Source organism: Hyaena hyaena, unplaced genomic scaffold, assembly GCF_003009895.1.
Source record: "Hyaena hyaena isolate Hyena2069 unplaced genomic scaffold, ASM300989v1 scaffold_202, whole genome shotgun sequence".
Lineage (NCBI taxonomy): Eukaryota > Metazoa > Chordata > Mammalia > Carnivora > Hyaenidae > Hyaena > Hyaena hyaena.
In genome coordinates, this window is record NW_024080832.1 from 1,041,844 (window position 1) to 1,181,388 (window position 139,545).

Here is a 139,545-nt window from a genome sequence, read left to right on the forward strand (position 1 = left end):
CGTCTTCCTCGCTCCCCCTGTCTCTCGCTCGCTCTCCAGCACGCTCTCTCGCTCGCTCTCATTTTTTCCTGCTGCTGCTGCTGCTGCTGCCGCCGCTGCCGCGGCGCCGCCGGGCGTCCGCATCTCGGCTGGCTGCGCTCATCAGTCGGCTCCCGCTCCGCTCCTCTCCCCTCCCGGAGCCCCCGGCTGGACCCGGCTCCCCGGAGCCGCCTCGCCCGCTCCCCTCGGCTCGGACGCCGGGCTCCGCGGAGCCGGCGCAGGGCTGGCCGCCGCTCCCTAGCTCGCTCGCTCGCTCGCTCTCGCCGGAGCAGCAGCAGAAGAACGCCGCGCGCTTGGAGGCGGCTCCGGCCGGGCAGCCGCCAGCTCATCCCCGCTGCGTCCGGGACTCCGGGAGCCTCCGCGCCCGGCTCGGTCCGCAGCGTCAGCGCCGTCCGCCGCGGCCCGGGCTCCGGGCAGCGCGAGCAGCAAGCCGCCGCCGCCGTCGCCTCTCTGCGCCCCCGGGGCAGGCGGGAGCGCAACCGACCCCTCACCGCGGAACAGACCTCGCCGGCGCGCGGTGAGTTGTGGCCCGCGGGAAACCGGCGGAGGGGACGTGACCTCCGGCCTCTGGGGCGCGGGCTGCGGCGAGGACATCGGGGCTCGGGGAGGTGGCCTCTGACGAGCTCCCGCGCTCAGGGCTGCCCGGAGGAGGGCCGGCAGACCCGAGCCCTCGGGGCTGGAAGGCGCGGGACCGGGGCTGGAGGGTCTCCCTTCGGGGCTGGGGCTGGTTCTCCGAGGGCCCCCGAGGGAGGGAATGGGGCAGCGGCTTTTTTTTTTTTTCTTGCGGGCCTGGGGGAAAGTGTTTCCGTGTAGGGGTGTTATGTCAGGTTATGCCGGATGGGGGGTCGTGCCAGCTCTCAGGTGGGGGCGGCGGCATTAGCGCGCCCCCTCTGCGGAGGGGCAGGGCAGGCGGTGGCGCGGGGCGTTATTTGCACCCTTTCCCCGCCGCCTCCCGGTGGGAGGGCAGCGCCAGCCTCGCGCGCCTCGGCTCCTTTCCTGTGCACCGCGTCCCGCTCCCCTGGCCGCCCCGGAGCCACCTTCGCCACCGGCCGAGCCCGACACGCGCTTGCTCGCGGCCGCGGCGGGTTGGGACGGCGCTTCAGGGTCTGGGGTCTCCCCGCGGCCCCGGGACCTCAGGGTCAGGTGCTCCTCGGGTACTCGGCACCGACCCTCTCCGAGACCCGGGTGAAACCGTGGCTCTACGGGGTCGCCGGGCGGGTGGCCAGGCCGTGTGTGTGCGTGCGTGTGTGTGTGTGTGTGTGTGTGTGTGGTGGTCCCCTCCCAGGTCGGGCTTCCCTGGCGCCCAGGAACGAGAAGCGCCCCCTCCCCGCGCGGGCGGGGGCGGGGCTGGGAGGTGGAGGCCAGGACTGAGAGTGGCGCCCCCGCACAGGGGCGGTCTGAGGCTGTTTGTGCTGAAATGGGGCGGCGGTAGCAGCGGCAGGGAGTCCTGAGGCCGGAACGTACGAGCGCCCCCTGCCCCCAGGCCACGAGTGACACCCCCGCCTTCAGACTTAAGGTCCCTTCTAGAGGAGGCTCCTTGCCTCCTTACCCCCTCTCATCACCATCCCTGCCCCAAGGTGCGGGAAAAGCTGCTTTGCGGGGCCGGGCCGGGCCGGGCTTGCCTAGAGGGGTGTCCGAATCCACGTGTCTGTTAGAACAGAGGTTAGTCTTCTGACCCTCTGTCATCTGTCAGAAAGCTCTCGGTGTTGGGGGGGGGGGTACTGTGTATGTGTATGTGTGTTCCCATCATAGTCCCCTATTCTGGGGTGATGGTGGGGGCTCAGGGCAGGCAGGGCGGCCAGTGCTCTAAGTCTCCATTCTGGACATCCCCTTTCCACGGCCTGCTACTCAGCCTCACGACGGAGGGGCCAGCTCATGGTGGAAGTGAAGGATCTTCTAATTCCCATCTCTGCACTCCCCCAGGGTGTGTACTGGGTCGGCCCCACTTCCTCCTCTGAGATCCACATGGAAATCAGGGCCTGGGTGAGAGAACTTCAACTAGGAGGTAGAGGTGAGGACGAGGAGGCAGAGGTGAGGACTGGTGGGAAGTCTTTCCTGGTGACCTTTCCTGAGGTAGCAGAGAGAATTCGCAGAGAAGTCTGGAGGCTCCTGGGTGTGGTCACCTCTCCTGGGCAGGCTCTGGGGGCCAGTGGTGAGGGACCCTGAAGAGGGCCTGTTTGCAGTGGAGAGTGGGGGTCAGAGTCCTGGTCTCCCTCCCTGCCCCCCACCCCCAGAGGCCCTTCTTGGAGGGTCTCTCTAGCCTTGAGTCAGAGTCCTGTCTTTGGCATGGGGGGGGGCTCTATGGGTTGGTGCCCCTGGGCCTTGACCTAGCCTTGGATGGGCATGCCTGCCCCCTGATGAATTAAGTGACCACTGTCTTCACCTTCCTCCAACTTTTTGTCTTTTAGCCATAAACTTTCCCTCACCTGTCAACACCTTCCACCTCTCAGAGCCAAAAATATCAGAAAGTTATGAGATCGCAGTCACTGCCAAGGGCTACCCCTCCCTGAGACCCCTCCCTGAGGCGGTTAAGAGAGGCCCAGAGAGGGAGGCTTATGCCTAACCTCAAAGAATGCTCTACTGGTGGTGAATCTTGGGAGAGAGATGTATGGGTTGGTGGGGGGTGGGGCATACAGCCTGGCCCTGAGAACAGGTCCTGAGCTCCTGAGCGGGCTGAGGGGGAGGAGGGGAGGCGGGAGCACGTCAGGAGTTGAGCTGCTTTCTCGGCCTCAGTGGCCTAGCGTAGGCCGCTCCTGTCTTCCTCCCTCCTCCCTCCTCCCCCACCCTGCGTCTGGGCTTCGTTCTGTTGGAGGCTCTGTTGGAGGCGTGACGTCCCCAGGAGGAGCGCCTCACACAGCGGCAGGCAGCCGAGGTAGGTGAGAGCACGGAGAGCGAGCGAGCAAGCAGTGTGCTGGCGGGCAGGGCTGGGGACGGGCCTAGGCCAGAAGAGCTCTGAGGGGTCCCCAGCCCAGCTTCCAGGACGCTTGGCCACCCCCCAACCCACCGTGTTGTATGGCGACAGCTGGCAGGAAAGGACGGGACCAGGACCCACGGGCCTCTGAGCTTTATAATTACAGCCCATAGATGCCTCCTCTCCCCTAGACAAGTGTGGCGCCGGCAGCCCCTAATTACCACCCACCCCAAGACATCTGGCCACCCCGCTGTCCTCCCCTGCGTGGCCGAGAACCTAACTTTGCGGCGGGCGGGCCCCCCTGGCAGCCTGGGCAGCTGGGCCCGCTGGCTGCCGGCTGGAAGGTTATCTCACTTCTGCAGAGTGGAAGCTGCCTTTGCTGCCCGGGGAGGGCGTGGGGGGAGCTGGCGTCAGGGCCCTGGCGCCGCTCGCAGGGGCTGGCAGAAGAGCTGCTGGCTGTCCAGGCCGTCCCGAGGGAGGAGGAAGCCGAGGGGCTTCCCTCGGGGACAAGGACACCAGCCTTCTCTTGCTCCCACCCAGCCCGGTGCCGGCTCCTGGAAAGAGCAAGGAGGGCTTGTTTTCACGTCAACTCTGCCCTAGTTAGCAGGGGACTATCAAAAATTAATTTAGAGATTTCATTGCCTTTGGCCCTTGCAGAGTACGGGCTGCTTTTCCCCGGGGCTCCTGGGAACTCAGTTTTGTTCTTGGCTGTGTACCTTCTCTGGCCTCCCTCTATCCCCTTGCCCTGCCTCTCTCCCACCGTCCCCCCTGCTGCCTCGCCGCCCAACCCTAGGCTCGTAACTCTGCATCCTAGACAAGCTTCCTTCCTTCTCCCCTCCAGTCCTGGAGTCAAGCTTGGGGACTTCTGCCTTGCCCCCCCCCCCCCCCCCCCCCCCCCCCCCCCCCCCCCCCCCGCACTCCCTGCTGCTCCTGCCTGAGCCTGTTTCCTAGAGGGAGGGGTAGGAGCTGAATTTGCCTGGAAAAAGACCCGCCTGCCCCACAGCCCTGCCCACCCCCCTCCTAGCCTGCAACGCTGAGAGCCCCTTGCATCCTGTGCATGTTTCTCTTGGCTCCTTGGAAAAACGAGCACCACAAGGATAGTAACAATCACCCCCCTAAATTAAAGCTGATGATTCCCGTCGAAATGTTTTATTATTAACCTCACCGTTTAGCAATCTCGGGGCAGCAGTGAGGCATAAATATATGTGTACACACGTATATTAAATAAATTGGGGAATGCAGCACATAATGACATTATCTGGACCCCATTCAATTAAGGTAGATATTATCTGCGGTAATTGGGAAATGCCAGCCCATAATGCCAGCCCATGACATTCTGGGCTGAGCCACGCTGACAAGCTGGCTGTGGTGTCTAGTTAAGCCTCCATGTTCTGGAGAAAGCACTGGCCACCCGTTGGCTGGGCTGCTGGGCGTCCCAGGAGACCTCAGGCACCTGCTGGTCCCAGGCTGGGCCACCCGAATGGGAGCCAGGAGGTTGAGTCCTGCGCCATTCCCTACACTTAGCTCTCCAGCCCCTCTGCTCCTCGGGTGACAGAAACTAGCCCCTGGACCTGTTTTCTGGTTGGGTCTGTGACTTTGAGTAAAAACACCGTCATTGTTACAGGGTGAGTTTTAGATTTGAATATAGGAATAAAGACTGGAAACTTGGTTTCTTGTTTCCAGTGAGGGATCACTTCACAGGTGTCACTGTCCCTTCTCTGTGCCCAGCCTCAGTGTGGCCCAGGGATGGAAGGCTCACCTACAGCCGTGGTTCCGTTCATGGCTGTGCGAGACAGTAGAGTTTGGGCCTTGACTTGCTAAGCCAGTGGGACCCAGCCTTCCAGGGCAGCGCTGGAGGTGGAAGGAGGGGCGGGGGGTGGGGAGGGCTCTGATTTAAGGAGGGGGGACAGGAAGAAGGAGGAGAGAGGAAGAAACCGCATTAGCTGGGAAGCCCACAATAGCAACAGCTGCAAACAAAGGCACTTGCCCACTTGGATTGTGCCAGAAGCCTGCCGGGGGTGGAGGGTGGCGGTAGGTGGGGGAGGGGCAAGTTGGGGCAGGAAGGAGAGGCCTGGGGGGGCTGCACGGAAGTGGGAGCTGGTAGGTGGAGGAGATTTGGGCTCTGGCTCTGGGAGAGGCGGGAGGTCAGGGTTGGGCATTGACGGGGCCGAACTGGTGAGACCAAGGGCTGATGGGATATACTGGCTCTGCCCTCCAACTGATGTGAGCTGCTGAGGCCTTAGCAGGCGGCTGCCTTTGAGCTCATGTTTCTCTTGTCACGAATCCTTGCCTATCACTGGGCTCAAAGCCCGTCAGGGGGCCCCCATTTCTCTATCCCCGTAGGTTTTGCTTGATCCTGTACTCAGTGCCCTCTCTGACCTCCTCTCCTACCTCTGCCCCTTCACACCGCCCTCCAGGTATGCCAGCTTCCTTGCTGTTCTTTGAACAACGAAGGCTAAGCACAGGCTCAGGACCTTCGCACTTGCTTCTCTCTGCCTGGGACAGCTTTCTCCCGGAAACGGCTGACGCCTTTACTGTGTTTAGTTTCTGCTCACACGCCACCTCCTCAGAGAAGCCTTCCCTGACTATCTTTTTTGAGAAAGCCCCTGGGTCTTAACCTCTCTCCTTACCTGCCTTAGTTTTCTTCATAACCCCTTGATTTCCTGAAGAGCCACACATCTTTGTGTAGTGCACATATCTCTCCTGCGCCAATCCCCCCCCCCCCCCCCCCCCCCCCCCGACTGGGGGAGTTGTTGGCTCCCCAGGGCAGGTGCTGGTGTCTGTCACTCCCAGCAGTTTCCCCAGTGCCCAGAGCAGAGCCTGCACATAGTAGGTGCTTAGCATATATTTGAATGTCACGTTGAATAGCTGAGTGATCACGACACAAGGGATTGTATTCTATGCCTGAGCACACAAGGGGGTTGTAAGATATTCAGTGCAAGGTCTGAGTCCTACTCTGTGGGGAGATCTGATGCAGATCCTCTGCCCCTGGGCTGCCTGCTGGCTCTAGGCAGGGACCCAGCTGTGTCTTGTTTATTGAGAATTTCCTGTGTTCTGAGCCTTGGGCTAGACACTGGGAATACAGAGATGAGGGTGTTCCACCCAGGCCCTTAATATCTTCCAGGCTCATCATTGCCAAATAACAGCAGAGAGAAAGAGAGGTGTTAACATGGAAGAAGGAGGAAACAGGAACTTGGATAATCAGGGCAGGCTTCCTGGAGGAGGAAGGGTCTCCATTGATACCTGAAGGGTGGGAGTCACAGGGAGGAGGCTGGGAATCAGAGTGAGGGAAGCACGGGCAATGGATTTGAAGTTTTCTCCTCCTCAGTTTCTCTCGGCATTCAGCTAAGGAATTGCTTCCTCATCCCTCCTGTCTTCCTTCCTTTTCTTCTTTCCTTCCACGTATATTTCTCTAGTGTCCAGCACAGAACCAGTCACTTCTGAATCTGGTCCTTGCTGTTTCAGTGGAACAGGGAAGGGATGGTTTGTGGTGTGAGATCTGGGGTTTCTGCCCTTGGGAGGGCTCCTGATGCAGGCTGGTGAGCTGGAGCTGCTGGGGGACATGGAAGGAAGGGGACAGGGGGCCCAGACCGCCCGCTGTGCCCTCTTCCTCGCTCTTAGACCGAGGCCTGGCTCCAGGAGTATCTGGGAGAAGGGCTGCTCTTTCTATTAATGTTGAACTTGATGACCTGGGAGAGGGGGTGGCAACAGCCCAGAACCATTCACTCACATCACATCATTCATTCACTTTCACCAACTTCCACTGTGCCAGGCTGGGGTACAGAGATGCCAAGATGGGTTCAACGCGATCCCCTCAAGTTGTGGCCCCTGCGGGGAGACGGTTGGGCTGCTGGGGTTTGAGGGCGCTAGCTGGCCATCACCTTTCCCCACAGGCTGGTTGTCACAGGGGTGTTGCTGGTGCAGCGGGGAGGGGGTGCGGCTTCCTGTCATCTGCTCCCTGGGTCTGAGCCTTGTCCATTTGCTTGTCCGGCAAAGCACACCTCTCCCTGGCTGGTGCAGAGTCCCAAGGGGGGATAGGAGAGAGGTGGCCACAGAGGTGGCCTGCCGTCCAGCGTCTCGGGTCCTCATGGGCTCCTGTGGGCCTGGGGCGGGAGGAAGGAGCGGGGAGGCCTCCAGTTCCCCCTCACCTCTTCCCCTGGGAGCAGAGCTGCCAGGCCCCTCCCGTGGAAATATGAGATGTGGGCGGTGAGGCATCTAAACAGCTCTGGGGATTCAAAACCGACTCTACTCATCCATTCACAGAGCCCCAGCTTTTCTGAGCACCTGGGCTGGGCTGGGCCCCGCTCAGGCAAAGGTGAATAGAGACGAAAAGAGTGGAGGGACTGTGGAAAGGCTGAGGGGAAGGGGCCGCCAGCGGCTCTGGAAACAAGGCTCAAAGGAAGGCAGAGGACAGGGGGCCTGGGTCTCCTGGCTGAGCCTGGAGGGGTGGAAGAGCCAGAGCTTGAGGGTCCCCTCAAGGGTTGGAAGCAGAGTGAACTGCTCTAGGTGTGCCCCCCCTCCACACCCCCCACCCCAGCAAAGCGCAGGGTGGTCCCTCCAACTCTGCCCTTTACTTTGGTGTTTGGGAGAATTCTATTTCCTTAGTTTGGGGAGAATAAAAAGCAGCTCAGTGAGAAGCACCTCAGAGTAAATCACGGTCCGTCTCTTTGGATCTGGTTGTTGTTCGGTGGTTTGTGGTTCTTCCTGGCTCAGGCCCTGGTTGTGGGAGGAAGGATTTAGGGTAGCCGCGGGGAAGCATGGGGTCCTGCTTGTTAGGACTTGGGAGGGGTCCCCGAGGCAGGTTGACAGAGTTTCTTCTTCCTGCAGGGCCCGGGTAGCAGAGAGGCCCTCAGATGGTGGGCTGGCTGCGCTGGGGGAGGGGAGGGGCCCACTGCTGTCCTCACCTCCCCTCTCACTGAAGAGACTGCTCTGAAAAATGCGGTTGGCCAGTGATCTGTTGTGTGTGGAGATGACTGCGTGTTCTTGCCTCTGCTCCTCCTCACTCCCTGCCTGCCCGGAGCCAGAGATCTGGCAGGGGGCAGAGGGGAAGGGAATACAGGGGTTGGAGGAGAGAGGCGGGGAAGGAGAGGGGAGGATAGAATAAGAGGCCCCGCTGGGAACGGGTGCACATGCTGGCGTAGACCTGCCGCCTTCCTGATGACTTCATCTGGGCCGTGATATATCCCCTCCCCCCAGAGGGTCCGAGGTATGATCTTCCCTGGCTATTTTAGAATTAGGGGGGTGGTCTGAGGACTCCAAGCTCCCCTCCCCTAAAACGGAGCCGCCCTGTGGGGCATGGAAGGACCCCTCGCTACCCTCCTGCCCTGCCCCCAGCCTCCGCTCTCAGTGGCCCCTTTCACTCTCAGTATTTTTACTTTTCCCTTGTTCCTGTTACAGGATCAAAGGAAGGAGGGGAGGCTAAAAGAGGCGGTGGTTTGCCCAGCTCTTTGGAGGTGTTCAGAAAAGGCAGACCCGGCAGCACTGAGGGATGGAGGGGGGCCCGCTGGGCGGGGGCTGGGCCCAGTCCTGCTGGACGGAAGCCTGTGGGCAGTCTGGCCCCTGCAAGTATTTGCTTTTCTCCTTGCCGAGGCCTCCTTCCTCCATGCAGCCTTTGCCCTTCCCCGTTGTGTGTGTGTGTGTGGGGTACGTGGTATGTTTGTGTCTGTGTGGCATATGTAGGTGGGGGGTGTGTTTCTGTATGATGTGTTGTGTGTATGTGGTGTGTGATGTGTTCGTGTGTGACACCTGCCCATGTGTGCACATCACTCAGTCTAGAGGTGCTGAGGCTTCAAGGAGAAGCCGGTGTTGAGCCCTCACGAAGAATCGGAAGCCTGAGCAGAGCCTGACTGTCAGAAGCTGCCGTTCATCAGTTCTCCAGCCTGAAGCTGCCCTGCTGGGGCCTCGGCGCGCAGCCTGTCCTGGCGCCACAAGTCCTTCCGCTTTTAACTCAGGCAAACCAGGCCTGAACGTGCAGGGCGTGAGACCGGGCAGGGCCCGAGAGACCCTGGGGCTGGCGCGGTGGGGTGTCGGGTCATGGGCCTGCACGCCGCCCTGGGCCTGGGCCGTAGGTCACAGCCTGGGGCTCGGAGCCTTGGCTACCTGGTCTGTGTGGTGGGGATTGGAAGACCACCCAGCTAAGCGTCAGCAAAGCCCTTAGTATAGTGCCTGGCACTTGGCAGTGTGTTGTCATTGGTAGTCATTTCTCCGTGGGCATTACAGCACGTGGATGCGACAGCAGGCTGTCCCGCGCGCGGGGTGCAGGCCCGGAGAGGACTCCTTCCCATCACTGGCACGGCTGAAGACGGCCTGCAGGGGCAGCATGGCCACCAGACTGCATCCTGCTCCACCCCTTCCATTTTAGAGGTTTTGACATTGAGAACTTTCCAGGGGATGGCAGGGCCGTGGGAGCTGTTGAAGGGTTCTCCAGTTTCTCTTTTCTGAATTGCCTCGTCCTGGTGTCCGCAGCTAGTACCCCACAGCCCCTCGTGCCACATAGCCATCCAGGAAGGAGAGCTGATAAACCTACTCCCGTGAAGGGGTAGGTGAGGGTGACAGTTCCATACAGGTGTAGCCCCCTTCAACAGCTTTTAGTCTTAAGCCTTCCTCCAAAGCATGGACCCCCAGAGCTCGGTCACTGGATCCTAGCTTCATGGGTGAGGGTGGTTGTTAGGAAGATTTCTTTCAGGCTTCCCCAGGTCTCTCAGTATGACTGGTGCTGACTTTGAGTCCTGACCCGTCTTGCTGTGTGACTGGGACAGTTATGTGATGCCTCTGGACTATCAGTTCACCTGCAGAATGAGAATTAATAGTTGTATTCTTGGCCTCGGAGGAGCTAATGGGTGAGGGAGCATTTTGATGAGGGGTCAGATGTGAGGTGAGGATCCAGAGGGCACTTTCCAGAGAAGCCCAGGGGTTGAGGCTGGACTCTTAGGTGCTGTACCCTCCTCTCCCCTCTCCTTTCCCCAGAACTGGAGCAGTCGGTCATTTCCCTGTGGAGGGCATTACAAGCAGGGACAGGTGGCTCTGAGACCCCTCTTGGCCTTGATGCAGGGACCACATCTCTAGGAAAACCTCCTGATTCAAACACAAGCCCTTCTTTCAACTGGCTGGGGAAACTGAGGCATAGACGTGGCTTGCTGGTCTTCATTTGACAAACCCATTGGGACGGGGGCCTTGGAGTCAGCCCCCCAGCCAACCCCTGAGTCAGCTTCCAGCTCTTCTCCATGTGGCCTTCTAAGTTGAGGGGAGGGAGGCTTTGAGCGGGAGGCTGGGGCCAAGGAAGGAACCCCAGGGGAAATTAGCCCAAATTAGCAGTGAGAATGAGGAAGAGCTGGTGTTCTCTCTTCTACCCTTGCAGATAAATATTTAATCACAACAACAATAATAATGACAATGATCATAATAATGTGCTGTAGCTCAGGCTGTAACCTGAGCCCCACTCTCAGAGGGAGGAAGTGGGGGAGAGAGAAGGAGCAGCAGAGAAATGAGAGAGATAAAGACCATCAGAAAGAGGGTGTGTGGGGGGGAGGCCAAGCACATGAAAAAGAGGCTTGTATCTTGAGGTCTGGAGCCCCTGGAGTTGCCCTCTGCCTGGGGTGGCAATGTGAAATTTGCATTGCCTGAATCAGGAGGAGAATCCAGAACCAAAGCTAGAACCGGAACCTGCTTTCTGGGTCGCTGAGTCCCCCAAGGAGCCTGAGTGTCTCTGGTTCTGGAGCCGGCAGCTGGGAAGCTGGGCTTCTGCCCTGCGTTTTGCTTCTCACTACCTGTGTGACTTGGGCAAAATGCATGCTCTCTTGCTCTGGGCCTCAATTTCCTCATCTCTAAAGTGGGGTTGGGCCCTGTGGAACTGATTTCTTGCTACTCCTTCATGTGGGTGAATGTTGAGCAAGACCTTTCTTCCTCCCAAGCCAGTTCCAGGCTGTTCCTGGGGAGCGCGCTCTCTGATGCCTGGGTTTCTGATGGCAGTGGGTACAGGCCTTAAGAAATCTTCAAACGTGACTTAATTTCTGCCCCAGGCTCTCCCACTTGAATCAAAGTTGAGCAGCAGCTCCAAGAAAACCAAGTTCAGATTTGTAGAGCCTGTGCTGATAACCTCCAGCATCTCCTTCTCTCAAGCTCCTGATGAGCGATCAGAATAGCTAATGTCTTCATTGGGCTTCTGTTTGATTCTCTCTCTCTCTCTTTCTCTCTCCCTTCTAAGGTTGGTAGGAGGAGAGCATTGGAGCTGCTTTCTCCTTGATGCCAAGATACGTCAAGCTAGGAGCACTCTCCTCTTTTCACATTCATCCGTCAAGAACAGGCCTGCAGGACGTGGGGACCAAGACTAGAGCTCTGCTGCTCCCCGGCCACTCCCTGCCACCCGTGGGCATGGCCTGTGTCGGCAACTGAGCACCGCCTGAGTGGCGAGGAGCACCAGCATGGGTTACCCTGTTGGCCGCCCTTGGCCACCCTGCTGCTGAAGCTGCCCCAGAGAGACTTGTGGGGGCTGCCTTGCCCATGCTCACCCAGGCTGTGGGGCCAGGGGCCTGCCAAGGCTAGGAGTGGGGCCCGCCATTCATGGGTCTCTAGGGATTTCTGAGATGCCTGGGAAGACAGGCTGGGGCTGGTGGTGGGCCCGGCTGCCTCTTTGCCTGCTCCTTAGCCTTTATGGCCCCTGGGTGCCTTCCTCCCTGGGGAAGCCCAAGAGCCACCCCCACATGAATTCCATCCGCATAGATGGGGACATCACACTGGGAGGCCTGTTCCCCGTGCACGGCCGGGGCGCAGAGGGCAAGGCCTGTGGAGAACTTAAGAAGGAAAAGGGCATCCACCGGCTGGAGGCCATGCTTTTTGCCCTGGACCGCATCAACAATGACCCGGACTTGCTGCCCAACGTCACGCTGGGCGCCCGCATTCTGGACACCTGCTCGAGGGACACCCATGCCCTCGAGCAGTCGCTGACCTTTGTGCAGGCGCTCATCGAGAAGGATGGCACGGAGGTCCGCTGTGGCAGTGGCGGCCCACCCATCATCACCAAACCTGAACGTGTGGTGGGTGTCATCGGTGCTTCAGGGAGCTCGGTCTCCATCATGGTGGCCAACATCCTCCGCCTCTTCAAGGTTAGTGCCCGGCTGATTGGCCCCGGAAGTGTACTTCCACCAACAGCCCCAACCCTCCACACCCAGGGTGCCAGGCCTGGCCAGCTTCTGTCTTCTGTTCCCTTCTAGACTCTGGGGAAGAGAGTATGTTTCCCTGGGAGCAGTATATGAGAATCTGGGGGCAGTCCTATGGTCAGAGCGGAGGTGTCAGGGAGGGACCCAGCGCCGTGGTGCTGACCATGGTGCTGAAACAGCACCCGCCGCCTTGATCAACTGCCCCCCTCCGTGGGGAATGCTGAAGCAAGAGGAGAAAAGGAAGTGCCAGAGAACAACAGAAAGGAGGAGGAGCTAGGTGGACAGATATATACAAAGACAAGACAGATGGACACATAGAAACATAGGTCGATAGAAAGGTAAATAGAGTAAAAAAAAAAGATAGATAGAATGGAAATACGAATGTTGGAGATTGCCAGGGAGAAAAAGCAAGACTTTTGTTTTGACATTGTTTTCAAATAATTGCAATTCCCAAGAAAGATACGTTTTTCTTTTGGTAGCTGAGGAAGCCCTGTGTGGCCCTCCCACTCCACCCCAAGATTATGGTTAGAAAATGTGTCTTGATGTTTTGGATGGGGCACTGGGCTATGGAACCCACAGAGAAGGGATGGGGATGGAGAGAGGGCCTGGAAGGAGCCGGCGGTCTCTCTTTCTGTTGCTCTTGGCCCCGAACTAGGCTTCCCTTGCTGGTTTCCTTCCTTCTGCCCTTCTTCCTTGCACACCTTTCTCCCTTTCCTTCTGGAATCTTTCCCTGCCCCCTCCTTGCTACCTCCCTTCCTCTCTTCCTGGGGCAAGAGCTGCTGATTTGCAATTCAATTGGAGCCAAGTGCTTCGCTAAGCTGCTAAAACAACTGAAAGCTACCGGGTAGAGAGAAAAACATTACAAGCATTTTACCAATAATTATGAGCCGCTCTGCTCTCGGAGCCTGCCTTGTTTGCTCTGTGTGTATGTGTAAGGGGTGGGGGGGGGGGAGAGGGAGACAGAGAGAGAGAGAAAGAGAAAGAAAATGTGAGGAAGGAGGAGGAAGGAAAGCCCAGAGGAAGCTGCCGGGTCCCTCCTTTTCCCTGGCGTTAGGCTCTCAGCCTCTGGAGATGGCCCTTCCCTCCTCAGAGTTGGGCACAGTGGGCTGAGAGGCTGTCTGAGCCCATGCAGAGTGGGAAATCTGAGGCTGGAGCTCTCTCACCCAGACCCTTTTCTGGTGCTCATTTGCCCAGTCCCATGATGCACCAGTACTTGGGGGCATTTCTGGGAGTGTGGGTAGAAGTGGGGGTGAATGGTGTGCAAGGCCACCATGTTGGGAATGGGGGTGGGGTGGGTGGTAAAGAAAGGAAGCTGGAGCTGTCCCGCCACGGTGTGGAGTGGGGGTTGGAACTTTGCCGGGCCATGTGCTATGCTGTCCTCACCTGTGGGCCTTCTTCCTGGAGTGTTGGTTTTACCTGATGGTTTTCCTTATTGGTTTTTATGAAAGTGTCTCTGGATGGAAACACATCCGGAAACACTATATTAATTTTCTTTTCTTTTTTTTTTTAATTTTTAAAAAATGTTGTATTTATTTCTGAGAGACAGAGAGAGAGAGAGAGAGAGCAAGAGAGAGCATGAGCAGAGGAGGGTCAGAGAGAGAGGGAGACATAGAATCTGAAACAGGCTCCAGGCTCTGAGCTAACTGTCAGCACAGAGCCCGATGTGGGGCTCGAACCCATGAACTGGGAGATCATGACCTGAGCCGAAGTCGGATGCTTAACCGACTGAGCCACCCACGCGCGCCTTAATTTTCAAACATATGGATGCAACATGAAGAATGCAAAATTAAGATGAAGGAAAGTTTGCAGTAGACAATCAGAACAACCCCTGGGGGCTGTGCTGCCAGAGGTCATTCCTGGTAGATGATGTGGGGATGGGGAGCCTGGTCCAGTCCTTCCACCTGCCCTGTTTTGCATTGAGGAGTGGAGACCCAGAGGGGAGAAGGAAGCAGGGCTCAGCTGCTCAGGCCAGGGCCTGACGATGGATGGTGATGGCTCGGGCTAGCTGAGTCATCACTTCAGCCTGCCTGCCCCAGGCCTGAGAGGTGAGGCTACTTTGGCCATCAGCAGAGGGGACGGACGCACGTTGTCAGTCTGTCTGGGTGGGGTCTAGACTCCCAGCCTTGGGGAAGCCCAGACCACAGATGGGGCTGCTGCAGTTTCCTGATTGGAGCTCTTTATTAAACACTTCTGGTGACCCTGGATGTTTTAATCTTTTTAAAATGTTTATTTACTTTTGAGAGACAGGGAGACAGAGCATGAGCAGGGGAGGGGCAGAGAGAGAGGGAGACACAGAATCCGAAGCAGGCTCCAGGCTCTGAGCTGTCAGCACAGACCCTGACTGGGGGGTTTGAACCCGCGGACCACGAGATCATGACCTGAACTGAAGTCAGATGCTCAACCGACTGAGCCATCCAGCCACCCCTACTCTGGATGTTTTAGAAAACAGCCTGATGGGGCGGGCCCTGGGGGCTATGCCCTCAGTGAATGCCTCCCTGCCATCTCCCAGGGTGAGCCAGTGCCCACTTTATTGGGAAGTAGAGAGGAGCCAAGGAGCGGAGAGGTGTCACGTGGTACGGGGTAAGAGGCTCCAAGAACGGTAAACATGTTCTTGGAAACATGGATATTTGGGGTCCCGTTACCCCACACGGGAGTGTGCTGTGATCTCTGTGCTAACCCCTCTCTGTCTGGTTGGGGAGGTTGGGGAAAGGTCTCTCGTGGGGTGAGGGTGGATCGCCAGCCAGGGGCTCACAAATGTTCCCTGGTGTCTGCCCATCTGGTCACCTGTGGACATGGCCGAGGCCTCAGTTTTATCTGTGCCTCCTCAGATTACAGAGAGATGAGTGGGTTGGGGCAGGGGCTCAGGAGTCTCCCTGGCTGCTCAGAAAGAGATAGGACTGGGGGTGGGTAGAGACCTGGGAGGAGAGAAGGAATGGGGGACAGAGGGGGCATGTTGGGAAAGGGAAGGGAGGGGCAGGGCAGGGAGATGGGGACTGAGCCAGGAGAAGTCGGTCATCTGTGGTCTGCGTTCCCTGGGTTCCTTTTAACGGCGTTAATGTTCCAGGCCGGCGACAAGAGGGCTCCTCAATAATTAAACTGATAGAAACGAGAGGCTGGGTGAGAAACTTAAAAACCATTTACAGAGGCAAAAATGTTGAACTTTGGTGGGAGGAGGTCGGGAGCAGAGGCCCCAGGCTGGCGAGCACGAGGGAGGGGCACCCAGGCGGGGAGAGCTGCTGTGTCAGGTGTCTATTTCAAAGGGCACCACTGCACCCCCGTCTGCCAAGGCCAGTAAGTGGGGCCTGCTGGGAGCTTCCACCAAAGTGTGTGATTATAACTCCCCTTCCTTTAAGAGGTGAATTTCCTGTGCACGGTTCAGAGCTCTGGGCTTGGGGACACTAGAGATGATTTGCTGCCTGGTGAAAGCTAATGGGGTGCAGTCAGGGCCAGGGTGTGAGCAAAACAAGCTACTGGAGCTAGAAGGGCCAAGTCCCCTTCGTCTAGATGTGGAATCTGAGCCCTGTTAAGTGACAGGGCAGAGCCAGAAGGCAGGTCCCCAGCTCCCAGGCCTGACTCCTTCCAGACCGCCTGTCTGAGTAAACTGGGTTGGAGGTGGGACCCAGGCCTTCATTGGGGACCAGAAGTCCTGACTCTGAAAAATCTTGTATCTGACTTGACAACTTATATCCCTTACTTCCTGTTCCCACCCCCTTCCTTTATCCTCATTTTGGCTCTTTTCCTGGGACAGGGAATATTGATAGGTGTAAAGAATACCTTTTGGAAGACATCCTAAAGCCTGAGATGTGGCTTGTGTAGTGCTATGTTGGGGCAGCCCAGGTTCGGGAGACAGTCAGGCCTCGGTTTGAAACTTCATTCCACCAGAGTTAGCTCACCATATAGGCCATTTACACCATAGCGTGAATAAGCCAATAAGATATTTTCTTGAGAGCAGCCATTGTTGAGGGGAGAAGGAACATATTAAGTGCCCTTGGAAGAAAGCAGTTTTCACATCCCAGGCTCATAAGAGCTAGAAGGATCTAGAAATCATTGCCTTGAGTCCCTCATCATTTAAAGCAGGCAAAAAGGCTGAGGCTTGAAGAAGGGGAGGCTCTCCAGCATGGTGACTGAGAACTTGGATGCTGGGCCAGTCCTTGCCATCTTGGGGGATTGTTTAGCTTGTTTGTGCCTCTGTGTTTCCTCATTTGTCAAATGGGGATGATAACGGTCTCATAGGCCAGGTGAGAGAATTAAGAGTTAATGTCCAGAGAAGGCCTAGCACGGTGCCTGGCACACAGTCAGCCCACAGGAAATGTCACTGCACAGCTTGTGGCTGGACCTGAAAGCAGCAGGAGAGACTCCATTGGTGTGGAAGAGGCTGGAGCGGGTGGGCAGCGACAGACGGTGACCTTTGAGGCCGATCCTGGAGGGGCCCCACCATCTGCTGGGCCTCGTGTGCCTTCCTGCACACTGAGCAGCCAGCTTAACTTCCCGATAACGAGCTGCGTTTCACTGTCACAACTGTGGCCCACGGGAGGAAGGCGCTGGGTGGAGCGGAGGGAGGGCAGAAGGGGGAGGGCAGGAAGGGGGGCGGAGGGGACACTGGCCAGCAGGGGAGAGGGTGGAGGTGGGCAGGTGCCCCAGGTTCCTAAGAGAGGCTGGGCCAGAGCCATATTAGCCCTTCTGGGCACCACCCCCAGGCTGGCTGTGTGATGCTCTTGACCCACGTGGGGCCGTAAGTGCTGTACACGTTTGTGGCTTGTTTCTGGAGAAGGCTGCCTGCCTGGTGCTTGGCTGGTCCGCGTCTTAGCGCCTGGCCCAGGACCTCTGGGGAGACTTTGTGGCTTAGATAACACAAGATGTTCTGTTGAGGATGTGGCTTTGTGTCTTCAAAGCGCTTTCACTGCACAACCAGGAGGAGCTTTCAAGTGAGTCCATCCCCCCTCCCACCCCCCACAGCTTGCCCATCTCCCTTGAAGACCGCTCCATCCTTCCAGCACCCAGGCCAAAACCCTGGCAGCAGTCTTGACCACCCATTTTCTGCTGTCAGCAAACCCTACGGGCTTTCCTTTCAGAATGTGCCCTCTGGGGCCTCTCACCCAGACCATTGCAGAAAACTTCCCTTCTTCGCTCTGCTTCTAAATGGACCTACCGCAGCCAGACTTTTGCTCAGTGGCCAGAGCTATCTTTCTAAAAGCCAAATTGAATCCACTCACCTTTGTTAAACCTTTTATTGCTTTTAGATTAAAATGCAAACTTCCAGACCCTTGTCTGTCTGAGAAGCTCTGTGCTACTTGGCATCCCACCACATTTGTTGTCTCTCCTGGGTGCATTCCACACAGTCATTCTGTTTTCCTTATGGTCCTTCATGACACTGTGCTATTTTCCCCACCACAGGGCCTTTGCACCTGCTGTCCGAGCTATATGGAATGCTCTCTCCTGACTCTGTGAGGCTAGATCCTTCTCATTCAACCTTAAGCTTAAAGGGACTCCCTTCAGAGAAGTGCTCTCGCCTCCCCCCCGCCCCCCGCAGTTATTCTGCCTTGTTCCCTCATTGTTTCCTCATCTTTCCCTTTATGGCACTCATCACAGTTTGTACTTATGCCAATATTTGCTTGTTTTCCTGTTTGCCGTTGGCTTCCCCCTCTAGACCAGAAGATAGCAAGCTACAGTCCGTGAGCCAAATCTGGCCCACCACCTGCTTTTGTATGACCCATGAGCTAAGAATGGTCTTGATATTTTAAGTGGTTGAAGAAAAACAAGTCAAAAGAGTAATATATCACAACACAGGAAACTCGTATGAAATTCAAATTTCAGTGCCCGTAAATGAAGTTTTGTGGGTATACACAAGGCCCACATTTGTGTATTGTCTAGGGTTATTTTTAAAATTTTTATTACTTTATTTTTTGATAGAGAGAGGGTACAAGTGAGCAAGGGGCAGAGAGAGAGACAGAGAGAGAGAGGGAGAGGGAGAGAGAAACAGGATTCATCTGACGCGGGGCTTGAACTCATGAACTGTGAGATCATGATCTGAGCCAAAGTCAGATGCTTAACCGACTGAGCCATCCAGGTGCCCCATAGGACTACTTTTTTTTAAAAGAAAGACTTTATATATAGACTTTATATATTTTTTAATGTTTTGTTTATTTTTGAGAGAGAGATAGAGACAGCATGAGCAGGGGAGGGTCAGAGAGAGGGAGACATAGACTCCAAAGACAGTCTCCAGGCTCTGAGCTAGCTGTCAGCACAGAGCCCAACGTGGGGCTCAAACCCACAAACTGTGAGATCATGACCCGAGCCTAAGTCGGACGCTTAACCAACTGAGCCACCCAGGCGCCCCAGAAAGACTTTATTTTTTAAGCAATCTCTATGCCCAACATGGAGCTCGAACTCACAGCCCTGAGATCGAGTTGCACACTCTACTGAGCGAGCCAGCCAGGTGCAGGGCTACACTTGAGCTACAGCCTGGGGACTGAGCAGATGAGACAGGATCCCAGCTGATTGCTAGCCGCACCTGTAGGACCCCCAGCCAGGCCCACAGTAGGCTCTCAGGAATCTTGGCCAAATGGGCTCATGGAGAGTGAAGTATGCTGTCCCCATGTCCCCAAACCCAATGATACCAGCAGGGTTACCATCGTCTGCAGAGCTCCGCAGAAGCCTGTGGCTGTGGGGTCGAGTGTCACTGGGCCCATCTAACCATTGGGTCAAACCAGTGCCCACCAGTGTCCCCCACTTTGGTGACTCCAGGACCACCTGGCTGTGTTTCCACCCCCCCCACACACCCCCAGCTCTTCTCTGACTTATGGAATTCCCTTCACCTAAACCTTTTTCCCTGTTAGAGGGTATCCCCATGCACCATTTTAGGCTATTACTAGAGATTTGTCCCAACAGAGCTTCCTCAACAAATATTTGGAGGTGAATGAGGGACCCTCCCAAAGAGGCATACAATTTTTATCCGCCTTGTACAAGTGGAGAGCTGAGGTCCCGAGAAGCCAAGCATTTGCTCAAGGTCTCAGCTAGTGTGGTGGGGCCAGCAGACAAACTCTGTGGCCCTGCCCGTTTTACCACGCTGCTCTCCTAGCTCTTGGCCATCACATAGACTTGGTTTGAGATCTGGCCTAATGCTCACTGTGCAGCTTTTCTGAGACTCAGTTTACTTATCTGCAACATGGGGACAATGGTACTCCCCTGGCGGAGGTGAGGATGTGCACAAAACACTTCGTAGGTGCTTTGGGGACATGGGTGTTACCAGAACAGTTTTGATTTTGGTAGAATAGTTTTGATAGTGTTTGTGAGGCGCTGGGCTGCCTAAGGGGTGGGGAAGGAGGGGAAGAGGTGTGGGAAGTAGGTCTTGCTGAGGGTGACTCTCAGGGGCTGTTCTCAGGGGAGGAGAACACAGCCCTTGCTTTTACAGCGTCCCTCTTTCCCCCAAGCACAGGGGTCCCTCTGTGGTGAGAGTCTGGGAAGGGGGACCTCAAGACAGAAGGGTCAGGCCGCAGCCTGCCGAGAGAGGGGAGGGAGATGGGGGGGATATGGCACTGGGAGGCAGCAGCAGCCCCAAGGAGGGGCTCAGAGCCCCCCTTCCCAACCACTCTGCCTGCTTCCTCTGTGCTCTCTGTGCTTTGTCCCAACCTCCTGGTTACTGGCCGCGGTGGAGGGGTGCCCCCAACGATACACATACTGGGGATGCAAAGGCGGTGTGGGCAGGGCTGCTGGGGGAGAGGTCACGTTGCTCCAGTGGTTCTCAGGCCTGGCAGCTCATCGCAGTCACCCAGGGAGTTTTCTAGAGCCTCGGATTCCTTGAGCTCCAGCCGGCCGATGAGGCTCAGGACACCTGCCGGGAGGCTTGGGTGGCCCCCAGACCGCGTGGTCTGCATCGGCCTGGTATTCCCATCCCACGTGGCTCTCCAGGGAGCCCCCTGCTCACTGTGCAGCCCTCTCAAGCCAGCTGCCGCCCCAGTGCACCCTGGGGTTGCACACCTGTTTCTGAATAGGGGAGGTTTGGGGGTGGAAGCCCGGGTTCGGCTCTGGTGACTGGGATTGGCGAACGGGCTCATGATTGTGTTTTATTTTTTATTTTTTTAAATATTTATTTATTTTTGAGAGACAGAGAGAGACAGAGCAGGAGCAGGGGAGGGGCAGAGAGAGAGAGGGAGACACAGGATCCGAAGCAGGCTCCAGGCTCTGAGCTGTCAGCACAGAGCCCGACGCGGGGCTCGAACCCACGAACCGTGATCATGACCTGAGCCAAAGTTGGCCGCTTAACCGACTGAGCCACCCAGGCACCCCTCATTATTGTTCAATTAAAAGGAGGCAGTGGGGCCTCTGGGGCCGCTTCCCAGAATGCCCTGGAGGGAGGCCTGGTGGCTCCTGGAGCCCAGGTAGGAGCGGACAGGGCCCCTGGGCAAGGTGTGTAACTTTGCTGAGGGGCTAAGGTGGGGCTGAGCCTGGGGAGTCTCAAGTTCACGACTGCTGACATCTGACTCTCCTGTCTGGACCTCAGCTCATCCATCTGTAGAAAGTAATTCACTCATCACTCACGGACTCCCCATCGAACATCTCGGTGCCCAGCACCTAGGGAGTTTTAAAGACTCCTAGTACCTGAGCCCCACCCCAGGAATTCAGATTAATTGGTCTGAGATGGGGCTTGGGTTCCCCAGGTGATGCCTATGTGCAGCCCAGGTGGAGAACGACCGCTCTGAGCAACTTTCTAAAGCAGGAAACAAAAGGGAGTAAGGCCTTGCCCTGGTGGGCTTCCCCGTTACAGCAGGAAAGCAGTCAGTGAACAGGTAAAGTGTATACTCTCCAGTGGGGGTAGGGGGGCCGCTTTAGACAGGGTGGTTGGGGGTGGCTCTACTGAAGAGGGGATATTTGTGCATAAGCTCACATAGAGCAAAGGGAGTTGCCCAATGAATAGCTGGAGAAAGAGTGTTCTAGGTAGAGAGAACAGCAAGTACAAAGGCCCTGGGGCAGGACTTTGCTCTTTATTGACCTAGGAACTCAAGGGGGAGGACCAAGACAGCTCTGGGGATGGGAGAGGGGGACGAAGGGGGTTCCAAACCCTGTATCCTGACCCTTATTGCTGCAAAGAGTGTTGTGTGTGCGGCTGGTCAGCAGGAGTCTGGTGACCTTGGGCAATTACCGGGCCTCTCAGGACCTCAGTTTCCTCACTTGTTAAATATGCAAACGGTCCCTGAGCAGTCCTTGTGAAACCATAGAAGTGATGGGTGGGTGGGGGCGGAGTGTAATGGTGAAGGCTGTGGGAGAGGCTCACTCTTGCCCTCGGCTTTCCCCCTGCTGGCCTTCCACCCAGGGCCCCTGTGCCTCTTCCACCCAGCGCCCCCCGGCCTGGGGAAGGAGAGCTGGAGACAGGAGCGAGGCAGGGCCAGCCAGATGGGGAACCCCAAGAGGCAGTAGCATGCGATGGTTAAGGCAGGGGCTCCGGGGCCAGATGGCCTGTCCTCAAACCCCTGCTCTGCCATTTATTAGGTGGGGGCACCTCTCTGTGCCTCAGTTTCCTTGTCTGTAAAGTGCTGGACACTCACCTCATAGGGCACAGTAGAGAAGAAATGAATCATGGAAAGTGCTCAGGGCAGCACCTAGGATGCAGTGCCTGGTTGTGGCGGGCCGCCCAGAGCACTCACTGGATTTGGAGGCAGCCACGTGGTAGGTGGCTCAGATCTTGGCCCCAGATCACTCACCCTGGCTGGACCTTGCTCATCTCATCTGTGAAATGGGCAGAATCATGTGTACGCTCAGGGTGAGGATGTAGTGAGGAGCTGGGGTGTGTGCGCACAGTAGGGCTCAGAAACCGTAGTTCTCATTGCTGGGGGCAGAGCATTCACGGTGGGGGGGGGACTCCAGGGGGAGGCGGAGTGGTCTGAGCCCTGCAGCTGGGCCACGTGCAGGGCCAGATCACTGCCTCCTGGCAGAGGGACCATTGGTGAGTGTAGCTGAGTTCCCCCGGGTGTGAGGGTCCTGGGGCTCTCCAGACGCTCATGGTGAGGTGTGGGTGGCGCTGCGTGATCCCTGGCTCTCCACTCAGGGGAGGGCTGCGGGTCCCTGACCCTCGAAGGTTTGGCTCTGCTGGCAGCTCACTGTGACCTTGGGTGAGATGAGGGCATAGGATCAGGTGGGCCAGCCTCACTCCTCTACCCGATGGCCTCTCCCGCAGAAGGAGCACTGAGCCTACTCCCCGTGGTCAGGTCATCGCGGTACTTCCGTGGCCCCAGTGGCCTTTCTGGTGGTGTCTCTGGTGTAGTGCCGTCTGCCTCCACCCTGCATATTCTCGGAGTCTGTGCTGTGCTGCCTCGGGGGGATTTTCCTGGCCGTGGGCTCCTCCTGGAATGCCCCCTCTTGATGCCAGACGGGCAGAGTCAGACTTCCTTCAAACTCTGACTCAAAATCCAAGACTTTCCTGACCTGTCAGGGGCTGAGGTGATCCTGGGGCACGTGGGGTCCTTTGTGTGACTCTTGTGGGTCTCCCTGAAGTTCACAGGCTTGTTGAAGGCAGAACTGGGCTGGGCCCCTGGGTCTTGCCCCCCCCCCCCCCCCCCCCTTGTGCCCCCTGCCCTGTCTGTCAGCATCAGGGAGCCTGTCAGCCATGGGAAAACTGCTGAACCCTTAGGGAGCTGTGCCTGGGGCAGGGGTGTGGCCTAGGCCTCCGCCTGCCTGTCTCTGTCCCTGTCTCTGTGGAGGGTTAAGCTCATGGTCCCTCCCCCTGCCTAGTCCTAAATGAGCTGTGTGCTTTTCCATTTCCTCCCAGTTTATTAAGCTCACATTTTTATGACCCAGACATGTTGGAAATGAAAAGGCGGCAAATTCTGCTTTATATTCCAATTGACCTTTACGCTTGCCACTTACTTGGGGGCCTGGGCTGGGGTGAGGCGATGAGCTGCAGGTCCACCTCCAGGCTCCTGGGCTGCCATGGAGAGTGGTCCCCTGGAGCCGTGTTTTGGGGGCAGGGAAGCAGCGAATCAGGGCCACCCTTAGACCCCAACCCCTGCCTTGTTCTGTGGGACTCTGTGGCTTTCTCTGCCTCCTTCTGTTCTCTCCTCCATCTCTCTCCTTGCTGCTCCCTTTTACACCCTCTCTGGCTATGCCTGGCCTCTCTCTGGGTAATGTGGGGTGGCCTCATCCATGGTCAAGGCCAAGAGGTAGGAATGGCCCACAAGCTCACGTGTTTCTGGACAGGTGTGCCCCCCACCCCTCATGGCCACTCTGGCCACCTGCTTGCCTCCCACCTTTATTAGGGCCATTGGTGTCTCAGTGCTGAGCACTCTGTGGTGGGCACCCAACCACTCCAGGTCCCCTTTCCGTTCTCAGATTGCCCTCCCCACCCCAACAGAACTTCAGAAATTTCCCCTTGATTGAAAGAGTGGCCTGGCTGTGGGCAGGTGCTGCTTGCGGCTGTTTTCCTGGCCTGTGGGATGACTGTGGGCCGGCTCTGCATGCGTCCCCAGGAGGTGGGGAGGCCAGGTCAGTCTCAGTGGTGTGAAGCTGCTTCAGAAGGGGCCAGTCCTGGCTCTGCCACTCTTGCCTGTGTGACCTTGGGCAGTTCCTGTAACCTCTTTGAGCCCAGTTTCCAGATCTGTAAGATGGGTAGGGGCGTTGTATTAAATGGGACAATGAAAAGTGACTGGCCCGTGGCCCAGTTCAAGGAACAGTAGCTGTTGTAAATTGTGCTCGTGGGAAGGGGAGGCTGGATTCTTCTCATGTCTCTTTCTTTCCTTCCTTCATTCCTGGACCTGAGCCCTCCCCAGGCTTCCGTTTTTCCTGGGGCCACTCTGAAGCGCCCTGGGAGGACCCAGGAGGCATGAGGCACACTCTCCAGCCATCTGGGGGGCCCAGGGGGAATTTAAAACTCATTATGGCTGAAATATGCTGGAGGGAGAGAGCCTCTGAGCACCACCTGCATGCTGGGCAGGAGCCTAGAGGGGCCCTGAGGGCCCTTGGGTGTCTGGGCATCTCTGGCCAGGGCTGAGGAGCAGAGAGGCAACACTCAGCTCATTATCCATCCCCCGGGGCTGTGGTTTGGGCGGGGAGAGGCTGCAGCACTAACCTCCTTCAGGGCCGTGGGCAGGGGTGTGTGTGTTCAGGGCCGGCTGCCTCCCTGCCTGCCTCCAAGTTCAGGCTCTGAGAGCTGCGCCAGAGCAGCAGGAAGAGGGTGAAGTTGGACCCTTAGGAATGAATTTGGGTGGAGACCCCCCACCCCCATCAGGGGGGACATTGAGGCTTAGGATTGGGGGGGCCAGGTGTGTGAGGGGCGTGGCTTCCAGGATCAGGTCTGTTCTGAGGGGAGATGGGGGGTATGAGGTGCTTTCACAAAGAAGCCTTTTATCAAAGATGAGTGGCATCTTCTAGGTGGGGTTGATGGAAAGGGTCTCTCTCTCTCATTCTCTCTCTCTCACAAGGCATCATGTACTTTATTACCCTCCAAACTTCAAGCACCCAGAGGATTATAGAGACTAATAAACTGTCTTGGACTCCATCACCTGGCTTGGTCAAATATTGATATTTTTGCCCTAATAGTATCAACATTTGTTTTCATGCTAAGGAAGAAAACATTGCAAATGCAATCAGAGGCCCCGTGTGAGCCTCCTTGCGTCCCTCCCCTTCCTCCTCAGAGCCCGCCCTGACCCTGTCCTGTGTGGATTGTTTTTAGTTCTTTTCATTACCGTGCACTTAAAAACAGTTCTGTGTGCAACTGTGTGCTTTAAGCCTGCTACAAATTGGATGGTATCGTGTGTCCTGCGGCTGGCTGTGTTTGCTCAGCTTGTCCCGTTCCTTCTCTTGGCCGCGTCGCTCCCCACTGGAACGGCACCCTGTGCATCGACTCGTTCATTTGTTGGGGTCACAGAGGCAGGTTCCCTGAAGGTCTTCCTGGTTCAGCCCAGGTGCTGCCCAACCATCCTTGCCAGTGTCTCCTTGTGTTCTTGGGGGAGTTTTCTTGTGGGTCACACTCAGGAGCGGAATTGCAGACTCGCGGGGAACACGCCCCCTGAACTTTCCCAGAGGCTACCATGTTGCTCTCCACATGTTATGCAGGGCACTGCTTTCCAAACCCGCCTCCCCATTGGAGCCCCCTGAGGCTTGTCAAAACACAAGTGTTCCCCAGCTGCCCTGCGAAGGGGACTCTACGCGTGCAAAGTCTTGTTTCATCGAGCTCCTGGGGGCTTCATGGACCGGCATTTGGAGGCGCCTTGCCAGGATCTGCCACTCACTTGCTGTGCAACTTTGAGTGAGCTGCTGGATCTCTCTGAGCCTGGGTGTCCTCCTCGGTAAAATGGGGATGATGGTAATGGTGAGGACTCGGTCAGGGTTGGCTCGGTGCTTTAGACGCCTGTGATTGCGCAGGGTTGCACTTACTGGGCCCTTGTGTCCTCCAGAGGAGTGATGAGCCTCCTCGACTCTGTCTATGATGTCAGTTTTGGATTCGCCGTGCTGCTCAACAAATAGGACAGACCTCTGCTCCGTGCAGACCGTGCCATGCTTTAGCTCTCCGGTGTATGGGCCAAGGGTGCTGCTGTCGGAAGTCAAGCGGTCAGTAAATCCATGACAGTGAGACGAGACCCAGATTGGGGGAGAGTGTCAGGGAAGGCTTCCTGTAGGAGGACAACTAGCTGAGACTCAACAGCCAGGATACAGTTTGGTGGAGGGCTGTGCTGGCCAGTGGGGGAGGGTATTCCGGGGGGGGGACTCAGGAGGCCAAAGGCATGGTGTTGAGAGAGAGAGAGAGAGAGAGCAAGCGAGCCTGGTGCTCATGTGGGGTGGCTGTCTGGCTTCAGGACTGCTGAGGCCTGGGGTGACACAGGAGTCTACCTCCTGGCGGCTGCTCCTGACTGAGGCCTCAGGTTGCAGCTGGAAGGGGGTTTATGGGAAGCCTGAAGTGTGAGGAAATGTTAAGTGCCTTATAAGTACTTTGATTATTTTAAATTGCTTAAGTGGTTTCTAAGATGGTCCTAAGTATCACGGGGACACAGACACAAAATCAATCAGGAAAGTACAACAAACCTAATGAGGGGAGAGTAGCCCCCTCCCCCATGGCCACCTAGGCCTGGCCTTGGCCAGTCACCAGGACCCCTTCTCTCTCCTCCAGCATCAGGCCTCGGAGCCCCCAGCCTCTGCGCTGAGCCCTCCTGGCCTTGAGTCCCGCCTTCACACTCAAGTGTTTTGGGGGGTGGAGCGGGAGGGGAAGGGGTTGTGTGTGGAAGTGCCTGAGAGGGTCTTCTTTAAAGATGCTTCTCTCGGGGCGCCTGGGTGGCTTAGTCGGTTAAGCATCGACTTTCGTTTAGGTCATGATCTCACAGTTCGTGGGTTCGAGCCCCACGTCGGGCTCTGTGCTGACTGCCAGCTCAGAGCCTGGAGCCTGTTTCAGAGTCTGTGACTCCCTCTCTCTCTGACCCTCCCCTGCTTACACTGTCTCTCTCTCTCTCTCCTAGAAATTAAAAAAAAAACAAACATTAAAAAAAAAATAAAGATGCTTCTCTCTTCTGAATGTGCCTTTTATCCAGGGGACCTGGAGCCCCTAGGCCTACAGTGTTAGTAGTATTATCACGATTATTTCTATTTACAGCATTATTTTTTAAGTGCATAGTACATTCCTGTGGGCCTTCAAACACACTAAAGGACACACCCCAGCCCTACCGTGGAGGCAGCCACTGTGCCCCGTGTGACCTTCCAAAGAGGGCTCTGGCCTGGACTCGGGGCTGTCGAGGTACAAACCCCAGGGGCACCATTCACCATCACTGTATCTGGGGGGCGGGGGGAGGGGGTACGTACACACACACATTCTCCATGGTTTTCACATGCCTGCTTGGTGACCTTGGGGATTGTCCGTCAGCCAGTAAGGGCCTTGTCTTTAGTTTTTTGTTTTTTTAAAATGTTTATTTTTTTAGAGAGACAGAGAGATAGTGAGCAGGGGAGGGGCAGAGAGAGAGGGAGACACAGAATCCGAAGCAGGTTCCAGGTTCTGAGCTGTCAGCACAGAGCCTGGTGCCGGGCTCAAATTCATAAACTGCGAGACGGTGACCTGAGCCGAAGTCAGACGCTTAACTGACTGAGCCACCCAGGCGCCCTGGGGGCTCATCCTTTGTATGGCTCACAGTGCTCCCTGCTTGGAGCCTCCTTGTGACAGTCACTAGGTGGTACCCAGCCTTGTGTCTTTGAGAGCACAGCTGCAGTGGCCCACTCCGTGCACTGACCACCTTGCGTGTCTCTGGCGATTCCCACAGAGTGCCGGGTCTAAGGACCCGTGTGTTTGTAATCCCTTGCCCTCCCGCCAGCCGGGGGAGGGGGGTTGGCTGTCTTAGGCCCCATACTGCCTTGTGGGTCCATTTAACAGATGCAGCCCTGAGGGGTGGTGACTCCGAGGGTCCTATGGTGGCTCAGGGTTGGAATTTGGCTGGTCCTTTGCCCTCCTGACTCCTCAACGAGTTCTTCTGTCCCATGTCCACAGGTAATGCTCATCTGTCCGTCCGCATCTTGGTTTAAACACTTCTCACTGCCCACTGCCAGGAGGGCCCCCCTTCTGTTCTAACCAGCCTAAGGCCCTTGGCAAAATCACTTAGACTGTCTGCCTCCCCATTTTTCCCGTCTGCACAAGGCATCCAGATCCAGTTTTGCTGAATACTTTCTGAGGGCAGTGAGGCAGGAGATTCCCCACTTCTCCCCTGAGGCCTCAAAACTCTTCTTTGGTTGGGGGGGCGGGGAGACTTGAAACTGTTCTTGTTTTCCATGTAAATTTTCCATGTAATACTTCCTCTGAAGTATCACGGAATCTGCTGCCTCCTTTCTCCTACCCCAAGGTACGCACTGAGATGAGAGAAAAGCCTTGTCACCCGGAGCGCGTTGTACATATTTATTATATTAATTTTGCATAATTCACCAAACCCTCTTTGAAAGAGATATGGCTTCCCTTATTGAAAACTCTCTTCTTTCCCGTTCTTCATGTCCAGCTTCAAATGTCCTCCTGCCCTGAGATCCTTCCCGCCCAAACCAGTCCCGCCTGGACCAACTCCCCTCAGTCAGTGCTGGCCCTTGAGCTTTCATTCCCTCTGGTCTCCCCACCAGGAGACCCTCAGGTTAGGGACTATGTCACCTATTTCTTTTGTGGGTCCCCACAGGATCTGGAGGGATGAATCAAACAGTATTTTTAACAGAGAGATGTCAATGTGAAAACAAAAATTTCTGTCCCTAAAAGAAATCCGGCACAGAGCCTCCTGGAAATTCAGCAGCAGGTACTTGATTTGACAATGAACTTTCCCCTATTTCGTGAGAGATCCAATAAGTGGGTTTTACTCCAATTTGCACAGTGGTCCTTGGTAACATTGAAGGAGGAAGTGGCTTTTTCCTTAGCTTTTGTTTGGTTTTCCAGTTTAATTAGAAATACGTGTGTTTTACATACAGCTTAAGAGTCAGTGTAGAAGTATGGCCCGTAATTTTGGGGACTGCAGGCACTTGCTTAGGCAGCTTCTGAGCATTTCTTGGAAACCACGGTACGGCCTTAGGGCCCAGAGAAAAATGGGAATGGGGAGGCAGGGGTCACTCACAACCATCGACAGTGTACAAGCTTTCGTGGTTATTCTTGGTCATTCCACACGACAGTCCTACAGAGTGGTCAGGACAGATGCCCTGACTTTACATGAGGAAACTGAGGCCCAGAGAAGTGAATGTGTGGGCGGCCACCTAACTGGTCAGAATCAGAGCTGGGCTTAGAACAAGGGGTCCCAGACTTCCAGCCCAGTGCTCGTCCCCTACACACACCTGGATGTCACGGGCAGGGCCTTTGAGACCACCAGCTCTTAGTACGAGTCCATGGATGGTGGTGAAGGCGGTTTGCAGGCTGGAAGCTTGTCAGTCTTCCCTCTTCCCCCGCCCCCCCCGCCCCTGGAGCGCAGGAGCGTCAGCCCTGGGCCCCTGTGTGTGAGCGCGGCTTATGGGCCCACACTCCTTCCTGTTGGTGTTGTTATAAAAGCCAACGTGTTCATTGCAGATCTGGAGGAAAACAGAAGAGCATAAAGAAGCAAATGAAAATTGCCCACTCATCCCACCATCCAGAGTGACAAACTTGAAACGTCTGTGTATTTCCTTCTAGCCTTTCTTGTGTATAATTTATGAAGTTGCGACCATAACATCTATGTGGTTCCGTAGCCAGCTTTTGCCCACCAGGCTGCGGTTGGGAGCATTTTCCACTATCCTTAAATAGTCTCTGACGCGTGGTGTGTACTGGCTACGCAACCCCCCATCTTTTACATGTCACGTCCCTCTGGTGGCTGGTGGGGTGTGAGGTTTCTGGGCTGCTTCCTCGCCGTGTCTGTGCGTTTCCGGCGGACTCTCTCGGTGGGGAGATGTGACAGTGAAGGCTTGGGTGCTGGGTGGTGGGAAGCGGGAGGTGGGAGGGTCCTGCCTAATTGGACTAGGTTATCTTGGGAGAGACAGGTGCTCAGGTGAGCTCCCCGAGAGGGCGGACGGGAAGGTGGACATAACAGGTGGGGCGTGGGAGGCAGAGCCAGGTGTCCTCAGTGCTGCCGTGGGCGTGGGACCCGAGGCCCTGGAGAGCCACGCTCAGCTGAACTATAGGCGTGGGGCTGAGAGACCGTGGCTTCACTTTATTCTTGCCCTGGGTGAAAGCCCCCCAGTGCTCCCGAAATTAAACTCAGGGATTGCAATCCAGGGTGGTGGCTGAGCAGGGGGCCGGGCTTGGCAGGGAGGGGAAATGACCTCACCTATTCCATTTGCTGTGGACAGGTGGGATGCATGGCGGGGGTGCCTGGAGAATGAGGTGGAAGCCCCTGACTCCCCAAGGCTGCCTGCACCCCAGTCCTTCCTCTGGCTGCTGCCACGTCTGCTCCAGTTCCCCTCCTTCAGCCTGCCAAGGTCCAGTCTTCTGGTTTCTGTTTCTGGTCTTCCTTCGTCCACCTTTCTTTCCTCTACATTAAAAAAAAAAATGAAAGTATAACACATATATAGTACAGTGCACAGACTTCAGGTGTACTACTTGACGAGCATTTATAAGTGCGTGTGTATGTATGAACATTGAGACAGAGAACATTTACAGCACCTTACAGCGTTCCCTCGAGCCTCCCTTAGTCAATATCCTTGCTTCCCCAACGCTAATCACTAGCCCAGCTTCCAACAGCATAGATTATTTGCATCTGGCTTTGAGCTTTGTATAAACAGAAGCATACAGTAAGTCTTTCGTGTCTGGCATCTTTCACGTTATCTGTGAGATTCATCCATGTGGTTGAGTATATCGCTCTTGCCCTTTTCCATTGCTCTGTACTACTCCATTGTGTGATTGTGCGCTTAGTGCCTAATTGATGTATCCATTCCACTTCTGTTGGACGTCTGGGCCGAGGCTGGTGATTGGCTATTATGAATAAAACTACTCTGGATATTTGTATACATGTCTTTTAGTGGACACAAACACTCATTTTGTGTATATGTGAACACGCGCGCACACACACACACACACACACACACACACACACAAATTGCTGGCTTGTCAGCTACATGAATGATTAGCTTAAGGAGGCACTTGAGCCTAGGTGATTCAGTCGTTAAGCGTCTGACTTCAGCTTAGGTTATGATCTCGCAGTCTGTGAGTTCAAGCCCCGCATCGGGCTCTGTGCCGACAACTTAGAGCTTGGAGCCTGTTTCGGATTCTGTGTTTCCTTCTCTCTCTGCCCCTGCCCTGCTAACACTCTGTCTCCCTCCCTCTCGCTCTCTCGCTCTCAAAAATAAATAAACATTAAAAAAAAAAGGAGGCACCTGCCAAACATTTTCCCAAAAGGAGTATACCTTCTCACCATGTTTTTTTGCTTTGGAAACTCCACCTGGGCTTCTGGGCCCATCTCAAATGCTACCTCGCCCACCATCTCGATGGGTAACAAGGCTGGTCATTCAGGTGTCAGCTCTTCAAGGCAGGGTTGTGTCTCACTTCTTCTCTGCTCTGCCTCCTGGCCAGGAGCATAGTAGATGCTTAATGACACCCGTGGTTGAATTTAGGTGCCTGGCATTGTCAGAGCCTCACCTAGATTAGCTAAGGTAAGTGACCAGCTGGGAAATTCTACAGGTGAGGACACAGGCTTGTCTGCGAGGCAGCACTGCCTTTCCCCGAAGCCTGCGCTGGCTCCATAGTTCTTGGCGGCATGTGTTTGCAATTTCTTGCTCTTTTTCAGCTCGCCCACTTTGATTTCACTCGGCCTCATATTCTAGTCCGGGGGTTGTTGAAGTAAATCTCGTGGGTGACCTAGTTAGCTTGTGACCCAGCCAGTTCTCGGAAGATCCGTCAGCTCTTTCTTTCTTCATTCCAAGTCTGTGCCCCAGAATCAGGGATTTTCAGGTTGGGGTATGGGTGGCTCGGCTGCAGAAACCCACTCAAATGAAATTAAAGCCCTCTCCTAGTAGGGCCAGTGTTCGAATCTTATTTTTACCTTTTCAAAGCCCCTCTCCGTGGATTGTGACACTCCCTGGAGATCGCAACATGGGCATTGTTGTTTGCATTTTTTTAAAAAAATGTTTTACTTATTTCTGAGAAAGAATGAGAGAGACAGCATGAGCAGGGGAGGGTCAGAGAGAGAGGGAGATACAGAATCTGAAACAGGCTCCAGGCTCTGAGCTAGCTGTCAGCACAGAGCCTGATACAGGGTTCGAACCCATGAACCGTGAGATCATGACCTGAGCCAAAGTCGGACGCTTAACCGTCTGAGCCACCCAGGCGCCCCTGTCGTTTGCATTTTCTGCCTGAGAAGCACAGAGCCCAGGGAGGTGGTGTGAGGTGCCCAGGGTTCATCGTGTTGCTTGGAGAAGAGCCGGGGGGAGCCTTGAGCTCCCGGCCATGTGCTGTAAAGTGTAGCAGAGTGTGCTGGGAGCTGATAGAGAATGGGAGTTCGCCTCAAAACCCTGCCAGGCTTATTCCAGGGCTGCTTTGGGAAGCTAGAAAGGCTCTTTTAGGTCATCGATTTACTAAATGGTATTTTAGAGCCCTGGAAGCTTTGCCAAGTGTCTCAGGGCAGCCTCAGGTTAAAGGTCACAGCTGAGCCCTAGAGGAGGGGGCACTGTCCGTGGTCCTGAAACAGGACTGGTGGGGAGGCGACGGAGGGCAGCAGTGTTGGCCTTAGGGGCGCTTATGGCTTCCCAGGAGGTGCTATCCTGCCAGTTTTGGTGGGAGCTGGGCATGTGGCTGGGCAGACGGTGCGGGTGCCTTGATATTTTAATTGAAGCCTGGAGACACGGTTGCTCTCTCTACTGCGCTAACAATGTACGGAATAAATAATTCAGCAGTGGTTGTGTTGTGCCTGCTGTCCTCACCCATGGGGGTGGCCACACTCATGCTTATACATGCAGGCTGCCGGGCTGGGCCAGGAGCTGCTATTATGGGCTGGACCGGAGGCAGGGCATTGCCATTTTAACAGGGCCCTGGCCACCTCTCAACCCTGGTGAATTGGTTTCCTCCCAGGCACCCCCAAGGAGAGGTTAGTGGAATGTGGGGCCAACTTCTCCTGTGTGCTACGATTAAGTGGCACTTAAAGGTCCGTTTGTCCTCAGACTGGCCTGAAATGCCAGCAAACTGGAGGAAAGGCCACTCTTAATGGGCACTCTCCCTGGGCTGTGTCTGAACTGGTTCCATTTGATTCAGCAAATATTTATGGAGCTCCAAGTTTGTGCAAGATACTGGAGCAGGTGGTAGGGATGGGAGAGATTGCCAGAGTGAATTAATCTGGGTCCTTCCTGGATGGGGAGGTGTAACATACATGTGATTTGTTACAGCTCAAGTTGGGGTGTAGGAGGGCTATGGTGGGGGTGCAGGTGAGGGTCTGTGGGGCCTCAGAGAAGGGAGAACTCGCTTCTCACAGGGCATGCATGGGATGGCTGCCTGGAGGAGGTGGTCAGTGTCCTGCAGGCAGAAAAGGAGCCATGATAATGCTCTAAGTGGAAAGGGCAGGCATAGCTGGAGCATCAGGTATGTCTGGTATGGAAGCAGTAGGCCTTGTGGCATGGGTTGGGGGGAAGGTTGGGTGGTGGATAAGTGGAGAGGGGGCTGGGATGAACTTGGGGCTTAGGCCAAGTGTACGGACTTGATCCTGTAGAAGAGTGCCCTGGCTGGTTTTGGGGATTAGAAATATTCCTTTGGGTGTGGAGTAGAGGGTTGGTTGTAGGCTGAGGACTTAGTCTGACAGAGTGACTGGGAGACCAATGGAACAGTTGAGATTAGAGGGGATGGTGGCTCGAATGATGGCCTTGGGGATAGTGTCATTCATTCACTCATTCATTCATTCATTCACCAATCAAAGAGCGAGTCAGATGTTGGGCTAGGTTGGAATACAGCAGTGCAGGAAAACGCATACAGTCCTTGCCCACATGGGGCTGACTTACTATGGGGGGAGAAAGATAATAAACAAGAAAAGCAATAATTCAAGTGGAAGAAAATTGCATAGGGTCGGGGTTTTGAGAGTGATGGAAGGGAGGAAGGGCTTTCTCTCTCTCTTTTTTAAAGTTTATTTATTTTGAGAGAGAGAGCACAAGGAGTGGAGTGGCAGCGAGAGTGAGACACAGAATCCCAAGCAGGCTCCGCGCTGCCAGTGTGGAAGTCCGATGCAGGGCTTGATCCCATGAACTATGAGATCACGACCTGAGCCAAAATCAAGAGTCAGATGCTTAACCTGCTGAGCCACTCAGACCCCCCAAGAAGGGCTTTTTTAAACAGGTGGTCAGGGAGAGCGTGTTTGGATACAGAGCCAGGAACGTGAGGAAGGGAGCCAGGTGGCTAAATGGTGTTTGGGTGGAGGGTACAACCAGTGCAAAGCCTGAAGCGGGAGCACTCTCGGCTCCTCCAAGGAGCAACAAGCAGGTTTAAAAGGTGCTCCCTGGCTGCCCTGTGTAGACTGGATTTGCAGCATTGTCAGTGGCAGGCAGGCATGGAGGAGTTTGTTTGTAAGAACCCTCCTTCCTCTTCCGTCCCTCTCTCCTCCATCATTCTCCCCCCTCTTCCCTCTCTTCCCTCCTCCCAGGGAGACAACCCCCAGTGCTCCTCCACAGAAAGCCCTGAGGAGGCTTCTCAGGACCTGGCAGTTCCCAAGAGCCCTGCCCTGCACCCTGCTCTGCACCCCTAGGCCCCAAACCCCGACCCACAGGGGCTGGGACCCTCAGTCACAGCTAGACACACCTTGCCCAGGGTCCTCTCTGAGCCTCTGCTTGTGTCCCCTGTAAAGTGAGCATCAGTGACAAATACCTCCCTCACCCGGTTGGTGCGAGGTTTAAATGGGAGAAAGTATGTGGAAGCTGTAAAGGGAAGGCAATTATTCTTACGATTTTAAAAGCCAAGGGGAAAGGCCAAAGAGAGTGGACAAGAGGGCTCCCCCAGAGTAGTTCTTTAAAGGTGGCCTGGCACAAGCAAACATAGATTAAAAAGCTGCAAGGAAGAAAAATTGGGGGAGGCAGCTGCCGAACAAACTGCCAGAGGAAGTCCAGGGTGTGTGTGGGGGTTCTTGGCCCGAGCGCAGTGCAGTTACCTGTGGTGCTCCCGCCTTGAGCTGGGAAGACTGAGCTCTGTCCTGTGCGTGTGGCCCGCCTCGCCCCAGCTCCTTCCTTCCAAGGCGTTGCGGCCAGGATGGTGTTTCCAGCTGGAAATCTGGGTATCAAGGTATCCCCACTTGGGTGCGGGGATGCTCACGCTCCCCACCTTCCACACCAGGCCCTTCTCCCCCTCTCAGGCGAACTGGTGAGTCCCTCGCCCAACCACAGGAACCTCCCTCCATCCCGTCCCTGGAGGGTGGTTGAGTGAACTGCCGTTCACATTTTTGGCGGAGGGCTGGCAGTGAGACCCAAACTGGGAGTGCGCTAATTGAGGGGCTCCTCCTGGGGAAACCCCTGTGATTGGCATCCGGGAATCATGGATCTGCCGCGATCCTCTCCCCGGTCCTCCCAGCGGCATGGCTTATAGAGCTGTAAGAAGGAGACACCGCCTCCCTGGGGAGGGGGAGAGGACGAAAGAAAAGGCCTGTTTAATTTAATTCCGTGTTTTATTGCTCGTTGGATAAATAACCTTCATTAAGATGGAGGGTGGGGGGATGGACGGAGAAGTTTGATTAATTTCGAGCTGGTTTCTCGTTTGTTAATTTTCTCCTAGTTCAGCAGGATTATTAAAACAAATTACAGACACTGCTCTCTCCTCCCTAGGCTGGGGTGGGGCTTGGCTTGCAGGCAGTGATCCTGCCCCCCTATCCCCCACTTTCCACTACAGTTATACAGGTGCAACTTGGGGTGAGGGAGGAGGCCTCCCCACTGCAGGGTCTCTGGGTAAGGCCCCCCTATTTCTTTTGGGGGTTTTCACATCCCCACAGCCTCATGGAAGATGTGGACAACGAGGAAAAGCGGCATGGGAGTGCTGGCCAGGACACCCTCCCTGCAGCAGAGCCAATGACCGGGGCAGGGCGGTGCCTGGGGCAGGGGACGGGCCTGACAGCCCCAGTTCCCACCCCTCGTATCCAAGGGAGCAGGCCCAGCGTGCAAGTGTAGTAGGCGGGCACACAGCTTCGGGGCTGCCCCAAGCTGGTGCCCAGTCTCTCCGTCCTGCTCCACGCCCACGGCCCCCCGGCCACTGCCTGTTCACACCCTTTCCAGGCCCATCAGCTCTTGCCCACCTTGAGCTCTGCCCCTGCCAGGCCGAATCTCCCGCTGGCTGCATCCAGCCCTGCAGAAAAACTGCCAGCCGCTACGTGTTAATGGGGGAGAGCGGGTCCGCACTTTTCCTACTCACTCGTGGGCAGTTAAGAGTTCCAGCTGCTTGGTGGGCACCTGGGCAGGGCAGTGATGGTGGGGGGGGGGGGCTTATGAACACTCTTTTGTGTTTCCTCAAATGTACGGTGAATGCTGACTCTGCCAGTTTTGACTGTATCTGTGTGTGTGTGTGTGTGTGTGTGTGCCTGGGTGTACGTGGAGGAGGTGTGGGTGAGCACCTGGGTGTGCATGCACGTGAGTGAGTGAGCCTTTCTGGGATATCCCTATAGCACACACGTGTGCGCAGGTCCTTCAATTTGGGTGGGCTGACTCTGAGCCCGCTGGGCCCTGTCAGGGCCGAGTTCTTGTGTGTCTGTCCGTCTGTATGTGTGTTTCCCCCTTCCTGGCCCCTGCCACCGCCAGCTGATACTCTGGAGCATGAGACTGGACTGTCCGGAGCTGTCCACCTGGCCGTGGCAGCCCCAAGGGTGACCGAGGAGACACCTGTCTCTGGCTCCTTGCAGCTTGTGGGGCACAGGGCTCCCCTGGAGAGGGGCCATTTCCCGTGGGCTCCCGACTCCCCACACCCCCAGCCCACCCTGGCAGGCCGCCCTGCTCTCTCTCCCATCTCCAGGGGGGAGCTGGGGGAACGGGCCAGGGGAGGGGCACCACCACTGTCTCCAGCCCTGGGGGCCGTGGCCTCTGGCTCACAGGCTGTCGGGGCTGCCAACCCTGTGAACGCTGCCAAAAGACTGAGTCACAGAGAGACACATTATATAGAGTTGGGGTGATAGGGGCCATGGGTGAGGGGACAGGGCCTGGGGTGGGGCTGCTTTAGGCGAGCTGTTCATGATAGTGTCAGAGACGTGGATGGAGTGAGAGTATGCTCCGTGGCTCTGTGGGCTGAAGCCAGCGGGGCAGTGTCACTGCAGGTACAGTGGCTGAGAGGCTGGGCTGTGCTTGGACGCTCCCGGACTGTTTGAGGAGGGCACTGGGAGGGGGGTGGGGGGGCAGAGCAGAGGTTAGCGGGGCAGCAGGGCCCACACAGGGCTTGGGCTTTCCTCCCAAGTGGGAGGCAGGGGGCTGGGGAAGGGTGTTGGGACAGAGAGTGGTGTGGCCTGACTCCCGTTTTAAGTGGCGGTCCTGCCTGGGTGTGCCCCACTGCGCCCCCTGTGTGTCCGTGTGTGCCAGCGTGTGCACCAGACCACCAAATGAAGGAGACCAGGCCAGATGGCCAAGCAGGGCTGAGGGTAGTGGTGCAAATGTAATACAGTCAAGGAGCCCTGGGGGCCATCCATCTGGGGCCACAGGCCGGGTCTCTGTGGTCCCCGGAACCACACAGAAGAACAGGGAGAAAGGACAGAGAGGCGGGTTTCAATTCAGAGTCTCCAGAAGCCTGGCAGATACTGGAGCTGGGACGGGCTGCCTTGTGAAGTGGTGAGCTGTCTGTCCTAGGGGACTCTGGTCCCTGTAGCAGGGGTTGAGAGATGCTTGGGGCACTTGGGCTGAGCTTTACCCTGTGGATGCCCACTGTCTGCTGGCACTGAGGGGGGACCCGGTGTTCCCCGCCGTGCTGGTGGCAGGAGCCTCCTCCAGGCTCTGCTACCCGAGGCTCACCCAGTGGGACCCACTGAAGCCTGGGTTCATGGCCAGAGCTTTGTCAAGCCTGGGCATTCCGGGGCAGGGGCCTGAGTGGGTGAGACAGGGTGGAAGGGGCCAAGATCCACACAGGGCTTCCCTTCCAGAGAGCGGTGTCAGCTCAGATTAGCAGCTGCTGGAGACTGGACGCATCGGGCTGGGACAGGGAGGGCCTGTGGGCATCTTCTGCCTGTCCCCTCATTGTCTGGACAGGACCCAGACGTGCCGCTGGTTCCTGCCGTCGGCTCTGTCTCTAGCATTGGGGGGCCTGGGTTTCAATCAGTAAGCAGAGCGATTGAGGGAGGATGACTTCTCTCCTGGTCTCTGAGTTTTGCCTACAAAATTCAGATAGTAATGTCTCCTTGGAGGGGTTTTGTTGGGGTAAATTGGGGGAGGTAATGGTAGAGAGCACTGCCTGCGGTCGGTTTCCTGGAAGTGACCTCAGGACACACCATTGCTGGAGGAGGAATGAAAAGGGAAGGAGCCAGTACGGGTATCTTAAGGAGCAGGTTTAAGTGGGTGGCCAGGGCCCATGCCACTGGGGACTGCTGGGACACAGCCTGGAGCAGGCCCTCGGTACCAGCAGGGACTGTGCTGTCCCCACCGCGTCCTAATATCTGGCACGTTGTGGGCAGGAGGAATGTGGTCGCGGGACTGAACGGAACATCTGGAGAGAAATAGAAGGGTCTGGGGGGAGACCCAGCCCGAGTCATACCCACCATCTTCCTGGAGACACTGGGGCTTCCAGGCTGGAGGCTGATTCTCCGGGCTGAGAACGGCAGGAGGAAGCCCCAGCAGCACTTGGAGTGTCTCTGAGGCAATTCGGTCCAGTCCTTATTTCTGGGGGGGGAGGGGGGGGAGGGCGCGGGGGGGCGAGGGCAGGGAGTACAGTCCAGCTGTAAGAGCTCAAATCCCTGCTTGGCCACCTCCCAGATGCCTATCTTTGGGCAAGTAATTTTACTTCCCTGGGCCTCAGTTCCCTCATCTGTAAAATGGGCGAAACGCTGGTATCTCTATGACCGGATTCTGGTGAGGACTGAATAAATTAATGCTAAGAACAGAGGCTGGCACGTAGTAAGGGCTCAAGAGATATGAACTATTACCGCAGTCAGGAGCGCAGGATGGAAGAGCGTCTAGTTTGAGGCCGCCTGGTGAGTTGGTGACAGAGCAGAATTCAGGTTTTTTCCACTGTGGCAAGCTCACAGAGCTGCAGAGGGTGACGGCAATGGAGGGGAGACGCAGTGGTGGCCCTCTCCTGCTCTGGGCCTAGTCCCTGCCACCCCTCCCCCTGCCTGTGTCACTGGGACAGCTGGAGAACCCCCTGGGAGCCTGCTTATCTTGAAGGGATGGGCTGGGGTGGCAGGGGAAGCAGGCACCTGGAGACCTTGTTTGCCTGTCTTCTGGCTCCTTTGGTTTTTGGAGAGCGTGGAGTTCAGTGAAGGGCTCACTAGCTTCACAAGGAAGGAGATACTTGGGAGCAGGAGGCCTTGTGGGGAGGTCATACTTCCCCAGGAAGCCCCTGGCCCAGCCGCCCTCACCTCTCACCTGGACGAGTGGAATGGCCTTCTCCCTGCTCTCCTGGGGCCTCATCGTGCCCTCAGGTCTGTTTTCTGTACCGGTGCGTCTTATGTTCTATTCTCCCATCTTTTTTGTGATTTTCACCTTTCCTTGAAACTGCTGTGGGCTGTTGGCCACAGGGCCTTTGCACTTGCTGCTCCCTTCTGTCCAGGATGCTCTTGCCTTTTCCCTCTTCACCTGGGTATTGCCCATCCACCCTTCAGGTGTCAGTTTACTGCCTCTCCAGGAAGCCTCCTCGGGTGCCCTGACCAGATCCAGGCCCCTATTCCAGGCTGTCACGGGCCCCTTGCCTCTTCTTTCCAACACTTCCTGATGTTGTGGTTAGACACCATTTCTCCTGTTGGACTCCGCTCCAGAGGACAGATATTTGTCTGCTTTTGCCCACTGTGGCATCTCTGGTGTTTGTCATGGTGCTGGACACATCGTGAGTGCTCAGTAAACATATTTTGAATGAATGCATGATGGGGTGGGAGGCTCCTATCAGATACTCCGCTTTTGCCAGGGGCCAGAAGCCTTCATTGTGCAGACTGATTTGGGGCTTCCACAACACACATCGCCCAGGAGGGCCCCCTGGGGTGGAACACCCAGGGTATACCCGCCTGTGAGCCCCTTCCTGAAGGTGCTGACAGAAGGTGATGGTTCAGAGTGAGGGGCTGCTGGTGCCTGAGGGTGGCAGTGGGGGCACCCAGGGATCGGAGAAGCTGTGTGAGGGTGATGACACCCTCCCCAGGTGGGGTGCTCAGTAGCCTGCCCACCCCAGGGCCCCCTGGAGGCAGTGCCGGGTCAGTGGGGTGGGCAGGGGAGGGATGACCCCTGTCAGCGGCCAGCCACCGGCAAATCATTGCCGCTTGGCCTATCTATTCCTCGGTTTCCGCACCTGGACCAACCAGGCCAGTGTTTTTCAAACTCTTTAGAAACGATACATTTCACCAACAGAATCCTGTAGAGAAACTCATTTGTGAGACTGAAGTAGAAGCACACTGCTGCTTTAGCTCATCTGTTCGTTCGTGGATCATTCATATTTATCTGCAGAGCCTGGAAAATAAGAGCTTTGGTGCCAGGCCCGGTCCTATGTCCTGGGGCTCTCAGTGAGCAAGGCAGACAAGGACCCCTGTCGCTGGGGGGCTGACACCCCAGTGGGGAGGCAGATGATCAGGAGGACACATGGATGAAATGTATAGTATCACAGGCAGTGATGAGTAGACAGCCAGTGCAAAGGTCCTGAGGCGGGCTCCTGCCTGGTGAGTGGGCAAGAAGAGCATGAGGCCAGGGGCGCCTGGGTGGCTTAGTCGGTTAAGCGTCTGACTTTCACTTAGGTCATGATCTCGCGGTTCGTGGGTTCGAGCCCCGCGTCGGGCTCTGTGCTGACTGCCAGCTCAGAGCCTGGAGCCTGTTTCAGTCTGTGACTCCCTCTCTCTCTGACCCACCCCTGCTCATGCTGTCTCTCTCTCTCTCCCAGAAATAAATAAAAAAACATTAAAAAAAAATTTAAAGAAGAGCATGAGGCCCAAGCGGCTGGAGCAGAGCAAGGGAGGGGGAGGGTAGTGGGCGGTGAGGTCAGGACGCTAAGGGGACCGATTGTGTAGGGCCTAGTGAGCCACTGAGAGATGTTGGCTTCATCTGGCTGAGATGGGGGCCTCCTGAAGAGAGGAGGGATGTGATCTAACTTGGGTTTTAAAGGAGTCCCTTGGGCTTCCGGGTAGAGAATGGACTCTGTGATGTGATGCGGGGGTGTGGGAGGTGGGGGACCGGCGAGGAGGCTGCTGGGATAGTCCCGGCCAGCGATGCCTGAGCCGACACACCCGGGGTGGTAGTGGCAACGGAGTTGAGCCGTGGTTGGATTCTGGATTTATTTTCAAGGTAGAGCCAGCAGCAAAAATGCTGATAAATCAGGTTTAGGGTGTGAGAGAAAGAGGAATCAAGGACGTATCTGATACTGTGGACTGAGCAGTAATTACCTGGCTAGGAACGACTTTTAGGAGCATCTGCGGGTCCCAGTAGATGGCCACGGAGGGCAGGTAGCAGGTGGAAGCCTGGAGTTTGGGGGTGTGTCATTAGGCTGTCGGTGGCTGGGAGTGAGTAGAGAGAGAGGGATAGGGGACCGAGTCCAGGGTTGCCAGTGTTCAGGGCCAGGCAAGGAGGCTGAAGAGGTGCCGTCTTGGACGGAGGAGGGCACCTGGGGCAGGGGGCAAGGAGTCTGGCAGCCAAGTGGGGGCACTGCATAGTCAGATGTCACTGTGGCCTCAGGTGCCATGAGAACTGACTGGAGGGCTTGGGCTGAGAGTCCCCAAACCACAGCTTGGCACCCTGGCTCAAGGATCACCTGGCTTTGCTGACTTGGTGGCTGGTGGGACATTCCTTTTGCTCTGGTCTGGGCCCCCCTCCCTCCACGCCCCCCCACCCCCTTCAGGGCTCAGGCTCCCTTTCCCCAGCGGGAGCCCCGGAGCCCCAGTGGGGCCTCCCCCGCCAGCCTGGCTGTGGCCCAGGTGGTGATATAAATTACATGGAGTGATGGTGATGTGACTTTTATTGGCCTATGTGTTCAATAATGTTAATACATCCCATTATATCATATTATAGTAATACAGAGCCGTATATTACACATGGCGCAGCGTGTTAACTTGGGAGAACACTTGGGCAGCTGCTGTGGTTAATTTTCCCTCTGCGCTCAGTGTGCACGAGCAGGTCAGCAGGTGTGGTTCCCGGCCCCTGGGGGGCGCCCCACTCACTGAGGTTTCCCAGCCTTGCCTCCACTTCTGGCAGCTTGGAGGCTGATGTCACTCCTGTGCTGCAAAGGCCTCTCCCTCTGTCCTTACCTTGTGAGTCCAGTAGGCAGGGGTCATGAACCCCCCTTGAACAGATGTGGAAACTGAGGCTCACAGGATGTGGAGGGGAGAGACCTGGAGCAGGGGCTCTTGACTCCCCATCCTGGCTGCTTCCGGGTGGGGGGATGGTGTGGACAAAGGGCAGGAGCCAGGAGTGAATGTGAAGTGTGTGCCAGGGGCGGCATCAGGGAGCCGGTGCTCAGGTGCTGGAGCCAGACAGACCTGGGTTCAAGTCCCACTTTGCCACTTTCTGTGATTTTATTTCCGTATGTTCTTGGGCCTCTGTTTACTCTTCTGAGAAACGGAGGTACTAAAGAGCATTCACTTCGTGGGGTTACTGTGTGGGGATTAAATGAGATAATCCACCCATCATGGGCTAGGTGCTCATTAAGTCACAACTGCCACGCCTGTTATGAGGACCGCTAATGCCCAAGCAGCCTCTTGCCTGCACCCCCTGCCCCCCGGCATGCCTAGCCCCCGCCAAGCCCATTAGACCTGCCCAACCCTCACCCCCTGTAGGTTGGCTTTCCAGGCGGGTCCAGAGCCCTCCCACCTCCTTGGACACTTGGGTGCGGCCTAGTGCCCAGTGCTGCCGGGTCCCTGGTTCACGGGCAACACTGTGGCCCCGAGAAAGCCCAGCTTTGCCATCAGATGGGCCTGGATGACCCCGGGCTCCTCAGCCCCCTGAGCCACAGCTCGTTAAAATAGGGCTGCGGTTTCCGGTCTTGGGCTGTGGAGAGAATTAAAGGGAGAGCCCGGGTCAGCTAACTGCCGCGCCTGGGGTGTGTGCCAGAGGTATCGTCCTGACTCCTAGCGTCTTGGATGTCTGCTGCTCTCTTCCTAAGGTTTAACATCCATCCTCCCATAGGAGCCTCAAAGTAAGGTTTACACCGTGCCCATTTTACAGATGAGGAGATGGAGGCTTACTGGGGCGATGACTTGCCCACGCACACATGGCGAGACGGGGGGCCGAGGGTGTGTGTGCTTCTCACCTCCTGGAACTTGTGCTTTGGGCCCCTCTTGGGAAAAGGGGTGCAGGCCTTGTGGCTGCAGGGCCCCCACCAGGTCTCCGGCCCTTCCTCTCTAGGCCCCTGGGCGCCTCCGTCCCCTAATCACCCCCCATATGTATCACTCTTGACAAGGTTACGGAGTCAGCATGTAAAACCTGCAAAAGTGAGTGTAATTGATTGATCTACATTTTGCTTATGAAATAGGACAAGTGCTGATTGAGGATCTTGTTTGCTTTCGCCCTTGCACCGCGCTCCCCCGCCTGTGCTCTTATCTGCGGTAATCCCTCGCAGTCTACATCCCCAGGGCTCCTTTGTCAGCCTGCCGAGGGCCTCCACTCTGCGCGCTCTGTTCTTCTCCAGCCTTCGTGCCTTATCGGGCCCCATTTTTTTCCTGGGCTCCTAAGAAAACATCTAATGTTTAAAAGAGTGAGACAAGGGACTGAAGAAAACACTTTCTGGGGAAATATTTGTTCAAAGGCCTGTTGCCTGCATCTGTCTGGTTCTCTCCTGGAAGACATAATTTGGAACAGTCCTGGAAATTAATCCAAGTGTCCGCTTGCTCTCCTGATAAGAGGCCGGGTGGGCCCCGAGGAAGGGGAGACCGAGGTGGGTGTGGGACAGCCCCACAGTGATTGCCTTCTAGGGTGTTGCTGTGCAATCGGGGTGGGAGTGGGGTGGGCAGGCACAGCAGGCCCCAGGAGGTGAGGGACAGCCCGCTGAGCCCTGGGGACGAGGGAGGAGACCTCAGAGCTGCCGCCAAGTGGCCAGCTTCCCCAGGCAAAGCGTCGGGCCACACGAGAAGGGGAACTCGGCCACTGACCAGCTCTGTGACCTTGGTGAAGCCCCAGGGCTCTGAGCTTTGGTCTCCTCGCCCTGTCTAAGGTGCTTACTACCCCGTGGAGTGTGTCCTCAGGCTGCCTGTGTGGCGGGAACAAAGTGGCCCCTTTGCTTATCGAGCACATGCCCTGTGCCAGGTGCTGGGCCAGGCGTCCTGTGGGGAATGAAGGAAGGTCCCTGGATTTGTGGAGCTGACGTTTTAGGAGGAAGGAGGTGGATATGAAGTGGAAAAGTAAGAAAGTGTTGAGCGCGTGAGAAAGCGATCATTGTTCTGGGCAAAAATTAAAGCAAGGAAAGTGGAGATGGGGTGCAGGGTAGGGAAGCAGGATGGGGAAGGCCTTTCTGGGCAGTCTGTCTGTGAGGGAGTGGACCACGTACAGATCTGGGGGGAAGAGCATTCAGGCAGGGGAACAGCTAGTGCGGGGCCCCTGAGGCAGAGAGCCTAGAAGGTTTAGGGTTCAGCAAGGAGATTGGCGTGACTGGAGACGTGAACTCAGTCAACTGGAGACGTGAACTCGGGGTGACCGTGGGCAAAGCCAAGCTGGGAGGGGCTGGGGATGAGGTCAGAGGTAATGTGTACGAGATGCTCTGTTAAAATGGCAGCGCTGTTGGTAATTTTGACAGACTGCCCTGAGCCGAGCTGTAAAAGGCATTTTATTAGCACCTGGCAGGGGGCTCCCAGAGGGAGGCTGGTGTGTGAATTTTGCATGAAGAGGGGAGGTCTGTTACTCAGGCTCCTGCCCACCTTAAACACACTGGTCCTTCCTGCTGTGAGAGGGTGTGAGTTGTCGCCAAGCTCTCTCCCTATTATGGTGCCTGGAGAAGGAGGCCACTTGTGGCTGTGGGGCCGCGTCCCATGTGTGGGGTGGGACATGAGTAGTGGTCACAGCAAGGGGCCCTGGCCTGGCCAGTGGGTACTGGTGACAGTGGCAGGTGCCCACACATCCTGGCTCAGGCTGGGGCCTTGGGAAGAGAAGCAGGGGCCAGGAGCCCACTTTCTGGCAGCCTTGGGTGGGGTTGGTGATCCTAATTAAAAGCTTGGATCCAAAAGGCTTGATGATGGAATTTCTAATTAAATCAATTTCATCTCGTCGGGGAGATAGAGGTTTGCATATGATAAGCATGAAATTAATAATTATGTTTAGAAATTAGCTGTTGCTCAAAGCAGAGCCATTTACACAACCCTCTGGGGCCTCTGGCCCCCACCCCTGCCTGATCCTTTGTGTTGGAGACAGATGGGCCACTTTACCCCAGAGCGTGACAGCCAGGAGTGGAGTGGGGGAATGAGCTCTCGGGGGTGGGGTGGGGGGGTGGAGTAAGGCTGACTTCCTCTGCTGCTGCCCAGAGAATGCTGCCCCAAGGGAGACTGTGTGTGTAGGCATGTGCGCCCGCACGCATATGTGTAGCCCTCTTGTGTAAGGGGGAGGCTGGGGTTTTATGGGACAGTCAGTAGCATGGGCTCTGGAGCCTGTCCCCATGGGTTCAAATCCTACCTCGGCCACTGACTTAGCTGTGTGACCTTGGACAAGTTTCTTAACTTCTCAGTTTCCTGACTTACCTCCGTTTTGGGAAAAGTGGGAAGAATAAGAGGGTCTGCTTCCTATGGTTATCATAAGATCGAAGGCGTAAGGCATTTGTAACCATGTAGGGCTGTTCTCGGTACGTAGTAAGCACTCAGTAAATGCTAGTTGTCATCATGATGATGATGATGAGTGTGTGTGTGTGTGTGTGTGTGTGTGTACGCGCGCGCACGAGATTCAGCTCAGCCCAAAGCAGCCTGTGCTGAATGTGAACCCGACACCTCCAGGCTCGCGAGGTGGAGATAAAGGAGGCTCGATCCTGGCCGTCCTGGGGCTGGAGCACAATGCTCACGCGTCCTGCACTCAGCGCTGGCGGGGTTGTGTTGTAAGAAGAAACCGACCTCCGTGGTCTAAAGTACATAAACTAAACACTCACTACCTCGCATGTCTGCGTGGGTGGGCTGAGTGCCCTGTCTCCTCTCAGACACCCAGGTTGGCCTGGGACGTCGCTGGCCACAGTGGCAGAGGGAACACGTGTCCTGTAGGGCCTCACAATTGTGATGAATTGCTCTGGCCCCGAAGGAATGGCATTTTCTGCTCCCGCCTCCTTGGCCCAAATGCGAATGTGTCAGGAGGCCCCAGCCAACCACAGGGGCAGGGGGTTGAATTTTACCACGTGCTGGGAAGGCAGGGAGCTGGGAGTGTCCCCAGGGACTCTAAGGACAGCATCCACTGTGTGTGCCTTCCTTTGTTATTATCTGTCTCACTAGACTGTCTGTTCCATGAAGACAGAGATTTGTCTGTGTGTTCACCCCAGTGCCGAAGAGTGTGCACGGCACATAGGAAGCAAGCACTCTGTGACCCGTAATCCAGTGGGAGAATGAACAAGTGAATCATCAGTCTCTGCGGCGTGGGGACCGGGGCGGGGGGGGGGGCGGGAGAATGTGGGAGGGGAGGGCTGGTGGCCTTGGGAGGGGCCAAGGCAAAGGGAGCATGGGGGCCTCGTGGGCAAATTTTGCTGTCTCTTAAGATAGCATTTGCCTCCTGGGAGAGTCTGATGTCCCTTCTCGGTCCCCGTGATCAGACGCGGTGGGCCATGGTATGGGAAGAGGAGGGGCCTGTGTGAAGGCAGAGGAGGGCCAGGGCCACCCAGTCTCCAGGCTGGGGCGGGGGGTGGGGGGCAGGCAGAGAGGCTGAGTGCTCTGGACACCGAGACGGAGCTAGGAGACTGCGGATCTGTAGGGCAGTGGCCAGCGGCCCCCAAATGACCTACGGAGTGTGGGGGGAGGCCCCCAGCTTGTGGGGGCCGAGAGGAGGCCCTGGGGCGGGCGGCAGACAGTCTTCCTACCCGGGGTCTACCCTGGTCTTTCCAAAGACCACCGGATGCCAGGTCGGCCCCTTGCCCAGAAGTGTCTGCCCTCCCCCGACTTCCCAGGCCTCGGAAGTCTGCTTCTCTGCTTCTTGGTGATTGGGGGGGGTGGGGGGGGCATCTCCATGGGGAATGGGTGTGGCCTCCTTGCAGCTGTCCTAAGCTGTAGGGTCACTCTTGTCTTCCGCTGTGAAACCCCAAGGTCCTTGTCCCAGGTGGGCCTGGTCAGGGGCCCTCGTGCCCCCTCCATGTGCTGGGTCCCCCTACTGCCCCCTCATGTGTCCCTGCACCTCTCTGCCGCACCCCTGCTCTCTCGCTGAGATGGCTCTGCCCAGCGGCTTTGACCGCCCCTTTACCCTGTATCCATCTCTTTGTACATCTTCCATCTGTCCAAGCCCACGCCCCACACTGCCAGCCTTTGCTCTCCCCGCAGCCCCCCTGCGAGACCCCCCGTGAACCTCTTGTCGCCCCAAGCCTGGCACAGCAGCCTGGGGGCATGTCACCCTGCGGACCGCCTTTTCCAGCCCCCACCAGGCTCTGTCTGGGAAGGTGGGTTATTTAAATGTGCCCTCAGCACCTGGCTGAGAGGAGGTGCTTGGCGCCCCACGAGAGTGTGAAATGCCTACTGTGTGCCCAGCTCTGAGTGAGACATGCCCTTCCCCCCTCTTGAGGCCCCGTCGAGGGAGGCAGGGGTGGCCAGCAGTGTCTCCTGCTCCTCTGGGCCCTGTGTCTGCAGCAGGAACCCCCTGGGGACCGTGCAGGGCTCAGGTGGCTGAGAGGGGTCAGGAGGGGGGTGGACAGGGTCCCACAGCCCTGACCATGCAGGCCAGGCCTTTGGAAGCTGGCATTCTCTCCTCTCACGGGCTCTCTGAACTACACATTCCTGTCCATGCAGCTTTCATGTCTCTAAAAGCCTAGCTGCCTTTCATCTGTTAAGAAAATAGCTGATGCTGAGAGCCGGGCTGTCGAGGCCTCAAGCAGCCAGGATCAGAAGGGCAGGGGCCAGGCCGCCGATCTGGGGTCTGCCTGGCCCAGTGCAGGGTCTCCCTGCTTCCCTGTTGAGGGGCTGCAGCCAGCCAGGTGGGGGTCCTGAGGTCTGCCTGGGCCCTGGCCTGGGCTGGCGGCCAGTGGTGGCCCTAGGGTCCCAGCTTCAATCTGTGGCTGCCTGGCCTGGCTTGTGGGTGGAGCAGAAAGAGCAGAGTCAGCTGGGAGGGTGCATGGGGCCTGAGGCCAGGACTCGAGGAGAGGGGACGGGAGGCAGAACAGCTGTCTGTGCCTGGTTTCTGATCTCTCCTGGCTGTGCTATTCAGAGGGTGCTTGCATCTCCCTGAGTCTCAGTTTTCTCATCTGCAAAATGGGCACAGTGGGTCCTAGCCTGGTCTCCTTCTCCAAGGCTAATGGGCATCATTTGCCGAGGGCCCACGTGTTGGAAGCCCTTTGCCTGCACTCGCTCTTGCAGTCCTTTCTGTTGTTATTGTGACTTCATTATAGGGGAGGGAACTGAGGCCCAGAGAGGCTGTTCGCTTGCCTAAGGTCTCAAAGCTGGATGACAAGGCTGGGTCATAGCACAGCCCAGAGCAGGCTGGTGCCAGAATGTGCTGGAAGCTTCTGTGCAGTGCAAAGCATTAGGGAGGAGGCTGGAAGGGGAGGTGCTTTTAAACACTAGCGATCACAGGAAGGGGGTTGGGGTTATTGTGGGGTGGCCCTGGGGTATCCATGGCGATGGCCATGGGCACCCAGCTATGTGGCTACCTCAGGGTGCTGCAGGCCTTGCAGAGGTCAAGGTGGAGGCTTCATCCCTGACTGTTTTAAACAGCCTTGAATGAAGTATCGGCTTTCGGGGGACTGTGCTGTGGTTGGCCGTCACATGCTGGGGGTGTCCCACCTCCCAGCCCCCTTCTCCTCCTCTGGATGGTGTGGGACGGGGACTAGCTGCTCTAGGAGAGTCCCTAGATTCTGCTAGTCCGGGAGCCAGTGAACCAGAGACTGCGCTGTGGGCGCCCTGGGGCACTGCCTGTGTGTCTGCTGGTTTTGCCACATGTAGGTAGGTATGTGGCACTGCTGACGGGCCTGGGGCAGCCTGAGAACAGATTCAGGCTCTCCATACATGTGTGTGTGCCTGGACACACATGCGTGTGCACACACACGCACACATATGCGCCTGGGCCTTCGCATTGGCTCTTTCCTCTGCCTGAAATGCCCTCCCTCAAATACCCGCATGGCTCCTTCCTTCTCCTCCTTGAGGTCTTGACTCAGACGTCACTTCATTAGAGAGACTTCCTCTGGCCCCTCTAACGGTCCCCTGCCCTGTTCTTTCTCATGGACTCTTAATCCCATCTAACAGCGTGGTATCACCTTTTCCTTGCCTGCCTGTGTTTCGATTGGGAGCCCCATGGGGACGGTGTCCCCCCTGTCTATCGCCAGCACTGAGAACTATGCCTAGCGGGCTGGCGGTGCTTAGTGATGATTGCGAGGAGGAATGAATGGAGGTACAGTACGCTCCTGTGCTCGGGGCACATGCCGGAGCACGTGCATGCACACGTGGGCGCACATGCGCGCGCGCACACACACACACAGACAGATGCACTTGGCATTCATCTTCATTGTTGCTCACACCCGGAAGCAGCTTTTGTCTTTCCCCACGTGGCACGGACCTCCTTGTCACTCCAGAAGCCTGAGAGAGAGAGAGAGAGGGAGGGAGGGAGGGAGGGAGGGATTTTTTCATTACCTCCCTCCCTCCCTCCCCTCAGTCACTCATCCCTTCTGGAAGCGGAGGTTCTGCGGGGTGCCAACTCCAGTACCACACTGTGTGTCACTCTGGGGTGCCCCCACCTGCCCCTTTCAGGTGAGGCTGTCCACTTTCCTCTGTGTTTCCACGAGTACCCTTGCCCAGCACGATGGGGGTGCCTTAAAATGCCTGCTGAGTTGATACACAGACTAGGCATTCTCATACCAGGAGGGCGTGCCTGGTGCCCCTGGAGCAGCCCTACTGGGTGCTGTGGGAGTAGGCTCTCTGGAGCGCAGGGAGGGCTGCCTGGAGGCAGCGACAGGGGCCCTGTGTGCGAGGAAGCCAGGCAGACGGATTGAGAGTAGGCCAGCTGTGGTGGGTCGGGTGCTCCTGGAATCCAGGTTGTGGCTGACACTTGTGCTGGCCTTGGCGGGGGTGTGGCTGCCCCCACCCTGGTCATGCCGCTGTTGTGAGAGGAGGGGACTTCTCTGAGGAGGATGTTAAACCCCTCGTCTCGGGCTCCAGTTGTGCTGCTGAGACAGCGCTGAGGAGACATCAGTCAGAGCCCCATTGGGCCAGGTTGTCCCAGTCACCCCCTCCAGGGGGTCCCTGCAGCTGCCCATGCACTGCTGGCCTGGGTGGGGACAGAGGGGCGGAGGGCCTTGGAGGGTCAGCATTCCAGGAGGGGGCGCCCCACGCCAGGAGCACAGCAGTCACTGCCTTGGGAGAGCCCTGGGGGCGGGACCTGGAGGGGGGCGGGGGTGGGGTGGGGATAGAGGGCTAAGGGCAGTATAGCAGGAGGGGTAATAGCCTACTTAAGAGCTAACCTTCTAAGTGCTTACTGCCTGCCAGCAGTCCACGAAAATGTGACCCTCACGCCCTTATGAGACAGGGTATTATAATTATTCCCATTTTGCAGCTGAGAAAACTGAGGCCTGAGAGGTGAAGTAACTTGCTGGGTGGCTGAGCTGGGATTTGAACCTGAGCACTGTAGCTTCCAAATCTCTGCTGAAACCACCCCACTCAGAAACTCAGAGGGCCTGGAGTCAGAAACTCAGAGGGCCTGGAGCTGAGGAGCCTTTGGACGGGGAGGAGGAGCTGGCCAGGGATTATCATCCCCTGACCCTACTCAGGAAGCTGTCCCCTCCCTCCCAACCATCTCAGGGCTGGATCCTCGTTCCACGGTGTCAGGAATGGTTGGGGGGGCAGATCAGGGCCCCCTCCTGGGCTCCTGAAATCTGAGACCAGGGCACCCCTGCAGGCTAAGCGTGCCCAACCCCATGCTTGGCCCTCCCACCCTTTGCCATGGGCCTGGGGGCCTGGGTCCTGATCCCCGGACATCCGTCTGTCCGTCTGCTGTCCCTGCCCATGCTGAATGCCTGAACCGGAGAGGAGGCAGGAGGCATGAGGGATGAGTGAGAAGTTGCCCGTGTGAGGGGCCCTGGGACCCCCCTGGGCTTCCTCTGCTGTGCGCAGTCCCTTTTGACTCGAGCACTTTGTTGGGAGGAAACATCAGAAGGAGGAGACAGGGGTCTTCTAATGAGGAAGAAAGTGGGTTCCTGGGTGTGTGGTCCTCACTCCTTGCTGAGGACCAGGCACAGAGGGAAGCTGACAAGCAACCCGTCTTCTCTGGAGGGCCTGCTGGGACGGCAGGCGGGTGGGGCAGGCCCCGGCCCCCCGTTCCCCCCCACCTGCTCCGGCTCCGGCTCCACATTCAGGGCACTTCTGTTCAGGCAGATGACCCAGGGGTGCTGCCTATTTTGTTTTGTTGCATTGTTAAAAATGTGTTAAATACGGACATTTCGGACGCAGATGAAACAAATAGGGCTGTGAGCCCCTCTGTACACGTGGCTCAGAGGTGCCCGTGCTCGGCCGCTGTCCTTTCTTCCTGCATGTGCTCCCGCGGTAGTTCTTTTGAAGCAAACGCCGGACCTCCTCCCGCTGCACCCCTCAGTATTTCAGGACGCTTCTCCAAAACCGCAGGTCTCAACTGGGGACACTTGTGCCCCCCGGAGGCATTTAGCTGCATCTAGAGACATTTTTGGTTGTTACAACTGGGGAAGGGGTGTTCCTGGGATCTCGTGGGTAGGGGTGGGGGTTGTTGCTAAATATCCTTCAGTGCACAGAACAGCCCCCCAACAAAGGCTTATACCCCCAAAGCACTGGGGAGACTGCTCTGAATGACAGACTCTTAAACACCAGCCCACCCCTGCGACCGTAATACCCTTAGCGGGCCTTAAAAAAATAACAGACGTTTGAAATTAACCATCCACACTCTTGGGGGTGTTGTTTTCATGCTCTGTGCGCTCCAAGGCAAGGAGAACTTGGGTTAGTTTTCAGGGGCTGTTGACACAGTAGGAAAGGGGGCGGATGCTTGGACTCGGGAAGATTCTAAGCGGGTGGTACGTTTGCATGATTCTACATGCAACACACACACGGGGTCTAAGGGGAAGGTGTCCTCCCAGTCCTGTCCCCTGGCCACCTGGTTCTGTCTCCGGAGGCAACTTGGCTGTTCCGTTTCAGGGCGGTGGGAGTCTGCCCTGCCCCCCCACGTGACAATTGGGGTGCTGCTCTCCCACGCGGAGTTGTGCCTCCCTTCTTTGCTGCTGCTGTTTCGGGTCATGGAGAGCTGTCTGGAGCAGTGCATGGAAAGCTGCCTGGTTCTTTTTCATGACCAAATAGTATTCCTTGTGCTCCTCCAGTGATTTGCTATTACAAACAGTGCCACAGGGGTCAACGTACCATCTTACGAAGATCGTAAGAACTACAACGAGAGGGTTGGGGGCTAAGTTGCTCAGCAAGTCCAGAAAACCAAACATCTGTTTTCCCCACCCCGTCCTTACCTTTCTCATGAGTGAGTTGAGTGAGCAGGGCAATGAGGGGACTGCGGAGGCCCGTCTGTGGGGGGTGGAGGGGCATCACGGGGGCTGGGCTGGGCCATGTCCTTTTCCTAATGGGCATCCTCAGTGGAAGGCAGACCTCCACTGTCCCTGGGCATGGGGAACCCAAGGCATAGTCTGGGTGGGCAGCCTCTAGTCCAGGGTGTACCCCGAGTCCTGTTGCCCCCAGAACATTTCCCTCTCTCAGTTGCCACAGACTGGCCGTGAGGTTTTTGTGCTTTGGGGATGGTTGGATGTCACCTACAGGAAGAAGGACAGCTTAAAGGGCTCTGCATCTCGCTTCTGCCTGGGGAGGGCCCCGGGTGGGGTCTGTGGGTGTGGGAAGGTGCTCTGTGGAGAACTGGGGCAGGAGTCTGCTGTTGATGCCTGTCTGGTGCTCTGTGTCCCGGGCTGTGGAGAGAGGGACTTCCTGGGGTGTGGGGGCGTCCCCGTCCACTCTGTCCTCCTGCAATTCCATCTGTGGGGTGAGTGGGAGCTGGGACCCGGGCTCTGTGTCCTCTGAGCTGGGTAGGACAAAGGAGCTGTGGGGACGGGGTCTGCTGGGTGGTGACATGAGCGGCTGCCAAGGGGGAGATGATGGGCCAAATGACTCTCAGCTCTTTATGTAAATGGAGGCACGCAGAGGCTCTGCTGTGTGTTTATGTATGTAATCCTGTATGACTTCATGGTGTGTGGCAGCGGGTGGGGGGTGGGGGGCTACCAGCCACAGGACCCAGGGGAGGCCGGTTGGGACACTTCTCTAGAAGAGGAGGGCTGGAGGCTGACGTGCCAGTCACTTCTCACCCTGATGCCAGCTTCACTCCTGCTGGGAATGGAGAGGACATGGGGAGGCACTGGGACTCCGGGCTGGAGCCAGAGGAGAGCCGACCACCTAGTTGCTCGCCGCCTCTGGGCCTCAGTTTCCTCCTTTGTCAAGTGGGCTAGAACCCATCCAGCCTATATCATAGGGTCTCCCCCAGGACACGAGGAGCCAGTGCCCTGGCCCTTCCCAAGGCGGTGGGGACGGGAAGGAGGTTGGCATGTAGTGGTGTGGTGCTGGCTGGGTGTGGTGGGGGTGCCAGCAGCCCCCCATCAGCGGCCCCTCTCGCCCCCAGATCCCCCAGATCAGCTACGCCTCCACAGCCCCCGACCTGAGTGACAACAGCCGCTACGACTTCTTCTCCCGAGTGGTGCCCTCGGACACGTACCAGGCCCAGGCCATGGTGGACATCGTCCGCGCCCTCAAGTGGAACTACGTGTCCACGCTGGCCTCGGAGGGCAGCTACGGCGAGAGCGGCGTAGAGGCCTTCATCCAGAAGTCCCGGGAGGACGGTGAGTCATGCTCGGGGGCAGGGGGATGTCAGGGCACAACGGTCCTGCCCCAGGCCATTCCCCTCATGAGCCTCAGTCTCTCCCCTGAGCACTGGGGAGCAGCCTGTGGCCTCGCCGGACCAGCTGGGTAACTCCCAGGGGCAGGGGGTGGCTGGAATAACTTTGGCAGACGTGGCCAGGCAGACAGAGGGACCGCCAGTATTCAGGTGTGGGATCCAGTGGGACCGCTGCTGTTCTCAGGTGGGGAGAGAAGGGGAAGGGGGTGGGGATGGAGGTGGTCTTGTTTAGGGGCGGGTCTCAGGGACCCAGGGGCTGGGAGATCAGCCAGGATCTTGGAGCCAGGCTTGTTTGAGGAATTGAGCTGTGTGTGGAGGGGGGTGGGGTGGGGTGAGAGAAGGGGCCATGTCTTACATGGAGTTGGCGATGCTGTGCTGGCTGCTTGTGGCTTCAGGGAAGGAGGTGCCCCTGGGTGGGATGTGGGGACCTGGGGAGGTGATGTGCTGTCCTGGAGGTCTCCCCCACTCACTGTCGGGCACCCCTCCCCCCATTAAGCTTGCTGCATTCCCTTAATTGTCCTCAGGAGCTCCAGGGATAAAGCTTTTAGGTATCAGCAAGCAGTACGAGGCAGGCACAGCAAGGGTTAACACTCTGGCAAGTTGGAAGCCTGAGCCACTTAGTTCCAATGGCGATGGGTGGCCCGGCTGAGGGGGGCGCACAGCTGCATGGGGCTGTGGTGGGAGGGGTCCGGGTCAGCGGTCAGGCCCCTGGGCTGAGGGCTCCGCCTGGATTGGGTGAGCCTTGATAGGAGGGACAGTTCAGAGAGGATGGGGTGTGGGGGAAGCAGAGAGGCTCTTCCCCCTCCTGACAGACCCAGCTCCCGGCAGAGGGGCCCATGGCCTCTCCCAAGGCTCTTTCTCAAAATAGCTCACTGTGGCGCCCTCGACCTTGGAGGATGGCATCTGTATATTTATACCCGTATAACCCCGGGACTCTAATTGCTTTTCCTAAGGACCACAGAGTATCCAGAGGCTGGCGTTGGTAACACCCTGCAGGCATAATCCTGCTATAAATCTCAGATAAGCCCCTTTAATTGTACAGCCAGAGCAGCTCGGTGCCTGTAACCTGGTGGAGAGGACGGAAATTGGGTGGCAGTGACCGATGGCTGCGGCTCCAGGCCACTCCCCACCCCGGCTGCTGGCCAGGCAGAGGGGAGGAGCATGAGGTAGATGAGCCCCGCTCTCACCTCCAGGCAGGTAGGCAGCAGCTCCCTGGGGTCCCCCTGGTAGCCTCAGGCCCTGGTGCCACAGCCCCCTCTCTCCGGCTGCCCACGTGTCCTCCCCTGCTTTGCTCAGACACCGGTGCCTGTCTCCGGGCTGGCCCCACCCACCCTGCCCTGGCGGTGCCCGTCCTCAGTGGCTTGAATCTGTTCCCACACAAGCCCACTGCCTTTCTCTTTAAGGTGCAACTTCTCCAGGATTTGGGGACAGAAGTGCTAGGTGCGGGCAGGGACGGAAGGTCTAGAATTTTCGTGTTCAGTCACGTTCAGTCCCTGCCGTAAGGTATTAGAAGCCAGTCCTGGTACTCCCAAAGTTCTCCCTATGTGCCTGGCACACTGAGCACCTGTTTTACACCTGTTGTTCTGGGTAATCCTCCCTACCCCATGAGGTAGGCACCCCCATTTTACTGGGGAGGAAGCTGAGGCATGGAGAGGCTCCGTGCTAGTTGGCACCAGGCCATACAAGTGAGAGGTGGACAAGGGATCTGAGCCCAGGCTGTCTGGCTCCAGGACTAGATGGCGTAACTGTGTTTGTATTCATCACTCCATCTTCTGCCCGCTCGGATGGGGCATGACAGTCACACATGGGTGCGCGCGTGTGCGCACACACACAGCCTGGGTGGGGGGGGGGACACGTGCTGACGTGTTGAGATGTTAAGCGCGGGAGATCCCATTGGGGTGAAGTCTAGGTATTGCGTTCTGGCTGAAACTCAGACTAGCGTTTGAATTTTCCACAAGCATTGAATCAGTACGAAGCCTGCTCAAGATTTTCAAAAAGGAATTCTAGAAAAGTAAGAGAATGAGCTGTTTTGCTACGGCCTGCAGCTCGGGGCCCCCCCACCCCCCGGCATAGATGCCCCTCCCAGCGCCCTGTGCGGTCGCCGAGGGCCCGGCCTCCTGCCTGGCCCGACCTCCCATGTCCTCAGTCCTTCCTGCTGTCTCCCCTTGCGGCCCCAGGGCCCCGGCTGAGCCTGCCCTCGTGTTCGGGCGGCTCGGTCTCCCCACCCCACCTGCTAAATGAAATTTGATTTGGAGGAACGTCTTTAGGCGGGGGGAAAAGAAAAGGAGAAAGCCGTGCTCCAGCTGGCCAAATTGAAATCAGAATTGAGCGGCCTGTAGAAAGAGACTGCTGTACCTTGTAGCCTAATCCCTGTGAAAGATTAAAGATGTCTTTGGCCGTATATTGTATTGATTCATCCTCTGAAGTATAAATCATCTGTGAGTTGCTCAGAGGAGTGTCAGAGAGCGGTGGGGGGGCGGCGTGCTTGCCAGGCTGAGGATGCCCATCAGAGCCGAGGGGAGAGCTTGGCTAGCAGGTCCTGGGTGCCTGCTGTACGGGCTTGGGGTCCTGTAGGGGAGCCTAACTGGGTGCAATTTATAGATGAAGAAACTGAGGCCAGAGAGAGGAGGTCATTTTCCCCAGGCCGTATAACCAGGATGTGGAGGACCAGGGACTGAAGCCCAGCTCTGTCCTCTGCGTGGGAACCTCTTGGGTAGCACCCAAGAGCCCTCACTGGGCAATAAAGGAAGCCCTGGACCTGAATTTTGCAGCCCCATTAACACCGTGCTCTCCATCGTGCACTGGGCCATCCTGAGACCCTTGACGGAGCGCTGCCCTATGCCAGGCACCCTCCTTCCACAATCATGAATCCTGGTGATGGCCCTGTGGGCCTGGTGTTTTTATTCCCATTTTTCAGATGGGGGAACTGAGGCCCAAAGGAGTGAGGTGGCTTGCCCGGGCTCACACAGTGAGGTGTTGGAGCAGCACTTGGGGCCAGGTGGTCAGACCCAGGCCCTTCAACCCCATGCTGTCCATCTGGCTCTCCCAGCCTGGATCACAGAGGTGTGGTTAACGGGCCAGCTCTGGGCAACGGACCCAGGCTCTGGCTTGGCCACTTATTGGCCCTGAGAGCCCTGGAAAGTCACTCAGCTGCTCAGTGTTGGTTTTCTCATCTGTGAAATGGGAGGTAAACCTGGTTGTTACCAGCACGGGAGGGGCTTCTGGCCCGCTGATGAGGGAGCTCAGGAACACACAGCAGAGGGTTATTACCAGGGACCCGGCTGCCTGGGCCACCCCCTCCCTGCTCCCTGACCGTTCCTAGGGGGGGCCTGGGGAGAGCTGGAAGGTCTGAGGGGCCCCTGACTGCAGCCACCCACCATGTTCCGGGACAGGGCTAGTGACGAAGCCAGATTAGCCCAGGCCAGCCCGGTTCTTACAGGACAGCGGGCTCGTGGTGACAGAACAGTGAGGTGAGTGAGCTCCAAAGGCAGCTAGGAGAGGGCACATGTGGGAGCGAGGGGCGCGCGTGTGTGATTTTCCGGGCACGTGACCGGCTGGCCTGCCTCCCTAGGGGTGTCCGTGGACAGGCTGGCATGTGTGTGCACGCTCGTGTGAGGCATCTGGTGCACTTCCCCCTCGTGAATGCCTGGACTCCCTCCTCCTTGCCAGGCTGCGGCGCTGGCAACCACAGTTCCTGGCATTAGGCATGCAAAGCAGGCCCCACCTGAGCTCCGGAGATGATGCGAGTGAGTCACCTGGGGAGGGAGAGACAGGCCTGAGGGGGCGGTACAGACATGGCCCTGCCCCTCACTGCCTCCCACCACCGTCCCCGGCCCTCTCAGGGTGGGGGTCTGGGGCATAAGCTTTTATACCCTCACAGCTTTTCTCTGCCCCTGAGGCCCCACGTCGGCCTCCATTTACTTGTAGGCGTGCTCCATTTCATGGATGGGGAAAAGGAAGGCTCAGGGGAGTTAAGGGACCCACTTAAGGTCAAATGGATGCATCAAGTAGCATCCCGGCTTCCTGTGTGGGCGACAGGAGAATGAATATTAGTAGGTAGTATTTATGGAGTCCTCCTGTGGGCCAGATCTTGTTTTATATACTTGATTCATGTGAACTCATTGAGCCCTCAAGACAGCTCCATTATATGGATGGCAAAACGGAGGCTCAGAGAGGTTAAGTGACTCCCCTGAGGCCACACAGCTGGAACATAGCAGGAGTGGAATTGGAATGCAGCAGAAGGTCCCCCCACTTCCGGTGAATGTGGCAGGAAGGACACAGGTCGGCTCCTGGATGGGTCCTCTCCATGGGGTCACCTGGGGAATTCGGTTCTGGTCTCCTCTGGTGGGTGCTTCCGGCATCCTGGGCACATCCAGGCCTGTGCCTGCAGGGTGGGAATACCAGGGCCTCTCTGGTTGTGACAAGAAGGGGTGGGGGCGGTGGGTGAGGCCTGCTCCTTGAAGGATGTCCTGTCCCTCGCACAGCGAGAAGTTCCAAAGCCTCATCTCCCCGCTGTGTCCCCGTGTCCCCTATTGATATTCCGGAGACACCAGTGAGTCAAGCTGTTGCTGGTCTGACCTCTAGCTCCAGCTCCCTGGGCTGAGCGTCAGACTTGCATTTCGATGGCCTCTGTTGGCGCAGCAGCACGGGTGGTGACCGGAGGCCGGGGCTCAAGGCGGGGGCGCCTCCTCGTCCCACAGCTTCTGTGACATCTTTGGACTCAGCTGCTTTTGCTGTGAAGGGAACACTTGCTCTGGAGGCTCCGAGGGGATTGGGGAGGGGGCAGAGCTTGTCCACCGGGAAGATTTGTGCCATTAGGGTGGGGGTGGGGGTGCTGGCGCTCCTCATACATCTGGGAAACCAGAGAGGTTTGCCCCAGGGCACCCCTGGGATCCAGAGACCCCCCCTAAGAGAGTGCCCGCTTCCCTTCCTGCTGCCCCCCGGGCCTTTTCTCCTTCCAGTCTCCTCTCCATTTCTCTGCGGCAGCCACACCAGCCTCCTCACTGTTGCTCTAACACTCCAGGCATGAGCCCACCCCAGGGCCTTTGCACTGGTGGGTCCCTCGGCCTGGAGCTGTCTTTTTCTGACCATCCATGTGGTCCACATCCTCAGCTCATTTGGGTGACTTCCCAGCTGCCCCCTCTTCAGAGTGGCCTTTCTGACTATGGTATCTAAAATAGACCCTCCCCTGGGCCATCATTCTCCGTTCCCTGTTCCCGGCTCTGTTTTTCTTACAGCCCTTGACAAGTAAATGTATATTTGTTTGTGGTCCACGAGGACAGAGGATTTTTTTTTTTTTTTTGCCCATTTTGTTCTCAGCTATATCCCTGGCACATAGTATCTGCTCAGTAAATGTTTGTGGAATGGGTAACCGATCACAAAATCCAACCCCCAGAGACTCAGTTCTTTAGCCTTTCTCCCACCCAGGGGCCTGAGGCTGCTCTCCTGGCCTGCAGAAGGGCAGACTGAGGCACCAGGGGCTAGGTTGGGCTGCCCCGGGACCCCAGCTTCCTCCCCGTACTGAGCTCGTGGGTTGGCCCTGAACCTCTCGTGACTCGCTGAGGACAGCGTCCTTTCCCGGAGGCAGAGGCTGGGATATGAGGACTCAGGGCTGCTCTCGGCTGCTCTAGGCTGAGATGTGGGGCTCAGCCTTCTCTCGTTCTTTGCTCTAGTGCCTGTCTCAGGATACTTCTTCCTGAGGAGAGGAAGGAGCAGCGGGCCCTGCCGGCTCTTGGCGCTCGCCACCAGACCCGGCACCCTGCCCTGCGTGCTGTAGGTGCTTAGTCTGAATGCAAGTTTGCCTGAATGCAAGAAACAAGGGCTGGAGTGATGCATCTGTTAAGGAGATAGCCTGCAGGGGACTCGGCCCAGCCAGACGGGCTCAGACACGTGAAGAGGAAGGGAAGGGCAAGCCAGGTGGGGGAACAGCATGAACGGGAGGCTGGAGGTAGGAGTGAGTCAGGCAGAGGGCACCCCGCCGAGGGGCTTGGCCGTGGGATGCGGACCGATGCAAGATGGAGCTGAGCAGAGTGTTTTAGAGCCAATCCTGTGTTTTGAAATTTTCTGGCAGTTGGAGTCATGTCTGCTTACCCAAGGGGGTGCATTAGCACACACCAGCTCCACTTGCTGTGTCCCTGCTTGCTCAGAGCCCTGGGTGGGTGGTGGGGGTTTCTTTCTGCCTTTCTGGGCTTTCCTTCCTCAACTGCTCTCCTTTCAGGTGGAGATGCTCACTTGGAGGGAGGGAGGAAGATCTTCCCCAGGGCTCCCCACCTGGGAAGCCTCAAGCACACCTGCCCCAGTGCCTATTGAACTTTCCCTGGGCCTCTGCCATCTGACTCTGGGCTCCTTGGGGCTGAGGAGGGACAGGGCTCCCTTGGCTCTGTGCTCTTCACCCTCCCTCGCACACAGCAGGACCTCAGTGGATGTTTATAGAATGAACACGTGAGCAAACAGATGACCAGCCCTGTGTCCTTGGGTCCGTCACTGCCCTTCCGGGGCCTCTTTCTTTCTCATCCGTAAAAGGTGCAGGAGCATCAGCTCATCTCCCGTGTCTAGCTCCGCCCCCTACAGGCTGTGTCCTCATAGTCCATGGCCCCTGGCTCCACACATTTTTCTGCAGAAGCAAAGGCTTTAGGAGGAGTGCTGGCAGAGGAGGCACCCCTCAAGACCCAAAGGCGTGGATGTCAAATGGTGACACTTCAGAGTTTGGTGTTTCGGTTCAGGGATGATTGGGACCAATTGCACGGGGACAGAGCCTGGAGCATGCAAATCTTCTCACCCCTGATCAGATGAACTGTGGCTGAAATTAGCCAAGGAGCTGGGGAACTGGAAGCAGGAAGGGGTCCTGTTGCTGGATTTAGCTTGGTGTTTGTGAGAGTGAGGCAGTTTGTAGCCTCTTCTTCGAGGGAGACCTCTGGACTCCCCTCCCCCCACCGCTGCTTCCTGGAGTCACACACAGGCCTAGTATGCCCCGCCCGCTGGCCACACCTTCTCCAAGGACGCAGAGGGGGAAGTGGGCCCCACCTCGAGGCTGGTCCCTACCATTCTAGCTTCAAAGCCAGGCCGCCGTGAACTTGAGACCCATCACGTCTTCTGCTCCTTTGGTCTGCTGCCCATCATTCCACCGAAGGTGGAGATTAAGTGGACCTGGCATGGGCACCCCTGTGCGGAGCCACGAGGCCTACCACGCGCCAGCTGGGTCTCCTGGATGGCGCCTGGAGATTGGCAAGGTGTTGGCATCAATGTGACTGCTTGGTGATTGCCAGGTCAATCTTCGTACAGCTGTGAAGATGAACCCCGAGCTTGCCCGGTCCGCCTTGGGGACTTCGCCTGTCCACTCTGATTTCTCTGCCACTCTGGCCTTTGGCAGGGCGCTGACACCTCTTGATTTTGTGAGTCCCCTGGGCTGGGTGTCATCAGGTCACTTTTCCTACTCTCTCCAATCCGTCTCTGATGTGCTTCCCCTGACCTATCACAGCAGGGACGTGCTCCATTCTGGGTTTGCCTCTAAGCTTGATGGGAATGACAGGAGGAAGAAGATATTAGACACCAAGCCCTTCTTGCTCTGAATTTGCATCCCTTGCCTCTTGGACAGGAAGCAGCATTTTCTTTCACTGGTCTCCTTTGTGGAACATGTTTGAAGATTTCTTTGGGGTTTAAAAAAACTTCCCTTTGTTGGCTGCAGCCCCTTTGTGGCTTTGACCTTCTGAACCCTGTCTTCTGGATGCCGCGGTAGAGTGGAGTGGTTAAGAATCCAGAGGCTGGCTCTGTCACCATGAGGCACACCATGTTGAGCAGTCCCTTATGGTCTCTGGGCCTCAGTTTCCACCTTGTGAAAGGAGGATATTAATAGTAGCCTCCCCCTCACCACTCCCTTTTAGGTTGCTGTGAACAATAAGTGAGTTAATATGTATAAAGCACTCGGCACAGCCTGGGCCCTGCACTAAACAACAGGCTGTCAATGGGGTCCGTCGTCACCATTACTAATTAGAGTGGGGGAGTTGGGGCCCAGTTCTAGTTCTGCTTCAGCCTCTGGGTGACTGTGTAATGCTGGGCTGGTCACTTTCCCTCTCTGAGTGTCAGCTTGATGACCAATATGAACGTGATAGATTAGGGGACCTCTGAGGCCCCCCCAATGTGCATCTTTGCATGCCTCACCCACCTCTCTTGGTTTTTCTATCTGTCCTCACCGCATGGAAGTCCAGGTACCATAGGTTTGGCTCCAGCTTCTGGTGTGTCTGTCATCCTCGGACCCAGATCTAAGCCCACAGAGTAGCCATGCACACAGCAACCTGTGGTTTCTGATTTCTTCCCCTTTGTTAAAGAGCAAGTGGTGAAGGCCAGTGGCCTTCCCCTGCTCAGATTTGGGACTTGATCTCCAGGAACCCTCTATACCTGTTTGCTGACTATTGGACTTCAGCCTGTTTTCCTATCGGAGGTAGGGTCCCCAGTACCCCCACTCTGAGGCCCTTGGAGATGTAGCTAGCTAAAGCAAGCCCTATACTGCCTTTTCTCTGAAGCTCTGGAAAGATCCTGTGAGCTCACCATTTTCTTTCCTTTCTACCCTGAGCTTCCTGCTTCAGGCCTGTATGGGGCTGCTGAGTGTCCTGGGTGGGGTCTCAGCCTCATCCTGTACTCCTGTGTGACCTTAGGCAAGTCACTTTTCCTCCCTGAGCCTCCAGTTCTTCATTGGTAAGACCAGCAAGGGGCTGGGTACCTTCTTTGATGGGCTCGTGCATGTGGACACAGCTGAGGGATGCTCGGAGCCATTTTTGCCTTGTTATTCTGTGTCCACCAGCCCTCTGCCCAGGGTCTGTGAGCCCCAGCAGGCTCTGCATCCTGCACTGGTCCCTCAGCTGGCCTGGCCTGGCCTGTGGAAAGACCCCTGTGTCTCCTTTTGGTTTAATACATATATTTTTTGGGAACATCTCATTAAAAGATGCTTGTCAGTGGCAGAGTTGGGGTTGGCACTTAGTTCTGTGGGACTCTGGAGCTCGAGGGAAGGAAGGTGGAGCCTTCTTTCCACGAAGTGTTTGTTTTCTTCCACCTGGGCTTCTCCAGGGAAACACTGGTGGGTCATTCGGATGGAGGGGCCTGGGAGGACTGCCCCCAACAAAGGCCAGAGGTTCTGTTCAGGGCCAGGGGAGGAGGTGGAGGGGTGTTCTGATGAGGAGTGTGTGTGCATGTGAGGGGGATGGGGTGGAGTGCTGGTCAGGAGTCAGCAAGTCACGGTGGCTGTGTATTAAGCCTGTGACAGGCCCTGTCCCAGAGGTAGGGAGGGTCATATTCCTTGGTGGTCACTTCTTCATTGCTGGCTCCCCTCGTGCTCCTGGGGTTTTCAGGGACTCAGAAAGATGGAGTCCAGGCCTCTAAATCACACAGAGCCTGCTCCATGGAATGCAGCTGGTGAGGAGAGTGGGGCATTTCTTTTCCTCTTTAGCCCCTTTATCCATCGCCTCTGCATGGTAAGTCATTCATTTGCTGAATATTTATTGAGCACCTACTGTGTGCCAGGTATTGAGCCAGGACACTGGGGATAATGCAGTGGACCAAACAGGTGAAGATCTTTGGCCCTGTGAGCTCATGTTTGGGGAGAAGGCCAGAAGCAGCTTACAGTAAACAAGTAAATGCATCACAATATAATACAATTCCAGGTAGCTCCCTCCTACAATTTCAGGTAGGAGCTGATGTCATGCTATGGAGAAGAATAAAGCAGCTTAAGCGGGCAGAGAGGGCCAGGTAGGGGAGATTAGCTCATATAAGGTGGTCAGGGAAGGCCGTTCTGCAGAGGTGGCATTCGGGGAGGGCCCTGAATGCAGTAAGGGAGTGAGGTTTGTGATCTCTGGGAGGGGTGCCCCGGGCAGAGGAACCAGCAAGTGCAAAGGCCCTGAGGTGGGAGCCTGCCTGATGTTTCTTGGAGAATAGCCAAGAGGCAGGAGCAGGATGAATCAGGTGGAGGGACGCAGAAGAGGACGGGCTGCCATGTGGGGGCTTTGTTGGCCACTAGGAGGACTTTAGCTTTTGTTCTAAATGAGATGGGAATTATTGGAGGGTTTGAGCAGAGAAGGGACGTTAACAGACTTGGGTTTAATAGGATCTTTCTGGCTGTTGTGTAGGGAACAGACTGCAAGGGCTGAGGTGACTGAGGAAGGAACACCACTGAGGAGGCCACTGCCATCACCCAGGTGAAAAGTGATGATGGCTTAGACTGGGGGTGGGGATGATGAGAATGAACGGGTTTAGTGTATTTAAAAAAAATTTTTTAGGGGCACCTGGGTGGCTCAGTCGGTTGGGCTTCCAACTTCGGCTCAGGTCATGATCTCACAGCTCGTGTGTTCAAGCTCCATGTCAGACTGTACTGACAGCTCAGAGCCTGGAGCCTGCTTTGGGTTCCGTGTCTCCCTCTCTCTACCCCTCCCCTGCTCATGTTCAGTCTCTCTCTCTCTCTCTCTCTCTCTCTCTCTCTCTCTATCGCAAAAGTAAATAAACATGAAAAAATTAAAAAAAAATTTTTTTTTAAGTTTTAGACCGAGAGAGAACAGGAGCAAGGAGAAGGACACAGGGCTCTGGAGAGAGAGAATCTTAAGTGGGAAGCCTGATGCAGGGCTTGATCCCACAGCCCTGGAATCATGACTGGAGCCGAAATCAAGAGTCAGATGTTCAACCGACTGAGGCACCCAGGCGCCCTGAGGGTGTGTTTTGAAGCTGAAGCCTGCAGGACTTGCTCCTACATTGCATGCGGACAGGAGGCCGCCCATGCACTACTGGGTTCAGCACCATGGATAGCGGCAGCCACCCCGGGCCAGACATTTGGGGAAATCCCCGTTGGCTTTGGTTCCAACAAACAAACTGCCAGATCTCTGTGTCTTTGGCTGCTGAGCAAAGCCTCGTCTGTAGAGTACAGGTCCCGTCCCCCCAATTCTGCCATTAATTTCTTTTTAGCCAAATATATTTCTGGGCCGTGCTGCAAATTCTTTTTGGGATGAGGCAGGTCTAAATGCAATTACAATTGATCTTTGAACAGCCCCGGGGGGTGGGGGGTGGGGGGTGGACTGGGGTGGGAGGGGGGATGCCAAGCCCTGTACGGTTGAAAATCTGCATATAAGTTGACTCCCTCAGAAGTTAACTACGAATAGTCAGGTTGACTAGAAACTTTGCTGATCACATAGTTGATTAACATATATTTTGTATGTTACATGTATTATATACTGTTATAATAAAGTAAGCTAAGAAAAAGGAAATGTTATTGATAAGGGAGAGAAAATACATTTACAGGACTGTACTGTATTGAGAAAAATCCACATATAAGTGGACCTGCACAGTTCAAACCTGTGTTGTTCAAGGGTCAACTGTACACAGCTGGGAGAAGACGTTTGGAAGCATTTGTCTCCAAAAATCTCTGCATCTCCCCAAACAGTTTTGGGGAGGGGGAGCTTCCTTGAGGAGGGGGTGATGAGATGAGAGCCTTAAAGAGTGGGTGGGCCTGTCCCAGAGGAGCAGGAGGGTATTCTGCATAGAAGAACTACAGTATTTGATGATATCTTCCTTCTGAGAGTGAGGAGGGACAGCATTCCTGGGAGAGCAGCAGGCCTATGTGGGTTTGGGGGTGTCTGGCCCATGGCAGAGAGCGCTGCCCCCCAGGAATGCCACAGACTTGTTGTGTATCTTTGGACAGGCCACTGTTCCTCTTTGGCTCTCAGTTTCTCCATCTGTAAAATGGAGATAATTGCAGTCCCTACTTTGCTGGTTATTGTAGGAATGATAAAAACAGGTGAATTAGCCATCAGAGAGGCCAAGAAAGGGCTGAAGGGCATGAGGGGGGCTGGCTTTGAGGCCTGAGCCCCCAGTGGTGAGCACTTGGTCTCTTCCTGGTTGGGGTTCTCCCCCTTGCACTGCGACTGTCCTCCCCATTCTCCCTGACTTGCATGGTGCCTTATATCCGTGTCCCATTTTGCTGTAGACAGAATGATCATATGGATATTCTATGCAAATTCTCATTTTTAATGAGCCAGAAGGAAAGCTAACGACCATTTTACAGACATCTTGGGACCCAAGGGAGGCTTTGGGATGGGGGGAGGAAGCAGGACAAAGTGACAAGCGAGAGGAGAGGGGAGGGAGGAGAATGAAGATGGAGAGGGACACAGTTGGGGTTGCTGAGGGGGGAAGGGACGGGGTGCCTTGCCTGCCCCATTTTACAGATAGGGAAATGGGCTTAGAGAGAGGAGGCAACTTGCCAGTCACCCTAGAAGGTGGGAGGAGAGAGAGAGAGGCAAAGGAGAGGGGGAAGATAAGCTGGAGAAAGGAAATGTGGAGGCAGCCAGACCGAGGCTCTGGCTTGTGGGACTTGGGTTCCTTATCTGTGAATGGTCACCTAAGCCATGGGTTGATTGGGAAGAATTCATGAGAGAACGTGGGAGCACTACATGAACATGAGGGCTGTGGAATAATGGGCGAGTGTGTGTGTGCCTGTGAGAGAGAAGAGGGAGAGAGAGAGAGAAGAGATGGAGGTTGGGGTGGGGGAGGACGGGAACAGGAAAGCAGAGGGGCAGGAGCTGGAAATGGGGCCAAGAGATCTTCTGGACAATAGGCCAACTCTTTTTTTTTTTTTCTTAAATGTTTATTTATTTTGAGTGAGAGAGAGCACGAGTGCACTCATGCAAGTGGAGGAAGGGCAGAGAGAGAGGGAGAGCCTGATTCTGGGCTGGTTCTCACTAACTGTGAGATCTGAGCCAAAACCAAGAGTCAGACGCTTAACTGAATGAACCACGCAGGCGCCCCTGAGCCAACTCTTAATTAATTAGTTCATTCTTTCATTCCTCCACATCTACTGTCTACTTCATAGATGGCTATCAGCACCATGAGGGCAAGATTCTTTTTTGTCCTATAAATTACTGTACCCACAGCATCAAGGATAGTGCCTGGTACAGGGGCGTGGGGTGCTTCGTAAGTTGGTGCTGAATCAGTGAATGCTCTGAGCCGGGCAGTGGCCATCTCCCATAGTTTTCATTCACCGTGTCAAGTGCGGTGATTGAGGTGTTGGGATCGTTAAGGGCACCCAAGGAAGAAGGAGCCTGGGGATACCCACGGAGGCTTCCTGGAGGAGTGGGTCATACGCTGCATCCTTAAGAGTGGACAGGTACTGACTTGAAGGAGTCTGGGGAGGGGAGTTGGGCACAAAGGCAGAGAGGACAGTCAGAGCAAAGGCAGGAAGAGAGGGACACCTTGGTGTGTGTTGGAAACTGTAGGTGCCATCGGAGGTAAGGAGAGTGGTGACGAGGAGGCAGGGCCTCAGGACTGGGCTGAGGAGTTTGGACTTTGCTCTGAGGGAGGTGAGAGCCACTAAGGGAGGGCAGTGGTGGAGTGGGATTGGAGGTTTGGTGGAGAGTTAGGGGGCCAGGCTGGGCAGGCTGAGGTCTGTGTGTAGGCGTGGGGCTCTGATTTGGTAAGAAGGTGTTGACAGGAGTGGGGGCGCACAGTGGGTTAGGGCTGAAGGGTCAGCTGGCTGCTACCAGGAGAGGCTGGACTTGCCCCAGGAGCGCTGAGCCAGCGTGGAGAGGGGCAGGGGCAGCATGTGTGTGAGCAGCACATGCTGGGCTGCCTTGGGCCAATCACGGCCCCTCTCTGTGCCCTGGTTTCAGTCAGAAAGGAGCAATCCCTCTCCCAGTTCTGGCCGAGTATGCTTTCCCAGCTCCCCTGCTCCAGGATGCCCTCCTGGGATCCTCTCCAGGCTGTTCCCAGAGTTTAGGCCTATAGCCCCTGTCCGGGTCTCTGTCTCTGTGCTCCTAGATGTGGCCTAACAGTGGTGGGAGAGCACTCTGCAGCTCAGGGCCCGCATCTGGGGCTCAGCCCCAGACCTTTGTCCATCAGTTCCCACTCACCTGAGTTCTAGGCAGCCCAGTGCCTTAAAGAAAGCCTCTCATGGCATGCTGGGTCAGGCTGGTGTCCGCCGCTGTACTCACTGCTGTCCTTGCCACCGTCCTCTGCCAATGCCAGTTAATGAAGCACGCGCACATTCGCCGTCTGGGTCCTCCCTCCCTGGCGTGGGTCGGCAGCCCCATTTTCTGGCCGAGGTAGCTGAGGCCCAGGGGGGTGAGGGGATTGGCTGCATAGATCCGGGGCCAGGGCTGCACCCAGGTCCCCCATTCGCTGCATGTTCTGCGGTGCTGCCACCCCTCCCCCTGGCCTGGCCTGAAGAGGAGGGGGCAAGGACTGGCGTGAGAAAGGGTCCAGGAGGACTTCATTACCCAGTGCCTGCTTGTCGCAGGTTGGGGGGAGGGTGCTGAGCCCGCCGCCGGCGGGGAGACATGCTTGGCCTGCCTGGGTAATTACATCTCAACATTTCATTTTGCTTGTCAGTTTCCACTTCCTGGAGATGTGGGCTCCTAAATATTTCATCCCAGCCTGCAGCCGCCCATTCCTCCCTGACCAAACTGCAGGCCCAGCAGCCGGCCCCTAGCCCCTGAGCTTTGTCAGTTCCTGCTATGGGGAAGAGCTGGCCAGAAGTCACCTTTTTCAAGCCCCTGCCCCATATAGGGTCCCTGCCACCAGCCCGTCATTGGCTCCTCTTCTCAAGGGGGCTGGAGTGAAGAGGCCAGACAGACAACAGTGCTGGAAATTAAGCTCAATTCAAGCGATGGTGGTCAGTACCTACTGTGTGCCTGGCACTCTGCTGGAAACCAGAGAGTTAGCAACGAGAAAGACACAGTCTTTGCCTAAATGGACTTAGGGACCAATGGAGGAGGCTAACAGTAATATTATAATAGCAAACACTTACTGAGTACTTCTGTACCAGGCAATGTTCAAAGCATCTTACGTATATTAACTTAAGGCCCAGAGAGGTAAGTAACTTGTCCGTAGTCACGCAGCTAAGAAGTGGCAGAGCTGGGAGCCCTCACGCCCCAAAGCTCAAGAGTTACAAAGTGGGTCATGGCACAGGCAGAGGATGGCACGTGCCAGGGAGAAGGTGTAATGAGAGCCCAAGTAGACAGTGATGAGTCCTGTTTGGGGCAGAGATCTGGGGTGTTTCCACGGGGAAGAGGAGGAGAAAACGAGCCCCTTTGGGGTGCTGGGCAGATCAAGAGCAGGAAGGGTATTTCTGGCAAAGGGACCTGCAGAGGCTGAGGGTAGGAAAGTCTGAGCTGAGTTGGAGAACGAGGTCCTGCTGTGGTAGAGTGTGGAGTTTGAGGCTGAGGAAATGGGTGTCAAGGGAGACGGGTCTTGTGTGAGGGGCTCCATGGCAGAGGACTCGGAGCTCACGCTCAGCAATCCTGGGTCCGCCTGCCCCCTGACTTGCTGTGTGAGCCTTGGGCGGACTTTTCCCCACTCTAAGCCGAATCTGAGAAATAGGTGGGATTCCCTCAATCAAAGGATGCCGGCATGGCCACTGAGAGTGGGGGGAAGGTGGAGCCTGGGGGGCTGGGTTGGGGCAGGGGTCTCCTGGGGGGGTTGTGGGTGGCGGCAGGTCAGAACCAGCCATCTCTCTGTGCCTTGCACCCCGTCGCCACCACCTGCCTCCAAACCTCTTTGCTGCCTTTTCTACTTTTTTTTTCTGCCTTTCTCGCTTCAAAGGTGTTTTGCCTAAATGGGTTTGTGTTAAGATATTAGGTCGATCACTCAGCAAATTTCCCTCTGCTCAGAGCTGAGCACCATGAATAATGCAGCTCTCAACAACGTCGCCACTGCCCAGCAGCCTCCTGGGGAGGGGACAGCCACGCTCAGCTCAGAGGCACTGAGCCCCACAGCCGCCTGGACAAGTCCCCCCAAACCTGCCCCTCCCCATCCGTCCCCATGTCCCCCCAGAGGCCCAGCCTGTCCACGGGTGATCCCTTCAATCCTCACAACAACCCTGTGTGTCTGGGGCTGGGGTGATGCCGTCCTGTTTTACGGATGCAGAAATTGATGTCCTGAGAGGCTGGGCAAAGTAGCTTTTATCACGAAGCAAGTCGCTGGTTGAAATGGGACATGGGCCCTGCTGTGCCCACACTCAGCCTCCTTATCATACCAGGCCAGCTCTCTGATGCCTGTGTCCCCTGTGTCCCCATGCTCCCCCGGGGCCACTGTGCCCCACTGGCCCCACTGCGCCATCCAGTGAGCCAGCCCGGTCCTCACTGGATGAGAGTGGAGGCAGAGGGAGAGGGTCTCAGAAGAAAGACAGGATTTGCCTCAATGGAGGCGCCCCCAGAGCTCCTTGGCGAATAGTTGTTGATGACAGGTGCTGTGCCCGGCCCTCAGTCACCAGCTCACCCCCCAACTCACTCCCTAGCCAGGCCCACCTCTGACCAGTAGCAAAGGGAAGGTGTTCAAGGTGCCAAGGTGTTTGTCAGTCTAGCTTGCCTGGCAGCTTCGAGGAGGTGTGGATACAGGACTTGGGTGCCGGTGTGGGCGGCTTTGTGGCCGTGTGACCGTGTGTAGAATGTGGCTGTGGGAGGCTGGGTGTGGCGAGTGGTTGTGTGAGGCTGTGTGATCACTGTGTGAGCTTGTGTGGCTGTGGGGTCGTGTGTTTGGGACTGTGTGTCGGTGCCACTGTGTGACCATGTGCACATCCTTGTGGCTGTGAGCCTGCACAGGGCTGAGGTCAAGTTCATGCCTGTGGGGGGACGGGGCTGTGTGTGTCCATGTGAGGGCTCGTGGCTGTGGGGTTGTAGCATGTGATTTGTGACCGTGTGTGTTGCCATGAATGCATGTGCATGTGTAGGGGGGTGGCTGGGAGGGGTGGCAGGGGCTGAGACTGTTCAGGAAAGGAACATGTATGTCCTGCCCTGGACAGTCCCTAGGCCTCCAAGCTTTGGTCCTGGGTTCTGCCCAGCACCCTGTCTCCGGGGACAGAGCTTGGTTTATCACGGCACCTTGATCCCCAGGGCTCCGCTCCCCAGCCCTGGGACCTGACCCAAGCTGGGTGATAAGGTCCCTGCCTTCCCTGCTCCTGTCCTCCTGCTTGAGCGGCCCCTACCCCCACTGGCCTCACCTACTCCCCAGGGGCGTTGGCTCCAGGAGGCAGACCCAAGCCTTCCCAAACTCTGTTGCATTTGAGCCTTCCTCCAACTCCACCAGGTGTAGTAGTTTAAATCCTTTCCCATTTTGCAGATGGAAAGCCTGATGCTCAGAAAGGCTAAGTAACTTGTCCAAGGTCACACAGTGAGTAAGCCTTGGATCCAGCCTCCTTCGCCTCGAGCTGGAGGGGCGGGGGCAGCTGAATGCAGATGCAGTATTTGTGCTTTGCACAAACTTCGGGGGTTCGTTAGGGAGGCACTTCCAGGCAGGGTACTGGGTGACTGTCTTACCCTCATTGTCCCTTGGTACCTGGGTCTTCCTGGCTCCAGCCAAATCTCTCGCAGTGGGCTCACTACCTCCCTCGGGCTGGAGCCATCCTGGCCACGGCGGGGAGGGTAAATATTCTATTTCATGCCCTTCTCCACTGGCCCTCCTGTCTTCAGACTCTGAGGACCTGCCAGTGTGCATGGCTGTCTCATACTTTTCTTCTTCCTCCTCCTTTCTCCTCCTCCTCTTCCTCCTCCTCCTCCTTCCAACTCTACCCCCAATGTGGGACTTGAACTCACAACCCCAAGATCAAGAGTCACATGCTCCACCAACTGACCCAGCCAGGTGCCCCTTCACTTGTTCTTTTGCATGTGTATTTCCTGAGCGCTCATAGCAAGGAATTTGCATTTAGGTGGAGAAATAAAACCTCAAGGCAAGGTGGGACCGAGAGAGATGTCCAGGCGGGTGTGATGCCCCACCCACGTGCGTGCATGGAGCTCCGGAGTGAACCCTACAGGGGCAGATGCCGTGTGGGGCTTATCTTTGTAGCCTGGCAAGAAATAGGTTCCAGGCGCAGAGTGGGCGCCCCCGGCCTGTGCCCACAGGTGTCTGGGTGCTCAGTGTGACCCAGTGGTGGCTCGGAGGGGAGGTCACACTGGGTGACAGGGGTCGGGAGCTCCCAGGGGAGCTGGAAGGGTTTGCGCAGGTGCAGGTGCTCACCTTGGATTCCGCAGAGCCTCTGCCCCTACACCCGTGCTGCTGCCTCCTGCCCCTCTGTACCTTCCATCCCCGTCAATCAGGCACTCAGCGGCTCGTTCATCCAGGGAGCGTGAATCGGAGCTTGTGTCTCGAGCAGGTGCAGCACGAGTGCTGGGCCCCTTGGGGTTCTGTGTGGAGATGCAGACACTGAGGAGATAACCAAGGCCCAGGGAGGGGAGGGCTGCAGGGGAATCACTGCAGCCCCCGGTTTGCGGGGGGGGTGCCAGTTGAGGGAGCAGAGGCAGAGATCCGTAAGGCTGGGTGTCATAGACCTGAGGAGGAGGTGTAGAGCTCAAGTCTCTGTCTCATACACACACACACACGCACACACACACGGAGCCACCGAGGGTTGTAGGCAGGGAGTCATGTGTCAGATGGAGGCTGGAGTGGAGGCTAGATGCTGCGGAGTAGGTCTGGGAACAGGAGCAGAAAGAGACAGTGGCCGTGAACCAGGCCTGTGCTGCCGCCCCCCCCCCCCCCCCCCCCCCCCCCCCCCCCCCCCCCCGCCCCCCCCCCCCCCCCCCCCCCCCCCCCCCCCGGCCTTGAGCCCCGTGTGGAGCCCAGATCCAGCTGGAGCCTGAGCTGGTCAGAGTTTGGGCCCAGGGAGGGCTCAGCCCTCTCGGTCTCTCACAGCCCCACTCACCCTGGAACAGCCACGGGTCGGGGGCATTCTCTCAGGGCCTGGGCATCTTCCTGATCCCAAAACAGCCTCCTGCCACAGCTCTGCTGCCTGAAAACAAAAGTAGCTCTGGATTGGTCACTGACCCCTCTGAGTCGCTTCCTTTCCTGAAAGCAGAAAGCAGATTTGGGGAGAGGGCCTGGCTCTTGGAGTGGGACGAAAGGAAAGCAGGACCCTGTGCGTGCGTGTGTGTGTGCGTGCGGTTCAGGGTCACTCCCAGCCTCCCTCATGCCTCCCCCCACCCCCCCATCTGCCGAGAACCTACAGGAACCTGGGAGTCCCCTTGGGTTGTGCAACTCACCCCACCTTTCTCTCCATGTTGCAATTTGCTGCCTTCACATTTTGCCATAATGTAGATTTTTCCACTTGATTTCCCAGGATTTGTCTTTCCATTGTTTTTCTCTCTTTTTAAATGTAAAAGGGGGGGGGAAGCAAGGAAAAGAGAAGGAGAAAGAGGAGAGGAGTCCATGTCGGTGCTGGCCTCCTGCAGCCGCCAGCTTGCACCGTGAGAGGAAGGGCGGGTTCAGCCGCTGGGAAATTTCTCCTCTCTAATCGGGAGCCCAGCACCCCAGGGCTGTTTGGGCCGAGCGGGCATCCTGGGTTGCAGAGTATGATCCCAGGGCTCTGGGCGCTGGAGAAAGACGGGGTCGATGTGGAGTCCTCTGGGGAGCTCTGCTCCATCCCGGCCCCTCTGCCCACCCCTCTGCCTGTGTGCTGGCCGCTTAACTCCTTCCTCGGGGCCTGGTGAGGGAGAGAAGGAGAACAGGAGGGGGAGACAGATGCCCAAGGCAGGAGGGTGGGGGACCTCTGGGGAGGAACCGGGGACCTGGGCATTGCAAGCAGGCTGCCTTGGTAGGAGGGCCTTTGCTCTCGGCCTGCCCTGGCTTCCAGGGTGGGCCCAGCCCATAAGTGGGGGTGCTGTGGAGGCAGGGGATCTGGGGGGTGCTGAGGGGGTGGCAGGATATGGGGGGGCTTATTCAGACAAGTGGAGTGGGGAAGAGCCATGTGGTGGGGGGCAGGGAAGTGTGGGGAGGAGGAAGTGGGCACAGGTGCAGTGCGTGTGAACCTGAGTCCCTGGGGGGCATTTGGGAGACCCCTCCAGGCAGGAAATCTGGCTGGCTGACTCCCCTCAGGTGACCCCTAGCGCCCAGCCTCAAACAAGTGCGGACAATCCCAGGCAGTGGAGGACAGAAAAACGAGGTCACTTCAGCAGCGAGCTCTCACTTGAGGGTGGGAGCTCCAAGTCCAAGTGTTTTCAGCTCCTGGCTCTCAGGCAAGACAGCAGCTCCCAGGGAAACGTCAGAGCGGAGTCCAAATCCTCATGTGCCTCTGAAGCTGCGTGGCCTGGCCTGAACTTCTACGTCCTCTCGGACAAAACCGGGTGGCATGAGGGGGTGTGCCCTCCCTTCCCGCCCTCCCATCACCCTACTCGCTTCCGCCTCTGCCCTGCCTCCGAGACGTTTTCTGCCACTGTGAGTGGGTTGTATGAGGGTGGGGGGCTCTGTCCTCCTCACGGCTGTATTCTGGCCTCTAAAACTTGCCGGGTACCTAACAAGCTGGGTAAACATCAATAGACTCAGTGAAAGGAAAAGAGTGATGGCGTGTAGGCGCAGTGTGTTGTTGAACGCAGGGTGAAGCGAGGAGAGGCAGGCAGCGGGCCTGGCACCGGGTGGCCCTTCCCCAGACACTGTGTGCTCCTGGTGGCCAGGAGGGCCATACCCTCGCATGTCTCCTCCGGCATATTGCTCTCTTTTCTGGTCTTGCTTTCCCAGCTAGACTGTGAGCTCCAAAGTAGGGATCTTACTTATTATGGATTCTCAACATCTGATTATGCCAGGAACTAAGCAGGGCAGTTCTCTAGTGAAAGCATGCATGCATGAATGGATGGATGGATGAATGAATGAACAAACGAACAAATGCACAGACCCTACCTTGCCCTTGGGGAGTGCAGTTGGAGGCAGACACTGACACAGATACATTGGCTGGACCTGGAGAACACCGGGAAAGGTCACTAGACAGCAGATGGAAAGGGCTCAGAGACCGCAAAATACAACAGGAAGCCAATATCAAGTTTTGCTAGTGGAGTCTCTATGTCACATTCAAGTCAGGACAGGTGCCTGGAGCCTGGGGGAGTCACAGGGGACGGCTGGCCAGCTAATGGCCTGTTCTCAGGGGAGGATCGGATTTCAGGAGCCAGAAGGCTGGCGGGAGAAGGGCAGTCCCAGGCGGGCACCCCACACCCCTCCCCTCCAGTGAACTATGGTTGCCACTGGGCTGGGAGTGCTGAGCAGCTCCATTTCACAGATGAAAAAAGGAGGCTGGGGTGTGCCCTGGTGTGTTCTCCATCAGGCTGCCCACGTGAGGACTAGAACACCTTCAATGCCACCTGTGTTTGTGAGGTTTGTCTGGTTTGGGTCCTGGGGTCCACATTTACCATGCATTTACATTTTGCCATATTTGCCTCTGATTATTATTTAAAGAACTAAAACGTGGATTGTCTGGAACCCGCTTCCCTCCGTGGAGCCCTCCTCAATCTCATTCCTTTCCCTCCCTCCCTTGAGGTACCATGACTCTGAAGGCAGTGGGTTCCCTTCTTGCTCTTGATCAGACATTCAGCAAACATTTCCTGAGCACCTACTATGTGCCAGGCACTGGGGAGATTGGGATGAATCTAAGAGACAGAGGCTCCTGCCTTCACGCAGCTTTTGCTCCTATGTATGTGCGTCTCCCACAGACTACTTCTTCTTACATGCGGTCTCTAAATTCTTCATAAGTGGGACAGATCGCTTTGCAATTTGCCTTTTCGATCAACTTTGTGTTCTCCTAGGATTTTGCTGTGTCGACACACCAGAACTGTTTTCTTTCCATTGTGCACACACCCGTTTCTCTGATCTTCTGTTGTAAAACATTTAGGTCATTTCCGTTTGTTTGCCGCTGCGAACAGCGCCACTGCGCATGTCCGCGTGCGGCTCCTCAGGCCCATGGGTGAGTTTCCCTGGGGAGGAGCGCAGAAGGGGGCGTGCCGGCTTGTAGGCAATCGGCATGCTCCACTTTACCAGATGTGGCCAGGTGGTCTCCAAAGTGTTCCGTGGACACTCCCTCATGGGACTGTCCAGCTTTCTCAGAGTAGAGGCAGGGCCTGGAGGGATGGGACCAAGGTCGAGTCCGTTTTGACAGGGGACCGGCCCAGGAGGACGGGAAGCTGTGGAGACAGGGCAGGCGCTGTGCTACCGCAGCGCGGGGTGGGCTGGGCACTCACTGTAGGAGGGACCTGGGAGGGGTGAGGGAGCTGAGGGGATGCCCCAGCCTTCACTGTGGGTTTAGTTTGGGCTGTGACGCTGTGACCAAGCAGGCAGGAAGCAATGAGAGTGCTGGCCTGGGTTTTAACCCCCTCCTGGTGCAGTGGTGAGAGCCTCATGTGAAGCGGGCTCTGCCCCGGCTGCTGTGTGCCCTCCGGCAGAGCGCTGCTCCTCTCTGGCCTCATTCTCCTTGCTCCCTGTCCAGCTTGGGCCAGGAGGTCTCTGAGGTCCCCGCGCACTCGTGTGCTCAGATGTTCTTGGCAAGTGGTTGTGGCTTCCTGCCCCTGGCCCTGCGAGCGGAGGCACTGACTTGGTGGCAGCGGAGCCCGTAGCTGGCATCCGGGTGCTTGTTGGGGGAGGGGAGACTGGGGTGTGGAGAGACGGGCTTGCCGAGGGAAGCTTAGGGGCCATGGGGAACCCCAGACTCCTGCGTGTACCCTGCCTTCTTATGAGCCTGTGCCTGGAGTCTGGGAGAGGTAGAAGGTTCCAGCCTCTGACCAGAGAGAGGGAGTGGGCGTGTTCCTTGCCACTTAGGTTTAATTCAATTATATTTGCTCTCTGTACGGACTCTCGGATTATTACTTTATCCAATGAGCGAGGCCACGGGGAAAGGAGCAGGGGTGCAGAAGAAAGGTTTGAAGAAGGCGTCCCAGGGGAGCGTCGGCCATGGTCCCCACGGTGATGGTGATGGAGCTGTGGCTTCAGGGACAGCGCACAGGCAGGCTTAGGGTGTGACTTGGGGGCTTTCCGGGGGTGGGGAGGGGTTGCAGGAGGTTGGGGTCAACAGAGACCCAGTGGCCCAGGCCTTTTCTTTCTCTGCCTGAGAGAGGGTTTGGGTTACAGTTCGGGTTACAGTCCCACTGTGTCAGATCCATCAGGCTACCTGGCACCTCTGAGCCTCGGTCCCCTCTGTAAGATGGGCTGTTAGCACCTGCCCCAGGGTGTGTGAGAACGCACTGCAAGTGTGTGTTTCAGTAAACGCTGGTCCGTCTGAAGCTACTCCGGTCCTCTGTGCCCCTCACTACTGGGAGCTTGCGTCATGCCGGCAGAGCCCCCAGTGGCCAGCCACTTAAGTCCCCTTTCGGGGGTCCCTGGAGCAACTGTGCTGACAATTGGGTAGCAATGCAGAGGGACCCTGTGGGTACTTGGTTTCTCATCTAGGGACAGGGACACCAGTGGGCACTTACTCCAGAGCAAGCAGGCAGTATGCTCAGATGTGCCCATGTCTACGGCCTGCGGGCGTGCCCTTGACCTTGTGCCCCAACCCATTCTCCACATGGCCCAAGCCATGACACATCGGACTGGCAGAAGGGGTGGTTATGGGAGCCAGATGGCTTGCGTTTCAACCCCTACCTTACTGCTGATTATCTGTGTGACCTTGGGAAGCCACTTAACCTCTCTGTGCCTCAGTTTCTCCATCTAGAAGTCGGTGCTGTGCCGTTGACACCCCGGATGAACGAATCCATGTGAAATTTGCAGAATAATATTCAACGCACATTAGGCCCTTCATAAATGTTCATGAGTATTTTTGAGCTCTGCATAGCCCCCCAAACTCCCCTCCACTCCTCTCCCTCTCTTGTGGTTGTAAGTGTATCCTGCTCGGACTGTACTCCCACCTCAGGCACCTTGTGGCTCACATTCTGGCTGACGGAGCTGTGGTCACTTAATTCTTCTCTCTCCAGCAAAATGAAGTGTGCAGGATATGCCCTGGGGTGTCAGGTGGCGGGGGGCATGGCCCAGAAAGACCGCTTCATCTGTGAGCTCCTCCCTGTCTGAGAACAATTCACTTCCATTCCTTACTTCCCTCCCTTCTGCCCTGGTCGCCCTCCTCCCTCCTGGAGCCAGGTGGCTCCTCCTCACCCCCCCATCCAGCCGCCTCCCCTTGTCCATCTGTCTCTCCAGATGGGGGGAAATGTCACAATTGGCCCATTTTCTAACTGGAAAGGAACCATATGGAGGGTTTAAGTGGGAGCGGAGTGTCTGCCCGGCCACCATTAGTGCAGGGCCAGCTCCCTGGGCAGCAGATTGGCTCCCCTTGGCTCTCTCTGCGGGACCGGGGACTGGAGGGACCAGTCCGACCCAGGGACCCTCCCTCCTTCTCTGCTCCTCTCTCTTCCCCATGAGCTCCTGATGACCATGGTCTTCTCTAGTGCTTAGGATTTGTTTGGTGCCTAAGGAGATACCTAAGGAGCTCGGCCGTCCTGAAAGAGGCAGAAAGTAAGGGAGGTGCGTTCTGGTCATGGGATAGGGGCAGAGCACTGCTGTGCCCGCTGTGGAGAACTGGGCGGGGGGTGGGTCTACGTCCTGGGGACAGGGATGTGAGAGTGTCTGTGTGTCATGTGGCCCCAGGCAGGTGCCTGGCCTAGAACAACCCCTCTTTTAGTGAGTGTGCCTTGTTTTTCCCCGAGTGCCCCACATCTGGCTTCTTATGCCTCCTCCCTCAGACTCAGCTCAGGGTCACTGTCTTTGGGCAGCCCTCCCTGGTTGCCACTTCCCTGCCCAAGGGCAGAGGCCTTTCTTGGGTGGGGCTTGGGTTTTGATACTTTTCCTGGTGGGGTCAGTTGTGTCTCCCAGGACTGTGAGCCCCTTGCAGCACGTGCCCCCCACACAGAGGTGCGTGCAGTCTGTGCAGAAGTGTCAAGTGGCCCCGGCATGGTCAGAGAGGCCATTTGGAAGCCCAGGGGTAGCAGCAGCGAGGTGCCCAACTGAGGTAGATGGTTTGAGGCACTGCTGGGTCCCCAAGGGATCCTGCTTGGGGTTGAGCAGGGCTTAGATAAAGGATCTGCCTCATTAAGAATAATCCCCCATACTTTTCTATCCACTGAGCCCTGACTCTGCCTCCTGGGGCCCTGGGGTTCTTAACCCCCTGGGGCTCCCTGCTCTGTATCCCAGTAAGGCAGGGAACTGTGTGGCTCTGGGCAAGTGTTCTTTTCTCTGAGCCTTCGTTTCCTCGCCTGTCAGGTGCTTTTGTACCATTTTTCTGTACTAAATCAGGTGGGATTTAGATGCATGAGTCACACCTGTCTGCCACCAGCACTGGAGGGACCTGTCTAAGGCTGGGAACTGGCCGGGTAAAGTTCAAGGTGCTCCCAGGGTGTCTGTGAGCTGCCCAGCCTGGGTGTGAGTCTGGCCTTCAGACTATTGACTCTGCATCCCGGGTGCTCCCGCAGGCATGGGGGCTGGGCTTTGTAGGGGAATGAGCTCAAGAGATAGCCCAGTCCTGGCCTCTGGGCCCTCCTCCAGGACCCAGCCAGGCGGGCATGGGCCAGAGAAGAAGGAGAGGCAGGAGGGCTTCCAAAGACCCCCTGACCCCATCAGAGCTCCTTCCAGAGTGCTCTGTTAAAACGGGTCTTGAACACCCAGCTGGGAATTTGTTCACGAATAAGATGGGGGGAGAGGTGTCAAGGTACCCTGCGGGGCCAGGGAGTAGAGCCACAGCTGGGGAGCCTGTGAGTGCCCAGACAGGAGCTGGGGAAGAGCTGGATGCACAGGCCCCGGATGTGCGGGCACGAGCCAGCAGCCAGACAGCGCTCTTGCCAAGGGGCCTGTGATGAGCACATGGCCTGGGGTAAGGGCCCTGGGAGGTGCATGTGGGTGTGGATGTGTGGGGCTAATGGCCCCAGGTGGGCAATTTGCTGTCTTCTGTGACTTACTCCTCCACAGCACCTTGTGAGGTGGTCTCAACGAAAATAACCAGTGTTTACTAAGCACTCTCTCTACGTGCCAGATATTACTGCATTTATGTGCAATAACTCACCCAGCTTGGTGACGACCCTGTAAAGTGAGTAGAAGTATTATCTTCTCTTTGTAGATGATGTATTTGAGGCACAGAGAGGTTCAGTAACCACCCTGAGGTCACATAGTAGAAAGTAGCAGAGCTGAGGTTTAAACCTAGGCAGTCCAGGGGCACCTGGGTGGCTCAGTCTGTTGAGGGTCCGACTTCGGCTCAGGTCATGATCTCACAGTTCACGGGTTTGAGTGCTGTATCGGGCTCTGTGCTGACAGTTCAGAGCCTGGAGTCTGCTTCAGATTCTGTGTCTTCCTCCCTTTCTCTTTGCTCCTCCCCCACTCACACTCTGTCTCTCTCTCTCTCTCAAAAATAAATAAACATTAAAAAAATAAAAGTAAAATAAAAATAAACCTAGGCAGTCCAGCTCCTAAACACTGCTATATTGTCTCTTGCTAGCAGCCTGTTTATATATGTGGGATCTGAGGCACAGAGAACTTAAGTGACATGTCCAGGGTCATCCAGTTGGTGAGTGGTGGAACCAAAATTTGTAGTGTGGCTGTCCTCAATTCTTTTTTTTAACATTTTATTTACTTTTTGAAAGACAGAGGCAGAGCACTAGTCGGGGAGGGGCAGAGACACAGAGAGAGGGAGACACAGAATCTGAAGCAGGTTCCAGGCTCCAAGCTGTCAGCATAGAGCCCGATGTGGGGCTTGAACCCATGAACCAGGAGATGGTGACCTGAGTCAAAGTTGGATGCTTAACCAACTGAGCCACCCAGGCGCCCCTGTACTGTGGCTTTGCCTAGAAATCAGGACCTGGGAGCTAGGAGTCCCTTTCAGGGACCATGGGCAGCCCCTGGCCTCCATCTCCTGGAGTGAGAGTGTGTCCTAGGGGGCGGGGTGAGGCAGGGAGAGACCTGTGCCTCTTTGCCCAACCCACACCCCTCCCCAGCCCCACCCAAGGCTGACTGGTGCCCTTCCCACAGGGGGCGTGTGCATCGCTCAGTCGGTGAAGATACCTCGGGAGCCCAAGCCTGGGGAGTTTGACAAGATCATCCGGCGCCTCCTGGAGACCTCGAATGCCAGGGCGGTCATCATCTTTGCCAATGAGGATGACATCAGGTGAGGGCAGGTGGCAGCGGGGTGGGGGCTGGGAGCCAGTCATGGGAAGAGCCTTGGGTTCTGCTGGAGACCTTCCTAGACAGCCTGAGCCCCCTTGGGATCCAGAGAGGTGGAGTGGGTGAGCGTGTGGGCTGGGAGACCCCTCAGGTTGGGACACAGGCTACTGCTAATGGGCACCTCTCCCCCTTCCCAAGCTCCCTTACACCCATTCTACTGACTGGGGATGGTAAGCAGGTACTTTAACAGAGGAGTGAAGGCCCTGGGCTTTCAGCCAAAGCACCTAGCTAGGTTCTAATCTTGCTCTCTCTCCTAGCAGTGTGACCTGAGGCAAGTTCCTCCACCTCTCTGTGCCTCTGTATTGCTTAAAAAAAGGGGGGGGGTTGGTTAAGGATGCTGCCTGATGTTTGAGAACTGAGTGCAGGAACGTGCATAAAGGGCTTAGAGCAGAGGCCGGCCTGCAGCAGGTGCCCAGTGCACGGGGGGCCCCTGCCTCCTTCCTTGGCAAAGCTTGGAGCAGTGGCAAGAGGCCTGGGCTGTGGGTCTAGTCCTGGCTTGGGAACACACTCACCCTGGCCAGTCTCGTCCCCTCCCTGGGCCTCCATCTCTGCATCTGCAGAGGAAACAGGTGGACTTCAGGCGCCAGGACTGTGAAGTATAAATGCTGGTCCAGCTCCCCCCTCTGCAAGTCTGTCTCTGGTCCTGAGTCAGAACCTCGGGAGCACTTAAAAGATGACCCCTGAGTGCCCACCCCTGTTAACCTGCTTCCCTTGTTCCTGCGTTTTCCCCTGCTACTACCTCTTAGACTGATGTCAAGACCAAGGGGAACAGACCTCCATGATTTTCCGAAGGGAGAGAGATACAGGCTTTGAGCTCAGGGAGCCCCAGTCTGGAGGAGGGGAGACACAGCTCAGCGTCTGATGGGGCAGGCCTGTGACCCTCCCCACACCTCCTCCCTCAGATAGCTCCCCTGTCCCCCAGGCCAGCCAAGGCCCCCTGTCTGCCCCTGCCCCCACACGCCTCCTTCCCTGTTGCTAACCAGTGTCCATCGGGGTCCCATTCCCTCTAACACTTTCCCTACTTGGTAAAGGCCCCATCCTGGACTCCTGAGTTGCAGGAAAACAGATTTTCCCCAGGAGACATTGCCAGGTCCCTGCAGGGATGGAGGGGGGATGTTCTGGAAGATCATTAAGGCCTCAAAAGCCAACAAGACCAGCTCTAAGGGGGAGGCATCTCAGGCAGTGCAAGGCCGGGAAGGGGGTGTCTGCTGAGCCCAGAGGTTGCTCCCGACCCCCTCAAGGCTTTCAGGCCCCTTAAATTCTGCCTCAGGACATTCCTGTTACCCACAGGCCTGCCAGCTCCTGGGCACGAGGGCCCCCTTCAGAAGTCCTTTTCCTCACTTAAATCACTGGTCCCTGCATTCCTGTCCCCACCCCCACCCTAAAGCCTGCCGCTCAGATCCCACACCCCACCCAGGGGTGCACCCCACTCCAGGCCCCCGGCTTAGCTCAGATGGACCCGTGTGCCGGGAGGGGGAGATGAAGGCACTGGGCCATGTGTCCCGCAGAGGGGAGGGCTGACTCCAGAGGGACGGTAGCAGGAAGTGTGGTGGGGGGCCCGGGTGCAGAGGCATTTCTGGAAATCCACATGCATTTTCAGAAGCAAACAGAAGTAAAAATAAACCCAGGTGACTTTGTAGGGATGGAGGCCTGGGAGCTCGGGTCGTCTCTGCCTGGCCAGACTCAAGTGGGTATTAATAGGGCTGTGGGTGTGGCTTCTGGCCCCCCCACCCCCCGCCCCAGATTAGTGTGCCCTGCGGGGGGCGCTGCAGCAGATTTGGGAGGCTGGGAATATCAAAAGTCAGGAGATGCTGAAGGAGGGAAGGTATGGACTCTGGGGCCTGGAAACATGTTTGTTCCCGGCAGCCCCAGGCTGTTCCCCCTTCATCTGGCTGCTTCCTGCACAGGCCCAGCAGCCCCTCCCAAGCCTGATGGCTGTGTCCCAGTTTCTAGCATCACAGCCTCTCACTGCTGTGCAATCCCAAGCAAATTGCTTGCCTCCTCTGTGCTCCAGTCTCCCCGTCCCCCCTGCCCCACGCCCCATGGGAAGAGCTGGGTTGGAGGAATTCTTCCCAGTCCTCCTGGTTTTCTCATCCCTAAGCGGCTCCTGTGGGTCCTGCCCTGTGCTGGGCTCTAGGGTCCCTGATTTGATTACGCCCAATGTCACAGTAGGACTGTGACACCCTCCATCCAGGAGGGGGTGGACAGCAGCTCTTTGGCACCAAAAGAGGTGGGGTGGAGAGGGCTCTGCTGGAAGGGAAGCAGGTATAGAGGGGTGTGTGTGTGTGTGTGTGTGTGTGTGTGTGTGTTTTCGCATGTGCACACCTATAAATGTGACAAGGAGCCAAGAGATGTGGCTGTGGCATTAGGGCCGTGTGACATGAATCCAGGAGGACACAGGCTGGCGGGCAGATGTAGTTCCAGGGGACCTGAGTCAGATATGGGGCACGTACGGACCTATGGAAATAGCTTGGGTTTTTGCAAGGGCAGATGTGGCCCAAGGGGCAGGAGTGGGTCTGGGGGAGCACGCTGGGCCTGTGGGCAGGGGTGGGCCCAGGGCACAGGCAGGGGTTACAGGAACAGGTATGGGCTGAGAGGGCTGGCCATGGGCCTGCGGGCAGGTGTGAGCCAGGGGGAACCATGGGCCTGGGTGACAGGCACGGGCTAGGAGGGGGGCAGGTGTGTGTGTGGGGTGAGCCGAGGGCCCCCAGGCAGGTGGGGCCAGGGCCGGGCAGTCGCACGGGCAGTTGCACGGGCAGACACGGCTGGGCCGGGCCGGCGTGTGTTCCCACAGGCGTGTGCTGGAGGCAGCGCGGAAGGCTAACCAGACAGGCCACTTCTTCTGGATGGGCTCGGACAGCTGGGGCTCCAAGAGCGCGCCCGTGCTGCACCTGGAGGAGGTGGCAGAGGGCGCTGTCACCATCCTCCCCAAGAGGATGTCTGTGCGAGGTAGGCCTGGTAGGCCCGGCAGCCTGCCTGCCACCGCTGTCGGGGTCATCCCCAGCTGTTCCTTCTTCCCGCCCCCCGACTCCATTCCTCGCCCACTATTCATCTTCTCGCATCCTGCCTTTCCTCTTCCTTGGCCCACACCTTCTTTGCGCTGATGTTCTAGGCCTTTCTAGCTACACTCAACCCAGCAGGATTCAAATCCAGATTCAGGACCTTTTTTCTCCCTTCTCATTTTTGGGCATGGGGGGCATGGGGGACGTGCGGCGTATACAGGAAGCTTATTTATCAAGGACTTTCCTTCATCCGCAAATACTTCCATCCCTTCTCTCATCTGGGACAGAGGGGCAAGAACCTCGCCCTGCCTGGGCCAAGTCCTCTGTCAGAAAGGGCGGTGAGCTGCCAGCAGGTGACAAAAAGGTGCTGTGCCAGGGGCACGGGATTCTCCCTGCAGGGCTGCCTGCGTCTCCGAAGCCCTGGGTGGTGTTGGGGGTGGGCCGGTCCTGCCCCACCTCCCTTCCTCTTGGGGCAGAACCCATAGTCACCCTGGGCAGGAACAGACTGCCCTGGCAGCAACCTCGCTGAGTGAGGCGTGAAGTTCCCATTAACGGCCCAATTTGGCAGGGACCTCACTGTCCTCACCACAGGGGAGGCAGCCTCCCAGAGCCTACCCCCCTGCTCTTGCTTCATTAAATAGAATCCAGCATTGATGGAGCTGGGAAGGCCTGCAGACATCTGTCTCTACCAAACTTTCCAAGACGCCAAGGCCTGAGCACCGGAGGCACTTGGTCAAGGTCACACAACAGTGTACTCTCTTTACCCGGAGGCAGAGGGAGTACAGGCCACAAATGTTTCCACATGACTCTTCTTAGCCTCGAGCCATAGTGAACACAAAATAACAGTAACTCTGGCTATTGGTAGACATCTCATTTAGTCTTCTGAGCCACCCCACAGGACACTTTTATCCACATTTAGTAAATGAACGCATTAAGGCTCAGAGAGATTACATGACATATAGTGGCTATTAGGTGGCATAGCTGGGATTTGAACCCAGAACTCGCTTGACAAGTCCCTTTTCTCTCTGGGATATTAGAGAAGACTTTGAGCAGTGGTTCTCATCAGGGGGTGATTTGACCCCCACAGGCCCTTTGGCAATGTCTGGAGACATTTTTGGTTGTCACAACTGGGGGATGATGCTCCTGGTGTTGAGCGGTGGAAGCCGGGGATGCTGCTCACATCTTGAATGGCACCAGACAGCCCCCCGCAACAAAGAATGACGGGACCCACAGTGTCAAGGGCACCAGGGCTGAGAGACCCTGCCCTCGCCCAGTCCCTCACCCATGTCAGCTTTTCTCCCACAGCCATTGAACCTCCACTTGACTCCAGCCCTAGACAGGAAGCTCACCACACGGTGTGGACCCTACTGAACTTCCGGGCCTTCTGGCCCACCCCAAGCAGCTCAGCCCACCAGGCTGAGTCTGGGAGTCATCAATACAGCAGGGGCACTGGGAGGAGAGAAGGCATTCTTCACCCGCCAGCCTGCCCACCCTGGTGGGGGTGCGGGGGGCGGTTCTGGGCTTAGAGCCCCTTGGTGAGTCCCCTTTGGAATATCTGAAGGAGGCAGCCGTGTCTGTCAATGACGGAGGCAGTTCTGGACTTGAAGGCAGAAGATCTAGGCCCTGGTCTTGCTGTGTGACCTGGGTCATCCCCTCCCCTCTCTTGTCTGGTCTCCTTTTCAGAACTGGAGAGCTCAGGGGCATCCAGCTTTGGTCAGCCCCCACCTGACTCTCTGTTCCAACCTCAGGACGCCCAGGTGGCTCCTTCTCAAAGAGGCCCGTATTAGCATTTTGGTGGTTAAAGGCAAAGCATCCTACACTGGGCACTTCTCTTCCAGAAAGGCGGCAGTTGTAAGATTACACACGCTCCCCCTGGGACTTAATACAGCTCTTTTCATTTTGAATGAAATGAAATGCTCCACATTTTTTTTTTTCTGGCCGGGCCCTGGATCAGAGGCCATGCTCGTCCCTTCCTCCCCCTCTCTACTCGGGCCATCCCTAAATCTAGGGAAGGGCTGGGGGCAGGCAGGTGGGGAAGGGGGGCGCGAGGCCCTGACGTCTTGGTTGGTTCCCTGCCAGGCTTCGACCGCTACTTCTCCAGCCGCACGCTAGACAACAACCGGCGCAACATCTGGTTTGCCGAGTTCTGGGAGGACAACTTCCATTGCAAGCTGAGCCGCCACGCGCTCAAGAAGGGCAGTCACGTCAAGAAGTGCACCAGTGAGCACGCGCGAGGCGGGGCCAGGCGAGGCCTGGGGGCGGGCCTCCCGCGGGAGTGGGGCGGGGCCTGGGGGCGGGGTCAGGGCTATTCTGGCTCGGAGGCCTTGGGTATGGGAGCGCTCAGATTCTGAGAAAGCCTGCCGTGCTCTCAGGCATCCGTGATGCTCCTGGGGGTGATGGGGGCAAGGGGCTCCTGGGTCTCAGCAGAGTTTCCCTCCATCCTGTGGCCACCTTGGGGTTGATCTGGACGTCCCTACCACGAGCCCACAGAATTGCCCCCGGTTGCCCTGGGTGGGAGTCCAGAAGCTCACTGGTCTGAGCTTTTTGCAGAAACCTCGAGGCTCCTCAGTCATTCAAGAAATGCCGATTTGACTCCCTGTTCTAAGCGCTGTGGATATAGCACCGAATGAAAAAGTAAAAAAATCTCTTGGAATTTTTATCCTAATGGCAAAACATTTAAACGAGATATACGTCAACTATAAAAATACATCAGAGAGAAAATGTGCAGTAGAAACAAATTAAAAAGAGAGAGAGAGAGATAGCCTTCCTGTAAAGGTAACATTCGAGCAGAGTCCTGAAAAGGAAAGGGAATGAGCCACAGGAGGATGGGACAATGCGTCCATTTTACAGATTGGAAAACAGAGGCTTAGAGAAGGTAAGTAAAGGGACCTGAGTTTTCATAGCTGGAGGGTGGTTGAGCAGGATTTGAATTCAGGTCTGAGCTCTAGGCCCTAAGTCCCCTAGGGTAGCCAAATGTGTCCACATTTGGATACATTCAGATGTGGGTCCCTGCGTATTCTTGGTCTGGGCAGTCCTGCAGCAGGATCCTACCTCAGTGACTTTGAGGGGGCTCCCGGCATCTTCAACATGAGTGGTACCTGTGTGAGGGTGGTGGAGTCCCTCTTGTATCTTCCTGGACTATTCGGTGTAGGGCCAGATGAGCAAAGGGCCGCCGGACTGGGTCCTGGGACATGCCACCTGGAGTCTTAGGCAGTGGGGAGATGCCCAGGGCTGGGGAGGAGGCAGCAGGATTAGGTTGGTGGGCAGGGGAGGAGGGTGCTGCCCTCTGGTGGCCAGGGCCCTCTGGGATCAGGAATATTGGCCACTTAGGACCATGGGTATCCCCTGGGACCCAGCAGGCAAGCTCATGGGTGGGTGTGCGTAGCAGTGTGTGTGCGTGCGCACGGGTGTGTGTGACTGTGTATGTGCATGAGTCAGTCTAAGGGAGAAGGGGTATGTATTTGTGGAGGAGCCTCATGTAGAGGCTTCTGTTCCTGGATGAGCTAATTACTGCAGATACCACTGTCTGGTATGCATCTGGTCGTGTTCCAGATACTTTACAGACATTATCTCATTTCCCTCTTAAAACAGCTGTAGGGACTTTTGTGGCCCCCATATTATACAGGAAACTGTGGGGAGTCAGAGAAGCCAAGCAGCTTGCTGAAGGCTGCACAGCAAATGCCTTTATCAGGCAGTAATCACAGAGGAGGTGTGAGAAATACACACACCCCTGAGTACGGGAGACGGAGCCTTCATGGGTAGGGTGGCCAAGCGTCATTTGACTCCTTTGCTCCTGGCATAATTTTTGAACATGTCCCTTTTATTCTTAAAAATACCTAAATGGGGTTGGAAAATGGTGAGTTCACCCTGATTATAGGTCACCAGGCCTGGCTTGAGGGCGGGGAGAAGCGAGACTAGAGCTAAGGGCAAGATGGGTATCTGGTGCCTCCCGCATCTAGCTTGCCAAGGGCGAGGGGCTTTCTGGAGTCACCTCCTGGTCTGCGAGAGAGCCTTGGTCAGCCCCCAGAGGCTCTCCCCAGACGCCCAGGCCTCGGGTCAGGATTCGCAAACGTCTCTTGCTGTGCTAGTGAGCTAGGGAGAGGGGCACACCTCTGCAGCCCCAAGGGAGATGTTTGGGCTGTAGGAGCAGGTGGAGGAAGGAGGCCTAGAGCAGAATCCAGAAGTGTGTGGAGCCTCCCCGGGAGCCTGAGGCACGCTCTGTGGCCTCGCTGGGCCTTTGTCTTCTTATCTGAGAAATGGGATTGATGGTGAGCTGGCCCAGAGGCTGTCTGGGATGGAAGTGAGAAAGTATTAATGGAGGCACTTGGTGAATTGGGAAATGGTGGCTCTCAGGCCCAGCCATGCATAAGAATCACCTGGAAGCTTTTAAAACTATACCAGCACCACCCCCAGACCCATTAAATCAGAACCACAGGGGTGAGGCCTAGGCTGAGTCTGTGAAAGCTCCCCAGGTGGTTTTATGTATACTTAAGGGCTGGGAATGAGGGTGGGAGCAGGCTTTTTCACAGTGAATTGCCCGGATCTTTTGAAACTACTGATGCCTGACTCCCACTCCCACACATTCTGAGTGAATTGGTTCTGGGTGCAACCTGGGCATTGGGATTTTGAAAAAAGCGTCCCAGGTGGTTCTGCTGTGCAGCAAAGTGCGGTAGCCCCTGGCTCAGAGAGAGGGGCCGTGATGGGAGGGAGGATGGCATGCACCCCAGGCCTGGGGGTGGGGGGAAGGCATGAACAAAGCAGCTGAGGCTGGAATGAACACAGAGGAGGAGGACAGCACGTCACAGCTGACCCCGAGCCTTCCTGCTGCAGCTGAAGCCCCAAGAGAGGCTGGCAAGAGCCCCGTTGTGGCCTCAAGTCGGTGCGGCGCCCCCATCCGGCGCGGTGAGCCCGCCCATCTCGGGCTAACGTGAGGAGCAGGGCCACCGCTGGGAATGTTTGTGGGGCCCGAGACCCACCCTGGGTGAGGGGGAGGCGGCTCTGGCTTCCCGTGGCCCTGCCCGGGGTGGAGCTGAGCCGCTCCCTCGGGAGAATGTCTCAGGCCAGGGGGCCCGGGGTAGGGCTGGGCAGCTGGGGGGGGGGGGCAGGGGAAGGACTCACCCCCCGAGTCTGGATCTGACTCTGTGTCCTCCCTGCTGTGAGACCTTGGACAAGTCAGTTCGCCTCTCTGAGTGTCTGGGACGGCAGGGGAGTCACTGCCCCCTCAGTGGGCTGATGGGATGGGAGACGCGGTGTATGAGGAGGCTGGCTGAAAAACGCCATGTGTGATCGGTGCTGGTACAGTGGTTGTTGATACGGAGAGTGAGTGGGAGAGAGGGATGTCCGAGTCTGTTGGCACCAGTTCTGTCAGCGGTAGGGTCCCCGAGGAGGGAGGGCAGCTGGTAGAGGCATAGGTGCAGCACCCATTTTACAGAAGAGACTACTGAGGCCCTTTGAGACCATCACAGCACTAGAGAATTGGCAGAACTGGATTTATACCCAGGCAGCCTGGCCCTAGAGCTGCTGTCTTGCTCTGTGTCTCCTGGTTCCTTCCTCCCCACTCCTCCAGGCGCCCTCAGGCTTGCCCCCAGCCGGCCCAGGCAATGCTCTGTGTTCTCCACACTCTGTCTCCAGAGGCTGGCTTCTCACTTCTTCCAGGACGCCTGGCCCTCAACACTGGTGGCCTTCTACTGGCCCGCTCTGGCCCCCTGGGTGCTAACAGATTCCCTGGCTGGCCTCTGCCTGTTTCAGTCCCACATGCCGCTCCTAGAGCGCACCAGTTCCTCAGCACCCCCATCTGCCTGCCGAATGGATGGGCGGGAACTGCTGTGACCAAAGAAAGTCTCAAAAGAGCAGCAGATGCTGGCAGTTGGAGATGGGGTTGGCATGTCTCAAAGTGGTAAGAGTGAGCACACCTGGGTGTGAGTCCTGGTGCGGCCACTTTCCAGCTGCATGACCTCGGCGGGGCATTTTACCTCTGGGGGGCCTCGGTTTTCCTCATCTGTAAAATGGGAATCCTAGTACTCACGGCCATCCCCTCCAGAGCCCTGTTCCCAGCAGAGCTACCTCGCTCACCTTTTCCCAGAGAAGGGATAGAGGATGGAGGTGATCTGTGGGGGCACTTGCAAATTGCAAAGGGGCCGCCCTGCACCCTAGCCATGTCGGGGTCCCTGATGGGAGGCTATGCAGCTGTCAAGGCCCAGGGGAGGGCAGCCCCTGCCCCCCTCCCCATCTCCCGGGCCCCTCCCTGGCCCCCCTCTCCCAAACGCAGAGAGGGTTTGGGAATTAAAGCCATAAACAAGGCAGATGTGGCATCTATCTTTTTGACAGCTCTGCCAGCCAGGTGATGGCTGAGCGGAGGAAGGCCCGGTTTATGAGGAAACTGGAAAAATTTACTGCCTGCTGTTCCCAGGGGCTGGGCGCTCTTAGAGGGAGAGTCGCCGCATGGCAGCTGGGGATATGTGGGGAGACTCCTGCCACCAGCCAGAGCTAACAGCTACAGCACCACCGCCACTAATAATAATAACCGTTGATAGATAGCATTTATTACTTGTCAGGCTCTGTTCTAGTGTTTTGCTTTTAATCTCCCCAGCAACCTATTTTACAGGTAAGGAAACTGAGGTTCAGAGAGGCTAAAGACTTGCCCCAAGTGACAGGATCGTGAGGAGCTGAGCTGGGATTTCACCCGGCCAGTCCAGCTCCCCAGATGTCCTGCCTCAGAGCAGCCGAGGTCCTAGCCCCAGGGCCTTCCTGGGTGTTCCAGCCTGGCCTTGAACGATCTTCCTATTTACACTTTCCCAAAGAAGACTGAGAAAGCTTCCTTCCTGGGGAAAGGAAGGAGGACCGACATTTGGAATTACCCATTATCTCCAGTGGGTGCCACCCATTAGAGCACCTCATCTTTACTCAAGCCGTCAGCCACATGGTGGCCCGAGGGATCCCGGGCCCTCTCCCTCAGTGCCGCTTCTTACTTGTTCCACCGGCTTCCACTGAGAGGCTGATTGCATGCCCAGCCCCATGCTGGGCTCTGTGAGGGGCACCGGCCTTCCCTGGGGGGGCTCCCACTGCAGCAGGGAGGCAGCACAGCTTTCCAGACAAGATGACCGTTGGTGGGATAGCCTTGCTTGGCAGTCAGTGCTACAGGTCTCCAGGGAGGGCCCAACCCTAGACTGGAAAGAGCAGACTCAGGAAGCCACTTGGAAGGAAATGGAAAGTTATGGGAGAAGAGGGAGGTTGCACTTTTATTTTATTTTATTTATTTTTTAAACATTTATTTAGAGAGAGACAGGGTGTGAGCAGGGGAGAGGCAGAGAGAGAGGGAGACACAGAATCCGAAGCAGGCTCCAGGCTCTGAGCTGTCATCCCAGAGCCCGATGTGGGGCTCGAACCCATGAACCACGAGATCATGACCTGAGCTGAAGTCGGACTAACCCTAACCCTAATCCACCCAGGTGCCCCGGGAGGTTGCAATTTTAAATCGTGAGGGCAGACGTTCTCACAGAGAAGGTGATGCTTGAGCAAGGACCCAAAGATAGTGCAAGAGCCAGCCATGTGACCTGGGAATGAGCATGCCAGGCGGAGGGCACAGCATGTGCAAAGGTCTGGAAGCAGGCTCCTAGTTGGCAGGCCTGGGGAGCAGTGAGGAGGCCCGTGTGGTTGAAGCAGAGAGTATAACAGGAAGGAGGTGAGGTTGGAGAGGCGGGCGGGCCGGCCCATCCAGGGGGCCTTATAGGCAGTTTGTGGGGCTTTAGACTTTTATGCAGAATGAGACAAAGCCCTTGCGGGGTGTGAAAAGAGTATTGATGTGATCTGGTTTCTGTTGTAACAAGCTCACTCTGTCTGCGGCCTGGGGAGGAGGTGGGGTGAGGGTAAAGGGGGAGTCCGGTGAGAGGCCGGTGCTGTAGTCCCGGCAGGAGGTAACGGGGCCTAGAGAGGTGGTGGCCTTGGAGGTGAGAAGGGGTCAGAGTCTCTGCCAGCTTTGCAGAGTGGCCGTGGACTTTGCAGGAAGGATTCGAGGTGAAAGAAGACAATCAAGCGTGGCCGCATGGTTCTTGGGTGAGCGCGACATGGCTGCAGGAAGGGGTGCTGGGGAGGGGAGTCGGGAGCTCGGTTCAGGCCTGAGATGCCTGTCGGATGTGGGCGCATGAGCTGGCATTAGGGGTACGGCCTGGCTGGCCTTGGGATTTGGGGAGTTGTCAGCACAGGGATGGGGTGGCCGGGGACACCAGGGGAGGGAGGGGACACCAAGGTTGGGGCCCCTGCAGTGAACCCTGGACACTGAGACATCAAGGGGTGGGGGAGGAGCTCGGTCCTGTCCCGTCATGTGCTGTCATGCTGCTGGAGGGGGCGGGGTGGGGGGCAAGTGAGATGGGACAGAGGACGGGTGAGGGGATTTGGGAGCGTGGGGAGACCCCTTGGAGACATGGGTGCAAAACTGGGACCGCAGTTGGTCAGGAAAACGAGGGAGAGAAATTGATGACAGTGAGTGGGAACAATGCTTTCGAGAAGTTCCATTGTACACGGAGAAAGTGGGATGTTGGCTGGGGGCGGGGTGTCAAGAGAGGGGTTTTGTGTATTTAAATAGGGGGAATTAGGGCATATTTCCACGTTGATGGGAAAGATCCACTGGAGGGAAAGCCAAGTTCTGCTGGAGGGGGCAGGAGCATGGCTGGGTGATGGGGGAGGGAGGTGACCACGTGGAGCAACCGCGTTTCCTGTCCCCGGAGCTGCCTCCCCTTCGCCCCCAGGCCCGGTCCTAGCCTGTCCAGGAAGCCCAGGCTCTCCTCCTGGGCTAAGGTACACAGGCCTCCGAATCAGCAGGGGGCAGAGAACGGCCTTGCTTGCTCTTCTGCCTGCATTACTCTTGTCTAGTGGTCCTGGGTGCCGGGTGCCTTTCACAGACCAGGGGACCAGAACTCAGAGATGTTAAGCACCTTGCCGGGACCGCAAGCGGCTGAAAGTGGGATGTCGAGTTGTTCCCATCTGGCCCCGACATGCACATCCTGTTTCTCGGACTAGAGTCTGTGGACATCTGGAGCCACGTTCTTGAAGTCAGACCCTCAGGGACCTAGGAGTTCCAGAATGAGACTTGAACTTGGCTTTTTCATTCACCAGCCATCCAGAAGTGAGCTTAACCAATTTCAGAGACACGGCTTCTCCACTGCTGTGGTCATCTGCTGTTGGAAGTCTCTGTCACCACCAGGACCTCCAACTTCCGACGTCAATATTTTCATCCCGGGGTCATATTCTTGAGGGTCCGCAAGAATTGTATACCCTCGAAAGGGGCCTGCAGCTGGGCTGTTCCACCGCAGAGCCAGAGAGAACACCTGGGAGAGTCAGGAGCCCGCCCCCGCTGGCCGAGTCACCTTACCTGGTGTGGCTGAGGTGGTGATCCCCCATCGGCCCCAGCCAGAGACACCTGAGGTGGCTCTGAGTTCCCTGGGACAGAGACGGGACAGTGGATGCCGGGTTTGGGGAGACAGGCCGAGGGATAGAGGGGACCAGGCTGCGTGAGAGATTCCTCAGGCTGGAAAGCAGGTGTCTTGATGGAAGGCAGGGCTCTGCAGGAACCAGGGTCTGAGGCTGAAGAACAGGAATGTGTCCCGAGCAAGGGACAGCCCTGCCAGGTGATTTGGGGGCAGGACTGGGGAGCATGGAGCTCCGCTTCAGGAGCAGGACTCGGGGGATCCTTAGAGAACCTGTGTGTTTCAGGGAGGTGTCAGGGAGAATGGCTCGACCACAGACGATTGGGAAAGGGGGACGGATGGCCAGGAAGCGCAGCGTGGCAGCTTTGTGCCCCTGTCTGTGTATCAGCGGGCAGGCTGACCCGGGCACCTGTCCGCGTGGAGTGGGCACCCCATGCTTGTCTCATCCAGAGGGGCGGAGAGCCAGCATGTGGCAGGCTGTAGGCAGGACGGAAGGGGTGCTGGGGTGTGGGGAGAGGCCCCTGGGTGCGAGATGCTGCCCAGGGGAGGAGGGCCCGGGAGGATAGAAAACAGGTTTACAAAGCGCTTCTGTATTGGGGCACCTGGGTGGCTCAGTAGGTTGAGCGTCTGACTTCAGCTCAGGTCATGATCTCATGGTTCGTGGGTTCAATCCCTGTGTTGGGCTCTGTGCTGACAGCTAGCTCGAGCCTGGAGCCTGTTTCAGAGTCTATATCTGTCTCTCCGACCCTCCCCTGCTCATGCTGTCTCTCTCTCTCAGAAATAAATTAAAAAAAAAAAAAAACAAAAAAAAAAACTAAAGCACTTCTGTATCTAAGGTATGTTGCTGGCCCCTCAAGGTCTGTATTGGTACCTCAGATTTATATTTACAGAATAGAGATTTTACTTGACCTAGGTCATCGAGCTGGTCCGTGGCACAGCCGGGAGACAGGCCTGGGCGGGTCCTGGGACCCCCTTACCCTCCTCCCCAGAAGTCTGCCCGAGGGATGAAGACTGGTGTGTATGTTTGCATATTTGTGTGTAAATTCAGGCTTCTACGTGTAGATGTGTGTGGTGTGTGCATGCACCTGTGCTGGATTACACGTGGCTGTGGCTGTAGACATGCCAGGCTCCCCCACCGTCCTCCCCCACCATCCTCCCTCCACCCCCTCTGTGCTCCCCCACCCTGGCTTCAGCAGGGGAGTTAATTAATGCCCCTGGGAGCAGGCCTTGGCCTAAGATTGGCAGGAGCTGGAGTGTTTGTCTCCTCAGATGGGTGACGCAGGAGCGTCTGTGACAGTGTCCTGGAGGTCCCCAGCGGGGTCGAGCCCACCTGGTATCAGCTGCCTCCCTTCCCCATTTCAGGTTCCTACCCACTACTGGTGCTTCCAGGTGTTACCTCCCAAAGAAAACACTGGTGGGCTTCTCGGCCCCACAGTGGGCGAATCTGTTGATGGGTCTGTTTGGATGAGTGCCACGTGGTGTGTGTGTTACGTGTGTGTGTATATACACCTGTGTGTGCATAGACCTTGTGCATCAACGCGTGCAGGGTATGTACAGCCCTTCTGTATGTGTAGATGTGTACACACGTAATTGACTTTGTCTTCGTTTATGTGAGGGGCCGCTCTGAGAATGCGTGTGTGCGTGGGACTCAGGAGGGTTGCGCTTGGGCGGGGTGAGTTGTGGGGAGGTGATGGGGGAGACAAGGAGGAACTCTGATTATTTCAACCTTGAAAACTCATTTCAATTACAATTTACAACCTGCAGACAAAGGCTGCAGTCACCGTAGTAACCATAGCTGCAGGGTTTTGACGGAGAAAATCCTCTCCCAACGGTTTCCCGGCTGGCTGTCACCCGTGGCAGAGCCAAACGCGTCTCTGGCTCACTGTACCCGGGGACACAATTAGGACATCTTCAAACTGTTGCTGCTGTCATTGCCACCGTGTGTCTGGGATTTATCTCCTCTAGTAGCTCTCAGTAATGTGTCATGCTTCTTTCCAGAACTGCCTGGGCCAGGGGGTCCCGCCCACCCATGAGGGGATTTTCTGACCCCCCTCCTCTCCGCAGCCACCACCTGTAGACAGTGATCCTTAGCACCTGGGCCCCAGAGTGGTGGGGGTGGGGGTGCAGGAAGGAGGCAGACCAAGGGCTAGATGGAGGAAGAAGGGGAGGCACAGTTCAGGGTGGTGGAAACTGCTATGGAGCTAGAGAGGTCCAGGTTCAAATCCCAGCTCTGCCACTTACCAGCCGGGCCAATCCCTGATGTGTATGGGCACGTGCCAGGGTTCCCATAAGATTCTAGATACATTGCTTGACCACTTGCAGGCCTTGGTTACCTCCTCTGTGAGGGGGGCCGGTTCCGCCTCCCTCCCTCAGGGAAGAGGAAGTGCCAGGCATGCGAAGGTTCTGGGCGAGCCCTGACCATGGTTCTTTGCTGGGGAATCAGGAGGGCCGTGCTGGTTATGGGCACAGCTTCAGACATTCAGGACAGAGCATCTTGTCTTTGTTTCGCTTGTGTGTGTATATGACTCTCCGCAACCCCCACCCCCATGAGCCACTTAGGCTCTGCAATTGTTGCTTCCTGAGGAGCTCAAGAGAAGGGCCCTTGGGGTTCGAGAGCGGTCTACCTGTAGAGGGAGCGCTCCAGGCCTGGTGCACCCTTATACATGCGAGTCCTGCACAGGTCACCTCGCTGGACCCGTTTTGTCATCTGTAATTGGGGCCGGATTTGAGACAAGGAGGTGGAAGTGTGTTGAGAAGTCTCTGGAAGCTCATGACTGGAACTCTGACGACTCTGGGGTGGAGATTCTGGAGGGGGCAGCCCTGAGGGGTTGCCCACTGCCCACAGGACCCCAGACCCTTCTCGTGGAAGCTTCCCCAGGCAGAGGGGACTCTCCTGGTGAGTGAGGGTCTTCCTCACTCTGGTGGCCCTGCAGGTGGCTCGTGACCCCAGCAAGAGCACTTGGCCCTGGACCCAAGAGGCCCAGGAATGGATGCATCCGTTGGACCCACTGAGGAGGGATCCTGTGAGATCCCCAGGAGGAGGAGAGAGGAGAGGCTGAGGGAAGCTCAGGAGGGAGGTGCAGCCGGGGCCCATCGGCCCAGCGTGTCCTTGGCTTTGGGAGAGAGCTGCCGGTTCTCTGCAGTGGCCACAGCGTCCCCTCCATCGTGGTTAATAATTCAGCCTCTCATATGAAATTTCTCATATGAAATGAGGGTGGATAGGAGTGCGGGTGTGTTGAGTGGCGTTTTATGTTTTCCATTCCTCAGGCTGAGGGGAGCAGGAACCGGGTGCTGGGTGGGGTCCAGGGCACGGGGTGGGGGGCTTTCCAGTCAACTCTGTCCCTGTCCCCTCCGTCTCTTGCCCTTTGGGGACTGGATTGTCCCTCTGCTTCTCTCCCTTATTCTCAGAACCTTGTGATCAGGTGCTGGGACAAGACGGCAGGCTGGTGGAGCTGGAGAATTTGCCTTTCATGTTTATTCCCGTCTGTTTGTGCCTTGGCCTAGAAATACTGTTGTCTATTAGCAAAGCTCTGTGGGCCCAGGGGCTCCGAGGCAGGGATGGACTCACACTTCTTTGTGTCCTCGGGTGTCTACAAACCTCTGTCTGTAGCACTTGGCAAAACACCAGGCCTCGCCTTAGGTCTTGTGACTGTTAACCCGTTCATTCTCCTAGGGGCCCTGTCCTGACCCTCTGAGGTAAGTACCATCACCTTCCTCATTGTGCAGATGAGGGAACTGTAATCTGAGAGATGAAGTGGTGGGTCCAAGGTCACACAGCTGGCGTGGTTGGTGGAGCTGGGGTCCTAGCCCAGACAGTTGGACTTCAAATCCAGTCTCCTGCAGATGCAGGGCAGGGACGGCGGGTAGGGAGGGCCTTCGCTGACCAGGAGAGAGACAGGGAGGCGCGTCCAAGTCCACCCTGCCTCCAGCCCCGAGGCCACACTGTGGGCCCGTCAGGACTGAGCAGTGTCCCCAGAGCCAACTGGGCACCTACCCTCACACTGTCCAGTCTGAGTACTGGTGACTCTTGATCTCAGACCCCGAGGCCGGGGTAACTGGAGCCAGGTTCTGCCCTTGGGCACAGGGTCTTGGGGGCCGAGACAGTGATATGAAATGTGCCACCAGCTCTCTGGGAGCCCTGGGCAGGTAGGGCACAGTGACCATCTACTGGCTAAAAACACAGGCACCCAAGGGGTTAGCTCGGGACTCTTGAGGCCTCAGGTCAAATGGGATCTAGGATGGAGGGAGGGGAGGGGAGGGGCTGGAGCTGGGGACACTCATCTTGTCATCAAGAGGCCTGGGCCTTTCCTCTCAAGGCCTTAGTTTTCTTATCTGTAAAATGGCAGACTTAGAGCAGACGACCCCTTTGGGGCTGCCATTCCTAGCATTGTGATCCCATGACTTCTGTCGATCACTCAGCAAGTGGGGAGTATCAGCCCTGAGCTAGGCTGAGGATGGGGTGGGGTCCCGGCCACCTGGCCTGGCCAGTTGAGGGGTGACAGAGGCACAGCCTGGTGGGGCAGCGACTGTCCTTCCGGGTGTGAGGGGATTAGATGGTGGAGAGCCCACGGGGACAGCAGTGTGTTTCTTGGTGCCCTGTGTCTGCCTCTGAGGTATCCAAGGCAGAGGGATGGACGTGGTGATCCCCAGGGTCCCCAGAGGAGCAGGGCCTGGCACTGCCCCAGCCCTACCTGGGCCCCCACACAACAGACATGGGAGGCCCAAGCTGTGGCCCACGGGGCTAGGCTGGGGTGCGGCCACTTCTGCCACTGGGGAATCACCTCTACAAGGTGGCACTGGCCATCTAAGCAGGGAGGCGGGGTGTACGTGGAGGGGCGGGGTGGGGGGGCTTGTGAGGGTTAATTTCTCTCTGCCCTGGTCTCCAGGGAGGAGGTTGCAGGCCGTGATGTGGGCAGGGGCTGTGGCCTCAAGAGGGGAGCCAGGCTTCTCTAGCATTCTGCCTGCCCTCTCCCTGCCTCTCTCTGCATCCTCTAGCCCCCTCCTTCCCCTTCCCTGCTTTCCTGTCCTGCAATGCTGCTCTACCATCCAGCAGGCATAGAGTGGCGTGCAGGCTTCGGGCTGGAGTAGCTGGGTTCGGGTTCAGCACTTCGTGGTTCTGGGACATTGCTGGGCTTTCCTGTGGGGAAATGTGGGGATAATTACACACTGCATAACCCCCTTGTGAGATTTCAGTGAGTTTTTATGCATAGAGAGCTTAGAACGATGTCCCGCACGGAGCAGGTGATCACTAGAAGTTAGCAGCCCTTATTCTTCATTAGGATTGTTTGATTGTTACCCTGGGCCCAGGCTAGGAAGCGCCTCCTCCTCCAAAAAGCCTTCCTGGCCTGCTCTGGCCCAAGGTCCTCTGTTGCTCACCGCAGAAACCCACTTTCTGACAATTTAGCCCAATGATAATGTGGATTAGCCACCCACTCGGTGCCAAGTGTTTTCTGTGCCTCATCTCACTTAAGCCTCTGTGGGGCAGGATTATGACCCCCTTTTTACTAAAAGGACACTAAAGCCTCAGGCAGCTAAGGAGTTTGCACGGGGCCCGGGGCCCCAAGGCCATGGTGCCCAGGGAGCCACTGCAGTTTGCCGCAAGGTAGGGGTAGGGGTGGGAGTGGTTTCCCACTTGGCAAAGCTCACTCAACCTGGCTAATGGGGCAGGATTGGGTAGGGGATGATGGTGACTTCTGGTGTCTGGGGCCATTGGAGGCCATTGGGAAGGGCACCAGGTGGCCTGAGTCCTGAACTCTGAGGGATCTGCAGCCAGGCTCTCACCCTTTCTGTGCCTTAGTTTCCCCATCTGTACCCTGTGTGGCGGGGGCAGCGTCCCCCGGCTGGAGCAGCTGCCCACGGGTGAGCTGTCCTTCCTGACACCGCTCTCGTTCCAGCAACTCCCAGCTGGTGTGAGGGCCAATGCTCCCGTGATTAGGATAGGCCAGGCTGGGGGATGGCCACAGGGAGGGCATCAGTGACGAGGGCAGCGGCCCCTTCCCCCTCCTTTTGGGATCGTTCACCAGATGCTTCCATAAGACCATCTCCTGGGTGATAGAGCAGGTGCTGGACGAGGAGCCAGGAGGCCTAGGTAGGCGGGCAGGGGTGAGCTGCGTCACCTCTCTTGGCCCTGGGGGGCCGCTCTGGTCTGTGAGGATGGGGGGCCTCATGGATGCCCACTCTCTGGCTGTCTCACTGCAGACCGAGAGCGCATCGGGCAGGACTCCGCGTATGAGCAGGAGGGGAAGGTGCAGTTTGTGATTGATGCTGTGTACGCCATGGGCCACGCGCTGCACGCCATGCACCGTGACCTATGTCCGGGCCGCGTGGGGCTCTGCCCACGCATGGACCCCGTAGACGGCACCCAGCTGCTCAAGTACATCCGCAATGTCAACTTCTCAGGTCAGTGTCCTGGGCCATGCAGCGGGGGAAGGGGTCCCTGGCGTTCTGTGGGGTAGGAGTTGGGGGGAGGACTCCTCAAATGTTTCCAGGGGCTGTCACCTCTCAAGATGTGCCACGCAGGGGTCTCCCCAGAGGAGTCTCTGCCTTGGGCTCGGGATCCTCCCTGCTTCTCAGTAAGAGCTCAGCCAAGCCACTGAGTGTGTAACACTCCCCGGCCCCTCCAGGCATCGCAGGGAACCCCGTGACCTTCAATGAGAATGGAGATGCCCCTGGGCGCTACGACATCTACCAGTACCAACTGCGCAATGGCTCCGCTGAGTACAAGGTCATCGGCTCCTGGACCGACCACCTGCACCTCAGAGTAAGCACCTGGCAAGGGCAGGGCGGGGCCCCAGGAGGAGAGCAGGGGGAGGCAGCCACCGAGAAGCCCCGGCCAGCCCTGACTCCGGCGTTTGCTGCTGCCAAGTTCGGGCCTCCTTCCATGCTCCTTTCCAGGCCTCAGAGGGCACGGAGTGCCACCCTGGCCTGAAGTGGAGGAACAGGACAGCTGGACTTCAGGTGGCTGGACCCCCAGCCTTTCCCGTGGCCTAGGGCCTGCCTGCCTGCCACCTACTGGCAGAGAGAGACGGGATAGCCATCTTCACCCTGGAGTGAAATGGCTCAAGGGCTGGGCCGGAGTGGGGAAGGGAGATGAAGAGGGGGAGGGCTGCTTAGGGACAAAGGAGGACAGTGGTGTAAGGCAGAGGGCGCAGGCAGATGGGGTTTCTGGTGGTGGGTAGGAGGCTGTTTGAGAGCGTTTCCTAGAGCTGTCATACTGCACTAGGAGGCCATCACGTTTCTGGGTGTTACGGGCGGCGAGGGGGTGGGCGTCTCCTGGATAGATGGATCCTCCTAGATATGTTTTCCCAGCTCATGATTGTCCCAGGGATTTGGTGGCTCCCCCTCTCTGGCCTGCAGAGGCCTAGCTGCGAATAGAGCTGTGCTTTTAGAGAGAGAGGGCCTGTGGTTCATCTCCCAAGGAAATGCCTGTGGACTTGGCCCCTACCTTGCAGGGTAAAGGGGTGAGCCATGCTCAGGGTGGATACCGTGTGACAGCCAGATAGACCAGAGAGATGCAGGAAGCCCATGTCTGGCCTCAGCTATCCTTGTTCCAGACCCTGGGCGAGTTGCATCGTGCCCCTGCTGTCCCCTCTTGTAAGAATCTTCCAGCGATGAGCCCCTTGAGCTCCTCAAAGCACTTTCTGCCCATGATCCCATTTAGCTCTGACAATCTTCTAAGCCAGAGGAAATATCTCGGGGAAACCCAGCCTGAGGGATGTTCCGAAGGCCACGCAGCCGGGAGGGGGGACGGGCAGAGCACATTACTATAGTGATGCTCCTTGGGTTGTGAATAGAGACAGACAGACAGAACAAGGTAGGTGGGGGCCTTAGCAAAGTGGGACAATACCCCAAATGGAGGCATGTCTCATCTGGGTACGGTGGGAGGAGGAGTGGGGGCCAGTGATTCAGTTCAGTAGCAACGGCCGGCAGCTAATCCTTGCTGAGCCCCTGCTGTGTACAGCTACCATTGTAAGCAGGTGACCTGACTGCGGATTGCAGCCCGGTAAGCAGGGACTATTTTTATCCCATTCCACAGATGTGGTAAGTGAAGGCAGGGCCTCGGTGTGGGGGGACTGATGATACAGGGCCCTTCCACCAGCATGGAGTTGGGGTGGGGGATGGGGGGAAGTTAGGGGGAAGTGGACTTCAACTATCTCACCCTCCCTCCCCCCCCACTTTCTCCTGAGTGCTCAGTTTGGTCTGTGCTGTGGATAAAGGAGGAAGAGGAAGAGACTTCCCCCTGCCTGCCACCGTCTTCCCGCAGGGCCTGATAGTGAGGCGGCCTCTTGTGGCCAGTGCTCGGGCCTCACTACTTCTGTGATGGAGCCCACAGAGATTCCCTGGGCCCCACTTGTGTGCTGGCGCTGTGCTGGGGGCTGGCTGTGCAGCAGGGAACAGACACAAAGCCCATGGGGCTAATGCTCTGGGGAGATTTAAGAATTTCATCATGACCCCCAGATGGAAGCCACAATAAGGCACAGAGGGCCAAGTGGCCTCATATTTGCTATCATTGGATCAGGTGGAAAGACAAAGGCTCAGAGAGGTTGAGGTGTTTGCTGCTGGGCTCACGGCCAGCTAGCAACACATGTGATCCCAGGATTTACCCACGTTTGTTGCTCTTTCCACTGGATCCAGAGTTTTCCAGAAAAGAGAGAGAGAGAATCTTAAGCGGGCTCCACACTCAGCATGGAGCCTGATGCAGGGCATGATCCCACAACACTTGGAACCCCTTGATCATGACCTGAGCTGAAATCAAGAGTTGGATGCTCAGCTGTCTTAGCCTCCCAGGTACCCCTGGAACAGATGTTTTGAATGTAGCTCCCAAGTGCAGCCAGACTCCCTTTGCTCAGGGCCTAGAGCTCTTCTGGGCCTCTCCCCTACTTTCCAAACTTTTGTAACACTGAATTCAGTAGGGTGTGTGTGCCAACATGTCTGTGGCCCCTTTGCTCATAGCAGTTGTGTCTTCAGAGCCCTATAACGGTGACTTGCACTAATTTAGAGCAAGATGTAAAGAAACACTAACCCTGGTCACATATTATGTATCATCTGCAAAAACATCTGTTCATAGCTGTCTGCTGAACTAAGCTTCGTGTGCTGCCAGGAGGAGGCCCCATGGGCCGAGCCATGCACATAAGTCACCTGCAGAGTCTGGTTAAAGCTCAGATTCTGAGACAGTAGGTCTGGAGTGGGCCAACATGTTGCATTTCCAGCAAGCTCCTGGGTGATATTGATGCTGCTGGTGTGGGGACCCGCAAGCAAGGCCTTAAGGGGCTGGGGGGTCAGAACTCCTGAGTTCCCTGTGCTTCCCTGGGTGACTCTCGGTTGTCCCTGCTGCTCTCTGGGGCTCTTCTTACGGCCCTTGGGAGTTCAGGATTCCCATAGGTTAGCTGTGTCTGAATCAAGCAGGTGGGTTTATTTAAACCCAGCTGTCCTGGGTGGGGGGGCTGGGCAGCCACATTTTAACCGCTTAAGTGGGTGATTGAGGTGTGGGGCCCCAGGTGCCTGCCAGTGGGGTGGCCCAGGGCCCCGGGCGGCATATCCTGAGGTCGGCTCCCCTGTGCTGTCATTGCCAGATAGAGCGGATGCACTGGCCGGGGAGCGGGCAGCAGCTGCCCCGCTCCATCTGCAGCCTGCCCTGCCAGCCAGGCGAGCGGAAGAAGACCGTGAAGGGCATACCCTGCTGCTGGCACTGTGAGCCCTGCACAGGCTACCAGTATCAGGTGGACCGCTACACCTGTAAGACCTGCCCGTATGATATGCGGCCCACAGAGAACCGCACAGGCTGCCGGCCCATCCCCATCATCAAGCTCGAGTGGGACTCGCCCTGGGCCGTGCTGCCCCTCTTCCTGGCCGTGGTGGGCATCGCTGCCACGCTCTTTGTGGTGGTCACCTTCGTGCGCTACAACGACACGCCCATCGTCAAGGCCTCGGGCCGCGAGCTGAGCTACGTGCTTCTGGCCGGCATCTTCCTGTGCTACGCCACCACCTTCCTCATGATTGCCGAGCCTGACCTGGGCACCTGCTCTCTGCGCCGCATCTTCCTGGGGCTGGGCATGAGCATCAGCTACGCGGCGCTGCTCACCAAGACCAACCGCATCTACCGCATCTTCGAGCAGGGCAAGCGCTCCGTCAGCGCCCCGCGCTTCATCAGCCCCGCCTCGCAGCTCGCCATCACCTTCAGCCTCATCTCCCTGCAGCTGCTGGGCATCTGCGTGTGGTTTGTGGTGGACCCCTCCCACTCGGTGGTGGACTTCCAGGACCAGCGGACGCTCGACCCCCGCTTCGCCCGGGGCGTGCTCAAGTGCGACATCTCTGACCTGTCGCTCATCTGCCTGCTGGGCTACAGCATGCTGCTCATGGTCACATGCACCGTGTACGCCATCAAGACGCGCGGCGTTCCCGAGACCTTCAACGAGGCCAAGCCCATCGGCTTCACCATGTACACCACCTGCATCGTCTGGCTCGCTTTCATCCCCATCTTCTTTGGCACCTCGCAGTCGGCAGACAAGGTGAGTGGCGGCGCCTGGGAGGGCGGGTGTGGGGGGAGGTGAGGGCCGTGAGCCCGGGGCAGTCTCGGGGGGCTCCCCAGCCTCTCACCCTGCTCGGGAGGCGGTTTCTTCCACGCCCCACTGCCTTCTCTCTCTCCAGTCTGTTCCCCAGATTCTAGGTTATCTCTCCTCTCCTCCACCCTTTCTCTTTTCCTGCCTCCCCTCCCCTCCCCTCCCCTCTTACCTCCCACCCTCCTCCTCCCTTCCCTCTTCCCTTCTGTCTTCCTCTTCTCTTTCCCTCCCTCCTCTCCCCCTTCCACCTCTCTCCCTCCCTTCACCGCCCTCTCTTCTCTCTGTCAGCCCGGGTCGCTGACCCTCTGTCAGCCTTCATGCTTTTCCAGGCTGTCCCTCAGCTCTCTCCCTGCCCAGCCCCATCTTCCCTGACTTCCACACCCCTCTTCCTCATCCTCTGCCCGCCCCTCTCTCTGCCCTCACAGGATCCCCACGGGTTCCTAGGTCAGGGAGGGATCAGGAACTCACTCCTCTCCTTGTCCCCCAGCCTCTGACGCCCGGGACCCTCAGCTGAGGGTCCTCCCCTCCACCAGCCAGAGCTGCAGAGAGGCTGTGTTCTGCTGGCTCTGTCAGGCCGTCCTGTGGGCCTGGACTCACCCCAGGACCCTGTGGACTCTGCCCACAACCTGGCCCCAGCACTACCTGGCTTCTGTGGGGGTTTATCTTAAAGGATTGGGAGTCACTGAAGCCAGTGACAATCCCCCCAGAGACAGGGGATTGTAGAGACTAAGGACCCCAGCTCCTGGTCGGAGCTCCATGTCTGTGATTCTGGGCAAGCTGACTGGCCTCTCTGCCTCAGTTTCTTCACCAGTAGATAGGGGCCATGACCCTTCTCTTGCAGTGTGTAAGGTGTTTTAACAGTCACATGGCATGATGGGTGTGAAGGCAGTTTACCCACTGTGGGGGGCTGGGGCTGAGGAATCCAGAGGAGGGTGATGGGGACAGGGTCAGAAAGATGACGGCACAGATGGCGGAGGACCCAGAGGCTGTGTGAAGGACACTGGTTCTACCGTCAGCCAGCAGGGAGCCACGGTGGAGTTCTGAGCAGTGAGGAATGTAACGCAGATTTAGAAGGACCCCTCCTGCTGCTGGGCGGAGCCCCGAGGAAGGCAAGCAGGACAGCCAGCGTGGAGGTTACTGCAGCGATCTCCACAGGGCGCTGCTGGCAGTGGGGGTGCCGCGAAGCAGGGGCTCCTGCAGGGGGCCGGCTGGACTTTGGATGGATTGCAAGTGGGTCAAGAAGTGCAGAGGAGAATCAAGGATGACTCTGCAGGTTTTGGTGTGAGGATCGTCGGAAGGAAGGGAAGTCCAGGCCCTAAGCTGGGGAAGACCACAGGGAGCCTGCGTGGGGGCAGAGACCGGGCAGTCCTTTGGGTGTGCTATGTTTGATATGCCCGTTGGAGGTCCAAGTGGCGCTGTTGAGCCAACAGTTGAATATACTACAAGTCTGGGGTTCGGGGCTGAGGGCCGGGCTGGAGATGTAGTCGGGGGAGTCGGCCCATGGACAGAATGTGAAGCTGCGAGCCTGCCCGGGTGTGAACGGCTAGGGATGCTTGGCTTTCAGTGAGGCTGCTGTCAAAGCCACGGTCAGTGAGGCTGCTGTCAAAGCCACGGTGGATGGGGTGCTTGTCATGGCCAGACGCTCTGCCTAATGGCCGGCAGGCTCTACATGGCAGGCTAGGGTAGATAGCACCATCCCAGTTTATAGATGAGGACGCAGAGGCACAGAGAAGTGAAGTGACTTGTCTGAGATCACACGGCCAGTCAGTGGCATGGCTGAACTTGACCCTGCTTCGCCTAACTCAGGAGCCTCCCAGCCCCAAGCCCAGTCCACGCTGCCCCCTGCAGCCCTGGGCCACCTCCCTGCCCTGGGGCTTCCTTTGTAGGTGCCACCTCTTCTTCAACAGCCCCTTAAGGGCAAGAGCTTTGCCCTCCATTCTGAACTGCGTGGCCTGGCCCAGGGAGGCCTGTGGCCTGTCTTCCCATGGTGGCCTGTGGGCTGAGGGGTTCTGAGAAGCAGACCCCAGTGTCCTGAGGTCAAAGACCAGGTTTGGCTCCAGGGCACCCTGCACACCTGAGTCAGAGCAGCCACTGGGTCCAGCCGGGTCTCCAGCCCCGCACTGGCCTGCGGGGTGCAGGTGCAGACAGAAGCCCCTTGCCCGGCAGTGCCCAAGGGGCCTGCAGAGCCAGCAGGGGAAGCCACACCTCACTTCAGGAAGCTGGTGGCTTGAGAAATTACCTTCAGCAATACCAGGAGGTTCCTCCCCCTGGCTCCTGGAGTGGGGGGGGGGGGGGGGGGGGGGGGGGGGGGGGGGGGGGGGGGGGGGGGGGGGGGGGGGAGGGGGCGAGTAAAGAATCAGGGCTGGAAGGCAGATAACACCGAGGTTGAGCCCCTTACTCTGACTTCCCGTGGTTTCCTCTGGCTGCCTGCCAGCTCGGTGCTTCCCTGTGGGGTCCCCGCCCTCCCAGGGAGCCTCCAGCTGCTGATGCCCAGTCCCCTCTTTCAGCTCCCATATCTCTCCAGGCCACCCCGCCTGCCTCTCTTTTCTCCCTTTTTAGGAGGCTCCCCTCAGTATTGATTATGAAAAGGAGCCTTGGAAAGATCTCTTCTGAGGCCCAGAGAGGGGCAGGGACTTGCCTAGGGTCACACAGCAGGCTGGCCTCACACCAACTTTGGCCTATGGCCCTGCTCTGCCCCTGATGGGTGGGACATGGGACACGTCCCTCCTCTCTGAACGGAGAGGGGAAGGGGAGATGAGCTCTGAAGTCCCTGCGGGTTCAGACCCCAGACCTCCTAGAGGCATAGGCAGCCCTGGGGCCATGTCTGTGCTGTGCTCTCAGTGTTGCAAGGTGCCCCAGTGGAAGCTGTAGGCCTGGCTGCTGCCTGTGTGTGCATGTGTGTGCATATGTGTGCGCGCAAGTGTGTATAGAGTGGGACGAGGGGCTGTTTTCTAGAGCTGTGGTACGGAGACAGAGAGGTGTGTGTGCTTTTCTGTGTGTGTTCAGGGGTCAGTGGGTGGTGTGCGTATCTGTGTGCGGGTGGGTGTGCGTGCAAATTGAGGATGGGCAGGTGTGTATGCTCAGAGGACCCTGGCTGCCGGTATGTGTGTGGGTGTATAGATCAATGTATGTGCAGGTGTGTGTGTGTACAGTTATATGTGTGTATTTAGATATGTGCGCAGATATGTGTGACTGCATCTGTGTGTATGCAGGTGAGTGTACCCAAGTGCATGAAGGAGTGTGTGTATGTGTATTTATGCATACACACACGCGTGCCCAGGTAGGAGTCTGAGTCAGGCGTGAGTGTACAGCTGTGAGTTCAGGTGTGTCTATGCGAATGCAGAGATGAGTGTGTATATGGGTGTGTGTGCTTGTGGGCATGTGTGTGGTGCCTATGCACACACGCGTGCAGGTGCCGGCGCAGAGTAAAGCTGCCTGTGCTGCTCTGATGAGCAAGCGGATGGATTTCCCAGCATTAGCCTGGATTTTCAGGGGTTATCGCTGCAGCCGTGTGGCATTACTCTGGGCCGTCGGGACTGTGCTTTCTCTACTGCGTGGGGTTACTGCTCAGCAGACTTAGCCAGGACCTGGCCCCAGGGGCTGCCCGGGTTGTAAGGAAGTTCATTGATCTGGTTTGTACAGACTCTGGGGATCTCGGTAGCCACTAGGGTCGGCCTGGGCAGAAGCACGGAGCAGGCAGAACTCCTTAGTGTCACCAAAAGGGCCCTATCCCCTACACCCACCAGGCCTAGCACAGCACCAGGAACTCATCATCGATCTCCACAGCAGCTCCTTTCTGTGTCCTCTGCCCCACCCAGGGTAACCTCTGTCCACACCCATCAAACCCAACCTTCACTCTGGGAAGCAGTCACTTGAGAGACGAAGGCAGGACTTCTTGCAAAGGACAGAGTGTAGCAAGGACCCAACCAGATCAGGGAGATGGGCAGGTGGGACAAAGATGAGATCACATCCCGGAGGTTGCCTCTCACCTCCCCTGCCTTCAAGAGCTGAATCCGTGCCTGGGCCCCAGCCCTGTGGGGATGCCTGCTGGCTTCTAGAGGTTCTAGAAGACCACTGCTTCTTTGATGAAATCAGCATGATACCACCTCCAGGTGGTGCCGCCTGATCTGCTGTGGGGTGGGAATTCCAGACCCTAGGGCATGGAAAGGGACTGGGGTGGTGGGGGGGAGCATGCAGCCCCAACTCTGCTTACACAGGGTGGGCCACCCCCAGCCTGCAGGGCTAGAAGAGCCCCTGAGGCTCAGGCTGGGAGGGTGGGGCCCAGCAGATGGGAGCAGCTTTGCTTATGTTTGATCTATTTACACCGCATCTTGTATTTTGTTTGCAGAAAGGCTCCTAGGCTGAAAAGCAAAATAGAAAATAGAACATCAAGGATTGTGCTCCCCCCCCCCCGCCCCCCCGCTGGCTCAGGGCTGGCTTCATGGTTTTCTGGGCTTTGTGAAAATAGAAAGGGAAAGCCCCTTGTTCAAAAATGATTCAGGATTCAAGATGGCAGCAGCAGGACATGAAAACAAGTGTGTGTGCCCATGGAGCTGACTCTGCCTGTGTTACTAGAGGGGCCTATCATCCCACAGTGGGCTGGGGCAGAGTGGAGTCTGGCCCCCAGGCCTCTGGTCCCCAACACAGGGCTGTGTCCACTGCAGGGCTCAGAGAGGTGCCTCTGTCCCTGGTCCCACCAAGTCCATATGGGCCCAACAGCACCCCCTAACCCCACCCAATCAACAAGGTGGGGCAGAGGGTGTAAGATGACTATCTGACTTGGAAACATGACCCTTAAAGCCAAGAACACCCAGTGTGAGAGGCAAGACTGCCCTTGCCCTCAGGGAGCCCCCAGTCTAATGAGGGGGACATACTCTCACCCAGTCTGATGGTGAAGATATTGGTTAGCCCAGACCTTCATTGTTATCTCCAATGGCGTGGAGCCTGTTCCCCACCCCCTGCCCCGGCCACCAGGCCCACCTCAGGAGGCAAGAGAGGCAGCCAGCACCCTCCCGCTGGCTAGTCAGGCTTGGAGGTAGTGCTGTCACCCGAGGGTGAGTGTGGCTTGCGTTTAAGGGGTGGGGTGGGGATGACCGTGTCCAGAGGGGTGTGTGCTCCCTGGGGACTAGGCTCTCATTTCCCCAGGCCTGTGGCATTTTCTGAACAGTGACCATGAGACAGCCTCTCCACGCTTCCCTCCTCCTTCCCCGCACTGCTATGCAAGTTCACGCGGCTTCAGTCTGTGTTTTGGTGACCTCGTGGGTTGGGAGAGGTAGATGCTCCCATCCTGTTGCATTGATGAGAAAATTGAGGGCCAGAGAGGGGTTGAGGCTTCCTCAGGGCCATACCCCTCTCTCCTTTCAGACCCTAGAGCTTCTCCAGCCTCTTTCCCAAGGGGTAGCTAGACCTGGTCATGTGGCATTTCTGGAGAAGGGCAGGAGATGGGGTGGGATATGAGAATGGGTGTCATGGGGGTCAGACACAGCTGGGGGTCAGGGAGAGCTTCCTAGAGGAGGTGGCACATCAGCCCCAGGCCTAGAAACAGCAGATTTAGAGGGCAGAGCATTTCCTGCCTGACCCATGCCCAGACCTGGGGGCCACAGCCTAGGCCTCCTCTGGCCCCACCCAGGCTGAGGGCGGGGGCAGCTAGAGGGACAGCTGAGGCTTGGAGGACTGGGAAGGAGGGAGGAGGTGGGGAGGGGACCCCAGGTCGGGGTGGTGGGAATTGTCAGGCCCTGCCTGGAAGGCCCCACTATTGAAGAATGGATTAGCCGACACCCAGATTAATGGACTTTCATTTTGTTAAACATCTGTCACTGTTAGTGCTGGCGAGTGAGCGTGAAATGAGCTTTGACCGTGCTGCCATCGCCATATCTTGCCAGGTGCAGTGGCTCCCGTCCCAATGCCTGTTCTGCACAGGGTGGCCTGAGGGGGGAGCAGTCACTGAATGGTGGCTTGGTCCAAGGGCTGTGGCCCAGCCACTGGGAGTTATGCAAGGCGCCAACAGATGTTCCTCTCCTTCCCAGCCCCGTGCAGGGGGCCGCCCCTGGGAGGGTCAGCTCTGGTCCCCTGAGGGCCCTTCCTCAGGTGCTGCCTCCCTATAGCATGTCGCAGTGGGGAACCCTTCCATGCACGTGGCAGATGCCAGACATTGTTCTACACACATTCACCGTTTATCAAGTCATTTCATCCTTATGGCCATGCTGTGAGGTACGTGCTATCATATCATGCCCATGTTGTCCATGAGGAAACTGAGGCACAGGGTGGGACTTGTCCAAGATCACATAGCTAGAAGTGGTAGAGCCAGAATTTGGTCTGGTCTAAAGTCCTGGCTCCAAACCACGACTCCCTTCTGCCCAGAGTCAGTGGGACACAGGGCAGAGCCCCCCGGGGGTCTGTCCTGTCTGTCTGTCTCCTGGGTCGGGGTCCCTGAGGCCCCGGGCGGAGCCCTCTCTGACACGGCCCTTGGCCCACCTGCAGCTGTATATCCAGACAACGACGCTGACGGTCTCGGTGAGTCTGAGCGCCTCGGTGTCCCTGGGGATGCTCTACATGCCCAAGGTCTACATCATCCTCTTCCACCCGGAGCAGAACGTGCCCAAGCGCAAGCGCAGCCTCAAAGCCGTCGTCACCGCCGCCACCATGTCCAACAAGTTCACGCAGAAGGGCAGCTTCCGGCCCAACGGTGAGGCCAAGTCTGAGCTCTGTGAGAACCTGGAGACCCCAGGTGAGTGCCTAGCCCCGCTCCTTTCCCTCTGGGCCCACTCAGGGCCCCCCCCCCTTCTTGGACAAGGCCAGCCCCCCACCCCCTGGGACCCAGGCCACACCCCTCCCTGAGCCAAGTCCTCAGTGGGTACTGGGAGGGCCTTGAAGCCACAGGTGAGTGGGAACTCTGGGAGACCCTGGAGGCACCAGGCTAGTGCCCCTCTGCCCCGCCCCATCCTGGTAACCAGGAGAGACCCTCAAGGTCCCACCCCACCTAGCCCTGGCTACACCCTTCCAGGGATATCTGCCCACCTAGGGTGAGGCCACCGGGGAGCCTGGTTCATGCAGGGTGATGGGGGCTCTGGGATTTCTCTGCTCAAGGGGTTGTCTAGCCAGGCCCTTGCCTTCTGGCCCTTAAATAACCCGGGCACAGGGCACAGCCTGGCCACCCCCTACCAGGGCCCTGGGAGATGGGGCCTCAGGATGTGGGTCCCCAGGTTGGGTGAGGGAAGGAGTGGGTTGGATGGAAGGCCTCCAAGGCCTCAGTTCTCAGGTAGCAGGGTGCTTCCAAGGGATTGTCCAAGGAGACCTCAGCAGAGAGGGGGATGGGGAGAGAGAAGGAGACAGGGACCCTGGCATCTAAGGGGCAGGCCCACGGTCTCCGCCTAGGCAGGAATGTGCATGGGAGGGAGCGAGGCCACCATCTTTGGTGACTTCCCTGGCCCCCCTGCAGCCAGCCCTCTGAGAAGAGATTGAGAGGAGAGAGGAGCCGAACATGCAAGGGGCAGGTTAGGCCTCGGGGGCACCTGGAAGAGAAGTCACAATTTCTTAAACCCTGATTGTGTGTCACGCCTTCCATGTACCAGTTTTCATCTTCACAACAACCTTGAAAGGCAGGCATTTTTATCATCTGTGTAATATAGAAGAGGAAAGGGAGGCTCAGAAAGGTTAGGTGCCTACCCGAGTCACTCAGCCAGCAGGTGCCTGGGCTGGACTTGACCTCCACAGTGGTATCACGGCTCCCTCCTTAGAGAGACGGAGGCCTCAGCCCTGGGAGGCGAGCCCTGGGGTCTCCCACCTGTGGGGTGGGCCTCCGTGGGCCTTGCTTCCAGCTGCTCTGGTGAGGGGAGAGACGGAGGGGCTGCTCTGGTCGCCGTGCCCCACTGAGTCATTGGCTCCCTCCCTGGCCATCCTGCAAGTGCCCACACTTAATTGGTAGCATCTCATGCCTCCCCTGCTCTCTGCGAGTCCTGGGGGGCTCCCATTGGTGGGGAAGGAGGAGAAGAGCCCCTTCCCCCAGGAGACCTGGGGGTTAGTCTCAGCTTGTTCCCTCTAGTCCTGGGGCAGAGGCCACAAATGGGCATTGCTGATGGCAGCAGGAGGGATATAGGCTAGACTGCAGGGGGGTCTTGAGCCCAGGCTCCAGAGAGGAGGCCCTTTGTCATCCACAGAGATCAGGGGAAATAGGAGCCCTGGCCTCCCTGGTGTGTTTGGGGGGTGGCAGCACCTCTCACAGGCTCCCCACCTGTGTCTCTGGGGGAAGCAGAGCCTGTCGTGGCACAGCTACATGCTATTGACGTGCGTATTGAGTGCCACCCACCTGTGGAAAGAATGAGAGCCCCTCTCTACTTCCATCCAGGACTTTTTACCCCCAAAGCCCTCTCCCCTGTTCAGTGATCTTCACTGCTGTCCCGTGAGGCCTGGGTAGGGCTAGAGGTTTGAGTCACAGCTGAGGCCCAGAGAGGGTGAGTGACTCTCCTGAGGTTACACAGCAAGGTGGTGGCTGGCTGGCCCCACATGGTGTCTTTCCCTTGACCCTGACTTCACAAGGCCTCCCTAGCTCTGGGTCTCCATTCTCTGGGCAGAGCAGTATACCTGGCTTCTGGCACCCCCTTCACTGACATCTTGATGACTGTATGTTGGCCCCCCCACCATCTTTTGCCAAATGACCTCTGGTTCTTTTCAGTCTTGTTCCTCCTCCCAGACCACCAGCTTCCCCAGGGCCTACGGCCCTAGGACCCCACTCTGAGAGGGGAGGGGACATTGTCGCCCCAGGACTCCCCACCGTTGCTAGATCTGCAGAAACTACAAGTGCGGCCGCTAGCCAGGCCCTTGTGTCCTGAGCCGGGACCCCTCACTGCTCCCCGACCCACACTCCTGGCTTGTTTTCCTCCTTCTCGGGTTCCGTCCCTCATGCTTTACTCTGCCGGTGCAGAAGCGGGTCTGTCAAATGGGCTCTGCCGTGGGCTCATCAGAGTGGGGCATTAACCCTCCAGGGACCCTGGGCGGCCAAGTAGAGCTAACACCCTGAGCCCAAAAGCCAGGGAGAACCAGAGTGCGGGACCTTCCCCGACAGCTGCGATAGACATTGTTTCTTCTGCCTCTGTTCAGGTTGGTCACATGAGGACAGGGTACAATTACCCCCCTCCCACCCCACCCCCCAGCAGACAAGGAGGGGAGCGGAGGCTTGGCGAGGGGCCGCGCAGTGTTCCCAGGCGTGAGAGCTGCAATGGGAGCCAGAGGCCAGGGCCCCTCGCCCCCACTATCCCTTAGGTCGGTGATAGCAGGGGCTGTAGAGGTGTTGGGTCAGAGCCAGGTGATTAGTTTTGAGGGGTGTGTGAGAGGAAGAGTGGGGAGATGTCACTCCTGTGGAGCAGGGATATTTTTCACTCTGTCACTGGCAGGCCACGTATCTTTAAACAAACAACAGAATAAATAATTCAGGGGCCTGACTGCGGGCAGATTGGGCACAGAGACATGGGGCAACAAATGGGGGCTGTCAGCTCATGCTTGCCACTGCCCAGCTAATTGTTATCTGAAGTGGCAGGGACTGAAAACCAGCAGCAAAAAAACCTATCATCAGCGAGGCATGGGTTTGGGGACCTTCGAGCATACCCCTCACCCCATCCCTCCCTTCATGCTGAGGATGCCCCTGGAGTGCTGCTCTCCCCACCCTGTCCTCATTGCTGTAGTTATTTCAGCCCTGTCCCTTTGCAGGGTTTAAAGAGGATTGCATCCACCCTGTGGCTAAGAGCCAGCCAAGGGTTTGTTATCCCATTTTACAGATGAGGCACTTGAGGCTCTGAGAGAGGTTCAAGTTGTTGGAAGGGCTGCTTGGCAGGTGCTGAGATCCCCTGTCCTGGGGAGGGCAGGACTTGACCCGAAGTCTCCTGACTGCTGGTCAGAGCGCTTCCCTTTGAGCCTCACAAGTTAGCTCCCTGGGGGCCCGGGCAGACTCACTGCTCCCATTTTCCAGATGGTGAGACCGAAGCTCCGCTGAAGGACTCTGGGGCCCCTGGCTTGTAGCTGAGGGCTGAATGTGCTTCCAGGTTCTGGACCCCAAGGACTGGATTTTCTATTGGAGACAGCTCTGGTCTTAGAGGGACAACAGGGCCCAACTGTTCCTCACCTCCCTGCCACCTTCTCTCCTCTCACCCACCTCGGTGCCCCCGCGGCCGCACTCAGGCGCGCGTTTCCCTACAGTTGGTTTTGCTGCCGCAGTCTTCCTTCACCTCTGAGCCATGGCTGCTGACGGGTTTACAGGTTTGGAAACTCAATTTTATCAGTTCACCCAGGGGGTGATGGAGCCCTGGGGAACTGATTCTCAACGGCCGGGCTGCGGCTCGTGATTTACAGAGCCAGCTGCCGGCTCATTTACTGACAGTGCTGGATAGAGCAGGGCGGAGACGGGGGCTGGGGGAACCCCTCCGGAAAAGCAGTCTGGGCAAAAGGGTCACCGCTCTCATGTTACAGGTGGGGAGACTGAGGCCTAGAAGGGTGGGGGATAGAGCTGCCAGAATTCACAGAGGGAGGGAGTTAGAGGCTCCTGTCCCTAGAGCGCTGATCCTTGCACCCCCACACCTTCCTATTGGCACCTCTGGCCTCCTGGCCGGGCGCCTCGTGGGTGCTGTTGATGGTCCTTCTTCCCTCATACTCAGCTGGCACCACAGAGGCCCGTGGGTGACTTTACAAACGAAGGTGGCAACTCTTGGTGTAATATAAGGTGCTGTGTTCTTACCCTCTTCCTGAGATCATGGGCTCCGTGTCCTTCCCTTAACACCTGTCCGGGTGGCACCTAAAACTTGAAACTTCCCGGCAACTGCTCAGCCAAGTGATTGTTCATGTTCTGCTTGAATATTTCCACTACCACATAAGGCTACCCTCTCCACTCAGCTCTGGCCAGGAGAAAGTTCTTCCTTTAGTTCACCTGCCCTCCACCCTGGGCCTCCCCACTGGTCCTATGGTGTAGCCCTCTGCTCACCCCACCTCCAGCAAGTTTGCTTCTTGCCACACTTGATGGACCCTGAGCGTTGGATCCAGCAATCTGGCCTGTGTCAGTGGGCTTCTAGCTACGCTGGTGTAGTGGATGGGCAGGAACGGGGACCCGGGTTTCTTCCATCAGCTTCCAGAGGGCTGTGCTGAGGCTGTTTGCTCTCAGTGTCTGTTATGCCCATGGATGGCGGAAGAGAGGAAGTACAGGAGAAACCATCTGTTTTAATCAAATGATATGCAAATCACACCCAACGCTTCCACTCACATGTCATTAGCAGGACTGTCATCGAGCAGGGAGCTTGGGAAATGTAGTCTTAACTTGGCAGTCACAGGCCCAGTGAAAACGGGATAGAGAGGATTGGGGGGGGGGGTACCGTGTGCAGCCCGTCACACCATTCCCCTCTGTGTCCTCTGCCCCAGGCCAGATGCCCTGGCTGCACACTCCTTTCCCGAGCTGACAGGACCCTGATGGGGTGTCAGGGCAGCTTTGCAAACAAGGGCCCCATGATTGTCTCCCATCCAGCCGCCTCTGGGCACCAGCATACAACTCCCACCCCAAGCGACAAGGCTGACCTTGATTATCTCCACTGAGCTGTCCCAACCCATGGGACCTGGCCAGCGTCTTCACCCCTCTGGCCCCAGTGCCTCATTTTTCACACAAGGGTGGCACTTACCTGGCCTCCTCACTAGGCTGCTGTGAGGTCCGAACTCCCACCGAGCAGAGGCAGGGGGAGGCTTGTGCTGCTGGGAAGAGCTGATGTTGCCACCCAGCTGTTAGTGGCTGGGAGGGCCCCGGGGGCTGGGGCCAGGAAATGGGGGATACCTAGACACGCAAGTCCAGGGCATGGCTGAGCGAGGGCCAGAGCAATGGGTGTGGATAAGGAAGACTCAAGGCTAAGGTGAGACAGGGATGCCTAGAAATGGGAAGGATAGCCACACCAAGGCCCCAGGGGGCCTGGAGGCCTTCCACTTTCCTTGGGTGCCGCACGGGGGCCAAGTTAGCCAGCTAACCGGTCAGCTAGTCAGTTTCTAGCCTCACGAGCCCCCACTGCGCTGGTTCCATCATTGATTTCCTCCATCCCGGTTCGCCACTCCCTTCCTCTAGGCTGCCAGGCTATGTCTGATGTCTGTTCTTTGCATGTGCTCTTCCAGAACGGGTGCTGTTGACCTGAAACTTCTGCTGATAATACTTTAAGGCTATACAATTATATTACAAATAAAAATGATTCTCTTCAAGTGTGGTGGAGTCGGGAGGTGGTGGCAGGAGCTTCATCCATGGGGGCAGGGTTGGCGGACCCTCCCAGAGCGGTGGGGTTGGGAGGGAGCGCCCTAAGGAGGGGTCCTAACTAAAAGGAGTGTGGGGAGGGCAGGACACTCCAGGCAGGGAGCCTGGCCCCAGCAGAGATGAGGAGGTGGGATGGATGTTCAGAGACTAGGCGAGTCCAGGGAGGGGGAACTTGGCGGGGAGCAGGGTGGTGGAAGGAAAGGGGGGCAAATGATGGGATGGGATGGGTGGGGTGGGGCCGCCATGCAGGTTGGGGGCTGTGAACTGCCTGGTTCAGGGGTCTGGACTTGATGCCACGGGCAGGGCAGTGCCTGAGCAGAAGGGGGGTTTGAAGAAGCCAGCCCCTGATGCCTGGGTACCCCCGGTCTCTCTCCTTCCAGCACTGGCCACCAAACAGACCTACGTCACCTATACCAACCATGCAATCTAGCTAGACCGCCAGAGCCGAACAAGAAGAGGAGGATCCAAGACCCTTGTGGCTGGCGCGTCGGGCCAGGGCCACTCCCAGGGGCCCAGCTGATGTCTTGCCTGCCCGTGGGCACCCACGGACGTGGCTTGGTGCTGAGGACAGCAGAGCCCCGGCGGTCACCGCTGGGCAGCCTGGGCAAGCCAGGCAGGTGACAGCAGGGGAAGGACGAGGGGCCAAGAAGCTTCAGGCCACCCCAGGAGCCTGCATCTTGGACCATGGCCCCTCCTGGCCCCGAATCACAGGGGCTCAGGCTGTGTGAGCCCCAGTGCTGGTTTTCTCTCTCCCCCGTCGTCTCTGCCTGTGCCATCGGTGACTGTCCGAGTCTGTCTCCATCCCCGTCTTTATTTTATCACTGCCTTTTCTCTGTGTCTTCACCTGTGTGCTCTGCTTCCCCTACCTTTTTTCTTTCTGCCTCTGCTGCCTCTCCCTGATGCATTCTCTGTCTCCAGGTGTCTCCAGTTTCTTCCTTGTGCTCCACCCAGGTCTCGCACATTTTTCTTTCCTGTCCTCCCCCCCCTCGTCACCTTCATCACATCCTGCCTTTGCTCTCTCCCTGCCACCGTCTCCCATTCACCGAACTTCACATGTTGCAAAAGAGAAAAAGCTCAAAAAAATTCAAAACACAAAAAAGCCAAAACAAAAACAGATCTCGAGTGTGTTGCAAAGTGCTGCGTCCTCCCGGTGGCCTCTGTTTGTGTCCCTGCGGCCCGCAGCCTGCCCGCCTGCCCCCTCCCGTCTGCTGTGTGTCCCGCCCGCCTGCCCGCCTGCTGATGACACGGAGTTCAGTGCCTGGGTGTTTGGTGATGGTTATTGATGACAATGTGTAGCGCATGATTGTTTTTATACCAAGAACATTTCTAATAAAAATAAACACATGGTTTTGCACCCTGGCCCCACATCCACTGAGGGCCCTGCAGGCGGACCCCAGTCTCAACCTGCAGCCGGAGAGCCTGGAATTACAGGCAAGGATCAAGTGGGCGACGGAGACATGGGGCTTGGGGGCGATGGAGGCTGCCTCCGGGGCTGGCATCGAGCCGGGGCACGGACAGGCCTTGGGCAGGGAGGGACCAGGGCTTGCAGCAGATTCCAGAAATCAGCCGCTGGTGGTCCCCTAAGGGGGATGTTCCAGTCCTGTCCCTGTCCCTGCAGCCCCTAAGGAAGGTACCATTTTGGCCCTTCCTCTCCTCTGACTCACAGTCCTCACACCTGGGCCTCCCATCCCCACCTCATAACTTGAGCTTCTCCTTCTCCGTCCAGCCTGGAAACTCTCCTGCTGAGAAATTGCTTCCAGGGCTCCCAGCACCCACAGCCCTGCCCTCCTGCCTGTCCTGTCTCCAGGTGACAGGTGCTAGGATGAGGTGTGCCTCTGTCCTGGAGAGTGGAGTGTGGCGTGTGTCCGTGTGGGCCGGGTGTGCGGCACAGGTACGCGCGTGCGCCCTCCCTCCCACCCCCCCCAGCCCTGTGTGTGTCTCTGTTTTGGCTGCACGTCTGTGTGTGCTCCCGGCCCCCCCATATGCACGCTTGTGTGTCTAGTGTGAGCGTCTGTCTGTTTAGGCCCAGGTGGGGGTAAAACCGCATCGCACCCACATCATTGAGGACGTTTGTCCCTGGCCAGCGGCAAGTGCGAGTGTGTGTTCACTGCAGCTGGCTTGGTTGGCAGGTTGGGAGGGCGGGAGCGGGAAGCAGCTTAGGGGCTGGGCCCTGCCAGGGGTAAATTACAGAGCCAGAGACACAATGAGGACACCGCTGCAGCTGAAGCCCAGGCTTCCTGTGCCGCCCCTTTCTGGTGTGCCCGCAGGCCCCACCCCCCCACCTCCTTGGCTAGCTGGAGTGTGGGGCACAGAGGCCAAGGGCCTGGAGGGGCCCGGGTGGGGGCCAGGCAGGGACTGGGTGTGTAGAGGCGAGGGTGGTGCATTACATGGTGCCCCTGGTAGTGGCCCCTGTGTAAGCCCATCTTACTCCTGCCCATCCTTACTCGGCTGGGGTCACACCCACCTGTGCTCAGGCAGCCTGTTCCCTTGGATGGCCTGGGAGACTGTGTGTGTGTGCGTGTGCATGTGTGTGTGCATGTGTGTGTGCGTGTGTCTAGAGCACCTGCTTTGCGCCCCGTATTTGTAAAGAAAGAAAGGGGGAAGAGGGTGTTTCCCACTGATAGTCTTGCTTCCCCAGGACGGTTCCTAAGCCTGCAACCCACAACAGGCTAGAGCACTGGGTAGAATCTAATCAGGCAAAACTAGGTTGTCAGACCGGGGGCGGGGGGGGGGGGAGCGTGTGTGGGGCGGGGGGCAGTTTGGATGAAGAAGGGGAGTGTGGCCAGTTCTTCGAGGACATCTCCAGCCCGGGCACCTTGTTCCCTCTGGTCTGTTTCCCTCCCAAGGCCATTGCCATGTTGAGGCCCGAAGCTAGGCGGAGGGTTTGATGCTCCACCCAGGACTTTTCCCAGGTGCCCTCCCCACATCTGTGGAGCCCCTCTTCTAGGTTCCGGTGGGGAGAATCAGCTTCCTTCCAAGTGGGGTGCTGCCCCCTCTGCTCCCCTGAGCACCCAGAGCCAGGGGAGACTCTCGGTGGGGCTCAGACCCATGGGGCATTCCCGAGGCTTGGCCGAGTCCAGCCTGCCTAGGACTCTATGAAGGGGCAGGTGAGATGGAGACACCCAGGCCCTGGGCTCAGGGGGGTGCCAGTCAGATGGAGGAGACATAGCCCCACCTTCAGGGACTGCCTTGAGGGGAGAATCACAGCTTCCCATCTGATGGGGGAGATTTAGACCTCAGTGTTTATACAGCCTAGAAATGCCGAATGGCCCAAAGGAACAGAATTGCGGGACTAAGGATGGGTGTGGGCGGGGAAGCCTGGGGTGGGGCGAAGTCCAAGCAGCCATGGCCCGGGAACGAAGGAGGAGTGTGCAGCTTCCGTGGGTCTGAGGTGGAGAGGAGGGACTCGTCTCCCCAGCATTCTGGGAGGCAGCCCTGGCGCAGGGGTGTGGGAGGGCAGGTGTCCTGCCTCCCCTGGGTGGCACAGCTGGGCCTCAGACCCCACAGGTGGGCCCCGCTGGGATGTGCTCTGATGCATGGGTGGGGAAGCCCCCCTGTGGCTGCTCGTCTTAGCTCCCCCTGCCACGCTGCTACTTCCCTGGGGTTAAGGGAGACACCCAAGAGAGATGGACACATGAGCAGTGCCTTTGGAGCTTTACCCTGCAAAAAGATGGGGGGTGGCTTTGCAGTGTCCCTGGTTCCTGGGAGAGAGGGATGGTGGGCCCCAGAGACCTTTGCTGGGCCAGTGGGGTGATGGAGTCTCCACAAGCTCCCAGGGAGAGGCCCAGAGAGGCCCCAGGGCTACAGTCTCCTCCTCTGTGGGTAGGGCCAGTGACAATACATTTTACAAGCCCCCCAGGCATCTGCCTTGCAGCCCAGTGGACCAAGCAACTCAGTGGCTTTCACGCTATTCCAATGGCAGAACCCTTCCTTTAAATCGGCATCCGCATCCCTGGGAGCTTGTTAGGAAAGCAAATTATGGGCCCCACCCCAGACCTGCTGAATGGAAGCTCAGAGCCGGGGAGGGGGGTGTCCTGCAGTCCATTTTCCAGGTCTTCCAGTCACTGTGATGCAAGCCCGAGTCTGAGAGCCACTGCCTGAAACTACCTGGGTGTGGTTGAAGTGTGTTTGGGGGGTGTGAGGGGGTGGCATTCAGGCCTAGGATTACCTGGGGTTTGGGGGCGGGTGGCAGAGTTTCTTGGGATGCCAGAGACTTCAGTGCCAAGATTAGGAAAGTCCTGGAAAAACCAGCCACCCCAGCTACCCGGCCAGTCCCGTTCTGTACTCACTGATCCACAGGTACTAAGTACCTACCATGGGCCAGGCTCCAGGCATGCGGTAATGAACGTGATGGATGCGGTTCTGGCCCTTGGGGCTCTGCAACTAAGACAGAACAGCACCCACTCGAGAGCTTGTGCAGGCCCAAAGCCAAGACTAGGCTGCTACTAGCCCTGGGCAGAAGCCCACCAAGCCACCAAGCAGCAGGCCACACAGGGACACCTTTGTGGAACCCTAGGTCCCTGGGACTCAGCCTCAGAGGCAGTATACAAACCTGGGTCCCTTCCAGCACACATGTGGAGCTCCAGTGTCTCAGCCAGTTTCTCCCATCCTGCCTTCTCAGGCAAAGGCAAAAGGGACCCGGAAGTGGCCCCTTAGCACCATGCCAGGTGCCCCCCACACCCTCTCAGCCTCCAGGCCCAGGGAGGGGGGTTCTCAGGAGCCCACAGAAACATGCTGAGCTTTCAGGAGGCTGTGTGGTTCCTCTCTGGCTGGAGAACAGACCACATTTGTTTTAGATGTTCTCCCTGAGGACAGCAGCTTCCTCCTCCCAGCTTCGGGTTTCCATCTGCCCACTCAACATCCAGGGGAGACTGAGGCGCTCTCCCTGACATCTGAGCTTCTCTCTGCCCCCACCATCTGCCCTGCACTGCCCTGGGTGCCTAGCAGGGCTTGGCCCTGGCACTCTGAGCCTCCCAGGGCTTGGACCTCCCTGCCGACAGCCTGGCACTGAATGGCACATGGTGCCCAGCTCTCACTTCGGTTGGCAAAAGCAGCAATTAGCATTTAATGAGGCTTCTTGCTTTATTTTTAGGTAACCTCCAAGGCCCAGCCTGTGTAATTCAGCCCGCCATTGCTCGGCAGATAATTAAAGCATGTCACCATAATTTGCCTTTTTTTTTTTTTTTGTAAAGCCCATAATTATGTTTTTATTGCAAGTGGGGGGGGGGGGAGAGGAGGAAAGGAAAACAAAGAGGTGAAATTGGGGCAGGAAATGGGGCGAGGCTCCCTCAGCCAAGCTCCTCTACCCCATCAGCTGACCCAGGAGCCCCCGTCCTGGCTGTAGGTCTCCCGGGGCTCCCACAGCTTCAGGGTCTGCCCTGGGCATTCCCTGCCCAAGAATGTCTCCTTGATGGCCTGCTTAGTTGGGACTTCAGGAGCCCTCCTCTTCCAGGTTGGGTTGGGAGGGCCTTCCTGCTCTTCCCTTTCCTTATAAAATCAGTCCCAGTTTGCTGTTCCAATGGGCAGGAAGGGGGTCGGGCGGAAACCCAAGTTGATGTTTCCTGAGCTGCACACAGGCACCTGGGAGTTTCTTTACACTACTCTCCAGTTTTACATGTTTGAAGACTTCCGCGGGAAGTGAAATAAAGCTTCCCTCCCAGGGAGGTGTCTGCCAACAGGGCCTGGTATCTGGAGTCTGCCTCCAGGGGTACTTGTGACGTGCTGTTTCTTCTCACAATGAGGTGAAGGGCTGTCTTTCTGCACCAGGAACTATACACTGCGGTCTAGGATTTTGATGCTGGAGCGTGGTGGTGGGCGATCTTGTCTGGGCCTCTGATATCAGACTTTCTGAGCCTGTGGACCATGCGAAGGACAGGAAGGGCAGCTGCCCACGTCGTTTCAGGGAGCCCACTGCCCCCAAACATCTTCCCAACTGCCACCTGCGCTGCCTAAAATTCTACTGGTAAAGCCTCAGTCTCCTGGGCCAACATGGGTTCACCCAAAACACATCAATTGCTTGGCAATCATATCAGAGACAGGTATGAAGACACCAGAGGCCCTGGGGTGTGGGCCGGGGGACAGGTAAGTTGTGAAGGAACACGCAGAGTACCTTACCTCAAGTAGCAAGTGGCCCCCCTACCCCTTTCTGAACACCTCACCCCAACATCATATTACGTCCACGTGGTTTGCACATCATCTTCCGGCTCCCACAAGGATGTCGGCCCCATCAGGGCAGGGTTTTCGTCACTTTGATCACAGCTGACCCCCCAGGGCCTAGACCAGCACCTGACACACAGCAGGCATATACTAAATATTTGTGGAATGAATGAGTTGTGGGGGAGGGGCTGAGCTGGAGACCGAGAGGGACCTATGTAGCTGTACCTGCACCCCCACCATCCCCAGTGCTTCGCTCTGACCCTGAGTCTCTGCCCAAAGCCCAGTGGTCATCTCTTCATTGGAGCTGCCCAACGGCTTCCCTAGAAGCCTGAGGTGAGCATGGATGTAGCATGCCAGTGATTGGATAGGGAGCTGATACCCTCCACCCCCTCAGGGTGAGAGACACCCCGGAGTTGGAATCAGGGGACCTGGATTCTAGGTAAGGATCTGCTGTTAACTCTCGGTGTGCCCTTGGGCAAGCTCTTTTCCCTCTCTGGGCCTCGGTTTCTTCATCCGTAAAATGAGGGACTGAGCTCGGAGCCCTCCGAGCTTGGGTGGGGAGGCAGCATCCCAGCAGTACAGGAAGGGGAGACGACTGCAAAGAAGAGTCTTTTGGGGCATGTTGCTATGGCAACTGTGCATATTAACGGGTGGAGGAGGGGCCTGCCTAGGCAAATGAGGCCCTTGCTTAGGCCTCCCCAGTCCCGGTTGTCTGTCTTGTGATCGGGGTAGGCTTTGTTAATGCTGGGGGGGGCAGTGGAAGAGGATGGAGAAGGGGTGCGGGGTGTTTGGGGAGCAGGACTAGTCCAGGGGGGCCCGGCCAGCCCTGCCCTCCACCACAGTGTGGTGCCTGGGGGTGCAGGTCCACGGTGGTGCCGGAGGAACCTTGAGGTCCTGAGGGTCACGATGCTGGTCAGAATTTGAGAGGCCCCGGAAAGACCCCGCCACCACCGCGATCAACCTAGAAAATCAGAGAAGCACGGTTTTCAGAGGGCGCCGGTAAAGCTCTCCCCCGTAAGCACTGTCTGAGGGTGCACTGGGGAAGGCAGGGAGCAGAGCGTGGGGGGAGAAACCTGGCTTCGGTCTCTGCCAGATCACCATGACTCGGGCGCCCGAGTCAATCAGGCCTCCGAACCCCGCTTTCTGCATCTGTGAAAGAGATAATATTATCTCCTGAAGACGATTTCAAGACTCCAAAGGACACACGGCAGCTCAGGATGGGTTTTGCGCCTGCCCTGGAGCCTTGGCTACCTTACCCTCCAGGACAGTGTGTGTGCCCTCCTCTTCTTCCCTCACCTCGCTCACCCTCCTCTGTCCTTTCCTTCCACCCATTCCTCAAATGCTAGGGCTCCTCCTGGAACTACAGACCCACGTCCACTAACTTTTCTACCTCGAAAATTTCGTGGGCTCTCCCATCTAAACTCACGGCCTCAGCGCGTTCCCAAAATTCCGCGCCCTCCCGCTTCATTTCCCAGCCTCCTTTGCAGTTGGGTAGAGGCCACGTGACATTTCTGGCCAATGAGCTGTGCGGAGCGACCACGCCCACACCGCCCCCTGGCGGCGCTGGTGTCCTCCCCAGGCCTCCGTATGGGTTGAGTCGGCGTGAAACACGGAGGGCAGGTGGGTCGCTGAGTCCCTGGCCGGAGCACATCCTCTGCCAGCCCGCTGTGACCTTTGTGTGAATAAGAAATAAGCTTTTTTGTTAAGATGCTGAGATTTCAGGATTTATTTGTTTCTGAGTTACGGCTTTTCCTATTCTGACTAATCTATCGTCAGACAACTGACAAATTTATTTCCCTCTCCCAGCCGCCAAACCGCCTTCTGTGCACCCTGCTAGTCACTCAGAATCATCCATGCTAGAAGCCCTAGCTTCTCCTAAATGAGCTCCTCTCCCACGTCCCCCGTTTTGGGGATCATTAGCCACCTGAGCCAGAACCCACGCCATCCCCTACACCGTGCTTCGCACCCCAGGGCTGTGGCTAAGTCTCCGCCGCTCTCTCTGCCACCCTGGACTTCATGCCATCACCACCTGTCCCCCTGGATGCTCGGCTCTGCCCCCCGCCCCTCCCCCCCCAGCTTCCAGCCTTCATCTCCGTTCCTTAAACATGCTACTTCCTGCCTTCCCGTTCGTGTCTTTCCCGAGAGAAATCTGCCGTCATCCTGATCTTTGTCCTAATGTATATAACGTCTCTTTTCTCTGGATGCTTTTAAGGTTTTCTCTTTATCGCCGGTTTTAAGCAATTTGGTTATGACGTGCCTTGGTGTGACGGTTTCTTCATGTTTCTTGCGCTTGGGTTTTGTGGAGCCTGTGGGATCTGGGGGTTTACGGGTTTCAAATCTGGAAAGCTTTCAGCTGTTATTTCTTTGAAACTGTTTCTGTCCTCCCCTCTATCTCCTCTCCTTCAGGGACCTCTGCACAAGTGTAGCCAGCTTCGAAGTTGCCCAATAACTCAGTGATGCTCTACTCTTTCATTTTGGGTCCGTTTCCTCTTTGTGTTTCATTTTGTGTACGTTTTATTACCATGTCTTCATAGTTCACTAACCTTTTTTTCCCCCCTGAGGTTTCCAACTGCTGTTAATTGTTTCCAGTACATTTTTCATCTCAGCACTGTAGCTTTCAGTTCTAGAGGCTCGAGTGGGTCTTTGTCATTATCTTCCATGCCTCTAGTTAAATGTTCGCTTTCCTCCAGCTTCTTCAACGTGTGGAATACAGTAACAATGTTTGAGTATCCTGGCTCACTCATGCCATGTCATTTCCGGGCTGGTTTCAATGGATCGATTGATCTTCTCATTACCGGCTGCTTATCCTTCCTGTGCGTTACCTGATAATTTCTTATTGGATGCCCAATATTGTGAATTTCACTGCACAGGGTGCTGGTTATTTTTGTATACATTGAAAGGTTCTTGAGCTTTATTGGGAACGGGGTTAAGTTACTTGGAAACCATTCAATCCTTTCAGGTCTTGCTTTCAAGCTTTGTTAGGTGGGGCCAGAGCAGCATTTAGTGAGGGGTCGTTTCACCGCACTAGCAAATCCAAACCTCTAGGCTTTCTGCTCTGGCCGGTGGGTCCTGTGTAATCCCGGTGATCGCTTCCTCTACGCAGCTTCAGCTTGCTTCCTGCTGGAACCGGATTGCTATGCAGCTGGGCTCTCAGGGAGGACTCTCTGGAATTCTCTCTGCGTAGCCGACTCCTCTCTGGCCTCTGACCCACGAACTCTCCCCACTTTGGCCTCTCTGGACCCCAGCCCTGTCTGCCCTAGCATGGGAGACTCCAGGCTCTTGGCCAGGTCCCTTCTCTCATGCCAGAGCCTGGAAGCTGTCTCTGGGCTTATGGTGACAATTGTAGGGCTCCCCTCCTTTGTTTCTCATGTCTCAGGAATCACTGTCATTTGTTGCTTAATGTCCAGTGCTCGAGAGCCCTGGTTTCATGTATTTCATGCGTTTTGTTGTTGCGATTTCAGACAGGAAGGTAAATCTGGTCCGTGCTCCTTCATTTTTGCCGGAGGTGGAAGTGTCCTCCTGTCTTTCCAAGATGCAATGATGCCCAGGCTCTTCCCTGCTCATTTTTATCAGAGGTTCCCCGGGGAGGTTGGCCTCGTAACGAGGAGGGTAACTCAGTGCCAGGCACCACTCTCAGTTCAACATGCGCTGGATTGTTTCATCTTTACCGCACCGGTATGAGGGGAGTACTAGCTCTATTCTCATTTTACAGATGGAGACACGGAAGCTCAGAAAGGTTAAGTAACTTGCTCAGGTGCACACAACCCGGAGGCGGTGGAGCTGGGATTTAACCCAGGCGGTTCAGCTCCGGTGCTCGCCCTTAGCCCCCAGTCTGCATGACCTCTCTAAGATCTGCCCACCACCATTCATTTCTCCATTCAGTTCTTTCTCAAGCACGGCTATGTGCCCAGGTTCACTGCCAGTTACTAGAGAGGTGGAGCAACTAGCTTGAAGAAACAGTTGTGAAATAATGGGGACGTGGAGAGTAGGTCCAGGCACCCAGAGCCCAGGGGCTCCGAGTCCCTTCACTGCAGGAGTGACACCTGAGCCTTCCCCAGAAGGATGAGAGATCTGTAAGCTGGAAACAGGGAAGGCTATTTCAGGGATGAACAAAGACACAGAGGTGATAAATAACACAACAGTTGGGAGTAGGAGCCAAGTAGAGGCATTGGGAAGATGGAGATGAGCACTCCAGAGATGAGGGAGGAATCTGGAGAGGTGGGAAGGGTGAGGTGAACAGGGCCTTGTAGGGTCTGCCAAGTGGCCTGGACTATCTTCTGAGGAGGGAGTGCCCTGGTTGGAACTGCAAGTTGGAAGGGCCGTTCTGTGGTTGATGGCTTGGAGGACCTGGCCTGGAGGCTGGGAGAGCTGATAGGAGGCCACCGCCTTGGGCCTGGCAAGAGCTGAAGACCTGGAGAAAGGTGAGGAGCTGGAGGGGAGAGTCTTGGTTGGATGCAGAGGGGAAAGAGTTGGGGCTGAGGCTGCCTTGGGTGACTGGATGGTGGAGCTGCTGGAAGGGGAGAATGGTGACTTATGTTTTCTGGTTATATCTCTAGAAGGAGTGGGCATGCACTCCCTTTAATGCTTTCCTCTTCCTTATGGCTGGGATGCAGATGTGATGGCAGGAGCTGGAGCAGCCACCTTGAACTCACAGATTGGAGCCAAGTTTGAGGGATGACAGAGCCACATTATAGCCTAGGAGCACCCAGCTCTGGACTATTAGGCATGGGAGAACTCGACTATTTTCAAGTTTATTCTATTTTCAAGCCATTATATTTTGCTGTTGCTGTAACAGCAGCTTACATATTCTTGGATGAGAGCACCTATACTCCGCTGATTCTCCATCATGCTGTTTTGACTTTTCTACCCTTGTCTTAACCTTTGCCTATGTTGGTCCCTATACCAGGGATGCCGTCCCTTCTGCTACCTCTGCCTGCGCTTGCTTGGACAATGGCCATCATCAGGTCAAGATTCCAGCTTGGTATTTCTTCCTCTGAGCCAAGTGCTGCTATGCCTCCACTCCATCCCACTTGTATTTTCTTGACCACTTCTGTATCTAAGAGCACACGTTTCTCAGGGGCTGGCCATGTCCTGTTCCTCTTTGCGGGGCCAATGCCCTTTTCTAGCAGGGACTCAATCAGTACGTGATGGTTGAATGATTCTGACAAGTGGGCATGGAGAGCATGTCATAGGTCTCTTAGAATTCAGTGAGCTCAGTGTAGTAGTCAGGTGGGCTAGGTTATGCTGTGTAACAATGACCACAAATTCTTAGGGGTTTAAAACCACAGAGATTTTGTACCTTGCTTGCAGGTCAGGGCCAGAGGGGACTGCTCATATCATAGTAGCTCAGGGACCCCAGATAATGGAGGGTTTCCATCTTATGATGTCATCACCTGGCAAGGCTTTCTTGCCAGGAGAAAAGTGCATGCAGAATTGCATAACGGTCGTTACATGCAGAATTGCATAACAGCAATGCTTCCACCCGAAAGTAACACAATCCTTTCTGCTCATATTGCATTGGCCAGAGCAGGGTCTAGAACCCAAATAGCTGGTGCCCGACTGGCTCAGTCAGTAGAGCATGTGACTCTAGATTTCATGGTCATGAGTTCAAGCCCCATGTTGGGCACGGAGCCTACTTAAAAAAAAAAAAAAAAAAAGATGTATAGGGGCGCCAGGATGGCTCAGCTGGGTTTGGCTCAGGTCATGATCTCATGGTTTGGTGGGTTCAAGCCCCACATCGGGCTCTGAACGCTGACCGGGTGTGGAGCCTGCTTGGGATTCTCTCTCTCCTTCTCTCTCTCCCCCTCCCCTGCTTGCACGCTCTCTGTCTCTCTCAAAATAAATAAACTTAAAAAAACCAAGTTGCTCTACATGCATATAACTCCAAGGGGCTGAGGATTTGTAAGCCTGTATGCCTGGAAGAAGAGAACTGGACGTACTGGTTAGCGGTGGTGATGTCTGCTACAGTCGGTAAGGTACAGGGTCTGCTACAGTCGGTAAGGTACAGGGTCTGCTACAGTATGGAGAACGTAGTCCAGTGACCAACCAGTGTTTATTTCTGCTCCTTTGTCTTTCGTTATTCAACATGTATTTCACTGGACATGATGGCAAAAGACAGGTAATGGTCCTCATCTCATGGAGCTTTATGGTCAAGTGGCAGAAGAGGGCCAGACATTTCTCTAATCAACACACTCATCTATAAATAATTACAGTTTGTAGTAAGTGCTCTGAGAGCAAAGAACAGGATCCCATGAAAGAGAATAATGATATGTGTCTCTGTCTGTCTGTCTGTCTATATTGGAATGGAGAGTCAGGGGAGTCCTCTCTGAGGAGGCTGACTTCAAGATGAGACCCAAAGACAGAGGAAGTCAGGGGATGAGTGTGAGGGAAGAACTCTTTAGGCAAAGGGAACAGCGTGTGCAAAGGCACTGAGGTGGAAAAGGGTCTAGCATGTTTAAGACACTAAGGAGGCTGAGTCTGGTGCAGAGTGATTTGTGGGGAGTGTGAGGGAGGTGAGGACAGAGAGGCCCAAAGGAGTGATCACCCAGGACCTGGCAGCATGCAGGCATCAGGCGTCTGGCAGACTTTAAGCAGGATGGGGCCTGACATGCACCAGTCGTTAAGACTTCTGAAATGTTTGTACATTCAGTGCTCAGGCTACAGCCTCCTTTGCGTCTCCAACTGTTTCCACCCCAGGGGTTCTCATCAGGTCCTGTGGCTTTGACTCCCAGATGTGCGTCTTTAGCCCTGTTCTTGCACCTGAACTCCACCCATGTGGCCCCCTGCGTACTCTTCAGCTCTGCCTGTATAGGGGACACAAGTCTTCCTTCACCCTCTTAGGATCCCTGGCTGGGTCTGAAAATTAAAACAAAGACGTATTAACAGGAGAAAAGCATATACAAGTTTATTTAATGTGAGTTTTACATGATACAGGAGCCTTCATAAGGAAACGGAGACCCGAAGAAACAGACCTGAGTAACTTTATGCTAGGTGTGAGGACGTAGACAGTCTTATAGAAGTATGATGGACTAGAGACTGTCAGGGGACACGGGAACATGGCAGATCTATTTGTTGGGATTCTTCTGGTCACCGCTTTGTCTTCAGAGACAAGGAAGCTCCTTTCCTCTGGGTATAGGGAAGGTGCCTCTCACACGAGGGTTTTATGACTTGTTTCGGGGGAGAAAGCCGTTTCCTCAAACACATTCCGTTTAAAATACTCAATATGCCAAGGTGCCATATTTGGGGGTAATGTGTCCAGAACCCCATTACCAGGTACCTCCACCTTAGCATGCGCACATCCACACTTTTGAATACCCGTCACCTGGTTCCTCCCTCCTCTCCCCTCTCAATAAAAGACCCCACCATCCTCCCAGTTGGAAACCTTGGGCTCAGCCTTGACCCCTAACCTCTACCGTTCAGCGAGTCAGCAACTCCTGTAGGCTTGCCTTTAGGATGTCTCAGGATCCAACTGCTTCCGGCCGGGTGCAAACCACCATTAGCCTCGGCTTGGGTTATTTAGACGCCCTCCCAGGCAGCCCTCAGCTTCAGCTCCTGCCCCAAACCGCAGCCAGAGGGCTTTTGGGAAAATGTAAACCGAATTCTTTTACACTCCTGCTGAAAAACCCTCCAGGTTTCCCCCTCAGATCTCTAGCCAAGCAGGGAGACTAGGGCGGCCCTCAGTGTTTGTCCTGCCTCATTTCCTTCCTTCCTTCCTCCCTCTTTCTCACTGTCACCACGTGGGGCTCCCCAATCTTCCACATAACACACTAATTGTGCCTCTCCCCGGAGAGAACAAAAGCGCTGCGTGGGCAGGGACTTTACTGTGTTTTCTACTAAACTTCTTATTTTATACAGTTTAGTAGGAAGAAGGAGTAGAGAGAAGGAGGCACAGAATCCGAAACAGGCTCCAGGCTCTGAGCTGTCAGCACAGAGCCCGACATGGGGCTCAAACCCAGGAACCATGAGATCATGACCCGAGCTGAAGGTCGATGCTTAACCAACCAAGCCCCCCAGGTGCCCTTTTTTTTTTTCTACTGAACTTCGAATGCCGAAAACAGTGCCCAGCCATGGAAGATGTTCTGAAAACATTTACTGAATGAATGAAAGGGGTGAATGACCTCAGAATTCCAGGGGCTGCTAAGGGCAACAGAAACCTTGTTTTGTTTTATCCAGGATGAGGCCAGTCAGGGGTAGCCTGGGTTTCAGGAGGTAGAAGATTAACAGCTTTGGTCTGCCTTTGCTTCCTCCTCATCCCAGGCTGAGCCCTGTGCTTACAAACAAGCGAGAGCCCACCCATATTTGTTCTCGAAGGAAACAGTAAGGTCACCACAAATTGGAATGTGGCTGTTGCAGTTTACGAGGTCAAGTGCGCTAAGTTGTGTAAAATGGGGGCGTTTCTAGCCTGCCTGTGCCCTTGAAGCATTCGAGAAGCATTTTCCCTAAGTGTGTTTTTAGGGAACTAAGCTAAACTATGGCTCTAAACACAGTGCTACTTTGAAGTTGAATAATCCAGACGACAGGAAATCTATGTTCTGTTGCTATGATTGCCTCGGTGGGCCCAGAAACCAGGCCTCCTTCATTCATTCATTCATTCATTCATCCATTTGAGGAGTCCATACCGAGCACCTCCTGTGGGTCAGGCGTCAGACCTGTCCACCAGAGTGGACAAGCCCAGCATGGGCTCCAAGGACAGGATGAATGTTCCTTTTGTGGGAATCGCTTGGGCCTTGGGCTCAGGGGGAGGAAAGGACACTCTCTGAGGCTGTGGGTCAGGGAGGTGAGGACACCTGGAGATCTGGGGAAGGGGAGGTTGTAGGAAACAGGCCTCAGCCTCACGGAATCAGGCCACATGGGGTAGGACTTACGGGTTTGTGAACCCCAATCGTCACTGCTGCCGATGGGCATGCCACACCTTCTCATGCCTCTTTAGATTACCTCCCAAACCTTCTAGCATTCCTGGGGCTTCCAGGTGCACCCAGGAGCAGGGAGAGGGGGTGAAGCAGAGAAGGCGGTTAACAGACAATGAGAGGTGAGCTGCGCAGCAGATGTTAGAGAGGTGGGTGCAGGCAGGAGTGGCTAGTGGCTGGACGGAACACCCAGAGATGCTCCATGAAATAGATAAACTTCTTTCAAATGCATTGGCTGCACTTATAGAATGAATGAATAAATGCAAGGAAAATCTTTAGAATGTCAAACATAAAGAGGGTGCTGGAAGCTCGGGTGTTAGGGAGCTCCAAAGCTGCAGGGAGACCTCAGGTCATTTGCACATACATCTCCATGACCTAGACCAGAGTTTCTCAGTAGCAGCGCTGTTGACATTTTGGGCTGGATTATGTAGGATGGGGGCTGCCCTGTGGAATGTGGGAGGTGGGGCATCCGGTAGGCTGTTTGGCAGAACCTTGGTCTCTCCCCACAAACACCAATAGCAAGTCCCTCTTCCAGTTGTGACAACCAGAAATGTCCCCTGGGGAACAAAGCTGTCTAAGTCCAGAAATAAAAGCCTAGAGGAAGGAGGAAACAGGATGTGAGCACTCATGGTGGAGAGTTTTAATTAAGACCCTCTACAAAAACCAAAGCTTTCAAAGACTGCACTTTGGGTGAATGAATGAGAGGGAAAAATCCAACCAGTGGCAAATAGAAAGTGTAAGAAAAGTTGTCTCTTTCAGCACGGGCTCCAGGTAGAAAGAATAGCCTTTACGTTTGTAACCACATGCCTACCCACACAGGGGTTTAGGGTAAACATTTGCATTACCTATGTGTTCCAGGAAACTCCAAGTGGGGAACTTGACTCCAAGCATGTGGATAGTACCTGGGGCACCTAGCAGAAGCAAAAGCAGAATCTCCTGGGAGGGACATACCTCACCTCCCACTGTACAGGATTCTGATGGATAGAGCTCAACCGAGCTTGAGTTTACAATACAAAATTACAGAGCACACAAGGAAATAATAATGGACTCATGAGTGCATTAGTGAAAACAACAAATGGTAGAATTAGTCCCCGAGTGTTAAGATATTGGGATGACCAGATCCAGAATATTAACAAAAAATAGCTTGCATAAAATGTTAAGAGAAATAAAGATGCTGCTAAGAAAAGCAGGCAAATATGCACATGAACGAAGACTCAAAAATGAAAATAATAATGTTGAAATTTAAAACTCAGTGGATGGGTTAAACAACAGATTAGATAGAGTTGAAGAGATAGTTAGCAAACTGGAAAATAGATTTGGAGAAATCTCTAGCCATAATGCGGCACACAGAAAAATATGAATAAGAGGGGAAAAGACATGGGGTATAGAATGAGGAATTAAACAAATGTCATCTAGGAATTCCAGAAGAGATAGGTGGGAGAATTGGGGGAGGCAATATTTAACAAGATGGTGAGAAGGAATTTTTCAGAAATGATAAAGAAAGACACATGCTTGGAAGGAAGCATGAAGAATTCGAGCAGAGTAAATAAGAAGACCCAGACCTAGGAACATCGTAGAGAAACTTCAGAAATCCAAAGAGAAGACCTTAGCAGCCAGGTAGGAGAGGTCAGATCACAGATGGCCCCAGGATGGAACGATGGAAATGTAGGACGTGAACACTTGAACTTGGGATGCCCAGGGATTACCTGGGAAGGGCACTTCAAGGAGGGATGCCCAACTGCTGCCCCTGGGCAGGGGTTAAAATATTAAAAGAAATATAATCTCAATGGCTCCTTAGTCAGGGCTTGGTGGTTGCACAGACCAATATGTGGGTGTATGTGGGGGAGGACTGGAGGTTACCTCTGCATTGAGAGGGGAAAGGGCCAGAGTTGGAGGTATCTGGAGGGGCTCTGGGACCTGATGGCCCACCTCTAGACCTATTTGGGGCCAGTGTCCTTTAGGGACTCTGGAGGACACCGGGGCCATCTTCCCAAGCCCCAAAGGCTTGGTGGAGGGAGGAAGGGAGAGAATGGAGGGATGGGGGAGGGGCCAGTCTGGGGTGTGTGCAGGAATCCCTCCAGCGCAGGAGAGAGGCTGAGAAGGTTGAGGGGAAACCCAGGGACCACCTCTATTTCTGGATACTTGCAGTCTCCTACCCCTACACACACGCACACACACGCGCACACACACACACACACACACACACACACACCCTTCTCTATTCTTGCTATGAATTTCTCACCAAACAAGCTTCATTAATCGTCTAATAACCAGATTAATTAAGGACGCTGAAAGTAAACAGCAAGAAGGTAATTTGCTCCTGATTACTGTGTAATTGCAGGAGGATGAACTCATTTACATATGCAAAGAAGTCTCTCTAAACAGCAAATGAGGACGGAGAGAAGTAATTGTGTACCTGACCCCCACCCTGAGTCCCGCCTTACCACTTCCGCCTCCTCCAGCCCCCTACTTAGCGTCTCTAGAAAGCTGGTCGTAAGGCCAGCACTGCTGCCACCGCGCCCAGCCCGTCGGGACCCCTGCCCCCTGGCTCAGGCCAGCTCCTGCAGCGCCTTTCCCTTCCAGAGAGGTGCGTCTCACAAAACAAGGATCAGGAAGACCGATTTTGGCCCTGCCTGAGTGATCGTGGCAACGTGCTTCCCAAACCGAGATTTCCCTAACTTCAAAACAGGCTCCCACACCAGCTGTCAGCAGTCCTTTTAATACGACGTCACCAAAAGCAAGTGAGGGAGCGCTTTATAAATTGCAAAGAGCTGGATCGAAGCTTGCTGGGCATTATTTTTTACCTTAGAATCCTGCCTCATCCAGGAAGCCTTCCTGGATCGTGCCCTTCTCGGAAACTGTGGCTTTCCTTTGGGGCCGCGATTTGCTAGTTTCTGTAGAAGCTTTGGCCCACAGCTCCGGCTAAATCCCCGTGTTACTCTGGGGGTTGGAGAGGAGTAAAAGCCCCAAAGGACCCCCCACTCCCTATCGAGGCTAAGCTCAGCCTTGGGCGGACCCCATGCTGGGGCGCTCCTTGTCCCCCGGGGCCTCAGACGCCAAATTGTTTTTCTGATGGCGGCTTCCATCTCTCCTGAACTCAATTTGCGTTTTCAAAGCAGCTAATAGACGCATTAAAAAATCCATTTTCACTCGGGATTGAATCTGACTGGAGCAAGATCAATGCGCAGAGGCCCCCACTCCGCCTCTGCATCGTCATGGAGACCGGGAAGCCACCTCGCCCAGCTAGGCTCCAGGTGGCCCCTCTGCTCCCCCACCTTCCAGCGCCCAGGCCCCACCCCCTCGTCCACATTCTGCGCGGGTTAGCTCGCCTACACGTACCACGCAACCTCGTGTGTGTGTGTGTGTGTGTGTGTGTGTGTGTGTGTGTGTGTGTGGGAGGCGGCTGGTTTATAGACTGAACTGCGCCCCAAAACTTGATTGTGTGTGTGTGTGTGAGGGAGGCGGCTGGTTTATAGACTGAACTGCGCCCCAAAACTTGATTTCAACCCACCACCACCTGCTCAGCTGGCTGTGATCGTTGCACAGCCCTTGGAACCCCAGTCTTGCCTGTGAGAGCCTGCATCCTGCCTGGGGTTCAAATTCCGCTTGTCTCCTCTCCCTGGGGCCGATCACTTCCCCCTCCTCATTAATTTCCTCCTCTGTAAGGGCAATGCTAATACCTTCCCTGCAAGATTGGGGTGAGGGTGAGGAGGAGGAGGAACCATGGCTGAGATGGCAGAGAAATAGAGTTTCAGCCTTGAGTCGCTTTGGGGAGACCTGCTGCGCATGTTTACACACACGATGGGAGACAGCGCCTGCCGCCCCCGTTCACCCCCCGCCCCCGCCCGCATTGGGGAGTGCCCTAGACTGTGTTCTACGTTAGGGCAGGAGCTTTGTCTGTTGTATACTGTGGCCTGATGCCCTGCTGACAATGGCGTGCCTTTGTTTTTATTTTTAAAATAAAAAAATTTTTTAATGTTTTTATTTATTTTTGAGAGAAAGAGAGCGAGCGCAGGGGAGGGGCAGAGAAAGAGGGAGACACAGAATCAGAAGCAGACTCCAGGCTCTGAGCTGTCAGTATGGAGCCTTACGCCGGGCTCAAACCCGTGAACTGCAAGATCATGACCTAAGTGGAAGTCAGACACCTAACTGACTGCACCACCCAGGCTCCCCAGTGGTGTGCCTTTCCATATTTGTTGACTATTGAGTGATGAAAGAGGGACTCACATTCTACCATGTAGGAAATTGGAGAGTAGACTGATTTGGCTACTTGGGTCTGAATCCTGTCTACCCCACTTACTGCTGTGTGGTCTTGGGAATGTTAGTTAACGCCTCTGTGCCCCAGTTAATCTGTTAAATGAAGATAATAATTGTACTGACCTCATAGCACTGTTGTAGGGATTAAATTATTCAATTACAGTTAGTTTTAGAAAAGGAGTGGCACACAGTGAGTCTTCAAGAAGTGTCAGCTTTATTCTTCAAACCTGATGCCATGGTTTTATAGGAGAGGGGGGGCCCTGCCCCCAGCCCTTGGGGCACCTGGGTTCCTGCAGATGTCTCTCATAGTTTCCTCCTGTGTTCTAGGCTTTGGGGATTAGGACACCTGTGTGGGTACAGAGGTCATCTCTTGTTACCAGTCCATGGCTCTTGCCTCCTGGACTCTCAGCTCCTGTGTTCCCTCATTTCTTTTTCTTAAGTTTATTTATTAATTTCTTTTTTTTGAGAGACAGAGAGAGAGAGAGAGAGAGCATGCCTATGGATGGGACAGAGAGAGGGGGAGAGAGAGGATCCCAAGCAGGTCCTCGTTGTCAGCAGAGAGCCTGATGCGGGGCTCGAACTCATGCACTGTGAGATCATGACCTGAGCCTAAATCAAGAGTTGGACCCTTACCCGACTGAGCCACCCAGGTGTCCCTGTCCCCTCATTTCTGCCCTCAAGCCCTCTTGCTGCCTCTGAACCCTCCAAAGATAGCCTTAGTGGGTGGGCGAGGCCAGGAGGCTGGAGGGGGGCTGGCCTGGGGTTTGGACAAAACAGATTCTGGAACTGGGGGGATCTGTGGTGCTCAGGTCAGGACCCCTGGTGGCTCTGGCCCCTCATTAGCAAGCACCATTGATTTTGTGTGGCTCAGCTGGGAGTGGCCACAGCCTGGCTTCCTTTGGGGGAAACAAAAAGTGCCTTTGAAGGGTCAGAAAGCTATTCAGGTCTCAGGGTCTCCTGAATCTGGCTAGAGCTCCCTCAGACTTTTAACTCAGTGAGTGGGCCCTCCTGGCCTAGCTCAACAGGAAGGTCAGCCCCTTTACACACACACACACACACACACACACACACACACACAGCCCTTCTCACCAAAAGCTCTGTGAGCCCCCCCCCCCCACCCCTGGTCACCCCCTCTCCAGCTCTCTTCTTCCCTCTGGTGCCCATCACGGGCCCAGGCTGTTCGAAGGGACAAAGGTGTTGAGATGGCCTCAGGCTCCCAGTGTCTCCAGTGGAGGGCTGGGAGTTGCTGGCCTGTGTGAGATAGATATGTAAGCACTCGGTGGCTCTAATGGAATTTGAGGTCCTGGCTATGAGTCCTGGGTCCACCCTTGAGTGGGCTGTTCACTTCTCTGGGTCTCAGTTTTTCTACCAGTAAAGTGGAGACGTTGGGTAGCAACTTTAGTAATGGTGATTGCTGCCTTGAAGGGTCATTGCAAGGACCAAATGAGGCCCTGGAAACTCCTTAACTGGTTAGGTCTTCCCTCCTGGCCCGGGAGGGCAGAACCAGGTGTCCCTCCCTTACATGCCTGCAGGGCCCCACAAACACCAAGTGCTTAATAAATGTGGATGGATTTGAAAAATCAGAGGTTCCAGGGAGCCCAGGCCTGAACTTAGGTGCTAGAGGAAGAGAAGCCCAGACATTTCACCAAGAGGAGAGGGTGGTAGAGAGGAAACTGGGCAAGAGGTCATCAAAAAATCACAGCTTTCAGGGCCACCTGGGTGGCTTAGTCAGCTGAGGGTCTGAATTGATTTCATCGCTCAGGTCATGATCCCAGGGTCGTGGGATCCAGCTCTACATCGGGCTCCACCCTGAGTGTGGAGCCTGCTTAAGATTCTCTCTTTCTCTCCCTCTGCTCCTCTCCCCTGCTCGTGCACCCTCTCTTTCTCTCTCTAAAATAAAATTTAAAAATCCATCCACCCATCTATCCATCCATCCATCCATCCATCACAGCTTTCATTAAATAAAAAATAAACATGTATGAAAGAGTTAGTGGAAACCATTAAGATGTTACAAGTGCTTCCAAGGAGAATCCAAAGGGCAGATCCCTATATGGGACACCAGGAAGTGAGTTTACAAATAGTTGAGAACCTGGTCAATAACCATAGATTAGCAATCAGCTGTACCCCTCCCAGACAAAAGTCTCTCTCATTTCTATGGAAAAGAATCATTTGCTTTACCGTCAGTTGCGTCAACTTACAGAGCTGTACAAACTGCCCTGGTGCAGTGTAGGTCAGAGGACCCTACAGAATCAGACACCCCCGGGCTGTGCAGTCTTGCTCTCATTTCAAAGTCTATCACCATTTTTTATGGGTCAGACCTGAGAGGTGGACTGAAGAAGGCTAAGACTCAGCTCATCAAAGGCGTACACTTTACCCCCTTTCAGATTTCCTGGGCTCTCTAGCCTTCCTGGGTGTTGAGGCTCTTGTGGGGAGAGAGCCTGAGCCCCTGATAGCCCCAGCATCCTTCGCTTTTCTTTCTTTTTATTATTTTTTAAATTGTGATAAAACAAACTTAAAGTCAAGTGCACAAATATCAAGTCTGCAACCTGATGAATTTTTACATATGTATATGCCCATGACACCATTATTCCAATCAAAACATAGAACATTTCCAGAACTTCAGAAGGTCCCTCCCTCACCCTGCTAGCCAATAACTAACCTCCACTATTCTGTTACCATAGATTAGTTTTGTTTGGTTTTGAACTTCAAAAGAATGGAATCGTACAGTAGATGTACTCTTTTGCATCTGCATTATTTCAGTCATATGATATCTGAGATTCATCCCTATTATCATAGATAGCCGCAGTGTGTTCCTTTTCATCGCTGAGTAGTACTCCATCAAATGATTATACCACAGCTGTTTATTCTTCCTCCCTTGGATGCCCATGTAAGTACTTTCCAGATTTGGGTTGTTCTGAATAAAGCTGCCATGAACATTCTTGCATGTGTCTTTTTGGAAACATACGTTTTTATTGTTCTCCAGTAAATGCTTCAGAATGGAACTGTTGGGTCTTAGGTTTGATACACGCTTAGGTTTAGGAGATGGGAGCCAAATGGTTTTCCAAAGTGGCTGTGCCGGTTTCCATTCTTCCCAGCAGTGTATGAACGGTCCAGTTGTTCTGCAGCCTCCCCAGTGCTCGGTATTGTCAGTGTGTTGGGGTTTTTTCCCTTCATCTTAGCCATTCTGGGTGTTATGGTGGCATCTCATTTTGGTTTTGTTTTTATTTTTTTACTTTAGAAAGAGAGAGCGTGCGTGAATGGGGGAGAGGGGCAGAGGGAGAGAGAAGGAATTGTAAGCAGGCTCCACGCTCAGTGAGGAGCTCTATGCGGGGTTGATCCCATGACCCCAGGATCCCCACTTGAGCCAAAAACAAGAGTTGGATGCTCAGCTGACTAAGCCACCCAGGATCCCTTCTAATTTTGGTTTTAATTCACATTTTCTTGGTGACTCATGATGTGGAGCATTTTTTCAGAGCTTACTGAATATTTGGGATAGCTTCTTTGTGAAGTGCCTAGTAAAGTCTTTTGCCCATTTTTAATTGGGTTGTCTTTTTCTTTTTGATTTGTAGGAACTCTTTATATATTCTGGGGTGTGAGTCCTTTGTCAGGCATATGGGTGCATAGGTAGCTTCTTCCACTCTGTGGGTTGCCTTTTCACTCTCCTACTGGTCGTCTTTCGATGAACAGATGTTTCAAATTTCAGTAAAACCCATTGTTTCTTTTTCTAGTTAGTGTTTTTGTGTTATGTGTAAGAAATCTTTGCCTATCCCAAGGTCATGCAAATATTCTCATATTTTTGCCTAGAAGCGTTACAGTTTTGCTGTTTACATTTAGATCTATGATCCATTTAGAATTAATTTTTGTTTATAGTGTGAGGTAGGAGATGAGCTCCCCCCCTGCCCCACTCGATATGATCCAATTGATCCAACTGGTCTACCACTTATTGAAAAGACAGTCCTGTCTCCACTGAATTGCAACGGGGTTATCGGGGAGGAAGAATTTTCTTTCTACCCTTGTAGGTTCTTTAGCTAGTTCTAATAATTAAATTGACATAGGACAGATTAACAAGAGAAAAACAAATGAAATCTTGTATATGTAGGAGGCTCATAAAAATATGAGACCCAAGGGCAAGTCAAGCATTTGAGGATTATATGCCATCCTGAGCAAGGAATGGGATTGGGGCCTGGGGCTTCCGAGGGGAGGAGGGTAATAAAGGCAGTAAGAAAAGCAGATGTTTGGCCATTCGTTGTTTACCCTGCCATACAGATATGTCCTTTAGAGAAAAGCTATCTCTGGTAATAGCTCTCTGTCTGAGCCAGGCCCCTGTGAAATTCTTTCAGGTAGTTAAGAGAGAGGTAAAAACTTTCCCTGAGTCTGCTGTGTCTTGGTTGATCCAGTTCAATATCATCTGCAATGCCAAAGTGGCATGTTTTGGGTTCATGCATTCTGCTCCCCTTGGTGCCCTTGTCGTAAATCAGTTGACCA

General features: G+C 56.3%; 1 protein-coding gene across 3 annotated transcripts; it reads left to right on the forward strand.

The window, feature by feature from the left end:
* The first annotated feature begins 11,532 nt into the window (after positions 1 to 11,532).
* On the forward strand, positions 11,533 to 116,614 carry GRM4 (glutamate metabotropic receptor 4). Of its 3 annotated transcripts, none has more exons than XM_039241815.1 (10): positions 11,533 to 12,051; positions 53,323 to 53,539; positions 80,305 to 80,440; positions 83,291 to 83,445; positions 85,578 to 85,718; positions 99,119 to 99,319; positions 99,544 to 99,680; positions 102,493 to 103,428; positions 109,960 to 110,206; positions 116,122 to 116,614. In XM_039241815.1, exons 1-10 carry the CDS (start codon positions 11,533 to 11,535, stop codon positions 116,169 to 116,171), a joined length of 2,739 nt encoding a protein of 912 aa, XP_039097746.1. In that variant the 3' UTR covers positions 116,172 to 116,614. The 3 variants fall into 3 exon arrangements, with proteins under 3 accessions (XP_039097746.1, XP_039097747.1, XP_039097748.1); XM_039241816.1 differs by lacking the exon at positions 116,122 to 116,614 and adding an exon at positions 114,980 to 115,648; XM_039241817.1 differs by lacking the exon at positions 85,578 to 85,718.
* The last annotated feature ends 22,931 nt before the right edge of the window (positions 116,615 to 139,545 follow it).

Bases quoted from the DNA above. Each gene is read 5' to 3' on its own strand.
- GRM4 (XM_039241816.1), top strand. From the start codon at position 11,533: ATGCCTGGGAAGACAGGCTGGGGCTGGTGGTGGGCCCGGCTGCCTCTT. The intron at 12,052-53,322 runs GTTAGTGCCCGG...TCTCGCCCCCAG, and splicing joins ACATCCTCCGCCTCTTCAAG to ATCCCCCAGATCAGCTACGC. The intron at 110,207-114,979 runs GTGAGTGCCTAG...TCTCCCATCCAG, and splicing joins TGAGAACCTGGAGACCCCAG to CCGCCTCTGGGCACCAGCAT.